We start from the raw sequence: 144,179 nt of genomic DNA, 5'->3' as shown, positions 1-144,179 counted from the left end.
GAGGTGTTAAGCAAGGAAGCTGAGGTGCTACATCAACCCAGCTGGACAATAAACCCCATGCAAAGGCTGGAAGCAGCAACAGTGGTCTTGGGAAGCCATTCAATTTTCTTTTCTTTTTTGTATCTTATATGGATTCGCACCCGTGGTCACAATTCAGAGAAGCAGGAGTTCTGACTGTGGTTTAAGGGTGTCCTTTTCTCATGTAGAATCCAAGATAATTCCATTTGGAGGAGACTTGTAGTCCTTGAAGTCCTGCCTACCCATGGATTGAGATTCTGAATCATTCTTCTGCATTGGCAACTGCCTCCACTGAGAGAGTCACTGAAATGACAGCATGTAGCTTGAGCATCAAGTCTCAGGAGGCTCATTAGCTATACATTTTCATTACCTGTTAATAAAATGATATTTCAAATTATTTAGCACAACAGATTATTTTATGCTGTGAGGAGAAAGGGCAATTTAAGTGTAGACCAGTTGCCAATGTGACTCGTTTTTTCTGCATAAAAAGAAAAGTATTTTATACAATAGTGGGTTCTAATAAAAAATGTTTGCACTGATCCAGGCATCCATAATGATGGGAATTCTAGGTATAGGTAATGAATTATAATGAAAATGCTCCTTGATTCTCTATTATGGCCAGAGGATTTCAATTTTTTATAATAATAAAATTTTAAAATTACTTGGAATCACATAAAAGAACCAAGAATAAAGTGTGGCTAGTACATAGTTGTCGATCTAAACCTCTTTTAATTGCCAAGGAAATATGCACCTAAGTCCAAATGAGTCTTTCCAAATTATACAACTCTGCTAAAAATATACTGGGTTAAAATGAAGAATGGATGAAAAACAGGCAAATACTAGGTATCCATTGTCCTTTATGTTTGGGGAGTTTCAGTGTTAAAGACCCTAAGAACTTTCCCCTGGGTCCTGGTTAGAAATAAATAATCAAAGAGCAGAAACTGACAGTGACACCACTCTGAGACATGCTGTCAAGATACATCAAAATATGCCACTATATTCTCCCCTTTCTATCTGTCAAAGCCATTGATTATTTTCAATAAAGAAAACCAGCGACAGTTGCTGGAATTGTAGAATTCAGCAAATGAACTAGGTGATGCCTGTCACTCTCCTCTAAATAGACAAGAAGAAATTTACTCACTGCATCAGAAGCGTATTTTTGGAAGCATATTTAAATATGGTTTCATAAAGGGTAAAAATAAAAGACAGAAAAATGAAATCTTTATTATACCCCAAGTCCCTTTTCCTAAGCTCATTGGAGTTTTCCATGAAACTGCTTATTTTATGTCCCTCTCTCAAGATAAAATAAAACAAAAATAAAGTTAAAAAGCAATTTTAAGCCCTTTCCTACTTCTTGGTTAGGTAAGACGTACTTGGGTACCTTAGAGTTTTCATATAATCAGTGACTGCCATGGCCCCCTGTAAGTGCAGTTGCTGGTCACCTTGGTCACACAGGAGTCATTAAAGGTTTGGGTTGTATGAAAACAATTGAGTAACTTGCTTATTATCTGATCATAAATTCATTGGTCATCTGGTATCCCAAGAGGAACAGAATCCAAAAGAGGTTTACGGAAGCCATAAAGAATGATGAACACAGAGAAACTCTTGCTAGTAGCGGTAGTACCCCACTTTCAGGGGCAACAGCGGTATGGCCCAGAATCTGGGAGTAGTGACATGACACAGGTGTGCAGGCTGAAGGTTAAGGGCAGTGTGATACAAGTCCACATCCCACTCACCTGGCTTCCATTTGTTCAAAGCCTAGCTCTTCAGGCCTTCTCTGTAATTCTTGATGAGTTCCCCAAAATTCTGTCCGAAAATTCCTATTCTGCTTCTATCAGCCAGAGTCTAGTTTTTGTTTTATCTTATTTTTTTTTCTTGCAACTAAGAAACCTGACTAATGAAATATGGCTTTATTTTGCTTGCAAAACCTCAGAGGGCTCAAATATGCTCAGGTTAGAGCCAAGCTGTTAACTAGAACCTACCATATTAATATAGGGTGGCACTTGGTTGTTTTCCTCTGTATTGAGTTCTGTCACCCCAATGCACTCAGTCAACACCGGAGAAAAATGAAAGAAGTTTGTTCACTATAATACAAAATTCCTAGTAATAACAGCAGCAGATATGGCCAACATTTGAAGTCTTAGCTGTGCCAGGCACTGTCCTACAAGCTTATATCGATTTTTAAATTTAATCACCCCAACAATTCTAAGCCAAAAATACTGTTGTTACTATCATACCATTTATGCAGAAACTGATGCACAGAGAGGTTATGTAATTTGCTAAGTGGGACATAGCTTGGAATTTGTGATTCAGGTTTGAATAAAAGAGCTGTCTGACTCAGAACTTGCAATCCTTACCTTGCATACACTTAATTGTTCTACTACTGATTTTTTAGAATCCATACGATTTCAAAATAGTCCTAACAAAACCTTACGAGAAAATAAACCTGCAAGTTATTTTTACTGAATCATGCATAAGACAATTCCAGGAAGAGGCCATAACTTCATAGATTTAAGTATGAGTTTGAAAGGAGGCATATTGGCTTATCGTTTTAATTCTTTTTATGATAAAAAGGAAGGCAATGATCTTTGGAGGTGAGGGGGGACAGGATCAGGGAAACAGGGTATGATTTACAGTTTTTAAACACTTAGGTCTACAAATTATATTAGCTGTTGCCACCTAAAGTTATCTCTGCAGCCACCTAGAGCCATACTCCGAATATTAGTTTTTCTGAGATATGTGCATTGGTTTAAAAAAAAAAACAGACACTGGAGCTATTTGTTAGTACACTGTGCTTCCCTCCAACTTGCAAAACCCAGTGTTCCAAATGTGCTGTTAGCCACATGCACGAGCAGCTGCATTTCAGAAGATATTTTTAATACATAAACAATAATTTTTCTACTTGAAATTCATGGTAATAAACCCTGCTTAAGAGTACAATTTAAAGCTCTTCAGAAAAAAGATGCAAAGGATTAACAATGCTTACATGGAGGATAAGTCTATTAAAACATACTGGTTAGCATGCTCTGATGGGCATTTTCAAAGAATTTCCTAATGCTTGTTTAGGACAAATGCTATTTAATTTATTTATAAAATGTTAAACATGTTGTAAAATTAGAACATGGAACCCTTGAAGATTTTCCATCCTCAAGCTAACCAAAAACTTTTTCTTAAAGTGCCCTTAAAAATATTAAGAAACAAATCTCTTACGGAAATGTCAAGAAAAGTTCCCTGGGGAAAAGCCAGCTTTTAGTCTAAGAAAGGCTAAATGCAAAGTACACTTATTTCTGAAACATATGGTACACATATAGTTAAATGTACAAACTTATATGTAATATATAAAATGAAATACATAGAAAACTGAAATATATCTATACATATACTTAATATGTGTAAATACATACATAATAAAATATTCTTCAAGTTAAAAATTAAATTGGTATAATTATAGTAGATTATAACTGATTTGTACTGTTGTTTGTTGCTTTTCTCTTGTTATAACTAGTTCTGCTCTTGGATCACATTACACCATTAAATCTTTTGATAATTCGAAAAAAGTATTGCTTCCAGCTGCTGCTGCGAAAGCAAACTAAAGAGGCCTTCTAAACTGGTATGAAAAGAGCTATCAAACAGGCTCCATTAATAAGAATTCCCTTTTCTGCACTTGCATTTGCTTGTTGTTGTTTTAGATTTAGCAAAGGCAAATCCCTAAAAGGCTAACAGAATACAGCAGTAATCCATGATTATCACTAATACACAAATGCCAGACTTTGTGTGTGTTAACGAGAGCTGACTGATTTGCCTTCTGTGAGTGCTGTGACTTCAGTCTTGCATTTTTAGCCCTTGTCTCTGTGATGTCTTCCTTCATTGTGCGTGGAAATTAGAAAGCTTTCTTTTCTACTTTTACCTGGAAGGAAAAAAAAAAAGTAAACAATTTTCAATGTAAGCATTTTAGACTTAAAGACATCAAGCATGAAAGAAGGATGTTCATAAAAGAACTAAACCTTTGCATAATTGGACATAATTCTGTGGAGTTTGTTATTCCAGAAATGGTTAAAAAGTGAAGGTTCTGCAAAAAATTAGGTAAATACCTGGGAGATGGATCTACAATGAGATACTGAGAAACTTTGAGCTGTTTAGGTAACTTGACTTCGTGGATGCAAACTACACTCCTCATCAGAAAAAGAATAATTCACTGGGCAGGCAGACCATTAGTCTGACTTTATTTTCCTTCATTTATTCATAAAATATTTATTGAATGTCTACTATATGCCAGGTTTTTTGCTTGACAGTTAGTGTGTGATAAATGATACAGCCATTCTCCCTGGCTGAATGGAGCTTATATTTGGTGGCTGAGAGTGATTATGACATTATGTGCTGAATGTAATAGCAGGGTAAGTAGAAGGTGCTGGTCTCAAGGATCTGGGAAAGTTTCCAGGAGGATAGAATTAAGCTGGGGTTTAAGGGAATAAGAAATCAGCAGGAAAAGTAAGAGGTGTGGCTACAAGTGTTCATTCTATACCAAGAGGGATCATTTGCAAGAGCTCAGAGATAAGAGAGACCCTAGGACAACCAAAGATGCAAAGAAGTTCCATACAACTGCACCTGGTTCAGGATTAATACACTAGACACTGTTTACAGTGAAGTAATGAGAACTGTGAAAACATACTGAGCCTTTGCCCAAAAACAGAGGGCTTCCATAACCAATGACGGAGGGCAAAAACAAGCGAAATGAAGCCAAGCAGCTAGGCTACAGCCCAAGACCAAAGGAGAAACAGCATACATGTTAATGGCTAGAAGCTTCAAGGCAGACGAACTACACATCAAAGAGATGGATATACTGTAGTGGACAGGGGAAGGCCAGCAGTGATAGACAATGTTTTAGAAAATAGTGAAGATTGTTTTGAAGTAGCATCCATTCAGAAGTAGGTCTCAGCAGGCTGACATGGTTGATCATGATGAACATGGAAAAAATATTATTATTTTGAAGATGAATGGGGTTGAGTGTGGGTAAAATATGACTTTCCTTTAGGAGGAAATTAGGTTGGTTTTATAGACAGACTTTTGTCAGTTCTCCAAAAGTTTCTACTCCACATAAATTTAGGGGTCATGGTTAGATACCCATTATTGTCCCTTCTGCATTAATAAAGGCTACTTATTTTTAGAAAGATAAATTCTTTTAAAAAATTAAATAAAACATTTCAACAATACTAACAGAATGGTGAATTACATAGCAAACACCCATGTGCCTTTTACCCAGCTTTATTAAATATGATTTCTACCAAATTTGCATGAGGTATTTCTAAGAAATAAAACATTACAGATATGTTAAATTTCCATGTATACCACTCTCCAATTCCATTTCCCTCTTGTCTTCCAGAGAGAAAAGTTATCCTGAATTTGGCGTTTATCATTTCTGTGTATGTATATTTTTACTACTTATGTATCCTGAAAGAATATAAAGAATTGGCATTTAAAAATAAATGTGTATAAATGACATTGTACTATGTATGTATCATTCTGCATTCTTTTTTACTCAGCATTACATTTTTGAGAGTTATCCATATTGACACAGGAAGCTCTAGTTGATATTTGTGAACTGATCAATAGTATATTATTTCTTTAGTATACCATATTTTAAAGACACTTATGTTGCTAGATATTTACATTGTTTTATAAATTTTTGCCTTTACAAATAATGCTTGAATGAATTTCTCATCTTGTGAAAAAGAGAGAGTGTGGGTTGGGTATGGGCTGGGTATCTGTAAGTAGGCATGAAATTGCAATTGCTAGGTCACAGGAATCACCCATGTACAATTTTACTAAAACTTTACTGCTTTCCAAAGTGGTGTTATCAGTTTACACTCCCACCAGCTGCGTACAGGGCTCATATTACTCCATATCTTTTTCAGCACGTAGTATTGACAGACATTTAAATTTGTGTCAGTCTAATAAGTATGAAATGGTGCATCAGTCAGAGTCCAGCTGGAACACTCTCAGTCTTTCAACAGAGGAAATTTAACACAGGCAGTTGATTAGACAGATGATAGAATAGCTGAGAAACCAAACTGGATAGTGAAGCAATATTCACAATAGTAGGAGGCCACTCTCGACAGTACAGCTCCAGAACCAGTGGAGGAGGTAATGTTAACAGAAATCAGAAACTAGGGTCACCTGTCTGAAATTAACGCCAAGGTGGGATGCAGGAGGTGAGGTGGGAGCTGGACAGAACAAGGCTTCCAGAGGCTCATGGAGGCTGCCAGAGGTCCTGCAGGAAACAAAGTGGAAAGGGGAGGAATGCCTGTCTTCTCCCTCTTCCTGTCGTTCAGTCCTCCCCCAGTGCCTTCCACTGGCCAAACTTAACCTGGAAGCTTGAAATAGTCACATGTGATATGAACAAGAGCAGGAGAAGAGAGGAAAATCAGTGTGAAAGTTGATTGGAACAAATGACACTGCATTGTAGTTTTCAATTGCATGTCTCTGATTTAGAGTGAACATTTTTCCATCTGTTTGTCGTTTTGTTTCCTTGCCTATGAATTGTTATCTATTTGTTTTTATCCATATTTTTCCTATTGGTTGTCCGTTTCTAATTTGTTTTAGAGATTCATTATATAGTCTAGATATTAATCTTTGTCAGTTATATGTAGTGTTAATATTACTCATAATTTGGCTAATTTCCCCTTTTGTTTATAGCCTCTTTTGTGACATAGAAGTTTGAAATCTAATGTAGAAATTTGGTCTTTTAAGCTTAATGTCTGTGTTTTAGTCAAGAAAATCCTTCCATATTCTAAATCATATTCCTTTATATTGCCTTGTAAAAATTCTAGTTTAACTCTTCATATTTATGTCTTTAATGCACTGGGGTTTATTTTGCTTATAATGTGATATAGATATCTTTAAAAAATTTCTTCCCAAAAGATAACCACTTATTCCAGACTGTTTTTATTACTCTATTTTTTAAATTGCTACCCTTGCCATATATTTATTGTCCAGGTGTATTGGTTCCTTCTCATGTGAATCTGTTACTAGAATCTCTACTATGTGTCATTGGTCTAGTTCATACCCATGAGCAACATGCTGTCTTAATTAATATAGCATTAAAATCTGATTCCCAGCAAGACTAGTCTCCCCACGTAGTCTTATTCCAAGCTTGAGCAGGCTATTCCAGATTTTTCAATGCTTTGTATACATTTTAGAATAATTTTATGAAGTTCCATAATAAAACTTAAGGTTTTAATTTATGTTTTGCTGAACATAGAGATGAATATCAACAAAGTTGTCATTTTTATAGTTGGATCTTAACCATTAACATGGGGTGTGTGTGTGTGTGTGTATGTGTAATTCGTTTTTATAGAAAACATTTTATATATGTTTTATAATTTCCTCCATAAAATTATGACATACATTTGGTTGATTTTTTTCTCAACAAGTTATAGTTTGGCTTATCATTACAAGTGGCATTTTTACTGAGTTGCTGCTAGTGCAGAAGAACACGGAGAATTCTTATGTATTCAACTTCTATCTAGGAAACTTGCCAAAATATTTTATTAGTTCTAACTTTGTAGATTCCCTTGGATTGTCATGAAAACGAAATCATACCACATGTGACTTAGGATAGATTTATTTCTTCCTTCCCAACCCTTACGCCTTTCACTTATTTTTTATGTCTTTACCACACTGGCCTGAATCTATGGAACAGATGTTGTGAAAGCTATTTGTCCTTAGCTTTAACAGGTATTCTAATATTCTGCCATTAAAGATGCTTTTGGCTCTATGGCTTTTGTTAATTTCCTTATCCAGGTGAAGGAAGGTCGCTTGTCTTCTTTGTTTGCTAAAAGTGGTAAAAAAAATTGAATTAATCGGTGTTAATTGTATTAGATTCTTTTCCTGCATCTACTGATATGATCACATGGCTTTTCTCAAATAGTACTTTGAAGACTAATGCTCTGCCTGAGTAAAATCTGAACTTGAAAGACGTAAAAATCAATATTGCATATTTCCTTTGGACATAGATAGATGTAAAAGCATTTTTTAAAGGACTGTGAGACAACATACAAAACTGATTATAGGTGGCTCTTTTGGAGAGAGGGAGAGAAATAGAAAGGAGGTGGGTGGGGATAGGAGTGATGATAGTAGAAAAAGAGCACTTGGCTTCCTCTGTAACGTTCTAATACTTTTCTAAAACGGAAGCTGTGTTCACATTCAACTTTCATCGTTGTTTTAACAATGTATATATAGAAAAAACAAATGTATCAAATTAATGATGATAAATTTTTAGTTACAGAAATATGGATGAGTGCCACTCTTTTCTTTGTACTTTTCTATAACTATTTTCCAAAAACAACCAAAAAGCCAGTTAGAAAGTATTATTCACCTTATTAGTGACATATGGTTTAAATTAGGTTCAAAATTTTAAATGTGGAGTGAAAAAGTTGAAAGTGTGAACTTTGTTTCTTTATATTCATCATCAACCAACTAAGACTCATGTATTTTAAGTACCTAATTGTGTATGGTTGGGCGAGATAATTACATAGACCCATCATCTAATAGTATGGATGGAAAATGTAGACAGCCTTTTCAATGAAGCATTTAAGCCAACATGTGAATTGAAAGTTAAATATTGCTAGCACATATGGACCAATAGCAATGGCTTTTCTTGGATGTGGGCAATATAGACACCAATTCCTATTCGTTTTGTATAATTAAACAGTATACTGTACTTCTCTCTAGGATGGTCTCATTCTCTCTAATTTTCATGTTTTTCTTTGTTTAAGACCCAGGCACTCAACAATCAAGCTTTTACCTCATGTATGAAGTAAGAGTAAAATGACCCAACATAAAAATTTGAGTACCTAGTTCTGGATTGTCCAGCTGGCTGACAGACTGACAGTGTGAGCCTGGGCTTAGGGGGCCAGCAGGACAGATGCACATGTGCGCGTGTGCGTGCGCACACACACACACACACACATATGTATGTATGTGTGTATATACACAGACAGTTTTAAACCAGAGATTTCAAATGGAAAGAATGCAAGTAATCATAATCAGAAAACTCAGAGTTGGGCTTATGTTTATGCTCTGGTATTGATTTAATTTTGAATTACATGGTAGGGGTGAGTGGATGAGGAGAATGAGTACCAAAGTCCTTCTAATGTTTTGGGCAGCTAACCACTTAAATTGGCCCTGTGAATACATCTCCCAGGAGCTTTGTGATAGAATTTTTGTGTTTTCATATAGGTGACTCAACCAGGCATGATGTACATAAATTAAAGACTGGGTGAAGCATAGCTCAGGAGGTGTGTGTGTGTGTGTGTGTGTGTGTGTGTGTGTGTGAAATATGTATTTAATCCCAAACAAAGTAAAAAAAAAAAGAAAGTCAGACCCTCTCTGATGAAATATCAAACTGCTTAAAATAAATCCCAAATGGGTAATAGATGGAAGATTATCCTGCAAAGGAGAACAACAGCAACGAAAAAAACTAGACTCAGGGCATTTGGGATCCGGAGGGACAAGTTTGAGGATGTGAAGGAGGACACCTAGGCAGAGGGAAGAGAGAAGCAAAGGCTGGAAGCAGAAGCCAAGGGTGTCCTCTCTCAGCATTTCTCCCCTGACATCCGCATTGACATCTCTGAGCTTGTTCATCCTTCTTAAACTTCCTCCTTTAATGATGTTTTTCAACACTAATCTCTATCCTGATATGGTCAGAGTAAGTCAAAGGGGGAGACGGACTGAAGATTGGGATATTAGTGACTCAAAATATTGGATTTCTTGGAAATCTTGCATATAAAGATGGTGGGAAAATAGGCTTTATTTTTTATCTGAATATGCAGAGAACATGGAGGTACATTTTGCACACTTTGTTATATTGTTTGAAGTTACAAAGAGAAAGGAATTGGAAATTGTTAGGCTTTAATAATGTCGGGAAAGAACATTTTATTGAAACAATTCTGAAGAAATTAGAGATACAGATTTTTCTTAGCTAAATATCAAGATAATAGTATTTTTCAAATACTACCAATGGCTACTTATGTGATTTTTAATAAAGATCAACTCAGGTGCTTAAGGGTTAGGCTTTGGAGCCAGATTTCAATGCCAGTTCCACTGTATTCTGACTCATTCTAACTTGCACAAGTTGCTTAATCACCCTGAGCTTCACTTTTCTCATCTCCAAAATAAGATAATGATACCTCCCTCGTAAGTTTTCTATGATGAATAAATGATACAATGTAGTAAAAACTTAGTGTGGTGCCTTATGCAGGGCAAAGTACGGTAAATGGCAATGGTGTAGAGGTGGTGGTTATTCAACATTGAGTTTATCAATAGTATATTTTGTGTGTGTGTAAGAATGGTATTGCAAATCAGTTGCATATACAAAAAGCCAAATTCAATGGCTTAATGCTGGTGTATTTTTCTCATGTCCAGGGAGAGACATCCTCGGGCTTGTATGGCTGATGAGTATATCCTCAACCACTCAAGCTCCTTCCAGCTTCCTGTTCTGCCATCCTTAGCAAATGACCCTTATCCTCACAGTCTCAAGATCCTCCCACCCCTTCTGGAATCACACCCCTTTTCCCTGGAAGACCTGGGCCAACAAAGTCAGTCCTTTTTCATCAGGCAAACACTGCTTTCCAGAAGCTCCAACCAGTGGGCTTCCTCTAACATCTCATTTGCTGGAATTCAGTCACGTGAGCATCCCTCGTACAAAGGAGCCTGGAAACTAGTTTTTAGATAGTCCTGCCCCCAAACAAAGTTGTGGTTCTGGTAGTAAGAAAAGAAGGAGAGGATAGATATTGAGTGAGCAGTGTCTGCCATAGTTTGGCATTAAGAATTGCTGCCTGCCTGTCTAAAGTCTTAAAAATAGGAGAGGGAGGAGGGGAGAGAGAGAGGGGGAAAGAAGACATTGCATATGGCCTGGTTCAACAGAGGAGCTATTGTGGCATGGCAATACCCAGTATCTCTTTAGAAGAAAGCAACATTAAATACTAGGCAAGACTTGTTAGTTGCTCCTAATATCCTCCTATCATAGAGGGGAGCATAGTGTTCTGGTTAAGAACATAGCACAGAAATCAAGTAGTCATGACTTGGAATTATGGCCCTGACCCTATTTGAATGTGTGACTTTGGGTTATTTACTGTCTCTAAAATGTAAACTCCTCTGACAGCAGAGCTTAGTTTTATCCCCGCTGTAGCCCCATCCACTAGGAGAGCCCTTTCCTTATGATGGGCATTCAATATTAGTTGAATGGATAAATGGGTGAATGAATAAATGAACTTCTCAGAACCCTGGATTCCTTAGCAGTAAAAGGAATTAATAAAGACCATCTTTAGAGGTAATCATGAAGATATTAAATGAAAGAATATATGTTTTATAGGACACTCTGTTGACTCTGTTGTTATAAACATATAGTTTCACTGGGAGCTTCCCGAAGCTTCCCTGAATCTGAGAGGCTCTGTGGACCATTTCTGAGGACCTCTTCAGGCAGCTATTCATGTCCAAGTCTGTTTTTCTCTTAGATAAGCCACACTATTATGGTAACATTTAAGTTTGCTAATGTACTCAAAGCAAATATCTATGTGGTGGATCCCTAAAATTTGTTGGATGGAGAGGTGAAACTGTATGTGACTGTATTTACACACACACATGAAATGGTGACTTTATTTTGAATAAAAGTTTTGCTGAGCTTTCAATATAGCTATTTCAGAACAGGCTTGTTGCTAATTAAGGGTTAGCACACTAAATTAATGGTAAATTAATACTCATTTCTGTGCTAGTACACGAGAAAGACAGGAAAATTAGCTAAATTAGATGCAGGTAGTGATATCCATCATGGCCAAGAATAATGGTACCTAAAAGGATTTTCTGTGAAACTCTGCATATGAGGGACATTCATAAACCCCAAAACTCTGATGTCCTTATTTAGTTATTTGCAGTGGATGAGTCTTTACAAAATAGTGGTTTAAAAGAAAATCCCCCTCGGTAGCAGGTGCCAAGCACATACAACATTTAACACTGGCTGACTTACAGGGTTTATGAGAAAATTTGGATTTAAGGTTCAGAATGACTTCATGCTGGCAAAGTAGAAATCACCAAATTAGAGTACAATGCAAGCAACCCATAAAAAGCCAAATCACTTTCTAACATTCCTAAGCTAGTTCATGATAATCCCTGATCATCAACTCCTTGCTGTTACAGAGTAGGGTTTTTACCTGAATGCCACAGAGTGAGGTATCTTTTTTGGGAAGAGAAGTACTTGCTCATGCTTTCTAATTTAAATTGTTTATCAATTGGGTGTAACCATGTTACTCATGACCATTTAAAATGTGTTCTTCTGTGACAAGACCTTCAGCACCATCACAATGCAAAAGCAACTGCAACAAGCAACTCAACAAGAGAATGATCCACTTCTATATAAAAGATGATGCCTTATGGAGGATGTTCTACGTTGTGTCATTGTGAAGAGACTTAATTTCCAACCCCATAAAACACAGATTCCAGAAGACATCAAATAGTACCTGCCAATCCCTCTGAGCTCAGTGGCTCATGGGACCCTCTCCAGCCAACTCTGATGCTTGGGTCTGTGGGCCCCATTGAGTATATGTCTGCTTTGTATTTCTGCCTTGGCCATTCACCCTGCTCCAGCTTATAATGGGAATATTGACTGACCATTGATTAGGCCTAGGCAGGCAGACTTTGCAGTAATTATGAATGAAAGATGTCAGTGGCAAAGCATCTCATTCCAGATATTTCTACACATAGTCGATACTGTCTTTCGTAAGCGTGACTGAGCTCCAAATGGCTTGCAGTCATAAGGGAATGACCAATTGAATAGCTATTATTTCATCCAATTGACGCTATGCTTTTTGTGCAAAGGGAAACAGGAATGCAGAAGCACACACATTTTACACCAGCCTGGTTCTTGCTTTCAATAGCTGCTGCAAAATATTAGCTATTTTCCCTAGGAAGCCAGCTCCTGGGGAGAGGATAGAGGTTGCAAGTGGAAAACCATGTTAATTTTCAATAGAGGTTACAAAAGAATAGAAATTCCTACCCAAACTTAATCATTAATGCTTTTACTTCCACAGAAAGATGAGTGTTTACTTCCCAGAGTCTCTTGAATCTGCTTTAGCAGTAAAATAAAGAATATGGCTAAGAAAATAATTCAGATTAAAACATAGCATATTCTTGGATTTGTGCAACATTCCTGGGTCTGGGCAAAGACACAAATCAAGGCTTCGGTATGATGAGTTTCGTGGCCACTATGAAGTCCAATACACTTTCAAACAGAGGAGGTCTCTCCTCACATTCTAGGTGCCATTGTGTGTCAAAGCCACTTTACATTTTTATGATTACTATCCAAATATTTACCGGGATTTCATTATTTGCCCACAATTATCTTGATGAGAAGAGCTTAATTATTTTAACAGATAGTGAAAGCAATTACTTAGTACCTTCTAAAGCAATGTCCAAAAGATGCCAGATTTGAGGAGCAGAGTTGGGAGGAAGGGAATTCATACCAGGCAGGTAAAATTGCCCCGAGAGCGCACAGCCAATAATGGGCAAAACCAGAAACTGACCCCAGAGCTGATACTTCTCATCACTATACTCTATAGCCTCTCCACTAGCAATACTAGTAGCAGTGAGATTAGTCAATAGTTGCAGCAGTAAAGAAGGAGTAATAATAGCAACAGTAGCATCAGCCATTGTTTATTGAATTCTTACTATGAACCAGATATTGAGGTTGAGTACTAAGCATTTTCATGGATTATCCTTTTTTTATTACTGAAACAATCCTATGAAATAAATGCTATTATCCTCATTTTACAGAAGAGGAAATTGAAGCTCAGAGAGGTGAGATTTGCTCAGATAAGAGATGTTAGGTTACTGAGCTGGGATTTCAACGTAAGAGTCAGACTTTTTTGCTTGTATTCTAAATGATACCCCATCATCCCTCCCTAGAGAAAAGGAGAAAGGAGACATCAGCTCTGCTAACATCATAAAAAGGCCAAATACTGAACATGGGGAAATTTGAATCTTGGAATGATAGAGAAGTCAGATTTCCTATCAGGTTTTGTTTGCCCTCTCCATTCAGGAAAGTGCTGAAGCCAGGAACTGTGTGAGCCTGTCCAAAATGAGCATGGGATTTCTAGGCTCCTCAGACAGGACCTCAAACCACAGGAATAAACGGATGGTGATGGATTGACGTATATGCTTTGGCAAGGCACTGTGCTGGGTTCTGTAAGGCAACTGTCTTCTGTGATGCAACCCTGTGATGTGTTGAAACACACTACCAATGAAGTAGAATAATTTATGACTCAGAGATGCTAGGTAACCTTGTGTTCTCCCAGTGAGTGAGAAACAAGGGGCAAGGTGATTCATAGGTCTGTTTGACTCTAGAGTCTGCAGTACTGGGAATCAACTCTGGAAAGGGGTCCATGTGTTTGTGATCCTGCTCCCCATTCCACAGCTGAGCCTGCATCTCGACTGTGTCATTCCCATCTTTGCTGTTAACACCCATTTATTAGGTTTCTCAGAACATTGCAATTGAGGTGTTGGCCAGGACTAAAGTCTCAGCAGAAAACTCAACCGGGGAAGGATCTGCTTTCAAGTTTACTCAGCATCTTGGTAAAATTCAATCTTGCTGATTGACAGAGGGTCTCATTGCTAGCTGTCAGCCAGAGGTGGCCCTCAGTTTCTTGACCTGTGACCCTCTCCATAGGGGAGTTCACAATGCAGAAGCTTGCTTCATTCATGCATGTAAGGGAAAGAGTCTACCAGCATGATGGGAGTTAAAATCTTATGTAGCATAATTATGGAAGTGGCAACCTATCACCTTTGCCATATTCTGTTGATTAGAAGCAAGTCCTGTCCAGGACTAACTGGGAGGAAATTACACAAATTCATTAATACCAGAAGGCAGAGTTCAGTGGGGCCATCTTAGGGTCTGTCCATCACAAAGGCCCATGGCTGAGCTCTGCAGTGTTTGGAAGTGCAACACTGCACAATACCTTCCCTCGGAGGGGTGCTTTGGAACAGACTTTTTGCGTGGCTGCTGTTGGAAGTACTTCTACATTTACATGAACACAGACCAAGGGAATCCAGCAAAATGCCATTTCCTTAATTAAACAGATTAACCAGTAAACCGAATTGCATTCTGCATGTGGACTTTAACTAACAAGGCTAATGTAACCGGTGTGGTTCTCAGTGGAAGGCTTCCCCAGTCTCTTCTCTTTCCTCTCTCTGCTGACCCCACTTCCTCTGCCATTTTCTTTGTATCTGTGCCTCCTTGAATTTTTCATCTCATATTTTTCTGCATCAAGATGACAGTTTTGTGTGTATATGAAATGTTCATTTTAATTATACAGGCTTGGTAATAAGTGTATAGTTCAGGTTGGCATCAGCCTTGGATGCAAAATCCTTCCTTTCAACTGATTATATCTTGAAAGGATTTGCAGCCCTGGGCACCTAGACATTGTAATGCATCATTGTTCACTAGATGAACATCAGGGGACAGAAATTAAAGCAGAAGCAGGGGACGGTGGCAGCCTTGGCCCTGAAATCAGCCAAGATGAAGGAGGATCAGGTGAAGCCAACAACTTGGGGTTGGAGGGGGAGGGTCCAAGTGCTCAGCCTCTGGCCTTCTCACAGTTTGATGGGATGACAAGCCATGGCTAAAGGTGTCACGAGTCCTTCTCAGGAAAGAATTAAGAAGTAGGCCAAGCGTAAGTCGTTAGTCCCTTATGCAGTGTAGCAGACAGGACCTGGCAGAGAAGGCAGACCCTCTCAGAGCAGTGAGAAATGAGGAGTTGGCAGAACACATGCCCCAAGAATCACAGAGGCTTAGGTACCCCCTCTGAATATTGACTCCTGTGACGTAACCATGTGGCACTTAGAGAGATCCTTGCCTTTGAAACTGAAAGGTAAAAGGCCTGAGAATCAGGTGCTCAGACCACAGAAGCAGAGTGGAGGTCAGAGCCACTGAATCTTAGAACTAGAAGAAACTTTTGAAGAACCTCTATATTTAGTACCCTAATGTGGCAGATGAAGAAACTCAAATTTAGACAGGCAATGGACTTACACGAGGCTGCATTGATGAAGGTGTCATGTGCCCTTTGCACCTATCCATTTGCTTCTCTTAAGCAAGTATCCCAAAGTGCTGCTGCATAAGCAGCTCCACCAACTGAGAAGGAGAGAAGCTAGTGTTTTGTTTTGAGTGGATGTTGTAAATGGGTCTCTAGCCACCTCTCCTATGCGTGGTAGAGTGCGTTAGCTATCCCATCGAATCTCCCAGTGACCTTCCCCCTGAGAGATTTATACACCTCTGTCTCACTTAGGTAATCTCTGTGACTTGTTTTTGGCTGATGCAATGTGAGTGTATTAGGCTCTTCTTGCATTGCTGTAAGGCAATACCTGAGAATGGGTAATTTATAAGAAAAGAGATTTCATTGGCTCATAGTTCTACAGGCTGTACAGGAAGCATTGCAGCATCTGCTTCTGAGGAGGTCTCAGGAAGTTTCTAATCACGGCAGAAGGTAAAGAGGGAACACCTATCACATGGCAGGGGCAGGAGCAAGAAAGAGAGCAGGAAGGTGTGACACACTTTTAAATGACCAGAGCTCATGGGAACTCACTCACTATCATGAAGAGAGCACCAAGGGGATGGTGCTAAACCATTCAGGAGAAATCCACTCCATTATCCAATCACCTCCCACAAGGTCCCTACCTCCAACATTGGGGATTAAATTTGAACAAGAGATTTGGGAAGGGACATATATCCAAACTATATGAGTGGGTTGAAGTGAAGTGTGTCACTTCAGAGTCTTTTCCTCTGCCATGAGACAGGCAAGTGTTCTGGTCAGAGGCTGCCTCTCAGCCTGGATCCCAGAATGAAGGTGATATGGGCAGAGCCATAGCCCACTGCCGATGGACATACAGTGTGAACCACGTTTGTTACCGGGCTTATTCTAGCTGTCACCACAGCATGATTTGGCCTACCCTAAGTGACTTAACATGGTGGGCAGGCTCCATACACTCACACATATGTGTACAGTCACCTTTCCTCAGGTCCATGGTCTTTCTCCAGGTTGCCTCCTTTTCCTGTGTGACCAGACCTGTGAATGACATCCCTTACTCAAAGAACCTGGGATAATCCTGGCCACCTCCCCGTGTTCCAGCCAAGTCACTGAGTGCTGCACTTCTTCCCGTACCCTGCCTCCTCCCTGGTTCATGCTGCTCATCACTGCCTTAGCTGCCAAGTGGGCTGCTTTGACTCCAGTCTTGCCCTTCCTTCTCCAATCCAGTCCTTGTAGGTGGCGAGAGGGAGCCAAGCCTACTAGAAGGTTTTTAAGAGGGTTGCTTTTTGCAAGATCAGCCTGAATGTGGCCTATAAAGTTCTTCCAGCAACAGCATCCATCTGTCTCTGGCTGTGTTCCTATCAGGATGCATTTCTTCTGTCTTGTCCAATTTCTTTCTCTCTGTATCTGTTTTAATTTAAAAGGCCATTTTTCTGCATGGAAGCTCCACCTCCAACCTGCACCACTCAGCAACCAGTCATCCATCCTCTGCCCTCTCCCCTCATTTACTTGCCTAACTCCGACTCATTATTGGGACCTCAGTTTGGAGTCACTTTGTCTAGGAACCTTTCCCAGACTACCTGAGTATATGCTGGGAGTGAGTCCTCTGGCTCACAGCACCACCCTATCCTGCCCCCTGCAGCTCTGTATGAGGCTGCGCTTCAATTGACAGGCGACTATTCCCCAGTAGACTATACTCACCGCCAGGTCTCCCATGCCTTGCAAAGCAGTTTCTGGCGCATGGTAGATACCCCCTGAACATTTGCTGCTGAATGTTGGTTTTTCATCTTGAAGGCAAAAGAAAACAATGCCCAGACATGGGAGCAAAAGATGTTATCCTAAAACCAAAGGCTCTTTTGGATACAAAATGTTGTATTTCATGTGAGGAAAAAATGCAGCATTGGAAAGAACTAGAACCCTCAAAAATACATGAAATGAGCTACATATATCATTAAATATGGGGCATGGGTCTGTCTGTTCTGAGTGTGCATAAAATCACAAATTTTTCATTGAGATGTAAATATTTAAAAACAGATTAAAAAAAAAAAAAGTAACCGTGAGTGCCAGGAGAGTTTGGCTAGGAGTGCGAGGTGAGGAGGTGCAAGTGGTGAATGAGAGCGTGCTGGATTCTGTGGTCCCAGGCGGGCTCTGTGAGGTGTGGGTGTGCATGAAAACAGTGTTTTATTTTTGAAGATACTTCCTCAAGAGATTGTTCATTAGGGAGTCTAACCTTTTCCTTGCTGTTCTCTGCTGCAAACATGACCTGATTCTGGAGATGGAGTTTGGAGTGATGTTAAGATCTAAGAGTCAGTGGAGTTGAAGAAGGCAGGGGTTGGAGGGTACAGAAATGTCCCACAGGCCTTATGGTTGATGAGTGAGTCTACGTAGTTGAGGCTGGTCTTCTGGGCAGACAAACTGGTGTTGGTAATGGTTTTCATTCCAGTGGCTCTGAAGGAGTGATTCTTGGTATACAGTACATTGATGTGCATTTGAATTGTGATCTGTTTCTGCCACCAGAGCATCGCCGCTTGTGATTGGTCCGGAGACTGAGGCAGTTAGAGAATACTGAGCCTGGATCTACCCAAATTCCTCAGGTGGGAGGTGGGGTTGCCATTTTCTAACTCTGAACAATCACATGCCTCTGCATGATACTGATGATAAGCATCTACTTGGACAAGGCTACCAGATTTAAAAACCTTTGTTGGTAGGTAGATAGGCAGGTAGATGTCTTAGTTTGTTTTTTATTGCTATAGCAGAATACCTGAGGCTACATAATTTACGAAGAGAAGAGGTTTATTTGGCTCACAATTCTGGAGACTGGAAGTTCAAGATTTGGCAGCTACATCTGGTGAGGGCCTCAGGCTGCTTCAACTCATGGCAGAAATTGTGCAAAGAGATCACACAGCGAGAGAGAAAAAACAGGGAAGCCAAACTCTTTGTAACAACCCACTCTCCTGGGAACTAATCCATTACTAAGAACTCATTTAGCTCCTGGGAGGGCATTAATTTATTCATAAGGGCTCCACCTCCATGACCCAGACACCTCCCATTAGGCCCCCACCTGCCAACACTGCCACATTAGGGATCAAATTTCAACATGAGTTTTGGTAGCACAAACCATACCAAGATAGACATACAGGCTGACTGATAGATGGCTGGCTGGATGGGATGGATTAGCAGGTGGATATAACTATGCAGAGAGATGTAATAGAAAAAAGAACACTTTATAAGGAGTACAATGGGGGGAATATGTTCTTTTACGACCCTTGTTTGCAACTTATTAAAAGTCAACATGCTGGTTAGGTGGTGTTTTATAATTGCAAAGCAGAAGGTCTAAATAAATAGGAAGTTCTACCAAAGATTTAATTAACCTAACCTGTAAAACATCTTTAATTGATCTGTATAATCAACAAATGATTAATACATCATTTAGAATGAGGTATCACAAAGGGGAGGCTGATAAACTTAAAACCCCTTTGTGTAGGCTTAAGAGAATTTCTCAAGAAGCAAGAGAGCTCATTTCATTTCTCTCCACTTATAAAATGACATCAGCTGCATAATGAGCAGATTAGGCACAGAATCACCAACAAAGTACTGCACCTGCTAAAGCAATTAGCCCTGTGTGCTTTCCTCCTGGGAGAAGCAGACACAGGTTATACGCAGAATGCAAGGGCAGCACCTGAGCTAAGTGGGCTGCTTTGTCCATAACAACATGTATGTGGTTTGGCTGATTTTAGAGAGCACGAAGGAAGGGGTATAATGGTTATGATTCTTTCCCCAGAACCAGTAGTCCTTTCTTCATGTCTGTTTAGACATGCATAATATGTCAACCTGAACACCTTCCTTTTGTGTGAAACACTTCTCTCCTGCTTCTTTAGCGGGTCGTTTTTTCCCTACTCCAACTACATGATTCTCATAAGGGCTGCTAAACACAGTACCCACTCTCAGGAATGGGCAGAAGATTCAAGCAGGCCAATCATAGTAGGCCCAGGCCATGAGTCAAGCCAATTAGAATTCTTCTCAGGAAATTTTTAAGAGGGTGTCACTTTTTTTCTTTAGTTGTATAGCTATGAGGATTGGCTATTTGGGAGAATAAAGCCAGCTTGCAGAAAGGAACACGTGATGGTGAATATTGAATGTCAACTTGGTTGCATTGAAGGATGCAAATTATTATTCATGGGTGTGTCTGTGAGGGTATTGCCAAAGGAGATTAACATTTGAGTCAGTGGACTGGGAAAGGCAGACCCATGCTCAATCTGGGTGGGCACCATCTAATCAGCTGCCAGAGAAGCCAGAATAAAAGCAAGCAGAAGAACATGGAAAGACTGGACTGGCTTAGTCTCCCAACCTACATTTTTCTCCCGTGCTGGATGCTCCCTGCCCTCGAACATCGGACTCCACGTTCTTCAGCTTTGGTACTCTTCCACTTAGACCAGTGGTTTGCCAGGGGCTCTCAGGCCTTTGGCCACAGACTGAAGGCTGCACTGTCAGCTTCCCTACTTTTGAGGTTTTGGGACTCAGACTGGCTTCCTTGCTCCTCAGCTTGCAGATGGCCTACTGTGGGACTTCACCTTGTGATCATGTGAGTCAATACTCCTTAATAAACTCCCCTTTTTGTTTACATCTATCCTATTAGTTCTGTCCCTGTAAAGAATCCTAATAAAGAATAGAAGTAAGAAACAGCTAGAAAAAGAGGAGTCCAGAGTCCAGATAATACTTAAATCATCAAATCTCCCCAGCTTCCCTGATCCTTTCCTTTCTGAGACTTGGCTGCTCAGCATGTCCAGACCTGTGCGCTTCTTCCGGCATTCTTTCAATAAGTACTTAACGTTCTCAGGCTGTCTGATCTAGGTTTTTGTCATTGGCAAAGAAATCAGTCCTAAATAGCTTTTCTTCTTTCACACTCACTTACCTAATGAGTAACTGAGTAGGTAATGAATACCTACATTACAAATGCATAAGGCCTCACATTTGCCCTAAAGGACCTGATGCTTTGCGGGGGAGACTGAAAGAGACAACAGTGGCATAGTTTGGTTAGGAGGATGATGTGACATGAAAATATTTGCCAAAACATGAAAACCTAGTTTGGGTTGTGGTACATTAAGTTTTCTTTCTTTATTTATTTTACTTTAAGTTCTGAGATACATGTGCAGAACATGCAGGTTTGTTATGTAAGTATACAAGTGCCATGGTGGTTTGCTGCACCTGTCAACCCGTCATCTAGGCTTTAAGCCCTGCATGCATGAGGTGTTTGTCCTAATGCTCTCCCTCCCCTTGTGCCCCCACCCACTGACAGGCCCCGGTGTGTCATGTTCCCCTCCCTGTGTCCATGTGTTCTCATTGTTCAACTCCCACTTATGAGTGAGAACATGCGGTGTTTGGTTTTCTTTTCCTATGTTAGTTGGCTTAGGATGATGGCTTCCAGCTTCATCCATGTCCCTGCGAAGGACATGATCTCATTCTTTGTTATGGCTGCACAGTATTCCATAGTGTATATGTGCCACATTTTCTGTATCCAGTCTATCTCTGATGGGCATTTGGGTTGGTTCCAAGTATTTGCTATTGTAAATAGTGCTGCAATAAACATGTGTACATGTGTCTTTACAGTAGAATGATTTCTAATCCTTTGAGTATATACCCAGTAATGGGATGGCTGGGTCAAATGGTATTTCTGGTTCTAGATCCTTAAGGAATTGTCACACTGTCTTCCACAATGATTGAACTAATTTACAGTCCCACCAACAGTGTAAAAGCATTCCTATTTCTCCACAGCCTTGTCAGCATCTGTTGTTTCCTGACTTTTAAATAATCACCATTCTAACCGGCATGAGATGGTATCCCATTGTGGTTTTGATTTGCATTTCTCTAATGACCAGTGATAACACTAAGTTTTCTTAAAATGATTCTTAGGTTAAACACTTTCCTTGTATTCCACCGTGTGAATTGGTGTTTTTTATTAAAATATTTTAAATTTTTTAAAGCTTTCTCAGTCAAACAAGTATGGAAAATGTCAAATTAAACCAAAATAAGTAGAATTCTTTGCTGCAGAACTTGTTGCTGATGCACTTTGGAGTATCATAGAGACAAATTGAGTATGCAGGGATTCCCAAAGTTCCTGAAGCAAATGCATTTTTCTTGCAATGTCTGATCAAATTTCAGAGAAGTGGTGTTGACTTGAACACAGTTTGGGATCTCCATTCAATCATTATGAGCTCCTCAGTACTTCCTGAAAGAATGTTGGGGGAAGCACACTGGTCTGGACATGCTGAGCAGCCAAGTCTCAGAAAGACAAGGATCAGGGAAGCTGGGGAGGTTTGATGACTGAAATATTATCTGGACTCTAGACTCCTCTTTTTCTAGCTGTTTCTTACTTCTGTATTAGGGTTCCTTAGAGGGACAGAACTCATAGGAGAAAGGTATATATAAGCTCTCTACTCGATGATTATGAGCTTCTCAGTTGGTGTAGGCTAAGATCCTGGCAGAGGTAGGCATGGGAGAAGCTCTGGATTAGTTGAATCCCAAAGCATCGTCCTCTCTCTGCTACCATTGTGGGGAGGATACCAGAGCAAATCTTCCTTCTTGCTGGGATTAAGCAGCATGCTAAGCCCTCAAAAGGAGTTCCTATGTTACAATATGAAGAGCTGTTTCACTTTCTTTACACCTAAGGTGGCACTACACAATGAGCAATAGATGTCATCTATATGGATGTTTAGAGGCATGAAACATAGAGGAAGATGGCAAAAGCTCCCACTCTTCTTTACCTCCTTTGAAACTTAAAAAAATTCCATAGAAGTTTGCATTATGATTTTCCCCTTTTCATTGCAAATACTTTTATAACAAGATATTGCTTCAACTACAGCACGCTGCTGGGAAAAAACTGCAGATGGGAAGGCTAAGGCTAAATGCCACTGACAGGCAGGGGAGCTTCCTGTTGGCTCCAACATTTAGCTCTGATGGTTCGATGGACATTTGAGAATTGGAATTTACGAAGTAGAGGAATTTCTGCATATTCACCTTGATACTGTAGCATCAGAAGGTCACCAGAATGCAGCCTCCTCTTTTAAGGAAGTGGAAGACCAAGCTTTCCATTTATACTCTGGTTCAGTGTCTCAATTTGGTACATCTTTATGTTTTGCTACTTATTGATTTGACCAACGTGAATCACTCTTTGGCAAACAGGGCTGCATTAATGCGTTAAAAGCTCATTATGAGGATAATAGACACAAAGTAAAAAGGAATCAAATGATGTGAGTGTAAAAGGCTTTTCCCTAGACAGCTGAAAACAAATTGAAAAAAAATTCAATTAAAATAACATTCAACCTTTTTTATTTCTTCCATGGTGTGATTCCTCTGAAGGAGATGCCCAAAGCTAACATGCTGCTTTGAAGGGCTACCCTGTCCCGCACCAGACAGACGTAGGAAGACCAATGCAGAACGTGTGTCCATGATGGGCTGATTTAGGAAGCTGTTCTCTAAAGCCACACGTTTCTGCCTCCCGCAGATATCTCTATGTCTGTTGCCATATCCCTTTCTGCTTTCTTTTGGTTAAAAATCAGAAGATCCCTCAAAGCAAGGCAAGCTTCCCATCATGTAATACCCTTCCTGCATCTCAGCCTTATGCCCCAAGCTGAAATCTGGGTCTATCCTTACCCCAACCTACGCTGCTGCTTTAGTTTCACAAGCGCAGTCAGGCTTCCTCTATCCACAGGGATTTTCAAACCAGCCCCAGGAGTCATGCAGTTTTTCTCTCCTTTTCTTATTTACTTTTCTACTCTGTTGTTTTTATTATGAAAGTCCGACTCCCTCTTTTAAGAAGACAAAGGATGGAGTGGTGTATTTTATAAGGAAATGCTCGCTGTTTCTTCCTTCCCTCTAATCACTGCTGCCCTTCCACAGGTAACCAAGGGCAGTAGCTGGGTGTGCATTGCCAGCCTGCACATTTTCTTTTCCCCACTTCCCTACACCCAACCCATCTCAAAGCTCTTTAATTCTATCTTTAAAATGTTTTTCAAAGCAGTGCATTTCTTTCCTTCTTTCCTAGTCATTGTCACCCATTAGGTGTATTTATTTCCTAGGGCTGCTGGAATGAAGCACCGCAAACTGGGTGACTTAAAGCAACAGGAGTATATTATCTCACCATTCTGGAGGCTAGAAATCTGAAAATCAAAGGGTCAGTAGGGCCAGGCTTCCTCTGAAACCTGCAAGGGAGTCCTTCCTTGCCTCTTCCTGGCTTCTGGAGGTCTCTGGCATCCTTGACCTTACTTGGCTTGCAGCTGCAGCATGCCACACTCTGCCTTCATGCCACCTGGGGTTGTCCCTGTGGGCCTGTCTTCACATGCTTACCTTTTTATAAGGACAGCAGGCATTTGTTGGACCCTACTCCACTATGACCTCATCTTAACAAATTATATCTGCAATGGACCCTATTTCCAAATAAGGTCACATTCCAAGGAGTAGGGGCTTAGGGCTTCAACACATTTTGGAGGGGGAGGAGGGGACAAAATCAGACCCATAGCACAAGGCTACAGTGGACTAGCCTCTTACTTTCTCAGAGTAGAACCTGCCCAGCAGCCAGAAGAGTTCCTTCAACTTCATGGAGATCCAGGCACTCTTTTCCTTAAAACCCACGCTTACAAGGCTTCCGTTGTACCTAAGGTAAAATCCAAGCTCCTGATGCAGTTGACAAGGCTTTTTTATCTGGATCCCGCTCAGCTGTGCTGCTCAAAGCCTTTACCTGTAGCCCCTCTACCTTCATTCAGCCCCCTCACCCTCCTCCCTCGCCCTCCTCCCTTGCCCTCCTCATTGTTTGCTGAGTTAGCCCTGCTCCTCCATCACATCATACTTTGAATGCTTCTCCTTCCTGGTGGCCTTCCCTGACCCCTCCAAAATCTTGACCATATATATGCAGCCTTTTTTTCCTCTCTCACTCTCCTACGTGCTTATTTCACCTGTACTGATGTCATCCTCAGGGCATTTGTTTAATGTCTGTCTTAAACAAGTGCTGACGAACTATGGCTAATGGGCCAAATTTGGCCTGTGGTCTATTTTTGAAAGACCCTTGATATGAGAATGGTTTTTATAGTTTTTAGTGTTGTTAAAAACAAGTGTATACAAAATACAAAGAAAATATGCTTCAGAGACTGCATGTGGCCTGCAAAGCCTTAAATATTTATGCTCTGGCTCTTTGTTGAAATGTGTGATGATCCCTGGTCTTACCTACTATCAACTCCCTGGGAGCCAGAATCTTGTCTGTTTTATTTGCCGCTGTGTCTGGAAAACCTTGCAAGGGGTCTGGCACTTACTAACATCCTTGCTAGATATACGGTGGTGAAGTGAATGAGTTATTCAATGAATGGTTGGTTCTCAGTGACTGTTGATTTAGGAGAAACCAATCTTTTCACAAAAGCCAGAGAGACTTCTCTGGTAGTATGTATGGATTTTGATAATCTGGCAATTCAGTCATTTAACAAATAGTGAGGACAAGTGATGTTTTAGACGCTAGTCGAGTAACCAGGGAGGGAGACTGATTGAGCACTTCTCTTGGGTAACTCATCTAAAGAAGAGATGCAAAATGTGATGAAGGGTTTTAACCAGGGCATCACTTGTGAAAGAGAAATTTAAACAGTGGATTGCTGCAGGCTGGGTGTGATGGTTCACACCTGTAATCCCAGCACTTTGGGAGGCCAAGGAGGGTGGATCATGAGGTCAGTAGTTTGAGACCAGCCTGGCCAATATGGTGAAACCCTATCTCTACTAAAAATACAAAAATTGGCTGGGCATGGTGGCTCACGCCTGTAATCCCAGAACTTTGGGAGGCCAAGGTGGGTAGATCACGAGGTCAGGAGTTTGAGATCAGCCTGGCCAATATGGTGAAACCCCATCTCTACTAAAAATACAAAAATTAGCTGGGCATGGTGGCATGCACCTGTAGTCCCAGTTACTTGGGAGGCTGAGGCCAAAGAATCGCCTGAACCCACGGGGCACAGGTTGCAGTGAGCCAAGGTTGCTCCACGGCACTCCAGCCTGGGCAACAGAGTGAGACTCCATCTCAAACAAACAAACAAACAAAAAACCAGTGGATTTCTGAAGGTTCAGTTCCTCCTTGGTGGTAGGGAAGAGAACAAGGGGATGCTGTCATCTAATTTTATATTATCAATACACAAACACTGTTCTCCTAGAGACAAGTTTTCCCCAGATGGGCTGGTTGTTGCTTTGCCTCTGGTCCAAACAGGACTATCTCTCATGAGTCATTCTCACTTTGTTGCCCTCAAAGTGCAGGTAGTTGTGGAAAAGAACAAAACTTTAAGCATCCTCAACTCCAGCCTAAATGAGAAAGCTGGTTGTCCTATGCAGCCTATGGAAACTCTTGAGGAATGAACTAGAGACCGCGTCCCTTAGTAGACAACTGAGCAGCCCTTCCTTGTCCAACCGCCATCTTTCACCACAAGGCATGTCCTTATGGCTGTCATTTAAAATCCCACCTCAGCTTTTATTTTTTCCAGGTTGCTGCAGTTTTAATGTCTATTTTCAGAAGCAGGATGAATCTGAGATACACAATCTGCCAGTTGACCTAGCTTCTTACAATTTAGTGATTCATTTCAAAATCTCTCCCTGTGAATCTTGAGAAATCAAGCTTAAGGATAGTGTTAAGTTGTACAGAAGGTCTTTGTTCTTCCCACTTTTGGCTAAATTAGAATCAGTTTGTCTTGGACTTATTCTAAGCCTTTCTACTGGAACTTACCGAGATCTTTTATTTCCTAACTGTACTTAAATTTTCTTTTTAATGTAAGTCCTTGAGAGATGGCTTTTGTCCTCCAAATGGGTAGTAGCCTCATGATACAGCTGGAAGTGCCCTTCTTCCCCTCAGTTCTTCCTGCAGCTCCCAACTTGAAGGCCACCCCCCTCCTGGAGGCCTTCCTTCAGCACCAGCAGCTAGACACACCTGTTTTTGAGGCTCCCAGGCCTCCCCCAACAAATAGAAAGCCAAATCAAGGGCCCAAATTTGCAAAATATTTAAAATTATATCATTGTCTATCACAATAAAAGATACAATGGGACTCAAATTCACTGACACACAAGAAGATGGAGAGAATTCATTAAAAGGACATGTAGCATAGAAGCTGAGTCCTGCGGTGTGGTGGTGAGGTCCTGGCACAGGACTGGTCAGAGCTGCAAGTGTGACATCTTTCAGTCTGTAAGTTGCCTCCTGCACCTTTGCAAGGTTCCACAGCATTGGGAATGGGAGGCCCTTTGAAATGAGAGGCATGGCCAAACACTGCTGGTTCTTCTCTGTGTTCAACAGATCTTTTTCCCCATTGTTCTCCAGCACAGTGTCCTGTTCATTTCCTTTAAAGTATATCTTCCAATTTGTAACTATTTTACTTGCTTTACCTGTTTGCATTCTGTGCCCTTCCCTTGCCCCCACCAGAATGTAAACTCCATGAGGGTGGGGTACATGTAGTATGTAATGCAGTCTCCTGGTCTCCCCAGCAGCCTCAGTGCCTGGCCTCCTGTAGACCCTGTGAGAGTGACAGTGCCATTCGCAGGGCCTGTTGGTGGTAGGGATGGGTAGGTGTGAGCAATCCACCACACCCAAGGGCATGGAAGATGGTCCGCTAGTCCTGCAGTGTTGGGCAGTGGTTTAACACCAAGGCCAACCCCCAGTCTGGCAATTGAACTATTTCATGCTATTTATCAGCAGTGCCCCTCCTCAGCTCCACCAGCTGCTTGGGTCTACGGTTGAGCTAAGTTTATTCAGTTTCAATAATAAATATAAATAAATATGAAGACTAAATAAATACATAAGTCTTTTGCCCCTTGGTCTCTGTTTTCCTGTTGGTCTCTATCTCTTTCATGTTCTCATGTAACTGTACTGACCCATCCTTGATTCTCCCTGGGTTCCTCTGTTTCCCAGAACCTCCTTCTTTCACTCTAGCCATCATTCATCTGTGAGCTCTCAAGTTGGGTCCCCATTGTCAGTACTAGGGAGCCTCTGCTTGTGATCATAAGACTCCATCATGTCAATGACCTCTCATGCTACTGCATTACGGTAGTCCACCCTTATCTTCAGGTGACCATTCCAAGGCCCCCAGTGGATGCCTGAGACCACGAATAGTACAAAACCCTGTATACCTATATATGCTATGTTTTTTTCCTGTACATACATGTCTATGATAAAGTTTAATATAAATTAGGCACAGTAAGAAATTAATGAAAACAACAATAAAAATAGAACAATTACAACAATATCCCAGCATCACTACTCTTATGCTTTGGGGCTTTTAATAAGTAAAATACAGGTTCCTTGAACACAAGCGCACAGTACCTTGGCAGTAGATCTGATAAACAAGCTTGCTGCCAAGTGACTAATGGGCAGGGAGTGTGGACAGTGCAGACACACTAGACAAAGGAAGGATTCACATCCCAGGCAGGACAGAGCAGGATGACGTTAGATTTCATCACACTCAGAGAGTATGCAATTTAAAATTGATGAATTGTTTATTTCTGGAGTCCTCCATTTAATGTCTTCTGACTCCCAATTGACTTTGAGTAACTGGAACCATGAAAGCAAAATTGTGCATAAGGAGTACTACTGTGTTTGGTCTTTCCATGTTAAATTAAGTATTTAGATCAAACATAGGGATTGGAAATGTGAGTTCTGGAGCCAGGCAGCCTGGGTTCAAGTCCCAGCTCCACCAGTGGCCAGCTAGAAATCCTTGTGTAAGCCGCTGGGACTGTCTGTGCCCCAGTTTTCTCACCTGTAAAATAAGGATAGTAATTGTATCTTCTTCAGAGAGTTATTGTAAGGATTAAATGTCTTAATCCATGAAAACACATGTGACAATACCTGGCATATGGTAGGTGGTCAACATGGGTCAGCTTCTGTATTGTCTACACATTAATGCATTTGGCTCAGAAACAGTCTCCTAGAGTCCTCTTCCTAGGTGCTAAGAGCCTTCCATTGTGTGTGAGGCCTTCTCTGTGTTGAAATGTGTGTTTAAAATAAGGACTTGGGCTGGGCGCGGTGGCTCACGCCTGTAATCCCAGCACTTTGGGAGGCCGAGGTGGGCGTATCATGAGGTCAAGAGATCGAGACCATCCTGACTAACATGGTGAAACCCCATCTCTACTAAAAATACAAAAAATCAGCCGGGCACGGTGGCGGGCGCCTGTAGTCCCAGCTACTCGGGAGTCTGAGGCAGGAGAATGGCGTGAACCCAGGAGGCAGAGCTCGCAGTGAGCTGAGATCGCGCCACTGCACTCCAGCCTGGGTGACAGAGCGAGACTCCATCTGAAAAAATAAATAAAATAAAATAAAATAAAATAAAATAACGACTTGACCAGAGCTGCTCACTGCCCAGGAGAGGTGGAACCTGGCGCAGTAAGCCCTGGGGTTGGACAGCATCTCTGTTCACCCAGCTCAGTTGGGGTGGCCCCTGCCTCAATTCCTGGTGGGCTGCATTGTCTCACACATGGTGGAGGCCCTGGGGAGAGGAAGGGACATAGCCAAGGAGACCTGGAGCCTGTGGTGGCCCAAGCCTCCAGCAGAGGCCAGAAGGCAACAGGCTCTGATGTGCTGCCAGGCTAAGAATGGGGGCAAAATGCCAAGGAACAGAGTGATTGGCACCTCAGGTCTGCTCTCTCTGAATTATCATCTGCTTCTAGAGTTGCAAAGGCAGGTGTTGTCCTGAGAGACAGGCAGGGACAGATGCCACACATGCAGCAGCATGGCAGACGGATTCAAGCTGTGACCCTCCAGAGACCACAGTGATGGCTGAGTCCTCCATTCCCCTTGGATCTCAAACCACCGGGCAGGTGACTGTCAGCCGCCTTGCATCTTTACCACCCCCGTAGTTACCTGTCTGTGGGCAGCTTCTCCCGAGCAGTTCTCCGAGAGGCCAGCAGATGGCGGAATTTCTCCTGTGTTGCAGCTAGAGGCTTTCAATTGGCGTAGCATTTCCACAGTTGAGAACCAGGGAGAATGAGTACTGGTAACATTTTGAAAATAAAATGTAGCAGGCAAAATACCTTGGAGACCACAAATTGGGAGAGCCTTTTAATTTTTTTAATTTTTCAGAAAAAAGATGAAATATACATTAGAATTTACAGAACACTTTTATATTATCTCACCGTAAAAAGGGAAAAGATGAAAATCAGTTTTAACCCCCTTTTGGAAAATAGGTAGGCTGCAGCTGAGTCTTCCATCTGCATGATTGTTAGACTGTAAATTGAATCACTCGGTGCTAGTATGTGACAATATTATTATTGCTGTAATGATATTGATAATGAGAATATCAGAAATAATAGCTGCTATTTATTAAATGCCACTATGGGCTAAGCATTTTACATGCATTATCTTGTTTAATCCATAGAATAACAACACGATGCAGGGATACACAGTGATTTACTGTTGAATCTTGAGACTATAGCAGCAGCCTCGTGCTTATTGTCCCAGAAGTAACTCTGCATCACCAGACAAAAGCCACCAAGAGTTAACTCACAGTGGGATTTGTCCTCTCAAATAAAAACATGCCAACCTGTCCCTTTTGCTTAGAATTTAATTCTGCTACTATTTTCCTATGTCCTGGTTAGCAGAACATACTATATATTAAATTAATAATAACAGCAACAACAATAACAACTATCATTTATTCAACGCTTACTATGTGCCAGGTGCTATTCTAAGAAAATCTTAAAACCTCACAGCAGCATTACTGGGTAGGAACTTTTAATCACCACTTTATGATGAGGTAAATAAAGCCCAGAGAGGTTTGGCAGTGCTTCTAAAGTCACATAGCTAGCAAACAGCAGTTAACTCCAGGGCTGGGAATATGTCACTAAGTTAATGGCCCTCGTGTCTTAATTGTCTGAATGAATTTCCTACTGTATATTCCTTGGTTTCATGGCAGCGTCCTCATTAGTCTGAGATTCTGCTTATAAGAGCATTTTCTTGATGTTCCATTCTTTGCCTCCATGGGATTTTTTTTTTTTTTTTTTTTGGTGAGTTTTGCCTCTGAGCTTGTGTCCATGCTAATTCCAAACCAAAAATACAGTCCCAGTTGGTGAGTCCAGATTGGTGTTAGGGACACACTCCATATCCCAAGATAACCCCGTATTTCTAAATTATTGGAGGGATTTGACTATTTGGCAGAGCAAATGCGCATGCAAGATGTTCTTCTCAGCAGAGTTATTTTACGTCTTTTTTGAGTGTGTCTCTTTTCTCTGGCTCAAAAGCAAAGGTCGCTGTAGGATGACTATAACTAACAGTCATTTATTATATATTTTAGATTGCTAGAAGAGAGGCTTTTGAATATCCCCAACACAAAGAAATGATTGATGTTTGAGTTGATGGACGTGAATTATCTTGATTTGACCTCTATACATTGTACATGTTGTAACTTCATGTTATACTCCATAAGTATGTACAATTATTATGTATCAATTAAGAATAAAAAGAAGCAAAGGGCACTTTGCTTCCTTCCTCAGCAGGTGTCTCATGGCCAGCACTGGCCGGAGTGTCACAGTTCTTAAGCCTTAACTTAGATCTCTCTCTGTTGTTCTCTCCCCCTCTCCCCTCTTCCCTTTGTCCCTACTCCACTTTCCTTCCTCTCTTGTGCACTCTATTTCCAGACACACTTTTGGGTACCCCATTTGGATGAGAAAATACAGGTTAGGTGTACATATCAGCTTCCTGTGTGCTGTCAAACTTTCTTTATAACATTTGGATTTTGGAAGTGCCTCATGGGTATATAGGATGGATTTTTGCCAGAATGGCTTATTTTCAGGCCTCGTGAATACCTCTATCAGGTGAAGACAGCTGTCTCTTAACAACTCAAGTAATAGTGCCTGAGGCCTGGTTAGAAATCCTGTTGCCTCTGCAAATGGGACTGTGGCTGGTATCTGGGTTCCCCGTGCTCAGCCTTCACATCCCAGTTCCCAAAAGTCTCAATTCCCAAGGCTCAGGTTGACCACTTCCTTCCTTTCTGCTGCCAGAGTAAGAATGTTCTGTGTCCAGAAAGACATCCTGTTTTAGGGGCTACCCTCCAAGTCAGGAGCTCCCATCAGTATTCAGAGGGTAGTACCAGCTGCAGAATGCATTTCGGAGCTTGGGGAGCCTTGAGGCAGGACAGGCTGGAGGCTTCCTGCAGTCAATTTACCAGGAGAACGTTTTCAGAGTGGGGTCTGTGGAATGTCATTGGCTACCACATGTACATAGGCATACGTGCGGTCTCTCTTCCTCTTTTTCTTTCTCTTTCTCTCTCTCTCTCTCACACACACACAGACACACACACACACACACACACACACATACAGTCACACTGCTACAACCAGGATACAAAATGGTTCCCTGGCTGAGCAAGCCCTGGGAACATTGGATTAAACTGTTTTCTCTCAAAGGTCTTAATTCTAAAAAAGGGTCACAGCTTGGAGGGTTTTCTACATTTTTTTAGGCCAAGGAGTCCCTTCTGGCAGACCATGTCATGGGGCTGGTCATCTATGGAACACACTTTTGGAAACTCCACACTTGAGATATAGTCGTAAGTGCCAGTTCTTGCCTAAAGGCAGAAAAGTACCTCTTTGCCAAACACCCAGTTCAGCCCTTGAGGAGGGGGGCAACCGGATGTGGCTGTCCTGTGTGCCACTCCCTTTGGAATGAGCGATGCCCAGGCAAGACCAGGCCCCTGTGTCAACAACCCATTACTCTCTCTTGTGCGCTTCTCAGTGTGGGCTTCAGTCCCCACACTCCATGTTTTTCCTAGGCATCCACAAGTTCACTCTGTGAGTCATTGTCACTTAACCTCAGGGTAGCTTTTGGGGCTGGCCGTATCTTCTGAGAGTTCCCATTTTGGCAGAGCTTCTGAGCTCTTCCACCAGCATCATGGTCTCCATGTATGCCTGGATGCAGCTCTTCTAATGAGACTGATCCCCAATGCTGGGAAACCTCCATGGTACCAGTCTGGCACTGCCAGCACCATGCCATGGTGTTCCTCCCAGAGCAGGGCAGGACTGACACTCAGGACATTACTGGGATTGAATATCAGACACCATGACTTTCTTTGTATGGCCCTGCCCATGCCTCTCTGTCCTCGGGCCACTTCAGGCCCTGCGGACCAGATACTTCTTGCCTGCCTGCAAATCTTTCATGAAGAAAATAGCCCCGCTATAACAGGGCTACAAAAAGTCAAAGGTAGCAGTCTAGTTTGGGGTCTTTTTAGAAGCAGTAGGTTTGGGGATTGGGTTGGGGGAGGCCTCTAGCATCTTAGCCCAGCATCTTGGGACAGTGGATGTTACTACCTCATAACTGTTGTTAACCTGACCTTTCCTACATCTGCCCTAATAGAGAAACTGTAGCACTCTGTATCTCATCTCTGTCATCCTACAGTGAGGTGAATGCAGAGATCCTGCACTGATGAGAAGCCCATCTGGGATCTCTAGACACAAGGCCACCGGCATAAGCATGGCAGCCCAGGGAGAATACAGATGGTGTACCTCTATGCCAAACGGATCAAAATGCTTCATACACATAGCACAGATTAAAGGCTCCAATCACACCTTGAGTCAGGATTTTAGGAAATGAACAGAGATTGTAAGTCTCTCAAAAGCCACTCTAGACATAAAAACAAAATATAATAAATTATCCTAGACTGGAACCTTTACTAATGGGAAAATATTGGCCAAAGGGCATCATCCTAACAATTGCCAAAGTTAGAGAATGTACTGTAGGTTACATAAAAATGGTACCTCAAAGTTAAATTTCCTGAGTGTGATAACTGCACTGTGGTAATGTAAGAGAACATCTTTATTCTTAGGAAGCATACCCTGAAGTATTAAGAGGTTAAGGGACATAAAGTATGCAACCTACTCTCAGTAGTTCATAAAAAATACTAATAAGTATCTACAAGATAAATTCTTTAAAATTCATTAATCTGGGTGAAGAATACATATTTTTGTATTTATTTGTCACGTTTTTCTGTAAGTTTGAAAATATTTCAAATATTATCCAAGGGGGTAGTTGTTTAGAGATGAATTTCATCTCTGAGATGTAAAACATGCAAAAATATATCCTAAAACCAAGACCTGCAGAAATTGAGTTGGATATTTGCCCTGGTCTCCTTAGCCCAGGGGTCCCAGTGCTCCATGAGGCCACTCCCCAGAGCTAGATGAAAAGCCAGGCATCCTGAACGGTCCTTGGTGGGGGATCTTAGCCTTTTCTCCCTTTAGAGGAGTTGATGGCCAGATGTGGGGAATTCTGGCTGAAAGTAGATGTATAAAGGCAAAGATAGCACAACACTATTTTGGTGAAAATTAGGAAGTCTTTTTGCTTCACCTAATGAGGTCTGCATGTTTTTATGAATGCTAACCTTATTACAAGGTATATGAACTCCAATCTGGCATTCATAGATCCCCAGAGCCCATGATAATGACTCAAAGGCATGCTACAAAGTAAATGATCAAATTCTATGATCATTTGTTGCCCCATAATTAGAAATTGGCCATCCAGGTATTTCCCCCAATGGTGCCTCTGACCCATACCCAGACAGACCTGTGACCTGTGAGCTGCTGTCCCCACCTGCCTCCCCCATCACCCAGCTCTCCCAGCACTTAGTGCCCAACAACTGGGTGGAAACTTCCAGTCTTCAGGATCCACCTTGATAACTCCAACAAGTCTGCTTCTGTGTGCTCCTCAGGCTCTCAGCAGCAGGGGTGCCAGAGTATAGGGGGGCACCATGCAATGGTGAAAAAAGCCTCTCCTCCATAGCCTGTCACAGTTTGTCACTCGGACCTCAAGGCCACGCTGTTCATGCCCAGAGTCTCCCCATTTATCTTAGGAACTGCGATTCTGCTTTGAGCTGAAATGTTGCCAAGCCTCACATGTAAAAAAATAAATACACAAATAAATCAAAATGAAACAGAAAAAAGACACAAGGATTCTGTCTGCCTGTCACCCCCATGACTGTACAGTCTCAAACTCAGTGCATGGTGCCTGCTGAGAGACAAACCTAACACTTTCTACTTTATCCCCTAGTGCTTCCCCCAACCCAGATTTTTCTTTGTTGCTGTATATGAAATAAAAACCTGCTCTGCATATTAGTGGATTTAAACAGCCCTCAGGAGATGATGGTAGACTAGAAATATTACCAGAAGTTGTAGCTGTTCCAACCAAGTGAGCACCTTTTTTGTGTCTGGCTCAGTGCTGACTGCTTTATGTGATTTATCTCATTCAGTACTTCCAATCATTAAGTTCCATGTCATCCCCATCTTTCAGATGAAGAAACCAGGAAGTTAACTAATGTGTTCAAGATCTCACAGTTAGCAAGAAGTGGAACCTGAACAATTGTCCAGACACATCTGACTCCAAAGTCCATATTCTTCACCCACTATATGATTTTGCTCCCCTCCCTGTAAACTACGGAACTGATGTGGGGCTGGATGTTCTCTTCTAGCGTCTGGACTCTAGCAAAGGCTGCCCTGCCCAAAATGACCTGTTCCCCAGAATTTCTACAGGGAGAGGCTATAAAACCTTTATGAGTCATATTTACCTATGCTAATGACTGTTAACAATATTAAAGCTGAAACTTTTAAAACGAGTCAACTTGCAATAATCTAATGGAAGCCAGAAACATACTTAACTCATTCCCATTTTAGATTTGACTTTGGGATACATTGAGTATTTTGGAAATGACAGACTCCTCTATTTTGTTGCCTCTGGATGATTAGACTGAGTTTGCCTTCTGTGGGTTCCCCTGAGTCAAAGGAAAGAGAGGTAGCTCAGAAGCATATTGCATCACCAAGAAAAGTTGGTCTGAGAGTGAACATCTATAACAGAAAGCCCAGAATGTGAATTATTCAAAATTAGACAATATAGATTGCACATGCTTCTTGTTAAATAGATTCCAGGTGAGGAACTTGTTGCTTCTCTGTGCAGTTGAATTCCTCATCCACGCCCAAAAATATATGTAAAATTTATGATCTGACAGATGCTTATTTATCCTGTTTTGTACCCATAATCTATACTTGTCTTAATTTCCTCTCAATTATGCTCAGGCATTAACTAATACTGACTAACTACAACCCCAAATAATTATTGCTATCTGTTCCCTTTGTAAATACAACTCCAGCACAGAGCTAGAAGAATAATGTCATATTTACAGAAGGCAGCTAATTAAACTGATTTCCAATTGCTTTCACTTTGCCAGAAGGAGCCATTTTCACAGCAAAAATTGGGTGGATGCTTGCATGCTTACCAGGAACAACTTGAGGTAACATAATTCAGGGTTCCTGAGGCAAAAATTCAGTGCAAGACAAATATACACAAGCAATAAAAATCTCATTAAGGAAGATATGAAGATTGTTTTACTGTAGCCCAACCATTAAAAGGGGATATCATTTTGGTGGGTTTATTTAAGGAATAGTATATATTTCATTGTTTCATAATGGAAGTAATTGCAAGGGACTCTTAGACAATCCTTGAAGAACATTTTTGTCTTCTGTTTGAATCTTTCTTTTCTAGTTTATGAAACTACTTCACCATCTTTAGCCTCATCATTTCTAAACTTTCTAACAGATCTGAGCATTGTTAAGCCCAATACCCAAAATTGTGAAAGTCCAAACACCCACCCTTACCCCTTCTCCTCCATCTGCTCTTCATTTATTTCAGGAATTTGGTCTTAAGCACAACATGATCTTTCATACAGAGTATGGACGCTTCTGTGGTGTGATTTCTGGAGTTTAACTGAACTCATTAGCAACAGTCACAAGAATGCAAGTTCCTCTGACAAACTTAGGTTGGAAAGCATGTCTTCAGTTCTCTTTCTCTTCTGGGTTTATAGGTTATTCAAACCCAAACCAAACAAACACCTTTCTGAAATAACAACAGAAAAGGAACCCGACACCTTGCATTGTAAAGATGCCAGATGCTGTCTTGTATTAGGCTGTTTTCACGCTGCTGTTAAAGACATATCTGAGACTAGGTAATTTATAAAGATAAAGAGGGTTAAGGAACTCACAATTCCATGTGGGTGGGGAGGCCTCAAAATCATGGTGGAAGGCTAAAGGCTTGTCTCACATGGCGGCAGGCAAGAGAGAATGAGAACCAAGTGAAAGGGAAAACCCCTTATAAAATCATCAGATCTCCTGAGACTTATTCACTACCATGAGAATAGTATGGGGGAACCGCCCCCATGATTCACTTATCTCCCACTGGGTCTCTCCCAAAACACGTGGGAATTACAGGAGCTACAGTGCAAGATGAGATTTGGGTGGGGACACAGCCAAACCATATCCATCTCTAAAGGAAGAATGTGTCTTCCTTGTCCTAGCTTTAGGAGAGAAACTCAGGAACGTTTTAGTGCATAGACACCTGGATTAATTGAACAGTATTTTCAGTTGCAACACTTTGCTGTGTTTCTGGATGCTGTGCTGAGTTTTCTTCCTGCCTGTGTGCAATTTCTGAATTCATTTCTATCTACTGGAAGTAGTGATTTGGCAGGCATCAGCACTTTTTCCATGTTTAATTAATTCCTCTAATTTTGTAGTAAATGAGAATAATGGGACTTAATTTTGCTATTTATGTAAAATTGATTGGTAATTATGGGGAGCACAGGAGATTTGGCTTTACAAACAAAAATTAAGTGACCTCTCCATCATGGTTCCTTGGCATGCCTCATTCGCTCATCAGGGAAAAGCAGAAATGGCAGCAGAGCAGATGCTGGAGGGAGACGAGGGCAGGTTTTGACTTTTGCAGAAGTTGAAATATGGAAATGTGCAGGGTCTTGTTGAAAAGTCCAAATGAACTCAAGCCAGAATCATTCAGAAGATAACATGTATAGGACAGAAACCTGTTTAGAAAACTGTTTTTTATTATCTCATATTTGGCATGATTTGGTCACCTTAATTTCAATATATTCCTATCTTTTGTGTTCTGACCAAACCAGGGGATGGGTGGCAGGAAGAAAGTCTCTTCCTAGAGGTGCTTTATGTTAAAGGAAGTTCTCATAAGATGTGGTCTCAAGACAGAAGGTTTTTACAATTATTAATTTCCCTCTTGAAACTGGATGTAGCTCCAGATCTCTGATTCTTGGTAAATGATACTTACCTTGTAAAAACTAGTTTGTTATAGGTTGATATCTAGACTTAAATGATGTCTACATCTCTATGTCTATATCTGTCTCTATAAGTGCCTCCCTACACACACACACACACACACACACACACAAATTTTGCTTTTGCTTTCAACTCAAGGAGTCTTGGATTAGAAGACAATATACATGAAAATTATTATCATCCCTAAGTATTAAGATTTAGTTATTATCATGATAGAATTTATTCTTAAAGAAATGTGGGCCGGGTACGGTGGCTCACGCCTGTAATCCCAGCACTTTGGGAGACCGAGGTGGGCAGATCACGAGGTCAGGAGTTCAAGACTAGCCTGACCAACATGGTGAAAGCCCGTCTCTACTAAAAATACAAAAATTAGCCAGGCATGGTGGCACATGCCTGTAATCCCAGCTACTCAGGAGGCTGAGGCAGGAGAATCACTTGAACCCAGGAGGCGGAGATTGCAGTGAGCTGAGATCGTGCCACTGCACTCTAGCCTGGGTGACAGGGTGAGATTCTGACTCAAAAACAAACAAACAAAAAGTGGCCGAACTCAGTGTCTCAAGCCTGTAATCCCAGCACTTTGGAAGGCCGAGGTGGGTGGATCACCTGAGGTCAGGAGTTCGAGACCAGCCTAGCTAACATAGTGAAAGCCTGTCTCTACTAAAAATAATTTTTTTTTAATGTTTTTTTTTTTGAATCTTATTTTTTTTTTCTTTTATTATTATTATTATTATTATTATTATTATACTTTAGGTTTTATGGTACATGTGCGCAATGTGCAGGTAAGTTACATATGTATACATGTGCCATAAAAAAAAAAATTAGCTGGGTGTGGTGGCAGGCATCTGTAGTTCCATCTACTTGGGAGGCTGAGGCAGGAGAATCACTTGAACCTGGGACGCGTAGGTTGCAGTGAGCTGAGATTGCACCATTGCACTCCAGCCTGGGTGACAAGAGCAAATCTCTGTCTCCCAAAAAATAAATGAAAATTATTTTAAATAATTTTGTTTTCCTTCTTTTTGGCACCATCAAAATTCAGTTCCTTGATGGGCAACATTCAATCTTCTGGCTAGATGACAAGCAGTTCTGGTAGGGTTGTCATAAAGAAAAAGAGCCTGGAGGTTGCAGTGAGCCGAGGTCATACCACTGCACTCCAGCCTGGGCTACAGAGTGAGACTCCATCTCAAAAAAAAAAAAAAAGAGAAAAAGAGACAAATCATGCCCCATCACTGTGCCAGTAGCATAGCATAGACATTCTCAGGTGAAATCAAAGAGACGTTACATCCTGGAAGCTGATGTCCAACTCCAAAGACCTGATAAAATGAATTCTTGTGATTTAGCCACACAGAGCTATGGAAAATTATGGACAATATCTCAACTAGTTGATACTTATTACCTACATATTATAACTGTTTATTTTAGGAGCCTGGACAGTAATAGGTGAAATTTTAAAACTATTACTTAGAAATAATAAGAAATTACTACTTTGAAATAAGATGTGTTTATCTCAGTACTACCCTTCATGGGGATCAGATTTTACCTTATAATGGAATAGACAGGAATATCTGGCAGTATTAATATTTATTTTCCCCCAAGATATTTTTTTTCTTCAATAAAGTAATTCACTTGATCTGTGCTTTGTAAGTCAATGCAGAGTTTCAGAAAGATTCACATTTAAGAAAGCTTTTGCCTTGGCTAAAACAAGAGCAGAGGGCCCAGAACATAAACACTAGCAACAGGTTGTGCCCTGGGTTGGTAATTTCCCGCCTGTGACCCATTTGGAATCAGATCATCAGGGATCAGACCCAGCATTCTACGTGCCTTACAACATTCCATCCATTGGGGCTTAAGGTGGAAAATAGAGTTGAGACAACAAAGAGGCCTAGGGGATCAATTGCAAATATCACTGCATAATGAATAGTATTTGCCTATTTTTTTTGTATTGATTCTACACCTATGGTCTCCCAAAACAGTTTCGATAACTTTAAAACTCAGAGGCTCATACTGCCTTCCTGGAAAAGATATTCAAAGTACCCAGGCAAAAACCCAAATTCATTCTTTCAGATTTATTTTCTTTCAAAACCTACTTCCTGGTAAATCAAATCAGATAATCATTTCTGCTTGTTAAAACTATTAAATCAGGAGGTTTGGGGATAGTAGCAACAGTGGCAGCAAAATGTTTGCGTCTTCCTGAATCTTCACATAGAATCAGACTGAAAGACTACTCAGCAAAACCAAAGCTCGTGGTTTCAGAAGAAAGCAAGGTGACAGGGTATACCTCAAACCTCAAAATGCAACCCAGTATCAGCATTTGTCTAACAGAAAACAGAGGAAAGCAATGGGCATCTGACAGACCAAAGAACAGGAGAACCCCAAAAGAGCCAACAGACACTAGCTGGAATGCACAGCAGGCGGGTTTTAAAGTGGCAGCAAAAACGGGGAGGGGTTTTGCTGCATCCCATAACAGATGAGTGCCTGTCAGGTCTTAAGGAGCTGGGGTAGTCTTATCTGCATGAACTCTCCACTCTGACTTCCCAGGGTCCATCCAGGACAGGACTCTGCACCAACGAGAAACTGTTGGGAGTTGAATCAAAATTTAACAGGACAGGGACAATAGATACAACAGAAAAACAAGATCTGGATAAAAATAGGAGAGAGGAATAGATACAAAGAATCTCAAGAACAGGCCACTGTATTTTTAATACTACGTGAAAACAACTGAAAAGAGAGTTCTATTAAGTAAAAGAAATCTTCTCTGAACCAAGCTTTCTTCCAAAAGTTCAAGGAGAGTAATTTTACGTAGATATGAGAGAAAGAAAAGTATCCAGGTCAAATCCCATACAAAATTGTTATAACAAAGAAAGAGAATAAATGGTAGAAGATATCCTTATACATGATGAAAACATGCCAGAGATAGATACTCAAAAAACAAAGACAAAAAATTGGGACATTCTGTTTTTTAAAAGTCTAAAATATGTTGAGAAAATGATATAAGATATGAAAAAAATAATCAAAATTAAAAAAATTCAAATTAGGTGACAAAGCTCAAGGAAGAATTAAAATAAAAATAAAAAATCATTTAAAAAAGTGGCTAAACTAGAAGGAACAAAGGAGTAAATAAACACAATATAATGCCTTAAGAAAAATAGAAGATAAAAGGAGGGAGTTTTTTAAAATCAAAAAGAAATGAAGAGATAAAAAAGGATTCACATTAAATTGACAAATATTGAAGAGGCAAAGAAGATCCAGTATATAGATAATGGGAGTTTGTGAGAAAGAAAACTGGAGCAAGGAAGAAGAGCAAATCTAAAAATATAATTAAGAATTTTATCCTGGAGTTAAAAATTTTTAAAGTGCATGTTGTGAAAGAGATTTTTCAATATCAACAAATAGCAAGATATATTCCAATAAAATGTCTGAACTTCTTTTTTTAAAAATGGTAAATAACATTTGGGCATCCTAACAAAGAGAACCCTTGACTTACAAGGGAAGGAATATCAAATGTCATCAGACTATTTGACAGCAACATTTTACTTCAGAAGAAAATGGAATTAAGAAGGCATAAGGAAAGTCATCATCCACCAAAATTGACCTTCTAGTGTAAAGGGCATAGACAGTCATCAGTATCCAAATTGGAAAGAAAAGTCACATTAGCCTTGTTTGCAGATGACATGGTCTTATACCTAGAAAAAACTAAAGACTCCACCAAAAAAACCTGTTAGTACTGAAAAACAAATTCAATAAAGTTGTAGGATACAAAATCAACTTAAACAAATCAGTAACATTTCTATATAACAATATCAAACAATCTGAAAATAAAAATCAAGAAAGAAATCTCATTTACAATAGCTACAAAAATATATAAAATAACTAGGAATCAAGCTAATCAAGGAAGTGAAAGACCTACAAAAGGAAAAGTACAAAGCTCTGGTGAAAGAAATTGAAGAGGACACAAAAAAGTGGAAAGATATTTCATGCTTATGGATTAAAAAAATTAATATTATTAAAATAAGGATACTACCAAAAGCAATTTACATATTCACTGCAATCCCTATTGAAATATCAATGACATTCTTCACAGATATAGGGAAAAAAATCACAAAATTTATATGGAACCACAAAAGACTCTGAAGAGCCAAGGCAATCCTGAGTAAAAAGAGCAAAGCTGTAGGCATCATACTACCTGACATCAAATTTACTATAAAGCTATAGTAACCAAAACAGCATGGCACTGATGTAAAAAGAGACACATAGACCAATGCAACAGAATAGAGAACCTATATATAAATCCACACATTCACAGCCAACTCATCTTTGACAAAGGCACCAGAAACATATAATGGAGAAAGGGCAGTCTTTTCAATAAATAGGGGTAGAAAAACTGGATAACTATTATGTAGAAGGAAACTATATATTGTAAATGAAAATCTAATCAGTAGATTAAAAGACTTTAAGGCCTGAAACTATGAAAGTACTAGAAGTAAACATTGGAGAAATATTCCAGGACACTGGTCTGGGCAAACGTTTTTTGTGTAAGACCTCAAAAGCACAGGCAACCAAAGAAAAAATAAGTGGGACTACCTCAAGCTGAAACGCTTCTGCACAGCAAAGAAAAGAGACAACCCGCAGAATGGGAGCTAATGTTTGTAAACTATGCATCTGACAGGGATTAATGACCAGAGGAGTTCAAACAAGTCAATAGCAGAAAGGAACAGTCTAACTTAAAAATGAGAAAAAGATATGAAGAGACGTTTATCAAAAGAATACACATAAATGGCCAACAGGTATGTGAAAAAATGTTCATCGTTAGTTGTCAAAGAAATGAAAATCAAAACCACAATGAGATCTCATCTTACCCCAGTTAAAATGACTTGTGTCAAGAAGACAGACAATAACAGATGCTGGTGAGGATATGGAGAAAGGGGAACCCTCATATACCACTGGTGGGAGTGTAAAACAGTAAGTACAGCCATTGTAGAGAACAGAGTGGAGGTTCCTCAAAAAACCAAACATAGAGCTACCATATGATGCAGCAATTCCACTACTGGATACAAAGAAAAAAAATATATCTATATATGTATATTTGTGTGTATATATGTATACACACACACACACACACATATATATATATACTTTTTTTTTTGAGTCAGAGTCTTGCTCTTTAGCTCAGGCTGGAGTGAAGTGGTGCCATCTTGGCTCACTGCAACCTCTGTCCCCCTGGGTTCAAGCAATTCTCCTGCCTCAGCTTCCCAAGTAGTTGCCTCAGCCTCCCAAGTAACAGGCCAGACGTGGTGGCTCATACCTATAATCCCAGTGCTACTGGGAGGCCGAGTTCAGGTGGATAGCTTGAGCTCAGGAATTTCAGACAAGCCTGAACCACTGCACTCCAGCCTGGGCAACAGAGCGAGATTCTGTCTCTAAAATTCAAAAACAAAAACAGGTAGCAGTGGTAAATGTTATGTGTGTATTTTACCACAATTTAATTTACAGGTGCCTGCCACCACGTCCGGCTAATTTTTTGTGTTTTTAGTAGAGACAGGGTTTTGCCATGTTGGCCAGGCTGGTCTTGAACTCCTGACCTCAGATGATCCACCCACCTCGGCCTCCCAAAGTGTTAGGATTACAGGTGTGAGCCACTGCACCTGGCCAAGAACTCAATATATTGAAGTGCCATCTGCACTCCCATGTTACAGCACTATTCACAACGGCCAAAATCAACCTATGTAAGTGCCCATCAGTAGACAAATGAATAAAAAGAATGTGGTATATACACACAATGGAATGTTATTCAACCATAAAAAGTCATAAAATCCTGTCATTTGTGGCAACATGGATCGAACCAGAGACCATGGTAAGCCAAGCACAGGAAAACAAATATTGCATATTCTCATTGGTATGTGGAAACTTAAAAAGTGGATCTTATGAAGGTAGAGATTAGATTGGTGCATATCAGAGGCTAGGAAAGATAAAGGGAAGTGGGGAGATGAAAGAGAAAAAATAAGAATATAAATGTATTTATTACCACCAAACTTTACACTTAAAAATGGTAACAGGCCAGACGTGATGGCTCATACCTGTAATTCCAGTGCTACTGGGAGGCCGAGTTCAGGTAGGATAGCTTGAGCTCAGGAATTTCAGACAAGCCTGAACCACTGCACTTCAGCCTGGGCAACAGAGTGAGATTCTGTCTCTAAAAATCAAAAACAAAAAAAGGTAGCAGTGGTAAATGTTATGTGTGTATTTTACCACAATTTAAACAATTAAGAAAAAGGAAAAAAATAAATAGAAATGAAAGATTTCAGGGGTTACCTTTCCCATTATCTTTTTTTTTTTTTTTGTCAAGGAATCTAGTAGAGAATTGTCTTCAGATTACCAAAATGACAAGAGACCTCAATATTAGAACTGGCAGTGGGCACTAAATGTATTATGACAGTACTTGTGTGTCTATGACTAAGAAGAGAAAGATTCTGGTAGGTAATGCTTGTATGATTTGAGAATGCAGACATAGTACCACAATAAAATGAGGAGAAAGATGGGAGAGCATATGTAAAAAAATGTTCTATAATCAGGAATCATTATTGATGGCTTTAGTGTTGTTATTCCAAGACTCATGTATGTATACAAGTATAATGTAGGAAAATTAAAGTAAATTTCTTAAGCTCCCAAATTTGAATTAAAAATATCATTATGAATTCATGATATATTTAGACGTTGAGCATTGATGACTTCTACATTCAAAAAAGAGTGAAAAACAAGACATGATGTGTCTCCAGGTGAAACAACCCAGTACCACCATTAGTCTTGCCAAAAGCATCAAATTGAATGTAATTAAGCCTCTTGATCCAGTTGTCAGTTTGCAAGAAATACCAAAGAAAGAGGCTCATGTTGAATTGTCTGTGTGTGCAACCAGTAAAATCCAGGCGGCAGGAAACTCTACATGTATGGCACAGGTTCTTCAACAAATACATAGTAAGGTGAAAAAATGGTTGGAGGGAAAAATATCTCAACTAGAATACCTTCTTCACCTTGCATTTATATTGGAAGAATAATAGAAGAATTTAAGAATTGCCTTAAAACTCCTGAAATTTCTTAAACAATTGGTTGTACGATAAGAAAACGTAGGGAAGATTTGAGGATTCAACTCATGGCAATGATAGCAATAGCTATTATGCATGGAAAGCCTACCACATATCTGGTACTGTAATAAGAACCTTCAATGTATTATCTCTAATCTTTATAACAATTCTGTGAAATAGTAAATATAATCCCCATTTTACAGTTGAGGAAATAGAAGCACTGACAGGTTAAGAAAATTTCACAGATACTTAATTAATACATAGGTGAGTCAGTGGGCTAACCCAGGCCAATGGACTTCATAGCTCATAATTTTTAACTACATTGTATAAAAAATTAACTTTAAAATGTGTATTAAGAAGCCTATGTTGTAACCTTAATGCTATCATTTGGGAACTTAAAAAGGTTGTGTTAATAAATCTTTTGTTACAGTTCAGACATAAAGGTAAAAAGAATGGTGTGGGATTTAGTATTAGCCAAATGGTATTGGCATCTAATCATCAGTGTATCAGAAAGAATTTATATTGGACATTAATTTTTGGCTCTGTAGAGATGTCATATTTTTGAACTCTTATTCTATGCTTTGAGAATTGTCAAGCACTGCTTCTAAACATTTTATCACTTTCAATCTTATTTTGCATCTCTCATTTTATGGAAATTTTGTTTAGCTACATACTTAAAATCTTGGTTTCTGATAGAATCAGAACAAGATTTTGATGATGCCCCGAAGGCAAAGTGAGAAACAATTAAAGTGTTATTAGTATTCTATAACTGATCCCTTATACCATGGAGCTAAGCTTCTTGAAGAAAATAACTTCTGAGATGCTGACCCAATGTAACTGTGTTCTCGGCTTAGCACAGCCCAGATATTTCATGCATGGTAAACAGGGAGCTGTCTCCAAAATGGCACTGATTTTAGGGAATTTCTCATTTTGATTGGGCAGCACATACATTACAATCCATTTTACTTCATGATATCTTTACTTAGATGCCACCATGGGAAGCAGCATAATCTTAGAGTAGCACGGACCACCCCAGAGATTTCTGGAGGGTATTGCAATAATATTTCAATTTGCTATAAGGCCAAGAGTTTCATGCAGAACCTTTCTCTTTCTTTCTGTTTCTTTTCCTGTCTGACTCATTCTCACTCAGCTTAAAGCCCATCTTGAAATGGTGTTAAATCTAATACCACTCTCAGATTTCATCAATCTTTGAAGTTGGCCAGGGCTACATAGAGTAAAAAAGGCAAGCAAAAATGGGCCTCTATAAATTAGAGATTGGAAAATACCTATTAGAACACCAAGATTCTGACAAAACTTTCCCCTCCAATACACAGGGCTTGAAATTGAACTGGTTTTCTCCTTGGACATGCCTCAAAGAATTTTAACACCTCCTTTGTAGTGGATTGTAATTCCTTGTGCATCCCTTGCTCACATTACCTCCAATTCTTTATTCCTGATTTTTAAATGAAGGTGATAACTTTTGTTGCATTACAAATTTACCAGGATTCCATAATCTGCATGTTGTTGATTTAGTCCCTGTTCTGGAGATTTTAGGATGCTAACAAATTGATGTAAATAAGCTTGGACCCCTGCCAAGGAATATAGAGAGCCACTGAGCAGCTTTTCACATGGAAGGTCAGTGCATTTTTAACAACATAGAGAAAAAAGATGAGCCTTGGGTATGTTTTAGATCCAGGAAAGATGAGGCCAGAGAAAACCATCTTCCCTCCCTTAGAAGACTTTGTGGAAGAGGGGGATTTTTAGGAATTGCTTAAATGATGGATGAGCTACCACCTGTTTCACAAGGATTCGGTGTCGCTGAATAAGATACTTTCAAATCACTCAGGTATTACTGGAAGAGATACTGTACAAATACACAGCCAGATCTGTGTTCGAAGTGGCCCTTTAACTTTGGCCAGCCACTTATTCTTTAAATAATCTAATCTCCTCTTCTGAAAGTTGATGTGTGTATATTTGTACTTTTATATGTGAAATATCCAATTGTGGTTAATATGGGCAATAATTTTAAGAATGATATAAAACAAGATCCATAGCATCACTGAAAAATGTAATGGATTTGCACAGTGAAGTGTCTTTGGGATTGATTAGGACTGTTTTGCATGACTTGGTAAAGGTAAAATGTCATCTCTCTTTTCTTCAGACAAATGGATTTGGTTATTTTTTTTTTTGAGATGGAGTCTCACTCTATCACCCAGGCTGGAGTGCAGTGGCACAATCTGAACTCACTGCAACCTCCACCTCTCAGTTTCAAGCAATTCTCCTGCCTCAGCCTCCAGAGTAGCCAGGATCATAGGCATGTGCCACCATGCTCTGCTAATTTTTGTATTTTTAGAAGACACATGGACCTACTCTTAGGACCAAATTAGGACCATAATAAGAAAATTTATTGAAAATGATCATATTCTCTTTTACTATGAACTTTCAGACTATAATTTTTTATAGTGGTCTGGTCTTCCTAATTATGTTTGAAATCCTGACTTTTATTTCTTTTTCGATTCTTAGGGGAAACTAATTTAATTAGTAAGTTATCAAAATCTTTTGATCTTTAGTAAGTACTTATTATGTTGGGAGTTTATAAGCTAAAAATAAGAAAAACAACAGGAACCCCTGAAAGATTCAATAAAACTTTCTAATTCTAGACCTAACATTTGTTGAGTGACTTGAATAAGTCACTTAACATCTCTATGGTTCACCTCCCCTTCTGCCCAAAATCTAACAAATCTCTCTCCTCTTATTTCCCCAAATGCCAATGGATGGATAAATGAATAGGTGGGTGCAAGGGTGATACATGGATGGATGCACGGTTGGATATGTGGACAGATGCATATTTGGGTGTGTGGACTGATGCATGGTTGGGTGCATGGATGGCTGGATGGGTGAGTGCATTGATGGGGTGCAGGGTTGGGTGCATGGATGGATTCATGGATTGAAACCTGGTTTAAAGGAAAGGTGGAAGGACATAGAAAATAAAGTGTTTTTATTAAAAAATGAAATTAATCCAACAGAAGAATGAACTGAAATAAAACTGGAAAAACTGATAAAATTCGTAGAAATATTTCTTTACCCCTGAAAGGAACTATAGTGCCTAAAATACTTTTTAAAATTTTTCAAAAAATGTGTTTGTGCCAAGCTCCATGTTAGATAATATCTCAGATGTTTTCTTTGATAAGACGCCTCTATGTTTTATATGACAGAAACTTTATAGCAAGAGTCCTCCATTTGTATAATAAGATATTTGCAATCCATAGAGACAGCCTCTTGCTGTTTATCTTACGGTCCAGTCCAGTTCATCGCTGGGTCTGAAAGGAGAGGTACTGAACATCAGTTTGAAAGGTTCCTCAGAGCATCCAGAGCCCCCTGGTATAGGTAAAGCTAACCAGGGGAGCCATTGTTGTGTTAATTTGTTTTGTTAGATTAATGATTCTTCTGTTAATATTTAACCTTTTGTCAAATTGTGATGCATAAGGTTGTACATCTAGATCAATACAAATGAATAATGAGACAGGCATATTTTTTTCATCTCATTTATTTTCCTGCTAGTACACAACAGTGTTTTATTGACATTGTGTTTCAAATGGTCCATTATTAATTAAACTTAGAGAAGGACATATCCTTTTACCACATGAAAATAAACACCAATGTTTCCCCGCTTTGATCTTTCCTGAGGACTTGGAATAGTAAAAAGTCTCTTAGGACTGTGGATGGAGGGGAGAGTGAGGTATGCTTCATGGAGTGTTTGCAGATTGGGCACTATGTACTATGCCCTGAGGGGCAGCTCTGAAAGTTTCTGTGTGTTTTTATGGTTAGGATGTTATTGGCAATGATGCTAAATAAGAAATGCAACAGTAGCTGGGAGTTTCTTCAAATGGCATGGTTTTAAATTACTAGATCTCCCAGAATAGAAAAGAATAATAAAGTACAGGTTTCCTCAATCCCTCACAATATCATTTTGCCAGTTTTATATTTTAAAAGCATCCTCATTTATGCATTCTCTCAATAAAATCTGTCAGGGAAAAGTCCTCCCTCCACACAATGTAGTAATAAGAGCAGAAGCTTCACCATCATGTAGGGGTTCTGCGGAGACGTTCTTCTTTCAAATCCACATTTCTCACCAGGGCTCTGAACTCTCTGCTTTGTATTTGTCTGTCTGTGTGTCTCTCTGTCTAGCTCCTTTGCTTTTCTCCTGCACATCTGCTCTTTCTCCTCCCTCTCTGTCGTCTGGACCCCTCATCCTCTGTCCAAATGATGCAAGGATGCTCTACTCTCTCCAAGTTCACATGCCACTGCCAGCCACTTATAGGGACTGATGAGCAAATTTTGATTCCAAATTCACAGAAGAAAGAAGCTGTTTGGCCCTGCTTGGGCCAGATGGTCCAATGTGGCTGTACGTCACCCATCTCCATGGGTGTGGAAAGAGGGGTGATTGTGGGAGGAGGGAAATAATCATGACCTAGGCAGACCCTCCAAGATGTGTCTACTACAACGAGGTACCTCATAAAGGTGTGCTGAATGGAAAGAAAGACAAGGAATTGGAATAAATAATGTCTATTTAATTGCAAATTGTACTTTCTTCTTGAGGGCACATAAATTTAAGAAACAGAATAATTATAACAGCATTTTCATAAATTAAGTAGTATTAGGCTTAACCCGAGTCACGGCTGGGTGCCCAACACAGCAGGGGTTTAATAAAGGCTTGTTAACTGTCTAGAACTCTGTTGAATTTAATTTAGCTTGATTTAGCATTTCCTATATGCAAAGTGCTTGACAACAATTCCATTTCCTGATATTTGCAGTCTTCCTGAGAACCTGAAATGCTATTTCTCATTTTATAAATGTGAAGCTATAATTGCCCAGTGAGACTCATTTCTTTGTGGGAGTAGGGTGGAAACAGTGGTTAAGGACACCAAATTAGATCCAGATCTTGGCTTCTCCGCTCACTAGTTTTGTGACGTTGGTCAAGTTACATAATCCCCTTGAGCTTCACTTTCATCTCTTAAACTGATATAATAGAAGTTACCAGGCCAAGGTTTCATGAGAATTAATTGAGAGCTTGGAACACAGAAGGTGCTCAGTATGTTAGCTCTTAATAATTGCAATAGTTATTGTTGTACAAGATTTTACTGCATGTTAGGCAACAATTTCTTAAAGAAGAGTCCCAGGAATGCTGTAACACAAATGGCTTAAGAGTGCGTGCTGTTGTTTGCCTGATAGCTCCCTGTAACTGATACGCTCAGATTACAGGCTCAAGTATATGTGTTTTATTCTCTGCATCACACACAGAGTTCACCCCTCCTCATGGGTGTTGGTCTGTTGGATCCTCCTCTTCAAGAGACAGACCCAGCTCTGAAATATTGACTTGAAGGTCTGGGTAAAGAATTACCTTGCTGCTCTTACCTAAAGAAGAGAGAGCAAAGCTAAGGGGCAGGTGATGTGGTTTGGCTGCGTCCCCACCCAAATCTCATCTTGTTGCTCCCATAATTCCCATGTGTTGTGGGAAGGACCCAGTGGGAGATGATTGAATCATGTTGGGGGGAGCCGTCTTTCCCATGTTGTTCTCATGATAGTGAATGGATCTCACAAGATCTGATGGTTTTAAAAATGGGAATTTCCCTGCACAAGCTCTCTATTTGCCTGCTGCCAACCACATAAGATGTGACTTGCTCCTCCTTGTCTTCCACCATGATTGTGAAGCCTCCCCAGCCATGTGGAACCGTAAGTCTAATAAACCTCTTTCATTTGTAAATTGTGCAGGCTCGGGTATGTCTTCATCAGCAGGCTGAAAATGGACTAATACAGCAGGTATGGAGAAGCCATGCACATTTCCAAGCAGAGCATAGGAGCATTGTGTGAGCACAGGAACAGGTTCAAAACAAGGCTGAGCAAGGAGAGAGGGCCCAGGCCTTAGTTAAAAAATGATACTGGGGACCTGGAGGAAGCTGCCAGGGGAAGGGCTAGGGGTTTGGTAGGGAGAGGAGCTAGAGTTCAAGGCATCATGCTGGGGCAGAGGCCATTATTATGCAAATGTGATACTGGTCTTAACAGTGATCCGAAAGCATTTATATGCTAATTATTATAATCATATACTAATTATTATAATATTGGTTGTGTGTTGACTGGCTTTCTTACTGCTAATTGGAAGAACTCAAAGTTGTCCTAGTAATGTGGGATCATGGTACTGTCTTCAGAGCAGCTAAGTTTAATCAGACCATAGCATCAGTGTTGGTACATTGGTGTACCATTGTATATAAGGTACAATCCTTATGATTTCATTATTAATCATGGCTGCAGCGCTATCTTGAAATCATCTGAATACCATTTAGCCACTTGTTGATTACTTCAGTTATTCCAACTTTGTTGAGCAGGCTCCAGTGAAACCCAGATTACCTAGACCCTACAGTCTAGAGGGAGAAATAGCTACATGTGCCATATATGCACATGATGAATGTTTTATGCAGCTTAAACTTGCTTCTCACAGATTTGGGAAGCAAAAGTGTAGTGCAAAAAATACAAGACAGTTGGCAGATACACCCATGTCTCTTTTATCTATGCTGTCAGAGCTAAAAACTCTTGACTGAGCTGTAGAGGGTCAACAGATGGCCAAAGCATCAACCAGAGAAGCAAGTTCAGCCTGAATCCAACTCATTAGGATTCTAGGTCAGGCTTCAGGCAGGAAGCCTGAACTCACAGGTCAGTGGAAATAGACAGGGGTTGATGCAAGTGACCTTCAACATCAAGACCTGATTGCTCCTGCCATTGAGACTGGCAATGTGGAAGGAAAGGGCAATGATATACCTTCAAGCTGGGATTATAAAAGCAGCCTATGGTTTTAGTCTGAAGTTGGAAGGAAACAAATGTGTTCTACGAGGGTCTGGCATTCACAGGAAATTGCTATCTTGGGAGAGAGTTGCCAAGCTAAGACTCTCAAATCTGGCAGGGTTTGCATAGTTAAGTCCTAGATGAGAGTTCATGGTCAAACGTTTTCTTTACAGTGTAAAGCCATTTTTTTTAAGGGAATTAGCGGCACTGAACAGTGCCCTTGTGATTTCCTGTGATGGGGGAAATGATAATTGAAGCAAAACATTGCCATTCTACAAATTCTATATTTATTCATCCAATCAGTCAGTATCTTGCAAGCACCCACCATGTAAGGGACCACTAAAAAGCTCTGAATTACAGTAGTGCAAGGTAAAGTTGATGCTCTTCTTTGAGAAAAGGAGAAATAGTGGGCTAGCAAGAACATAGCAGAAGAGATGTATTCACCGTGTACCCTGCTCCCAGGCATGCGAGAGCACCCACAGGTGTGGTGTCTGATGAGGGCCTGCTTCCTGGTTCTCATGTGTCTCCAGGGGTGCAAGGGCAAGAGCAGCCTCAGGTGTACATTATAACGGCACCAATCGCATTGATGAGGGCTCTTCCCTCATGTCCTAATCACTTTTTTTTTTTTTTTCCTGAGACGGAGTTTCACTCTGTCACCCAGGCTGGAGTGCAGTGGCACGATCTCGGCTCACTGCAACCTCCGCCTCCCAGGTTCAAGCGATTCTCCTGCCTTAGCCTCCCAAGTAGCTGGGATTACAGGTGGGGGCCCCCACACCCGGCTCTGTGTGTGTGTGTATTTTTACTACAGACAGGGTTTCACCATGTTGGCCCGGCTGGTCTTGAACTCCTGACTTCAGGTGATCCGCCCACCTCTGCCTCCCAAAGTGCTGGGATTGCAGGCGCAAGCCACTGCGTCCAGCCCCCTAATCACTTCTGAAAGACCCATTTCCAAACACCATCACATTGGGAATTAGGTTTCAACATATGAATTTTCCAGGGACACAAACATTCAGTCTAGAGCAGCTCCTTAAGCCATGAACAATGCACTTTATTCCTCAGGCTGTCACTTCACCTTCAGCCCTCAGGTTTTTGCAATCGTGTCTACATGGCCTCTCACTTTGTTTTCCTTAGCCATTTCTGGTAGGCTACTGGGAAGGACTTAAAATGGCTCTAGGTCAGCCTTCCACCTTCAGCCCCACATAGTCCACATCTTATTCCTAGTAAAGACTCATGCTTTTGTTACCTGGACATATTCTGGAAATGGAGACCAATCCCCATGCTGCCATCTCTATTTAACTCCCACCTACTCAATTGCTCAAGCAATCGTCAGATCCCAGTCTATCGGGTCCTTGGCTGTAGAAAATATACACCAGATTCTCCTTTGATGTGCTGCTGGACACAAGCCTTAGTCCTTCTCCATGGAAGGTGAGTGAGGACTTGTAGCACACCAACAGCTCTCTCAAAAAACACCCTCTCCCAATTTCCTCACCACCCAGTCCTTTTATACCCTCATTAGAGGCAAGGGATTTAAAAGTCAGGAAACCACGTTCTAGACAAGTTCTTTGAAAATTTTGCTCATTGTACCTCCTTTGGAATCTGGTCTGTCTTGAATCTTGGTGCCTCAACTAAAACTTCCAATGTAACGTTCTGCTATGTAGATTTGGTAACACACTGCTGGGCGTTTGGGAGAACCAGGCAAAAAAGAAAGGAATGTCCTCTGTGCTCCTTGATAATGAAAAATGGATATTGGTGGAGAGATAGGGCAGAGGGGAATTCACTGGCAGAATTTGGGATGAGTCTAAAGGAGGAAGAGAAATGAAACAGAGAAGGGAGAAATCAAGAAAAATGTAGACTTTTAATGGAGCATCTGAGAAACACTTGTTGAGAAGATGGGTCACTGCTCTGGTTTGAAGTCATAATTGATCAAGGAAATATGCCCAGTTAGAGTCTTTGTCTCCATCCCAAGGCTGCTATTTTGGTTTCAGGGAAGCAGCTCAGTGATTCCTGAGAACATACAGTTTACGAAAGAGCCGTTTGGTTTGTGAGAACACAACTGAACTGTGGATTCCTTAGTGGTCAGACAGATCATTAGTTCTCTCCATCCGCAAATGGCTCTATTTGCCTTACATTATAAACCAGCTCATTGAAGAACAGAAGGCTTATGCCAAGCCTAATAATCAACTCTGCCACTGGAAAGCACTGTCATTTGGCTTCTGGATTTTTAGTTTTTTCCCTCTATAGGCATAAAATTTGGGGGCCTGTCTTAGGAAACCATGCAGGTAAAGCTCAGTCATTTGTGTCTGAAATGAGATGTCTGTTGGGATAATTGCAATCTGGTCCCAGAACAGACCATGAACCCGCCCCAGTCTCATCCAGGGCAGTGATGAGGAGTTATGTGTACCTGTGGTTCCTAGACCAGAAAGCATAGTGGATGCCCACACTGTAACTGTCCAGATTGGGGCTGCTGAATAAATTTTATGAGTGTCAAGATTTCAGTGGTGAAAAGTTTGGCATTCTCATTTACCAATTGCATTATCCCATTCAGAAAACAGTGGCTAATGTGGATGAAAAATGGAAGGCCAATTTTAATCTACCTCCCAAAGCTTTCTCATTGATTGGGACATTCTAACTGTCTTTTACTCAATGCCTGCTCCTTAGAGCCACTGTTTTAGCTCCCTACATGTTTTCTTCCTCACATAGTGAATACATTTGGGGTATTTTTCCAAGTCACCAGTCCCCAACTTTAACTGACCTCACTATTGAAATCTAACCCATCCCCTTCCCCAGGAGCCATTCTATAAAATGTGAGCCCATGCCCCAGCCTCAATCACATTAGACCAAGTTTGAGTGACATCCTACAAGCTGGACCAATCAGAATTCCTTCCTTCTAAATTTGGAATTGAGATCAACAGGTAATCAGGGAGATTATCTCCATGTGTCTGGATACATAATGGCTACACTCAGGAACCCTGGTGAAGCCTAGAACAAAGTGAGGCAACCTACAGGGAGAGCAGGGAATGATGTGGATTCATAAAGAAAGAGAGACAAGGGAGAGGGAGAGAGTGCTGAGTTCTTGGCAACATCCAGTGCCCAGTTGTAACCTTTCCTGAGGCCTGGCTGCATTCTTGGTCTTCGTTTCCATGTGGAATGACAGCATGATCTGGTTTGTCCAGTTTAATTATAATGGTGCTCCCCCTTTCACCAGTTTAAAGTCCACAGACACCCTATTTCTATGGGACTTCAATTTTAGTCACGTAAGAGAAACTCTCTTGAGCCTAAGTTATCTCAAGTTAGGTTTTCTGTCTTGCATGAGGACCGATGCCTATTGCAGCCTTAACAAATAGACATTTTAGAGAGTTATCTCCATTTTGCAGATGAGAAAACTGAGGCTCTGGGAAATTAGGCAAGTTATCCAAGGTCAAACATATAATAAATAGTGGAGCCGGCGTTTGAACCAGATCTGACCACCTCTAAAGCCCATACAGTTTTCACTGGACTTTAGCATTTCTCAAGGACACTGACTTTAGTTGTTTTTGTAGTCAACAGCAATTTTGTCTGTCTCAAAGCCTCTAAAGACAGACTGGGTGTCCAAAAAAATGAATCCCAAACTTTTCTAATTAAATATCTGCTTTCCAATTGCTCTTTGAAATATGAGATAGAAAATGGCAATGCTGATGAAGATGAAATTAACTCGGGCAGAAGCCTGAGCTGAATTTGGGAAAGATGATTAGTGGATCGAATGCTGGAGAAAACAAAGAGGTTGTTTGCCTTTTTCCTACTGTCCATGTGTCACTGAAATGGTGGACACATTCCCACCTGAGAGGACTGTAATTAGAAGGTCTTTTGGATAAAAATCTGAATGCAACAGAGGGACCATGAATTAAAGTGTATGTGTTCTCTGTACTGATCTGGTTTCATTAGCCACTGGACCACATCTTTCTCTAGTATACATCAGGGATCATTACCTAGAGTGGCAGTCAATGCAGCCACTGGCTGAGACTAGAAGGCCCATTAAACACTGATTCTTAGACTTTTTTCTCCCCAATCAAGTAAAGTCATGACTTTCAGAAATGAGTCATTATATATGTTTTTAATTAACCTTAACTGGGTGCCAGCTTTTTTCATATAGGTCAGCTTTGACTTAACGAATGTAATGTGGCTAGATTTTTTTTTCTTCAGGGAAGACGTGGCTCTGGTTAGTATTGCAAAAAAGTTTTTGAACTAGACTTGCCCAGCCCAGCATAGTTTTCTCTCAGGGATCCAGCCCAAACTCCCACCAGAAGGAATCTCCCTTTCTTCTAATCACTACCACACACAAAATCCATCTACCTTTTGTGATATATTCATCACTGGCAGAAATCAGGGACCATGGAAGCTAAAAAGCGCTATGCCAATAGGACTGGCGGTTGGCATGCTTTTCCAAGTGAAGTGCTTATGCTTTTCCCTGCCTCTCACTCTATCTTCTTAATGGCAAAGGATGTGGTGCTAATTTTACTGGTCAGCAATCGGAAGAGATCAATAGCAAACAGAGGTGCCAATTTGTAGAGGAGGTGTTATTTTTAAACAGCCTGCCAAACTCCAGAATTAAATTGTGGCTTTAAGGGCAAAGAATGGACAAACCAGGTCTAATAACTCTTTATTCTTTCCAGTTTCCCATATTTTATCATTGTCTTGTTTTCTAAATGTAAGTTGCTCCGGCTGCTTTCAGAGAAGAATAGGGGAGGGATGGGAGAGGGGTAAAGGAGAGATGGAAGGGGGAGAGAAGAAAAGAATGTGAAAAGCTGCATGAATTATCAGGGCCCAGAGGATGACATAATACCAACCAGTAACTTTAAATTGTTGGCAGTGTCTGTACTGCTGACTCTGTTATTGGCCGGTCCCCACTGAGGAAGATTATTTAATGCAAATTTGTCATTTCACTGTAACTCTCCAGCTAACATAAATAAAATTTCAACATTTGCTCAACATTGCAACCAAAGATACAGACAAAGACATCATCTAATGCCTGGGGTAATTTCTCCTCAGTCAGATTTCTTTCCCAGGACAAAGTCATTCAATTTTGCTGCTGTATAGGTCAGGCCTTAGGAAAGAGGTCCCAGATCCGTTGAGCATTCTCTATCTTCATATGATGTGCCCTGTATGTGGAATAAATGGTACTGGGTGTGGGGGAGATGGTTTGGTTCTGAGGAAAACAGTATAGAATAAGCGAGATGATTCCTGGTCTTCCAGTCCATAGACCAAAGTGCACTATCCCTGTAGGGAAATATATGAAGGGAAGGGCCACTAGGGCAAGTGGGAGGGGCACTGGTATTTTCAGAACATTCCTTCATGTTTTAATTTGGAGGAAAACGCATCCCTTTTGTGTTTTCACTACTAGATTACCCTGAGGAGGGATAGTCAGAATTTTTTTTTTTTACTTTTAAGTTCAGGGGTACAAGTGATAAGTCCAGGTTCATTACATGGGTAAACTTGTGTCATGCAGGTTTGTTGTACAGATGAGTTCATCACCCAGGTATTAAGCCTAGTACCCATCAGTTGTTTTTCCTGATCCTCTCCCTCCTCCCACCCTCCAGCCCCGATAGGCCCCATTGTGTTTTGTACCCCTCTATATGTCCATGTGTTCTCACCATTTAACTCCCACTTACAAGTGAGAACATGCGGTATTTGGTTTTCTGTTCCGTTGTTAGTTTGCTAAGGATAGTGGCCTCCAGTTGCATCCATGTCCCTGAAAAGGACATGACATGGTTCTTATTTTTTTAAGCAACTATTTAAAATGGAAGTGGGAGGCAAATCCTGCTTAGCCCAGATTTGAGAGGAAAGAGCAAACGAGTAGACCATGCACAGTAAGTAATTTCCAAACGATTCTTTATCTTCAGCTTGAGATATTTCCATGAGGTGAGAGAGTCACACATTCTCATATATATTTACACCCAAATTACTGTACCAACATTTAGATCTTTCCCAAGTAACAGTGTGAAACCAGCAGCTCAGAAGTATTTATAACTGAGATGCATGATTGGTGGCACAATAATTGTTTTATAAAATACTATACCTATCATTTTCAATTGCTGACTTAAGGTGGATGATCTGTATAAAAAATAAATTATTTGTGTTAAGGAAATGGTGATTAAATATGGGCTTTGTGTGTTAGTCATTAATCTTTCCATTTAAATGCAAATTTTCATTTCAATCCCTACCTGAAAATACTCACATCTAATAAGAAACAAGTTTGATTTTCTGATTTATTATTTCAGACAAAGCCTTTGGAATATGCATTTTCTTTTCATGGGAAAGAGTGGGTTCTATTTACATTTTTCAAATGTATTTTAAAAACCCAGCCAACCAAATATCACTTGCAACTCAAACATGAAAGTTATTTGGTTGGCCAAGAGACGTCTAGACGTATGGGTGTGTGTGTTTGAGAGACAGGTGTTGAAGTGGATATCCACTCTCCCTTGGTGATCCCCAAGTCATGAATTACTGGGGATCTTGGAGATACTGCTGGAGTTTGAAAACCCTGGTGTTCACCAAACATTATCTTAATAGTAGAAAAAGTATATCTTGTCTATGTATTTTAATAGTAATTATTAGTATTGCACAGCAGGAGGTACCATATTAAACTCCAAAGTAGGTTCATTCATCTGATCCTCACAATAACCCGTTGACGTAGCCATTATTTTTATACTCATTTTATAGATAAAGAGGTGAGACCCAGAGAGATTAAGGAGCTGGTCTAAGTTTATATGGATGTTAAATAAAGGATAGGTTGACACCAATGCCTGTGAATTCACCCGTAGACCATGCAGCCTTCAGAGATTAAATGTTATTTAAAGGCATTTCTGATGAATTGTTTTTCAAAATCAGTGTTTAAAAAAATGCGGTCCTCAAGCATGAGAAGGCTAAGAGCCCATGCTCTTATTTAATCAGTACCTACAGTTAATCAAGTTGGTTGTAGTCAGCTGAATTCTTCCTAAAACTAGGAGATCAAAAGAGATGGGCAAGGGAGCAACCAAGAATATGCAGTTCATTCATTAACTAACTCACTTTTCACTCAGAGGAAATCATACAAGCTTTAGGTCAGGTGCTCAAGTACTCATCAGAAGGATGAAGAAAAGAGTCAACTACTAACAAGCCACTCTGTGAATATAGTTTTTCTGTTTCTTACAAACGGCCAGGTCAAGATGTCCCAAAGGAAAAAAAAATATTTAGAAGGTGAAGTAACCAGGAGGCTGAGGTAGGTGGATCACTTGAGGTTAGGAGTTTGAGACCAGCCTGGCCAACATGGTGAACCCTGTCTCTACTAAAAAAATAAAATCAAATAAAAATTAGCTGGGCGTGGTGGCATGCACCTGTAGTCCCAGCTACTCGGTAAGCTGAGGCAGGAGAATCGCTTGAACCCGGGAGGTGGAGGTTGCAGTGAGCCAAGATTGCACCACTGCACTCCAGCCTGGGTGAGAGAGCGAGACTCCATCTCAAAAAAAAAAAAAAAAAAATCAAGAAGGTGAAGTACAGATCAAGGTATAAAATGCAGTTACGAAGGAGTGCTTCCCTCTTTAGTAATATAGGGGAAAGAAATACTTGCGTAGGCTGCCACCCTGGAAAAAAATGTTAGTACTGGAGTATCATCTAGCAATGTCCTGTTACGTTACTGAGCTCCTCTTCTATCAAATCTATTACCAGCTTCACAGGCTTGTGGGAAGGCTAAGTTAGACAACCTCCACCTAGTAAATCCTCTAGCGCAGTAACTGATAGTTGCTCTTGTCACTGCTACCAGATCCCTCCCCCACCCTCACCCCCACCAACAAAGTGGTAAATGCAATGAAGAGAAAGAGGAAAATGCAACTACATTTTTTTCTTTTTAGGCTACAATGAGACATCTCCTATGGCTCTCTCTAAGAAGCTAGGAAGATTCTGTGGTCTTTAGGGGAGCCATTTAGTGGCTGCAAAATTGGTCATTAAAACAAGAAGAGTCCTGCCTGCTGTGCCTCACCCGTGCTCCAGAGATCACTCTGGTCTCTGACCTCTTCAATCTTCCCTGTTTTTATTTGGTGGTCGGTCCGTGCCCTGCCCTGCTCTGAGCATTACTAACCCGTAAGTGAGAGCTGGCAGGGGGGTCAGCCTCTGAAAACCCAGATAATTGTAAGGGTTAAAGCAGTTCACGGCATTATAATTAACTGCTGTATTAGGTGTTTTACAATCCTGACACCACCACAGAGAGAAAATGTTTAATCAGAATTGAAAGCCCCTTGGAATTAATCCATTTTCATGGTGGAAATTGCAGTGAAGGTATGAAATCAGGCCCAGGCGGGAGAATTAGCCCATTTTCCTTGCAGGTTGCATGCTAGTCACTGTCTTTCCTACAGCTGGTTACAACTTTACCACCCAGAACTTTCTATGCTGTGCAACAACTTTTTGTGACTACAGCAAAATCCATTTATCAGCCTTACCTGGAGTCAGGGTTCTCAACACGATTTCACCTATCAGAATTCTATAAACCACAACCTGTCTACAAAAATAGACTAGCATGTGGCCAGGTCGATCTGGAATGAGGCTTATGTCACCCAGTACTGACACTGATGCATCCCCTCTGATCCTCCCAGCAAAGGCACTGAGAATCACCTGTCCCCGCTCCCCCTGGCTAGCACACCTGACTGAACAACAGGGAGAAAGGAGGAGCTGGCCATATTCCAAGGGTGGCTGAGCCCTGAGTTACAACTGCTTCCTGCTCTATGATTCTATCCATAGGGCCCATAGCACAACACCTGCCACAAAATTGACAGTCCCCAAGTGGTTACTCTTTTACAGGCACCATCATTTTGCTACTGGGCTGGGACAAGTTACTTACCTGCTCAAACGTCTCACTTTCTTTATTAGAGAAATAACCTTGTGGGACTTAGGTAAGAAACAGAGGTAACAGATATAGGATGCCTAGGACATGGTATGTGCCTGAAATCATGAATGAGCACCATCGTGCAACAGAGGGTGCTCACAGGTGTCTGCTCGTATTATTGCAACAAATATTTGATAAACTTTGTCCTAGAAACAGAATAAAGATGGTCCTCTGGATTGAATAACTGCATTGGTGTGCTCAGACAAATATATTTGTTGATTTCCAAGCCTCTGAACTTTTGCACAGGCAAACATTACATAATTAATTATATTTAATAAAAGTTAGAAACCTCAAAAGATATATTATTTAAGTCAAACTTTAGTGCTTACTTTAAGAATAGGATGTTTTGTCCTTGGTGGTGACTACCTTGCAGGGAGCCCATTTGGACAGGTTGTAGCCATTCTGCAAACAATAGATTTCTGCCTATCACTGCCCAGCTGATGGACAATTTAAAAATGGTTTCTAGCACCTGTGAATTGCGGAGCTACCTATGCAAACACTTTACCATCTCCTAATAAGAAACAATGAGGTCTGCAATGCAATCAGGTCTGGAGGGTGGCCAGGTAATCTATTTGTACAGCGTGTCTGTCCCTGTCTGTGAAGGTGTTTATTTTTAGTTCTCCACTGTTTATAGCACCATCCCTCCTTTAGAGCCCGACAGCCCATTTGAGGGGCCTTAAACAAGCTGTTGAAAGCAAGAAACTGCTGAAAGTAGGAGGCAGCTGAGCAGCCGAGAAGCTGATTAGAGCAGGATTCACCTTAGGTGTCCGAGGTAGAAAGGTGGATTCAGCTTCGGCTTTGACAGAGTGTCAAGTAAGTTGGCCAACAAACTTTTAAAAGCCAGCCCCAGTGACACTCGCCTGGAGCTTTAAAGAAATAATGCCTGAGAGGACCTTGGATTGTGAGGGCCCCTGGGTACAAAGGATGGCACTGGGCATGTGACTTCTCACAAATGGCAGCAAGCTAGACTCCTGAGCTCAGACTGCAAATGCCAAGGGCAGAAGCAGGAAAAGAAACCCTGAGTCAGTGACGTTTCCACAGGGCCAGCTGGTTGGTGCCTGTTTGGGCTAATTTGGGGCAGCTGGAGGTCTGTGCTTAAGGTCACATTCATAATCGTGATAGTGTCAGAAGGTGACACCACCCAGACAGTCCCTGGACACCTGCAGGGGACAGAGCTCCAAGGTTATGAAAGTCAGCAATGACAGATCTCGGAGCAAGTTAAGTGTCACAGGGTCAAATTCTTTGCAGCAATGAAGGTAAAAGAGGCTGAGGACATTGCTTTTCTAAGTGGTACCAAGTACACTGAGTGCCCTAGATAAATATTAAATAGCAGTGATGACATCACACCACATCAAGTGTGTCGTTAGGACTCAGTAAGTCTGGTTGAGCCAGCTCAATGCGACCATCAGCAGAGGGACTGACCCCAAGGATTTTTAGTGTGGAAGGGGAAAATGGGAAGCAAAACAGCAAATACCAGAGACTGTAAGAGCAGCTGCATCTCTCAGGCCTGCCAGGCCCACAAAAGAGTTCACGACCACAAGCACTGGTCAGCAGGCTCTCTGCCTGGGTGTTTTTATTTACAGCAGACACAAGACGTGCAAGTAGTTTCACAGAGTACCCAGGGGGGAGGCAAAGGAGATGAGAGACCTTCCTCTCCAAGGTTTACAATCATATATGGCCCTTTAACTGGGAGGCACTTAAAGCCTTGGAGGCAATGGAGAAGCAAGTGGGGAGTTGACTTCTCAAGAACATCACAAAGGAAGAAATACCCTGCGGGTAGATGTTGCAGAAAGTATTCTCAGCTAATGGTGGGGTTTTGAGGAGTTACAGAAATCGAACATTGACCTCTGAAAATGGTGGAGCATTTTCCCTGTGAGTTTCTTGGATTCTTCTTTCTGTGCCCAATCTTCAGGTGGTGGGGTATCCATCAAGAGGTGGAATGATTTGTCCAGGTCTTGCAGCCAATCTGGCTGAACCCTGTCATATCTCTTAGCTGATGGTGAAAGGTTTTGGACCTCTGACTCTAAATAAGTGACATAACTGAACATCAAGTCACTGAAAGCTAGGGGTGAGTCATGGGAAGAGCATGGACTTCGGAATCAGAGTGAACTTGGCCTCAAACAACAACTCCACATTCACTAGCTTTGGGACCTTGGCAGAGTCGTTTAGCCTCTGAGTCTCAGGCTTCACGTGTATAATGTGGAAAAAATACTGCCAGCTTTGTCAGGCTAAGAGAGAATGTGTGCCAAGCACTTAGTACAGAATCTGGCAGAGTTGCCATTCAATTAACTGTATTTACCAATCCATGTTAATTGTAATAAAAACCAACAGGGAATTAGAACCAAAATAGCTACCTTTCAGGTCGGAATCTACTGATGAACTGAAACAGAGGAAGAACCTACAATTGTAGACTGTGTTTTAAGGTGCGTAACATCATGGCAACTATTTAAGTACATATTGTGGATAATTCTCTAGAGTTGTATGTTAAAAGTGAACATCATTATCTCCTAAATATTTACAAGCTAATCCATTACATGAAAGGATAAGAGAAAATAAAAGATTCTAGGCCAACGAAAAGAACTATGTATGGGTAGGTGTCTTTTTTCAACCAAATTGAGAATGTGGATAGGGAAAAATAAATGAGAACAAGAGAGACAATAAAGATACGATACTTCCAGCTCTGAGTAATGCAAATTGGAGAGGAGGACGGATTCCAGCAACTGGGATAGGTCAGAAGGGAAGAGAAGAATAGAAACCACTTGGCAGAAGATCTGAGAGTCAGCAGCTACCACAAAGGTGGAGGTGAGTCTCTGGAGACATCTGGTCTCCACCTGCTGCCTCACAGCGTGAACTTCTGTGAAGTGGGAATCACTGGTGCTACTAGAACAAAGAGCCCATGCGGGCAGCCAAGCAGCATCCATCTGCTCAAGCTGGAAGCAGGAGACATGGGGAACACACAGGCTATTAAATATAAATAACCCATATCTTCATAAATATTTTATATGGCTGCATACAGAGAAGGTACCATATTTTATACCCTCGCTGCGAATCTAAATATTTTATTGTTGCCAATTTTGCCATTGACCTCAGCTACAGTGAGGTATTTGTGGAGGTTGACATTCTTTGGTTATATTACCAATGATCATTCCTGTCACCATGCGACATGATCATCTCTCCTGAGGAAATAATTGGCATCCATTGGCAAACACTGGACACTGATGGGTTTGTTTGCTTTTAAGTGATTCTGAGAGATGCACAAGTATGTGCACATATTAAGGAGAGGGTTTACTTTTAGAATGAAGAAACTTGAGGAAACTGTTATTCAGGAAGTAGCTTTCTGTGCTTGATTCAAATGAATAAAAGGCAATACATTTCTGAGTGGGGGCCTTGAAAAGATTTCTATTTTTGTGTAAAACCAGAGTGAATTAATACACAAAATGTGCTATATCCATGTGATGGAATAGTATCTTGTGACAAAAAGAAACACAGTACTGATATATGCTACAACATGAATGAGCCTCAAAAACATGCTAAGTGGAAGAAGCCAGACCAAAAATACGAACATGTATAATTCCATTTATATGGAATGTCCAAACAGGCAAATCCATAGAGACAGAAAGTCAGTCCCAAAGCAAGAGGGTCTCAACAAGAATTAAAATCCCAACCTTGCCTAATGTCAGAGTGGAAAAGGGGAATAATTAATAATGTGCATTGAGGTTTCTTTCTGGGATAATAGAAATGTTCTAAAATCAGATTGGGGTGATAGTTGTACAACTTTATAAATGTAACAAAAGCTGAAATGTGCACTTAAAATAGATGAATTTTATGGAATATAAGTTATATTTCAAACTGTTAAGGTGGAAAAAGGAGTGTGACTTTTGCTGGATGCTACTGGAAGACCTCTTTGGAAAAAAGGTAGGGATATAAGTTTTGAAGCCTTCCAGAAAGGTAATAAAATGGGGGCATGGGGACTGGAAGGCTGAACTGTGGACTCTGTTCCTCATGGTTACAGAAGCATCCTTCATCCCCTGACAAAGATGTGACCACAGTTCCCACCAGTTTGTCCTGTTCATATCCGGATACATGTCCTTGTATGTGCTGAGACAGATGCTCCAGCTAAAGGGAGAGTGAACAAAATAAAACTAGATCAGACCAGTCTCACAGGGTGGGGAGGGGAAGCATTAATAGCACCAAAAAGGAAAGAAAACTGGATCACAGGTGGCACAGTCCCAAGGCAAGAGGGTCTCACCAGGAGTCGAAAGTCCAAATTGAGTGTAAGCCAGATAGAGTTGTAATACAAGTAGCTTTGAGTTCTGGTAGCAGCAGAGAGCAGAGGTATCAGGGGTCACTGCACAGCACAGTAAGATGTGCCACGCACTGCATCCTCCTGTCAGTGTGACATCCTGCCAGAAGCTGCAATCCAGCTTATTATTCATAAATAGGATTGGGAATCACACTTGGGTATTTTTCCCCATCTGTCTAATTAAATGGTAAGTCCCAAAAGGCAGAGACCAAGTTGAGCTCCAGCTTGTGCTCTCAGCATAGTTTTTGGTGCTGGATAAATAGCAAACAGTAGTCTTGGAAGAAAAGACTAGCATTTTCCACAGGGCCTTTGTAGCTGACATGAAAAGAAACCCTTTGAGTGGAGTTGCAGAAGTTCCTCATTGTTTACTTATTTCTTAGTAAAAGGCTCACTCTTGTCAATCACATTTTTCATTTGTAGTAAACTAAGCTGACTGAGGATTATAAATGAAATAGTTTCATGTTGGAGTATAACCATGTAAAGCCTCAGATGGGAACTAGTTCTTGTTAAAACTAAGAAGCAACTGAGGAGTCACTGCCTCACATCAGTTCCTCTAGAAAGGGCTGGCCCAACTCAACCCAACACCTAGAGAGGTGCTGTCCAATAGAACTTTCTGCGATGATAGACAGGCCCTGTGACATAGAAGACATATGTAGCTAGTGGCTACCATACTGGACAACACAGCACTATAGGCTTTTTAGTACAGAAGATTCTGCAGCTTGTTGACAACCTGCATTGAAGTTTATTCTTATATAACAGTGACAAGTTGACATTAGGTGGTGGGCGCCTGTAGTCCCAGCTACTCGGGAGGCTGAGGCAGGAGAATGGTATGAACCCAGGAGGCAGAGCTTGCAGTGAGCCGAGATTGTGCCACTGCATTCTAGCCTGGGCAACAGAGTGAGACTCTGTCTCAAATAATAATAATAATAATAATAATAATAAAAATATCATGTTGATCTGTCAATTCAACAAGTATTTACTGTGAACTTTCTAAGCGCCAGGTACTACTCTCAACTATGGAGCTATCTCTGTAAAAAACAATACAAATAAAAAAAAAACTGGCAAGGCCATTGATTTCAAGGAGTTTATAATCTAATGTGTAGAAATAAACAAGAAACAAGAAGCAAATAAAGACATGGTTATAAATAATAATCAGTGTTTTCAAGGAAGCACAGGGAGTGTTGAGAGGGAGATTGAGCTTCTTTCAAGGGAGAAGCCAGGGAGTGTCTACCCAAGGAGGTGGGATGGAGGCTTCAGTTGGAGAAATTGGTGAGAAGGATTGTTTTAGGCAAAGGGAACATCATAGAAACCCCAGGTGGGAAAGAGCTTGATGTGTTTGAGGAACTAAATTAAGGCCAGTGTGGCTGGAACACAGTGGGTGAAAGGAGAAAGGAACAAGATCATGTTGATAGGTTGGGCAGGAGTCACTCATACTGACTATTTCCAGTATATCAGAAGGTCTTGGGAGGATTTCAAGAAGAATGACATCAATCAGATATAATGTGAAAGTTTACTCTGACTGCAAAATAGAGAGTACTTGGAGAGGGGCAGGAGAGAGAGCAGGGACACCAGTTAGGAGGCTGCTATGGTCAAAAAGTGAAAGGCAGCTGGCGATGCTGTAATCTAAGACATGAGCTGAGCCACGAAGATGATGGAAGTGGGGTGGATTTGAGAAATGATTCAGGAGGAGTAATAGAACTGAATGATTGATTGGACGTTAGAGCAAGAAGATGGAGAACTCAGAAATAATTCTCAGGTTTCCACGCTGAGAAACTGGTAGATTTTGGCCTCATTGGCACTATTGGGAATGGAATGCAGATCTTTCTTCCCACTCTAATTCTGTGTTGACTTTGCATGCCCACAGTCTTTTTCCTGATCGTGGAAGGCTGGTGATAACAGGGTCTGAACAAGACCATCCCATTTAGCACTGATGCATTTCTGTTTCCAGACCTATCACTTTAAAGCATCTTTTACTCCTGAAGCAAGAATGAGCTTGAAAAAAATTTTATATTAATAAAAATAAAATGCCTGTTACATAATGGCTTCATTTAACTCTAAAATCCATCATGTTATAGAACTAGAAACTTCTAGAGGGTTTGCTTCATCGGTTCTCAATTTTTCAGAAATGTGGGACCCCTCTGTAACAGTGAAGTCCACCTTTCCATATCATGGTAATAAAACTGTCCATCTGCTTCATTTAAATGAGATATGGGCTGGAAGAAAGATGCTAAACACATAGCCTCTGTGGAATTAGATTAAATTTTCAATTTAACCTGCTGAGATTATGAAAACAGTATGACCCACAGGGCTGAGGGAGTTGCAGCAATTACTATCCCGTTAAGAGTTACAAAAACAGTGGGATTTTTGCAAAATCATTGCCCCAGGCTTTATATCACCAGCTTTCGAACTATGTCCCAGAAAGATTAAGTACTTACCTAAATTTAAGGGACTATTTAAAGAAACCACACTCTCCTACTTCTTGACTCCCACTTAGCCTCACTATGCAAGGGTGAAGGGAGAGTCTGCAGCCAGGTTGAGTAATACTTTTCTCATCCTTAATCCTGCACAGCCCATCTCCTTTTTCTGTGCCTGATAGAACACTTACCATGGGTCTGGCAGGGACTGTACCAAGCCCCTTCATGCATTATTTCATTTAATCTTCACAAAAATTTCATGAGATAAGCTTTCTTTTTTTGTGTTATTAACAAATGAGGATATTGATACTTTAAGTTTTAAAGAATAACCATTTTATTTTTGGTACATATTTATTGATCAAGAACTACATGGTGACAAAAGTGCTATAAATTTTAGTGATTATAGATGAATTTGTATTTCATTCATTCCAACAATCTCTATCTGCTTGGGAAATTAGTTACCATGTCATTCATTTAATATTTAAACAGTATGTAGAATGTTATGGGTTTGAGGCTTCTTGCAATTAATTATTATGCCCCACCCCCGCCAGGGGTCCTTGGGTCATGATTGACATATTCTGATCAAACCAAAACTACTTGTTCTAGATTAGAAAACTGGACTTTAAAGAAGACAAGTGACTTGGCCAAGGGCATAGAACTTGTTGATAACAGAGTGGAGGCATGCACCTGGTCCTTCCATCTTTCCATTCACAATCTTTGCCACTATAGCTTCTGCCCTTATAAGGTGAAGATACTAGAAAAAAAGGTGATTACATCAGGACTGGCAGGAGAGTTGTAAATGCTATGAAGAGGAGTTGCCTGGAGATTTCTGCAGAGAAGGATCACGAGGCCCAATCTGTACTTACTGGAAAACAGTGCAGTGATTGATTAATAATGTCTACCATGAGTTCATGATTGGGAGTTAAGTCACATGTGCTATGTATTTGAATGTGACTGGGTCAAGTCTTTGTGGCTTTTAGGTGACTTTAGGCTGGTTATCCTTATGGCATGGAGCTGTGCTCCATTTTCTTCATGGTTGTCCTGGCCATAAAAGCCTTAAGAAGTCTGACATAGTGGCATACACCTGTAGTCCCAGCTATTTGGGAAGCCGAGGCAAGAGGATGGCTTGAGGGCAGGAGTTCCAGACTGTAGTGTGCTATGATGATGCCTATGAATAGCCACTGCTCTCCAGCCTGGGCAACATAGCAAGACCTTGTCTCTAGAAAAATATAATTTTTTTAAATTGGATTTTTAAAAAGTCTTCAGAAAGGAGCAACAGAATTCCACTAGCTCTGGGCACTGAAGGAAAATTTCCATCTCCTTTCCATCTTACTCACCAGCCTATGTTATTTGGCTACAATCAGATACCAGTAAAAAAATTCTACGCAGTTAAAAATTGAGCACTGTTGAGGTTCCAAGATGGCTGAATAGGAACAGCTCTAGTCTACAGCTCCCAGCGTGAGCGACACAGAAGATGGGTGATTTCTGCATTTCCAACTGAGGTACCTGGTTCATCTCACTGGGTCTTGTCGGACAGTGGGGGCAGGACAGTGGGTGCAGCACACTGAGCGTGAGCCAAAGCAGGGCAAGGCATCGCCTTACCCAGGAAGCACAAGGGGTCAGGGAATTCCCTTTCCTAGCCAAGCAAAGCTGTGACAGATGGCACCCGGAAAATCGGGTCACTCCCATCCTAATACTGCACTTTTCCAATGGTCTTAGCAAACGGCACACCAGGAGATTATATCCCGCACCTGGCTCGGAGGGTCCCACACCCACGGAGCCTCACTCATTGCTAGTGCAGGAGTCTGAGATCAAACTGCAAGGGGGCAGCAAGGCTGGGGGAGGGGTGCCTGCCATTGCTGAGGCTTCAGTAGGTAAACAAAGTAGCCAGGAAGCTCGAACTGGGTGGAGCCCACCACAGCTCAAGGGGGCCTGCCTGCCTGTGTAGACTCCACCTGTGGGGGAAGGGCATAGCCGTAAAAAGGTAGCAGAAACCTCTGGAGACTTAAACGTCCCTGTCTGACAGCTTTGAAGAGAGTAGTGGTTCTCCTAGCATGGAGTCTGAGATCTGAGAATGGACAGACTGCCTCTTCAAGTGGGTCCCTGACCCCCGAGTAGCCTAACTGGGAGGCACCCCCTAGTAGGGGCAGACTGACACCTCACATGGCCGGGTACCCCTCTGAGACAAAACCTCCAGAGGAACGATCAGGTAGCAACATTTGCTGTTCAGCAGCCTCTGCTGCTGATACCCAGGCAAACAGGGTCTGGAGTGGCCCTCCAGCCAACTCCAACAGACCTGCTGCTGAGGGTCCTGACTGCTAGAAGGAAAACTAACAAACAGAAAGGACATCCACACCAAACCCCATCTGTAGGTCACCATCATCAAAGACCAAAGGTAGATACAACCACAAAGATGGGGAAAAAACAGAACAGAAAAACTGAAAATTCTAAAAATCAGAGCACCTCTCCTCCTCCAAAAGAACGCAGCTCCTCACCAGCAATGGAACAAAGCTGGATGGAGAATGACTTTGATGGGTTGAGAGAATAAGGCTTCAGACGATCAACCTTCTCTGAGCTAAAGGAGGAAGTTCGGACCCATGGCAAAGAAGTTAAAAACCTTGAAAGAAGATTAGACGAATGGCTAACTGGAATAACCAATGCAGAGAAGTCCTTAAAGGACCTGATGGAGCTGAAAACCATGGCACGAGAACTACATGATGAATGCACAAGCTTCAGTAGCCGATTTGATCAACTGGAAGAAAAGATATCAGTGATTGAAGATCAAATGAATGAAATGAAGTGAGAAGAGAAGTTTAGAGAAAAAAGAATGAAAAGAAACGAACAAAGCCTCCAAGAAATATGGGACTATGTGAAAAGACCAAATCTACGTCTGATTGGTGTACCTGAAAGTGATGGGGAGAATGGAACCAAGTTGGAAAACACTCTGCAGGATATTATCCAGGAGAACTTCCCCAACCTAGCAAGGCAGGCCTACATTCAAATTCAGGAAATACAGAGAACACCACAAAGATACTCCTCGAGAAGAGCAACTCCAAGACACATAATTGTCAGATTCACTAAAGTTGAAATGAAGGAAAAAATGTTAAGGGCAGCCAGAGAGAAAGGTCCGGTTACCCACAAAGGGAAGCCCATCAGACTAACAGCTGATTTCTCGGCAGAAACTCTACAAGCCAGAAGAGAGTGGGGGCCAATATTCAACATTCTTAAAGAAAAGAATTTTCAACCCAGAATTTCATATCCAGCCAAACTAAGCTTCATAAGTGAAGGAGACATAAAATACTTTACAGACAAGCAAATGCTGAGAGATTTTGTCACCACCAGGCCTGCCCTAAAAGAGCTCCTGAAGGAAGCACTAAACATGGAAAGGAACAACTGGTACCAGCCACTGCAAAAACATGCCAAATTGTAAAGACCATTGATGCTAGGAAGAAACTACATCAACTAATGAGCAAAATAACCAGCTAACATCATAATGACAGGATCAAATTTTCACACATAACAATATTAACCTTAAATGTAAATGGGCTAAATGCTCCAATTAAAAGACACAGACTGGCAAATTGGATAAAGAGTCAAGACCCATCAGTGTGTGTATTCAAGAGACCCATCTCAAACGCGGAGACACACAAAGGCTCAAAATAAAGGGATGGAGGAAGATCTACCAAGCAAATGGAAAACAAAAAAAGGTAGGTGTTGCAATCCTAGTCTCTGATAAAACACACTTTAAACCAACAAAGATCAAAAGAGACAAGGCCATTATATAATGGTAAAGGGATCAATTCAACAAGAAGAGCTAACTATCCTAAATATATATGCACCCAATACAGGAGCACCCAGATTCATAAAGCAAGTCCTTAGAGACCTACAAAGAGAGTAAGACTCCCACACAATAATAATGGGAGATTTTAACACCCCACTGTCAACATTAGACAGATCAACGAGACAGAAGGTTAACAAGGATATCCAGGAATTGAACTCAGCCCTGCACCAATTGGACCTAATAGATATCTACAGGACTCTCCACCCCAAATCAACAGAATATACATTCTTCTCAGCACCACACCACACCTATTCCAAAATTGAACACACAGTTGGAAGTAAAGCACTCCTCAGCAAATGTAAAAGAATAGAAATTATAACAAACTGTCTCTCAGACCACAGTGCAATCAAACTAGAACTCAGGGTTAAGAAACTCACTCAAAACCACTCAACTACATGGAAACTGAACAACCTGCTCCTGAATGACTACTGGGTACGTAATGATATGAAGGCAGAAATAAAGATGTTCTTTGAAACCAACGAGAACAAAGACACAACATACCAGAATCTCTGGGACACATTTAAAGCAGTGTGTAGAAGCAAATTTATGGCACTAAATGCCCACAAGAGAAAGCAGGAAAGATCTAAAATTGACACCCTAACATCACAATTAAAAGAACTAGAGATGCAAGAGCAAACACATTCAAAAGCTAGCAGAAGGCAAGAAATAACTAAGATCAGAGCAGAACTGAAGGAGATAGAAACACAAAAAACCCTTCAAAAAATCAACGAATCCAGGAGCTGGTTTTTTGAAAAGATCAACAAAATTGATAGACTGCTAGCAAGACTAATAAAGAAGAAAAGAGAGAAGAATCAAATAGATGCAATAAAAAATGATAAAGGGGATATCACCACTGATCCCACAGAAATACAAACTACCATCAGAGAATACTATAAACACCACAACGCAAATAAACTAGAAAATCTAGAAGAAATGGGTAAATTCCTGGACACATACACCCTCCCAAGACTAAACCAGGAAGAAGTTGAATCTCTGAATAGACCAATAACAGGCTCTGAAATTGAGGCAATAATTAATAGCCTACCAACCAAAAGAAGTCCAGGACCAGAAGGATTCACAGCCGAATTCTACCAGAGGTACAAAGATGAGCTGGTATCATTCCTTCTGAAACTATTCCAATGAATAGAAAAAGAGGGAATCCTCCCTAACTCATTTTATGAGGCCAGCATCATCCTGATACCAAAGCCCTGGCAGAGACACAACAAAAAAAGAGAATTTCAGACCAATATCCCTGATGAACATCGATGCAAAAATCCTCAATAGAATACTGGCAAACCGAATCCAGCAACACATCAAAAAGCTTATCCACCATGATCAAGCGGGCTTCAACCCTGGGATGCAAGGCTGGTTCAACATACGAAAATCAATACACATAATCCAGCATATAAACAGAACCAACGACGAAAACCACATGATTATCTCAATAGATGCAGAAAAGGCCTTTGACAAAATTCAACAGACCTTCATGCTAAAAACTCTCAATAAATTAGGTATTGATAGGATGTATCTAAAAATAATAAGAGCTATTTATGACAATCCCACAGCCAATATCATACTGAATGGGCAAAAACTGGAAGCATTCCCTTTGAAAACTGGCACAAGACAGGGATGCCGTCTCTCACCACTCCTATTCAACATGGTGTTGGAAGTCCTGGCCAGGGCAATCAGGCAGGAGAAAGAAATAAAGGGTATTCAATTAGGAAAAGAGGAAGTCCAATTGTCCCTGTTTGCAGATGACATGATTGTATATCTAGAAAACCCCATCATCTCAGCCCAAAATCTCCTTAAGCTGATAAGCAACTTCAGCAAAGTCTCAGGATACAAGATCAATGTGCAAAAATCACAAGCATTCTTATACACCAATAACAGACAAACAGAGAGCCAAATCATGAGTGAACTCCCATTCACAATTGCTTCAAAGAGAATAAAATACCTAGGAATCAGACTTACAAGGGATGTGAAGGACCTCTTCAAGGAGAACTACCAACCACTGCTCAATGAAATAAAAGAGGACACAAACAAATGGAAGAACATTCCATTCTCATGGATAGGAAGAATCAATATCATGAAAATGGCCGTAATGCCCAAGGTAATTTATAGATTCAATGCCATCCCCATCAAGCTACCAATGATTTTCTTCACAGAATTGGAAAAAACTACTTTAAAGTTCATATGGAACCAAAAAAGAGCCCGCATTGCCAAGTCAATCCTAAGCCAAAAGAACAAAGCTAGAGGCATCACTTTACCTGATTTCAAACTGTGCTACAAGGCTACAGTAACCAAAACAGCATGGTACTGGTACCAAAACAGGGATATAGACCAATGGAACAGAACAGAGCCCTCAGAAATAATACCATACATCTACAACTATCTGGTCTTTGACAAACCTGACAAAAACAAGAAATGGTGCAAGGATTCCCCATTTAACAAATGGTGCTGGGAAAACTGGCTAGCCATATGTAGAAAGCTGAAACTGGATCCCTTCCTTACACCTTATACAAAAATTAATTCAAGATGGATTAAAGACTTACAGGTTAGACCTGAAACCATAAAAACCCTAGAAGAGAACCTAGGCAATACCATTCAGGACATAGGCATGGGCAAGGACTTCATGTCTAAAACACCAGAAGCAATGGCAACAAAAGCCAAAATTGACAAATGGGATCTAATTAAACTCAAGAGCTTCTGCACAGCAAAAGAAACTACCATCAGAGTGAACAGGCAACCTACAGAATGGGAGAAAATTTTTGCAATCTACTCATCTGACAAAGGGCTAATATCCAGAATCTACAAAGAACTCAAACAAATTTACAAGAAAAAAAAAACCCCATCAACAAGTGGGCAAAGGATATGAACAGACACTTCTGAAAAGAAGACATTTATGCAGCCAACAGACACATGAAAAAATGCTCATCATCACTGGCCATCAGAGAAATGCAAATCAAATCCACAATGAGATACAATCTCACACCAGTTAGAATGGTGATCATTAAAAAGTCAGGAAACAACAGGTGCTGGAGAGGATGTGGAGAGATAAGGAACACTTTTACCCTGTTGGTGGGACTGTAAACTAGTTCAACCATTGTGCAAGACAGTGTGACAATTCCTCAGGGATCTAGAACTAGAAATACCATTTGACCCAGCAATCCCATTACTGGGTATATATCCAAAGGATTATAAATCATGCTGCTATAAAGACACTTAAACACATATGTTTATTGTGGCACTATTCACAATAGCAAGGACTTGGAACCAAGCCAAATGTCCAACAATGATAGACTGGATTAAGAAAATGTGGCACATGTACACCATGGAATACTATGTAGCCATAAAAAATGATGAGTTCATGTCCTTTGCAGGGACATGGATGAAGCTGGAAACCATCATTCTCAGCAAACTATCGCCAAGGACAAAAAAAACCAAACACCTCATGTTCTCATTCACAGGTGGGAATTGAACAACGAGAACACTTGGACACAGGAAGGGGAACATCACACACCAGGGCCTGTTGTGGGGTGGGGGGAGGGGGAGGGATAGCATTAGGAGATATACCTAATGTAAATGACGAATTAATGGGTACAGCACACCAACATGGCACATGTATACATGTGTAACAAAGCTGCACGTTGTGCACATGTACCCTAGAACTTAAAGTATAATAAAAAAATATATATACATATATAAAAATTCTGAGCACTGTATCCAAAAACCTTCCTTGACAAAGAAACAGAGGTTATGCCTAGTTGTGAAAAATTTGGATCATGATAATTGGGAGTACCCCTTGACATTTATTCAAAAATTTAAGTTGAAAAACTAAAAATGTAACATTTCAATGTTTCTGTGCTCCTATTTACCTCCAAACTGGCAATTGATTGCCCTTACATCTGAATACACAGCTGGGTCTTGAAGTAGCATTAGGAAAATAGAATTTCCAGTAGAAAGCCTGAGTCTACCCACAAACGGGGTATTGACCAGAAATATAAGGGCAAACTAATTCCATTACTTTCAGTAGAGTTTAACCTATGATCTTCACCCAAGCATATAGGTACCTCAGAATAAGAGAAAGAACTTACAAAAAAATTGATTATATTACCCCCGAAAAAGAGAAAGCCAGCAGCTGGTTTTGGGGAGGGCTAAAATCTGTTTCTGTCAGCACAGGAACTACCATCTTGGAACCGTGAAAGAAATGAAAATCAAGGTATAAGTTAAGTACTTTTTTCCGATGACCTGGTGTAATGATTAAAATGCTGAATTGCTTTTTTAAAAGGTTTTTCCACCGGAAGAAAGAATGTCAGAGCCTTCCCCCGACTCAACCTCTGCTCCCTTCTTTCCAAATGAGTGTAAAAGAAAATAAAATAGAATAAATATTTATATATATTTTCTTCGTAAACAATTTGATCTCTTTTATCTGAAAGTTTTGCCAATGTTTTCATCAGTTCCCTCAGAGATGGCTGTGATTCCACATTTTCTTTGAACAAAGAATAAATTGAGTTTCTTTGCAGTGAAAAATAGAAGCCTTGCTAAAAGCACTGACTTCAAAATAGTGGTTATTGCACATTTAGAGAAAGCATATTGAAAAAACGGTGCTCGTGCCGCCTTTACCGAGAAGCCCACTTTGGCTTACATTAAGCTGCCAGCATCTTCTGGAAAAAACAAAACAAAACAAAAAAAAACCTTGGCGATATGCTCAGCTAGAGACAGTGTTGATATTTTCCTTTGACTCTGTTTCTCACTCATTTATTTGTGCCTCCATTAGCAATTTATTTTTAATTCAGCATTCTATGGAAAAAGCATATTGCTGGAAAACAGGCACATCTTACATGCATATGCCTGACATTTTAAAAAATGAATGTAATGCACTCCACACTCAAAATAAAGAAGCTATTTTTCCCTTTCCCCGCACAATATTTATGAACCTCCAGGAGATTGCTAATGCATTTACCACCGCCAGCACACTAGTCCTCACCGTGTAACTCCTTTGTTCTTTTGAAAGAACTGTGTCCCTGGCTCCCAGAATCCCACCCTGACTTCCCAGGATCAGGAGTCACTGGCCATCAGGTAGGCGACCTTCTCCTGGTGACCTGCTGGATTCAGAACAGCAATATTTCAAAGTTAACCCAAGAAAATTCTTGAAGCTTGCATATTTCCAATGAACAGTAGTGTTTACTTTTTCGATAGTGTTAATCTGCCTTCTCTATGTTCTGCACATTAAAGAATAGTTAAAATCATCGGGCAGATCTGAGATGAGTCCCTATTCCATTATTCTCTGAAACCCCGGGCAAGAAACTTTTCTGAGTCTTAGCTTACTCATCCATATTTAAAATTTATACTGAAATATATACGTATACACACACCTACATTAAAAAGTTATTTGTAGGGATTCATGAGAAAATGTTTGTAGAGTGCTTAGCACAGGGCTGGACTTGCTAATAATTATTATTCGCGAAACCAGTGATTAGATAACATTATTGACGTTTATAAATAGCTTCACATTTTACAAAGCTGCTATCCTGAACAGCATGTGAAAAAAAAATTGGTGTCCACATTAATATTGTTTTTCTTTAAATGTCATTTTAATACTACAGATCAATTACCTGGGCTAGATGTCTTAGCCTATTCCAAAATAGATTGACTGTAACCAATCCTATTTCCTCCAGGGTCCCGACCTACTGGGCGGTCATGATGTTCTAAAGAAAGATGGCCACTGCTATAAATATTAAGTGCTATGGTTTGAATGACCCTGTAAAACTCACGTTGAAATTTAATTGCCAATGTAACAGTATTTAAGAGGTGATTAGGCCATGAGGGCTCTGCTTTCATTGATGGATTAATGCTGTTGTCACGGAGTAGGTTTCTGATAAAAAGGACGAGTTCAGCCCAGTTTCCTTTCTCTGCCTCCTGTGCTTGCTTGCCCTTCTACTGTGTTTTGATACAGTAAGAAAGGCCCCACTAGATGCTCATGCCGTGCTTTTGGACTCCACAGCCTCCAAAACTGTGAGAAATCAATGTCTTGTCTTATAAATTACCCAATCTGTGGTACTGTGCTGTAGCAGCAGAAAACTAAGACACTAACCTTGGGTTGAGTCTTAGGAACTCAAGCCACTGTAAAAAAAAAAGATTTTCTTCTAGTGATTAAAACAAAAAAATCTGCTAAGCAAATTTTTTTTTATTTAGCTTGGATTAACTTGAAGTACGTTTTCAAGTTGAGTGCTAGTATTTCTTCAATTCTAGAAAAGTATAAGCCTTATCTTTTTGAAAATTGTTTTCCCCTACATTCTTTTTTTGGAGCTTCTGTGAAATATAGATCTGGACTTTTCCATCTGTCCCAGTTGTGTCTTCATCTGTATTGCATTCTGAATGTTTTCCTCAAATTCAGTTAGCCAATTTTTTTTTAGGTGTATCTGATATGTTGTTCAACATGCTAATTGAGGTCTTAAATTTAATGATTACAGTCATCTCTTAGTATACCCAGGGATTGGTTCCAGGACTCTTGTATACCAAATTTCATGCATACTCAAGTCCCACAGTTGGCCCTTTGGAAGCTGCATACACAAAAAGTTGGCCTGCCATATAAGTGGATTTCTCATCTCACCAACACTGCATTTTCTATCTGCATTGGTTTGCAAAAAATCTGCCTATAACTGGAACTATGCAATTCAAACTCATGTTGTTCAAGGGTCAACTGTATATAACCTATTGCCAATTATTTGGTTCTCTTTTAAATTTTTATGATCTTTAAAAAATAATGTCCTGTTCTTTTACTAGGGTTTCTATGACATCTTTATCTTTGATGCTTTTGAACACATTGATTTTATACTTTCAATTAAACTATTATCTCTAGTTCTTGAGGTACAAATTTTCCTGTTATACAGCTGGTTCTCCCTCATGGTTCTGTGTTTTCCTGGGCAGATCATCTTATTTTTTAAAAATTAGGCTTATCATTGGAGATGGGGGGTGGGAACTTCTTTGCAAGTTCTTTATGTCCTGGATTATAAAAATATTCCTGTGGACCAGTTAAACACTTGATTCTCCTATACTTTTCTATATTTATGCTTATGTTCATTTCTCAGCTTGAGATTCTCATTTCATAGGTTAATTTGGACCCTACATCTGATCATGGGATTTAGTCTGTGGGTTTTACTCTTTCTATGTGTAACTATTTCTCCACCTGTAACTCCCTTATAGTTTTATAAGGTGCAATATTAGGCCAACAGGGTAATTTTTCTAGTCTTTTACCATAGAAAGAAGAATATTTGAAGGTTCCAGTATTTTTGTTGTGGGCCTACTTCTAACTTCCAGCCTCTCATTATCCAAAAGGTCACCATGGCATCATGTCTATTTAGATTTCGTGGCCCTCTTTGTTTGTAGACATCTGGGGATCCCTTGCAAGCTCTACTATGTATATACTTGTTTTGTTGTCTTTACGTTTCACCCTTCTATTCCTTGTGTTTTTAACAGGAGGATCGGTTCAGTGCACTGAGCTGACCTAAGCATCTTTTATTAGAGAGCACTTCTCACTACTGTATATCACTTAGGTCTCCCTGCCTATAACTCAGCAAAATTGCCCACTCAGAGCACTGAGACCAGAACCAATTTAATGCCTTGATTACAATTCTGGACCTTTTGGTGAAGCAATGCTTCCCATTTTATTTAATGAGTTGTCTTGAATTCTAGGTTTATTTTGTGGAAAAACCCTAGATGTTTGATCATTTAAAAATACAAAAAGCAATTTCTCACAAGGATACCTTTTTACCTGAAGGATAAAGCGGAAGGCATTTCTTTCTGCAAACCAACTCCAGATGATCTCAACATCTAAAAGAATTTAAAAAGTTGTTTTCCCCCTAATTTAATCAGCATTACAAGCCAGTGATGGTGTTTTCAGCAATAAATAGATCATCTCACTACTGGCCTAATGTTTTCAGAGAGTATGCTAGGTGATGTATAAATTATGAAATTGTTATGAAAACTTCAACTAGAAGAGCTTAACCCCTTTCTTATTGATGAGGTGATATCCAGGCATTTTTATTGTCGTTAATCTATAGAAATATAATTTGGACTCTAGAAGTGTTCTGTTGTAACAAAAATGAAATAATCCAAACTTTTTCCCTCTCTTAATAAAAATTCCCCATGACCTGAAATAGTCACATTTCCCTATGGTGGAACTAGCATGAAGGTCGAGAGTTAGAACCTGAGAGATGGTGTGGAAGGGGGTGAGGCAGGTAGAGAAAGAAAGATGGGTTTAGGTCTTTTGTCTACCTCATAGTACAATACCGCCAGGACTAGGGTAAAGCAAATGAGATCCTTGCCTTGGGCACAAAATGCAAAGCAAGTCTAGGAAACTTAGTAATTATTATAGTATTTTAATATTAAAAATATGTTAATTCACTTGATTCAATCATTCCATAATGTATACATATATCAAAACATCACATTGTGCTTTATAAATGTAATACAATTATGATTTGTCAGTTAAATGGTATTAATAAACAAATTTAAAATTAATAAAACAATATTAAAAAAAATCAAATTGGCAAACTATGAGCCATGGACTGTCACCTGCTTGGGTAAATAAGATTTTATAGGAACCAAGGCTGCACCATGGTGAGGTGAATGAGACAGAGTTGTCCAAATGCAGGGTCAATGAGGTATAACAGTTGTCCCTTATTATCTGCTGGGGATTGGTTTCAGGACCCCCACAGACACCAAAATCCTCTGATGCTCAAATCCCTTACATAAAATGGCATAGTATTTGCACACAACCTATATACACATTCCTGTATATACTTTAAATCATCTCTAGATTACTTATAATACCTAATACAATGTAAATTCTATGTAAATAGTGTAATTTTTATAATTTCTTTCTTGCTGTTATTGTTTTTTTCTGAATATGTTCAATGCATGGAGGGCCATCTGTAGTGTCCTTATTTAAAATTTGATATTTTGTTCATCGTTGGATTTTTGCATTGCTTTTGATTTTTTAAGTCATTGCCTTAAAAATATCAATTATCTTGACTACCCCCTTAAATTTTGTGCCAAAGAGGAGTGCCTCACTTATGTCACCCTGTTCCTAGCCCTGAGATGGGAAGATATCACAGATAAATGGTGATGTCTGAGCTGTTACGGTTGCATATACAAGCATCATAGCAGCATTCTGGGATGTATGATCTTCATCAGAGTGTTTAACTCTTGGTTTTCCCACCACGAGATGGGGGCAGTAAAAGTACTTACTTTACAGGGCTATACTGAGGATTAATTGTAGACTGCTCAGCACAATGCCCAGTACATTGGTTCAGTAAGTATCTTTGTTCATTCAGATTGCAATAACAAACTACCATATACTGGGTGGCTTATAAACAACAGAAATTTATATTCTTATAGTTCTAGAGGCTGGAAGTCCAAGATCAAAGCGCCAGTAGATTCATTGTCAGGAGAGGACCGACTTCCTTGTTCATAGATAGCATCGTCTTGCTGTCTCCTTATATGACAGAAGGGTCAAGGCAGCTTTCTAGGGCCTCTTTTATACAGGGAATAATTCCATTAATGAGGGTTCTTTCTGCATGACAAATCACCCCCCAAAGGTCCTACCTCCAAATACCATCACATTGGAGATCAGGTTTCAACATGTGAATTGGTGGAGTGGGGCAAACATTTAGTCTATGGCAGTAAGCATAAGTTAGTAGCAGCAATAATAGAAATGAAAGATAAGTTTTTAAAGCTCTAAGCAAAGGCAGATTGATTAGGGCCTTGATTAAGAATTTTTTGTTGTAGTAAAATACGTATAATATAAAAGTTATTTTAATGATTTTAAAGTATACAATTCTGTGATGTAAGTACATTCATATTTTTCTGCAGTCATCACCATCGTCCATCTCCAGAACTTCCAAAAATTTCAAACCCTATCCAGGAAGCTTTTAAAGGACCATTGGAGGTTGTGGAGCAGGAACCTGGCCTAAAGAAGCATGTGGCTAAAATTAATCTCAGAAAAGGATCTAGATGATACAGAGGAAGACAGGACGCAGGAAACAGGAGGGTCCCACAGTGGTCTGAATAGGAGGTGGTGGGCTTTGACTAGCAAGGTGACAATAGGAGTAAGGAAGAAGAACAGAAAATGGAACCTCATTAGACAAAGGAGGGAAGAATGGAAAGGAATCAAATGGGTGAGGTGATATTTTGAAACAGAATACAATTAATTGAAAAGTTCCATTAGGCATAGAAATAGTAGAGCTGGGGGTCAGACAGCTGCTTCTCTTGCAAAGTGGTCTTCTGCCACCAGCTCCTGCTGGCAGAGCAGATTCTTTAATTTTCGGAAATGTTATGAGCCTATTGTTAAATGTTGCCATAATTAAAAATTAAATTAAACTTACAATTAAATAAATTACATTAGAAACAAAGGTTATAACTGAATACCCATCACTCCTTAATTACTTTACTACATTTCACTATTATCTCTGCTTTTGAAGTTATTTAAATCTATCCAATCTGTATAGTAAAATACCATATAACAGCATGCCACTGCCCGTATCTTCTCACCACCACATTCATTGACATCCTTTTGGTAACCTGAAACTGGCCGAGGTGGGAGTATTTACACCAGGAAATTGGCAAGGGCCTCAAATTAGGGCTTGATTCTTTGTTGTCTATCACAATGTTGATAATGCACTTAAAAGTGTGTTGCATCTGTAGCTATTATACTAAAACTGTATGTTAAATCAAGGTCGAATGGCTAAGAAATTATAATGAGTTCAGCAAAAAACGAAAGCATTCTGAGAAAATCAATTGGAACTTACAGAATGTTGTATATTTTGTTATTTATAACTTACATGATATATGTCCTTTTATCAGTAAAATTTGTAATAAACTTATATTTGTATAAATGCATATTTTTGGGGAGTCAATTGTTGAACATTTACTAGCACACCATTGACCATACTCTTCTCTGATAAAGAGATTTATTGTATAACATGTGTTTATATTCCTTCTGAAGCTATTCCACTCAATAGAAAAAGAGGGAATCCTCCCTAACTCATTTTATGAGGCCAGCATCATCCTGATACCAAAGCCTGGCAGAGACACAACAAAAAAAGAGAATTTCAGACCAATATCCCTGATGAACATCGATGCAAAAATCCTCAATAGAATACTGGCAAACCGAATCCAGCAACACATCAAAAAGCTTATTCACCATGATCAAGTGGGCTTCATCCCTGGGATGCAAGGCTGGTTCAACTTATGCAAATCAATAAACGAAATCCAGCATATAAACAGAACCAATGACAAAAACCACATGATTATCTCAATAGATGCAGAAAAGGCCTTTGACAAAATTCAACAGACCTTCATGCTAAAAACTCTCAATAAATTAGGTATTGATGGGACATATCTCAAAATAATAAGAGCTATTTATGACAAACCCACAGCCAATATCATACTGAATGGGCAAAAACTGGAAGCATTCCCTTTGAAAACTGGCACAAGACAGGGATGCCATCTCTCACTACTCCTATTCAACATGATGTTGGAAGTTCTGGCCAGGGCAATCAGGCAGGAGAAAGAAATAAAGTGTATTCAGTTAGGAAAAGAGGAAGTCAAATTGTCCCTGTTTGCAGATGACATGATTGTATATCTAGAAAACCCCATCGTCTCAGCCCAAAATCTCCTTAAGCTGATAAGCAACTTCAGCAAAGTCTCAGGATACAAGATCAATGTGCAAAAATCACAAGCATTCTTATACACCAATAACAGACAAACAGAGAGCCAAATCATGAGTGAACTCCCATTCACAATTGCTTCAAAGAGAATAAATTATCTAGGAATCAGACTTACAAGGGATGTGAAGGACCTCTTCAAGGAGAACTACAAACCACTGCTCAAGGAAATAAAAGAGGATACAAACAAATGGAAGAACATTCCATGCTAATGGGTAGGAAAAATCAATATCACGAAAATGGCCATACTGCCCAAGGCAATTGATAGATTCAATGCCATCCCCATCAAGCTACCAATGACTTTCCTCACAGAATTGGAAAAATCTACTTTAAAGTTCATATGGAACCAAAAAAGAGCCCGCATTGCCAAGTCAATCCTAAGCCAAAAGAACAAAGCTGGAGACATCACGCTACCTGACTTCAAACTATACTACAAGGCTACAGTAACAAAACAGCATGGTACTGGTACCAAAACAGAGATATAGACCAATGGAACAGAACTGAGTCCTCAGAAATAATGCCACACATCTACAACTATCTGGTCTTTGACAAACCTGACAAAAACAAGCAATGGGGAAAGGATTCCCTATTTAATAAATGGTGCTGGGAAAACTGGCTAGCCATATGTAGAAAGCTGAAACTGGATCCCTTCCTTACACCTTATACAAAAATTAACTCAAGATGGATTAAAGACTTACATGTTAGACCTGAAACCATAAAAACCCTAGAAGAAAACGTAGGCAATACCATTCAGGACATAGGCATGGGCAAGGGCTTCATGTCTAAAACACCAGAAGCAATGGCAACAAAAGCCAAAATTGACAAATGGGATCTAATTAAACTAAAGAGCTTCTGCACAGCAAAAGAAACTACCATCAGAGTGAACAGGCAACCTACAGAATGGGAGAAAATTTTTGCAATCTATTCATCTGACAAAGGGCTAATATCCAGAATCTACAAAGAACTCAAACAAATTTACAAGAAAAAAAGAACCCCATCAACAAGTGGATGAAGGATATGAACAGACACTTCTGAAAAGAAGACATTTATGCAGCCAACAGACACATGAAAAAATGCTCATCATCACTGGCCATCAGAGAAATGCAAGTCAAAACCACAATGAGATACCATCTCACACCAGTTAGAATGGCAATCATTAAAAAGTCAGGAAACAACAGGTGCTGGAGAGGATGTGGAGAGATAAGGAACACTTTTACCCTGTTGGTGGGACTGTAAACTAGTTCAACCATTGTGGAAGTCAGTGTGGCAATTCCTCAGGGATCTAGAACTAGAAATACCATTTGACCCAGCAATCCCATTACTGGGTATATATCCAAAGGATTATAAATCATGCTGCTATAAAGACACATGCACACGTATGTTTATTGTGGCACTATTCACAATAGCAAGGACTTGGAACCAAGCCAAATGTCCAACAATGATAGACTGGATTAAGAAAATGTGACACATGTACACCATGGAATACTATGCAGCCATAAAAAATGATGAGTTCATGTCCTTTGCAGGGACATGGATGAAGCTGGAAACCATCATTCTCAGCAAACTATCGCAAGGACAAAAAAAAACAAACACCGCATGTTCTCATTCACAGGTGGGAATTGAACAACGAGAACACTTGGACACAGGAAAGGGAACATCACACACTGGGGCCTGTTGTGGGGTGGGGGGAGGGGGAGGGATAGCATTAGGAGATATACCTAATGTAAATGATGAGTTAATGGGTGCAGCACGCCAACATGGCACATGTATACGTATGTAACAAACCTGCACGTTGTGCTCATGTACCCTAAAACTTAAAGTATAATAGAAAAAAAATGTGTTTATTATTATATCCACCCTAAAACTGTCTTTGCAAAAGACAAATTGACTCGTTCCCTGGTCAAAATGAAAAACTGGACACCTCCTCTACCTAATAAACACTGTAATGGTTTTTCTGTAGGCAAACCACAGCAATTGGTTGAAATTGACAGAAAAATGATTATTTTTCACTATAATCACTAGCTATAGTTAGCATTTTTTGAGCACCACTATGTACCAGGCACTATACAATGTATTTTGTTCATATTTCAATCCTCGCTCCCCTATGCAAAGTAGGTCCTCATGTTATCCCATTTTATAGATGGAAATATTGAGGTTGTATAATTAGTAAGTGGTAAGGTAGGGATTTGAAGGCAACCTTTCTGATTCTTTCTGACCTCTTCATTGTGATACCTTCTCTACTATGTTGTCTCCAACTGTTTGTATGGAGGTAAAATCTTCACTTCAAAAAACATCATATATTCCAGGCAATAGTTACTGACCAACTACTACGTTCACTGTGCTGTGCTGGGTAATCACAGGAAATTTCTCAGGACACTCACCTGAGAAGTATACAAAGTGGCCTCTGACTCCCAGGAATCCATTCTGTTTACAAGGGTGCTTATATAATCAAGTGTCCATGTGTCATCACTAGCAAGTCCACTTCCGGAGTTGGAAGACTGACTTCCCAAACAAGCTGCACTCAGCTGATCCTGGTTGGCTTCACTTGCTCCAAGGCCCAGACCGTCTTTTCTCAAGTGTCTTATATTCATCCCCTAAATCTCCCTTGAAGAATTCATGTGCTTCTCCTCCCACTCAGTGCTTTCTAAGGGAGTTAAATGATGATGCAGAAATCAAGCAGCAGGTACCTCCAGCCAGGAGGTCCTTACTGGTTGCACAATTACATTTAGTTACAGAGCCTTTGAGGAGTCTCCTATCAAAATTTTGTGTTGCCCTGTGTTCTGTCAGCTGATTCACCTGAGATAGGTCCAAAATGAGAAATTTTAAGGGCTATTGAGCACTATTGTTTTCCAAGCTGATTAGTACAAAAGCATTCAATATTGGAGTCTTGGAATCCTAGATACATTGGAAGAAATTTTTCAGTACTGGATGGCCCTAAAACTTCCCCTTACCCCAAAATTCCAAGGCAAGTCCAAATTCACAAATACCTCATGAACAAATGGCAGAAACTGGGAGGTGGTTCAAGGATTCTGGTTCTCTCTCCCTATTTTCTCTTTCTTCCTGTCTCCACCTACCAAGATAACTTCCTTGCTTGTGCTTCAAACTAGGCCACTAATTATGAGAGAAGTCAGAAATAGTGTTGATACACGTCTGTAATGTAAACAGAAGCTCAGATGAAGCAAGACAGGAAGGTATGCTAAAGATAGAAAAGAGATCCTTCTGTTCATCAATGGCTGAAAAATAAAGATTCTAGAACATGAACAAAACATAAATAAGCCAAATAGAAATAAACATGTATGTATGTATGTGTAACTAAGCAAGTACACATATAATAGCATTAATTCCTTTTGTCTCCAGAGAAAAAGAGGGAGGGGCATTTGCAAACAGGAGTGCCCACTATTTAAATGTCCATGTGGGTGTTTGGAATCACGTAAATATAGGCTGATGCTTGTCTTCGAGTGGTCTATAGCCTACATTTCCAAAAATGGCAAGTAAGTTCTGTTTATGCAAAGTCATAAGATCACCAAAAATGATTGTTTTCCTATTTACCAACATCTTTGTGCCAGGCATGGAGTAAGTGCTCTGAGTACATGATCCCATTCACTCTCCCCATCAACACCTTTAGGAAGGTGGTGATCATTTTACATTACAGGATGCTGAGGGTGAGATAGCTCAAGTTGTTTGCCCAATGTTATGGACCTGGCACAAGGCAAGGCTGGGATTTGAGCCCAGGTCTGTCTAATTCTGGGCCCTGGGCACTTAGCCTTTCTGCAAGGGCTGAGAAAAGGTCCTGGAGACCACACAGACCCAGATTCAAATTCAAAGCCCCCTCTGTTGCCTCCTATATTACTGTAGTGTGGTGGTGGTGGTAGTTTACTTTCCCTTCTTGAGCCTCACTTTCCTTCACTGAAATAGAACCAACCTTGTAGTGTATTGTGACAATGGGAAAGAATGTGAGCAAGGAGCTTAAAACAAGACTTGGGCTGGGCTCAGTGGCTCACACCTGTAATCCCAGCACTTTGGGAGGCTGAGGCGGGCAGATCATGAGGTCAAGAGTTCGAGACCAGCCTGGACAACATAGTGAGACCCCGTCTCTACTAAAAATACAAAAATTAGCAGGGCATGGTGGCACATGCCTGTAGTCCTAGCTGCTCAGGAGGCTGAAGCAGGAGAATCACTTGAACCCAGGAGGCGGAGGTTGCAGTGAGCCGAGATCATGCCATTGCACTCCGGCCTGCATGACAGACTGAAACTCTGTCTCAAAAACAAACAAAGAAGACCTGGCAGATAGCTAACATTCGGTAACTAGCAATTGTGATTCATGTAATTAATTCTGCTGTGAAATGGTGCCTGATCTTCAACAGGCAAACTTTACACATAAGTAAAGAGAGGGTTATTTTTAAAAACCCAATTCATCTGACATCCATTTGTTTATTCGTTTGTTTAGCCATTCAACAAATATTCATTAAGCATCCACCCTGGCATGACATATTTTCCTTGGTGCTTTATGTGTTGCTGAAAAAAATAAGACGACAATCACCTGAAAACCACACCATGCAGTAGGTGTGATGTCTGAGCCTTCACCAGCTCAACTTCTCACACCTTCTTTTGTATTTCAGGCACTGGGCTAGGCTCAAGGATGGACTGAAGGCACTTCCTGTCATGTCAGGGATGAGGGGCTCATGGTCTGGCCAGAGGCAGCCAGGCAGCATTGCAAGGAGTATGGATAGAATGTTCGAAGGAGAGGGAGAGATTGCATATACACAAGACTGCACCTCAGAGATAACTTTTGAAGGTGTTTTGGGGGAGAGGAGGCATGACAGGCCTAGGGAGCAGTGAGAGACCCAGCTTAGTTGAAGCATCAGGTGCAAGGCAGCTTGGGGATGGAGTGTCCATTTACCCTTTGGAATACAGTCTTCCTGTTGGCATGGCAACTGCTGCAAAATAAATTCAAGGTGGTACTTCAAATGATGCCTCCGAGACTGTCCAGGAGTCATTTAAATAGCTTGTTTGTTATGTATGAGAATTTGCCTAACCTCCAACCTGCAATTGTAGCTTGGCAATCTTTTGTTTATTGTGCTGATGTGCTTTCTTGCATCATCGTCTTCCTTAAACCTCTTTTTTGGTTTGTTTTATTTTGCCCATCTAGAAAATATACCCAGGCATTGTGCTGATTTTTCCAGGCTCCCTTGAGATCCTGCAGGCTCTCCATCTTTTCATCTGATGAAAATGCTGCCAGAGTGATGTTTGCAATCTCATTTTTCACCCCAGGATCCCTGCACTCAGCTGTGGTGGGAATCACAGTGTGCTCAGCCAGCCATGTCCCTTCTTCCCATGGAATTTTTGGAATTTAGGCTGCTCATAGGGGCATGGAAGCACCAGCTACATTGCTCCTTCTATGCTGGGGAATGACAGAGTCGGTGCTCACACTATGAATGTCTCCCAGATGTACACAGCTGCCCTACAGACTGACACCACATGCTTGCCATCCCTGACTGACTCTAAGTACGGAATAAAAAAGAATTCATGAAAAAACAAATAAATAACTTAGGGTGCCTTTTCCCATCTGAGATTCTAAAGCAAACAACCAAAAGTCCTGGCTTCTTAGGTCAGTGGTAGATTTGCCAAAGCAAAATAAATGTCTGAATCTCCTCTTTTTCCTGTTTCTCCTAAGCTTGTGTGTGTATGTATGTGAAAGGAAGACAGAGACAGACAGATGGGGGCTGGGGAGGCTGGATGGAGGGAATGTGGCTTCAGCTTGTGCCAGGAAAGTTTATCTGTCTTCCTTTCTAGGGAAACTGAATATAAAATCCTTAGGCATAAAAAGAATCTTTCATATGTAGACTCCTTGGGAATTCAAATCACACTCTTCTCTACATTCTTTCTCACTGTCTCTTTTGAACTTGAGGGAAAAAAATTCCTATGCCGTTCACTTCCCTTGCTCTCAGATAATGAAGAGAGAGAGAGCTAAGGTGCTTAAATATCAAGGTTTGTAAAATTGGCAAACTGGCCCCACGAGGTTTGTGGTTTGAGTGATGGGTCTCCATCAGGTTTGGTGACAACGATAGTGAAGGGGTCTAAGCTGGTAATATAGCAGATGCTTTTTTGGCCCTTCCTCTGTTTCAGTCACTGTTCTGAGATGTATGTGTACATTAATTCATTTAATTATCCCAATTACCTTACGAGGTAATGGTGTTATGATTGATGCTATTGTTAAATCACCTTACTTTTTTGCAGATGAGGAAACTAATGTCTGAGAGGTAAGTGCTGTGCCCGAGTTCTCATGGCTAAGAAGCACAAGAGCTTAAATTTGAATCCCTGCAGTTCGACTATAGACTGTGGTTCTCAACCAAGGGCAATTTGTTCCCCCACCCCACAAGACATTTGGCCATGTCTGGAGAGATTTTAAATTGTGATGACTTGGAGGGCTACTGCTACTGGCTTCTAGTGGGTAGAGGTGAGGGATGCTGCTCGATCGTGAGCCCCATAATCAAGAATTATCAACCCAAAATGTGACGATTGCCGAGTCTGAGAAGCCCTGCTCTGCAGACAATATGTCTCACAGTTCTGGTGCTGATCAGACAGCAGCACATTTCTGGGGCTCAGTATAGGCGAGCCAGAGATAATGCCCACAGCAAAGGGAATTGTAATTAGGAGAAGACAGTCTTTGGCAGTGTGCATTTGTGAGCAGACGCACTCCTGAAAGCACAAGGTTGAGGGTAACTTATGGTTCTGTTTCTCCCTTAGTATGGCAGCATCTGATAACCAGATATAAAACTTGAGAGGAAATTGTTAAGCTGTGACTAGTCTGATTCCCAGCTGGCCAGCTGAGCCACCCTACTTCTGTGTTTTCTGGTGCAAAGAACAAGGTTCTACCGAATGACCTTAGACTTGGCTTCTGGATGAAATTGGCAGAGAGCTACTAGCATTTTGCCTGAGCCATCACAGGGGACCTGGGTTTGGAATCTCAACCACTCATGGCAAAGTTATTTTCATTCCCCTTGTTCTCACCTGCCCCCATGGGAATCCTCCATAGGAGAAATGTTCTAAGTGGGCTCATTAGAAAATATAGTTCATGATTTTGCAAGAATCAACCATAAAAGAAGGGTGACCTTTGAAATCCTTTGCTGGCTCATTTAAAATGCATTGAAGAGGGGAATTTTTTTTTAAGCATCATCAATGCAGTTCGGTTTTAAAGTGTTCCAGGAGTCAGGCCCTCTCACTGGGCTCCCCAAGGACTTACTCCTGGTGACCCAGAAGAGGTTAGCTTTACTATTCCCTCCCAGTTTACTACATTCCACCCAAACTTCCGCTGTACTTTTGGAGAATTGCAGTCATGAGACCAGCAGTCTTGGCATCACTTGGGAATTTGCTAATTATCTCAGGTTGTAACCCAGATCTCCTGAATCAGAATCTGTATTTTAACAAGATTTCCAAGTTACTCATATAAACTAATCTATAATGTTTTGTTTTTTACTCTAAAAATTGTTCTCTAGGAACTGTGAGTCCAAGTGGATGGCAGATTTCCTCTCTCAGTCTGATTCTGAATTTTTAGAATGTGGACATTCTGTTAGCTGAGCTCCAAGGCACTGTTGCAGCTCAAAAATATTGTGATAGCCCAGACTTCTGTAACCAAAGAATTCCCAAGCAGTCCTACCAATACACCTAGGCAGAGATGTTTGAGCAGCTCTACCAATGACATTTCATACACTCTTAGTTGACCACCAGGCTCTGCCTGACCTCTCCCACTGAGAAAGAAGATTTCCTGTTAACTGCCACTCTCTTTTGGCTGTGACAGGTTGTCACTTATTTGATCTGACTTCTTCCATCACTCAGCAGTTTCTCAGTCCAGCTGCCATGTCTCTCAGGGCACGTGAGTTAATCTACTTCTTGGTCCTCTACTTTCATTGGGACTGACATCATCTCAATATACTCTTAAAAGTGATCCCAAGTTTTTAGGTTGAGACCCAGTTTCAAAAACCTCATTCCAGGGTTCCTGAATGCCTGGATCTATTCATTGGAATGTTCACACAAGTTTTAAGATCACCAGAGTGTGAGGCTTATTCCCCTAACCTCTTTATTTAGCTAGAAGGCAGTAGGCTGTGCCTGTACCCACCAAGCAGGTGGCATTGTCATACAGATCTCAACCAGAAAGGGCTTGTGCCCTGGTTGATGATGGGCTCATCAAAGAGGTGTAAAGTTTCAGAATAAAGGGGGTTACAAAAGCAAATGTCAACAGGGGCCATAAGCAATGGGACTGGGGCCTATTGCCACAGGACCTGGGAGACTGCTGTGACCACGGGTGAGGGTGGGAGGACAGCAGATGCAGATTCCAGATGGTTTTTCCCAGGAATAAGGGCATGCCCAGGGCCTTTACATGATCTGATCTTTTTCAAAAGGAGTCTGAAATCTGGCTTATGACATCTTCCTGTCTTTAAAATACTGGTGATAATTCAGTTTCCTTTCTTAAACACACTGAGCAGGCAAAAAGAAAAACATCTGCAGGGTGGAGTTAGACATCTGTCTCTCCAGACTGATGCTTGGGTAGGGACAAATCAGTCCTCATGTCTTGATTGAGCCTCTTCTAGAGCTCCAGCACCTTGTGATTTTCAAAGTTCAGTTTCTGGATCTGCAGTGGCAGAATTGTACAAAATGACTATATGCTGTTCCTAGTCCCTGACCAAGACAGCCAAAACCCAAATTCTGTAGGTGATTCCTGGGAATTTGTCCTTCATTGTGCTTCTGAGGGTGCAGAAGTGTGATTCTTATAAAGCCAGGTGATACGCAAAATACAGAGATGTAAGAGCATAACCTCACCTTAGGGCCTGAGAATCTACTAAAGAAAATATGATTATTACATATGAAGTGGTACATTTAAAAACCAGCATGATGGAGTATATGTGTAGAATCTGGCCCAGGACTGGGGATCACTCAGATCAATTGCCTTAAGCACTAGGCAATGACCAGTTTCCTTGGAATTTTGAAGGGGGCTGACCTTTAGCTTGGAGGTCAGCCTTCAAGGACTAGTCTTATGCTAATTGAATTTCTAAGCACAGGCATATAGATGTGGTTTGAATACTCAAATGCCTCAGGTGGCAGGCAGATACATGAGGGAGGGAAGCAGGCCAATGTGAGATGGAGTAAGACGTGGGGTAGGCTGTGGAAAATTGGAACGTTCCTGGCCCTGATAGAAGGGGCAACTAATTCTCCAGAGAAAAATAATTACCAGAGACCAAAACTAGATATATTAAACAAAATATAGCTGTGAACTGCTAATTGACAACTATTTAGATTAATTTTATTAGAGGCTCAGAGGTAGAGAGCTACATCTGCTTTTGACTTTGCTACTATTTGAACAGGTCACTTCCACCTTGCAGGTTCTTAGATTCTTCATATGTCAAATGAAAAAATGGCCTAGATGCAGAAAAGCTCTAGCACTCTTGTTCTTTCTGTCCTGCAGGGCAGTTGTGTTAGGTAGTAGTCCTCCCACTGAGCTTTGGCCAATAAAGAGCACCAATAACAATAGCAGAATAATGACCAATGTTCACGGAGTTGTTGCAGTGTGCAAGACATTGGGGTGGGTGGTTTTTCTTCTAGAAAAAATGAGCAAGAGAGGAAGACAGGCAGGCAAGAACAAGCATGGTATGTGCACAGACAAAAGGAAGCCAGAGAAATAGAGCTGAGTTTCTCTTTGGTTAATGCTCAATGAAAGTCAACTGTTTTTCTTCTAATGATTATTCAGTCTTTCAGTTAATGGGCAAAAGTCATTCATATGTTCATGAAACACATTTATTGAATACCTATTATATGCTAGTGATTGGTAACTGTTAACTTGTCTCAGACCAATCCCCATAGGCTGACCTTCCAAAAAGAGGCTTGGCCTCTGTGATTTTTGTTGCTATAATAGAATACCAAAAACTGGGTAATTTAAAAACAATGGATTTTTTTTGGCTCATGATTCTGGAGGCTGGGAAGTTCAAGATCAAGGGGTTGCATCTGGTGAGGCCCTTCTTGCTGCATCATATCATGTTGGAAGGGCAAAGAGAGGATGAGAGGCCAAGGGGAACCAAATGCATCCTTTTATAAGGAGCCTGCTTCAGCAATAACTAACCCACTCCTGTAATAACTAATCTACTCTAGCAATAACTAACCCACTGCAGCAATAACTAACTGACTCATGCAATAATGGTATTAATCCATTTATGAGAGCGGAGCCCTCATACCTAATCACCACTTAAAAGTCTGACCTCTCAACATTGTGGCTTTGGGGATTGAGTTTCCAACATGTAAAATTTGGGGAACACATTCAAATCATGGCAGCTGCCAATACTCTATAGAAACTGGCCACTGCCAAGTGCTTTAAGAAGCAATCCTGGGGCCACGTGCGGTGGCTCACGCCTGTAATCCCAGCACTTTGGGAAGCCGAGGCAGGCAGATCACAAGGTCAGAAGATCGAGACCATAGTGGCTAACATGGCGAAACCCCGTCTCTACTAAAATACAAAAAATTAGCCAGCCGTGGTGGTGGATGCTGAGTAGTCCCAGCTACTTGGGAGGCTGAGGCAGGAGAATGGCATGAACCCAGGAGGCAGAGCTTGCAGTGAGCCGAGATCGCACCACTGCACTCCAGCCTGGGCGACAGAGAGAGACTCTGTCAAAAAAAAAAAAAAAAAAAAAAAAAAGCAATCCTGCTGCATTCCAAGTCTTGGATAGCAACCCTTGCTGCCACTGCCACCACGATTGCCACCCATTATGCCAGGTAAGAGACGGTTTCTTCTTCAAGCAGGAACTATGAAGTGACAAATTCAGTCTCAAGCTTTTCTTATTATAGATCCACAACTGTAAGTCTTGAAACTAAGCTTCCAGATCAGGGAAGGGGCTACAAACACTAAGCCAGTTGGAGGGACTGGCACTGAGACTCCAACTTACCATATTGCTACTGTATTCTGGCCCCAGGTTATGCCAGGGGAGGGGTGAGTGCTTCCCTAACTATTTGGCTTTAAATGAAAAAACAAACTTTTTTTTCTCTCTCCGTTTTCACACGTTTCTCAGCACAACACTTCTGATATCACGTGTGTGTTTTGCAGGGGGTTGCGGGGAGCAGGTTCCCCACACACCAGGTAGTTCTCCAGTAGACACCAACTATGTGTCCTATAACTCAATTCTGACATTTTCTACTGGGAGATATCATCAGATTCCACAGGTTGTGGGCTCAGTCCCACAGGACTGTCCCCCACTTCAGATGCCAATAGCAAGTACTAGGTTGTCACCTAAACTTCTGATTGACCAGCTATAAATCAGGGGTTCTCATGACCCCCTCCTTCGGTTCAATTAATTTGTTGGGATGGCTTAGTGAACTCAGGGAAGCACCTTACTTGGGTTTACTGGCTTATTAATTAATGACAGAGTAAAGGATATAGATATGAATAGCCAGATTGAGGGGATATATAGGGCAAAGTATATGGGAAGGGGCCTGGAGCTTCTGTGCGCTCTCTGGATAAGCTGTTCTCCAGGAACTTCCTCATGCTCAGCTTTCTGGAAGCTCCCTGTTCTTTTGGGTTTTCATTGAGACTTTGTTAAGTAGGCATGATTGAACAAACCACTGGCTATTGATGATCAGCTCAACTTTCAATCCTTTCCCCTCCCTGGAGGTCAGGGTTTGAGGCTGACAATTCCAACCCTCTAATAATACGGTTGGTTTCCCTAGCAACCAACCCCAATCCTGAGGCTATCCAGGAGCCAACCGAGAGTCATCTCCTCAGAACAAAAGATGCCCCTATAACCCAGAATATTCTAAGGGATTTAGGAGCTCTGTGTTAGATGCTTCCTATCACTCTGAAAATTACAAAGGTGGTCTTAGGAGCTCTGCATCAGGAACTGGGGTCAAAGACCTAATACCAGAACAAAAGATTCTCCTGGTATCCCTATATATCAAGGTTTTAGGAGCTGTGTCTTAGGAACTGGGTCAGGAATCAAATACATATTTCTTATTATATCACAAGACCACAGCAGCTTAAAAGCCACATAGCCTGTAAGTCAGGGTCCTCCTACCGGGGTCTGAGCTCTAAATTGCTGTGGCTCTGAGTGCTGCTCCAGAATGCAATGGGCAATGAGTACCTACGTACCTGTTTCTGCTCCCCTGTCCATGATTTTCCCCAGTGAACACTGCTCAAGCCAGCCTTGTGTATCTGAGGTTGACCATCTTGCTTGCATGACTGCCAGGAGCTGGAACTGCAACAGAGAACAAGTTGGACAAAGTCCCTGCCCACCTGAGGTTTACATTCCAGTGGAGAGACTGAAAATACACAAGTGAGCAAAGAAACATGCAGCAGACTGCAGGTGATTGTAGGGTATGAGAGAGACTGATCAAGGCTGGGAGGAAGAGGCTTTCTAAATACCCTGGTCGGGAGAGACCTCCTTGCTGAGGGGGTAAATGAGACCAGAATGAATTTAGGGATGCAAGCCACAGGCACTATGGAGGAAGAGGAAAACCGAGGAGGGGAACAGTGCCTGCAAATATGTGAGAGGCTATCTGTGTGCAGCATATGATGTGTGGTTTCCAACTGGAAATGAGGACTGTGGGTTATTTCTTCATTTCTCAAATACTTTGAACAATTATTGTGTGCAAGGTGCTGGAGACACAGCTGTGATAACCCACAGGCCCTGCCCTCAAGGAGCTTACCCTCTGGGTAGGAGTTGATGTATATGTGGGGAGTAGAGGAGTGAGGCAAAGAACTGAAGAGTCAACGACACTGCAAAGTGACCAGTGCTGAGATGGGATAGAGAGGATTGTGGGAACAGGGGATACGAGGGAGGAGCCACTGAGGAGGCAGGAGCTGCCAGACAGCTAATTTATCTCACTCATGATCAGTATAGCTTCAACAAACAGCAATGTTTTTACTGTTTATTTTTAGTTTATCATAAAGCTAAACATTTTTTTTAAGTTCATGTCCATCCTACATTTGAGGCTTTCAGTTAGCCTTTATTTTTAGATTAAGATGTTATAGTTGATGGTTCTAGTACCTTTCACATGCAAAACAAAATGCTCAGTATAAGAGGGAGGGAACTTTTTAATTTTATGAGACTGAAATTTAAATATCCAAGAGCCACTGCACCAGCCAAATGTCCTGCCAATTCTGTCCTTATCAAAGGAAGCTTATACTTATTGAGCACTTACTACATACAAGACACTTGTCTAAGTACTTCCATGTGCTTTTTGGATCTTCAAGCTAACCCTGTGAAGAAGGGTAGATTGTGATCCCCATTTTATAGACGAGGAAAATGAGGCACAGAGAGGTAAGGAAACTTGCCCGTGGTTATGCAACTAGTAAGTGTCAGAGCTGGGATTTGATAGGCAAATTCCAGAACTCATGTTCTTATCTTCCTCTTCCCCACAAAAAAAACAACTAGCAACTTTTGGAATATTAGAACTCAAAGCTTTGATTATCATCTATAGCTCTTTTTCTTTCTCCCCTCCCCAGTACTGGCTTTGGAAACTCTTGGATAAAAATTACCCTAGAACTGAAGAGAACAAGGAACCCATAGATAGGCAAAGATTCTTGGACATTCCCCTGAGAAATAAAAATGCTTTGCCAGCGAGCTCACTGTGCATATTTGCTGCTCCACGGATGCGTCCCAGTTGGGCCAACTTCTGTTCTTGGCTGTTTGAATATATCCTGGCAGCTCAGAGGTGTAATTTCTCCAAATGCCGCATTCCTGCTGAGCCCATGGGATGAATTGTGCAATTTCGGGTGAGCACTTTTTTAAACTCTAGCAGGCCTTGTAGTTTCCTTCCTCCTACTTTCTCTGCAGGCTCCACATGGAAGATTGAGGGCTGAGTGGATGCTGGGGCCAGGGGTACAGAAGGTGGGGTACTGGGATGGAGAGACGGAGAAAGGCAGGAGAGGGAGAGGAGGGTGGGGCAGCATCAGCTGCCCAGGCAAATGCCAGAGCCCACTTTGAGAATTGAGATCATCTTTAATTTCCTGGAGTGTTCATTCATTCATGCATCCACTTGTAAAAATATTTTTGCATTATTTGCTTTATGCCAGGTACAATTTGGGAGTGGGAAACAGAAATACAGGGACAGGTGGAATCTCAGCTGTTAGGAAGGCAAGTCTATCTTATGATGAGCATACATAATGGGGGACAGGGTTAACACAGTCAAGGAGACCAGGGACATCTTCTTGGGGGGCACATTGAATTGAGCAGAAGTATGAAGGCAGAAAGGGTTTAATTCAGTACAGAGGAGAGGAAAGAGTGTCTGAGACCGGGGGCGGGGAGGGGGGCAGCCTATGAAAAGTTTCTGGGACAGGCAGGAGGGTACCTGAATATATGAAGAATTCAAAAGCAACCAATCTCCTCCCCACTCCATTTATGAGTGCTGACTGTGTGCTGGCCCAGGCTTTGGACTTTATAACCTCATGATAAAGCTTGCCAGGATTTCAGATTTTCAAACAAACAAAAAAAACAGATTTTAAGAAGCTAAATAATTTTTCCACAGCCACACGACTAGTGCATAGTGGCATGGAAATTCAAGTCCAGGTTTGTGTGATTCCAAAGAAGGGCTTCTTGACCACCACTTTATATTGTTTTCCTGGAAATCTCTCATCATTTGCAGAGACCTATGTACCCTATGCATACTTCTGTCCTGGTTCTAACATTGAAAATGTAAGTAGACTGATTTCCTATAGAATAAATAGAAAGTAAAGATAAAAAATAAAGTCACAATATCTAAAACTGTGGAAGGGATGCAGTTGTCCATTAAGGAATAATTGGATAAATTGTGGTGTACACATACAATGGAATATTATTCTGCCTTAAAAAAAAATTCTGACACAGGCTACAACATGGATGAACTTTGAGGACATTATGCTGAGTGAAATAAACCAGTCACAAAAAGATACTTTGTGATTCTCTTTATATGGTAAATCTAGAATAGACAAATTCATTAAAAGCGGGTGGTTTCCAGGGGTTGCAGGGAGGTGAAGACAGGGAGTTATCTAATGGGTGTAGAGTTTTAGTTTTGCAAGATGAAAGGAGTTCTGGAGATTGGGTGCACAATAATGTGAATGTACTGTCACAAACTACATAACAGTGTTGCAGTCAGCAACGAACTGCATATACAAAGGTGATCTCATAAGATTATAATACCATATACCTTTTCTGTATTTAGATATGCTGAGATCCACAAATGCCATTGTGTTACAGTTGCCTACAGTTTACAGTATAGCAACATGCTGTAGAGGTTTGTAGCCTAGGAGCAGTAGACCATCCCATCTAGCGTAGGTGTGTTGTAGGCTATACCATCTAGACTTGTGTAAGTGCACTCTGATGTTCCCACAATGATGAAATCCCATAGCAACACATTTCTTAGAATATATCCCCATGTTATGACACATGACTGGACTCAAGATTGCTGAACTCTACACTTCAACGTGGTTAATATGATGGGCCAGGCGCAGTGGCTCACACTTGTAATCCCAGCACTTTGGGAGGCTGAGGCAGGTGGATCACTTGAGGCCAGGAGTTCGAGACCAGCCTGGCCAACATGGTGAAACCCCATATCTGCTAAAAATACAAAAATTAGCTGGGCATAATGGCACATGCCTGTAGTCCCAGCTACTCAGGAGGCTGAGGCAGGAAAATCACTTGAACCCAGGAAGTGAAGTTTTCAGCAAGCCAAGATCGCGCCACTGAACTCCAGCCTGGGTGATAGAGCGAGACCCTGTTTCCAAAAAACAAAAACAAAAACAAAAGCTAATATGCTGCATGTCATGTGTATTTTGTAAGTAAAAATGTTTAAGAAAAAAAGGAAGAAAAGAAATTTTTTAATCATGCATAATTTCATCTGGAAATAACCACTGTTTAAAAAATCAGCGTGTATAAACTTTTAGACATGTTCTATGTAAATGACACATGGGAATCTTTATATGTTTGCACGTAATCGGATCACATGATACATAGTTCGGTAGCCCATTTATTTTCCCTTAGTATGTCAGAAACTTCTTTCTAGGTGAGTAAATACACATTCACATTATTATTAAAGACAATATAGTAGTTCCCATTAATCAATATCCAGGATGTTCACCATGGTTCACAATTATAAACATCATCATAATCAACACCCTTAGACTCAGTACCCTCATCTGATTATTACCTTGGGATGCAGCCCCAAATTGGAATTGCTCTGTTCATTTTTGTCATTTGTGAGCCCCTTAATACTTCCATCAAATGGCCCTTTTTAAAAAGTTGTACCACATTATATTATTTCTAAGAGTTGTCCTTCTGCCTGGACCCTCACCCTTTTGTGTTTGATGTCAGCTTTACAATGTATCGGTGGTATGATCTTGAGCAAAGGGGCCTCATTTGTCCCAGATGAATATGGTGCCTATTCCACAGGCTGAGGAAGGAGTAAATGATGGAATCCTCGTACAGGGCTGACAGCATACAGCAGGTGCTCAGTATGCCTTCACTATGCTGTCATTACCTTCTCCTCATTCTCCAGCAATCAGAGCTCCTCAAGAGCAGGAACACCACACCCAGCTCTGGTGCAGCCTGGTATCTGTTGAACCAGTGTGAGCAGATCAGAACAGAGCGAGTGATGTGTGAGTGTTTGTAGAAAGCCTTAGAAAGAGAACCAAGAGAAAAGCTTATTTCCTGGATCCGAGGGAAATGGAAATAAGAAGCATACTCTGAGGACAAATGGACACCTCTGCCTTTCTTGCTTTTACTTCCAGATGTGTAAGCCTTATAGTCCTGCTTTTAAATAATTTTTCATTTGCAACAAAAGGTGCCTGGCTGGGCAGGCTGGCAAGCATCCCCAAGTGGGCACAGAGGGTTCATTATTTCCAACTCCCTTATGGGGCCAGCCAGCCTGTGTCACTGCAATAGTGGGACTTTTCTGATCAATCTGAAATAAGGAGCAGGCCCAGCGTGGCCATTCATGGGCAAACCCTTTTCCTCTGATAATGAAAGTCAGGTTCTGAGCAGATCTGCAGTGTGAGTCCATGTGGGAAAGGCAGTTGGTGGGGTTTGCGAGGAGCCAGCCAGCTCTTCTAAGAGGCTTTCACCAGAGGCTCTGAGGATCACGCTGCAGGTGGGGCTGGGGATGTGTGGTGCCTTTTAGTCATCTCTCTCTCTCGAAAGATACTTGATTTCATGGAGCTTCTTTTCATCCAGAAATCATCCTGGAGTTACTGACTCTGAGATACAGACTTGGCAATGGCAGTCAGGAAGGGGGTCATCTGTGCTCATTTAATGGGATTTTTTGTTCTACAGAGACCCAGAGACTTCCAGAAGCAGCGATGGCAAGAGGCAGGTTAGGGCTTAAAGAATTTGAGAGGTCAGTACTTTTTAGAAGTTCCAACATGATGAATAGGGATACTGAGGTCCAGAGAGAAGGAGCTTAGCAAAGGACAGATGATAATCAGCCTGGATTTTAAGTCTCTCCCTCCCTCCCTTTCCTTCTCTCCTTTCCTTTCTACCTAGCATTTTGGTTCTCTTTGCATGTCAGGCATTGTGCTAGATGCTTTCCTCCATTAGTCCTTCTACTCACCCATGCAGTAGGTTTTATTATTAGTTCCCTTTCACAGATGAGGAATGTGAGGCTCAGAGAAGCAAAATTACATGCCCAAGATCTCACAACTAATACATTGTAAAATCATTTCCTTTCTCTCTCTAGAGGTTCTATAGCCTTGATGGCAGGGGAGCAGGTTCTTATTCTCATGAAGAATCCTGATGAGACAATCCTCTACAAGAAAGCAAAGTCAGCCTGGGCAGAGCAGTGCCAGGCTCAGGTCAGTAGGTCCTGCCTCATGGGCATCAGCCAGCTGTGGGCAGACCAGCTTGGCTACATAGCACAGTCCCCCTTGCAGCCCCAGCAGGAGTCTAACATATAATTATTGAAGGGCTCATGGGAACCCACAGAGTAGGGAGCAGAGTATGGGATTAAGACCAGGGACTCTGGAATCAAATCAAATCCCAGCTGAGCCACTCTGGAGCAATATCTTGGCATATGTTTTATAATATCTCTGAATTTCATTTTCTTTATCTCCCAAGGAGAATCATAACAGAACTTAGCTCATAGGTTCATGAGAGAATTTAAATAAAGTGATCAGTACAAAATAACACACATGGTAAACCTAGAAAGGATTCTACAAAGCCGGGTGTGGTGGCTCACACCTGTAATTCCAGCACTTTGGGAGGCCGAGGCGGGCGGACCATAAGGTCAAGAGATCGAGACCATCCTGGCTAACACGGTGAAACCCCATCTCTACTAAAAATAACAAAAAATTAGCCAGGCGTGATGGTGGGCACCTGTAGTCCCAGCTACTCGGGAGGCTGAGGCAGGAGAATGGTGTGAACCCAGGAGGCGGAGCTTGCAGTCAGCCAAGATCATGCCACTGTACTCCAGCCTGGGGGACAGAGCGAGACTCCATCTCAAAAAAAAAAAAAAGGATTCTACAAATAATAGAATCCTCTAATAGTATCATCATCATCAACAACAACAACATCAACCATAACATCATAAAAGACCATGTGGCAATGAGCCTTTGATATATTATTACCATTAGGAAATCATAGCAGGCTAGGATGACATCTCTGCAATGTTGGTGGCCTTTACTGGTGGCAGACCCTTGTAGCAACAGAGAAGACCTCACAGGAAATTTGTCTTACATACTTATTTATCCTTTTCAGCTAGAACAATTTCTGAGTCATTGTAGCTACTTATTAAATATTTTCTGATTAATTGGATGAATGAGCAAATAAATAAATGAAAGAATTAACTACTCTCTGGCCTGGTTCAAAGGTCATTTTGCTGTAGCAAATACTCTTGGATCAGGAGATGGAAATGACAAACTACTCAAGAACAACCTGAGATTTACATCTGCAAACCCAAATACTCAAATAATAGGAATACTTAATAAATGGTAATCATTGCAATTTGTTGCAAGCTATGCCTATGTATTGATGGTGTACTAAGCACTTAATGTGAATTATCTCATGATACTCAACACCTTTGAGGTAGGCATTATTATTATCCCCGTTTTACAGATGGGGAAAATAAGGTTTGGTGAGGGTAAGCAGCAGTTCAAGATGATGCAGCCAAAGCAGCAGCAGATCCTGGGTTGGTTCCTGGGTCTGTGGGATTCCAGGGCCTTTGCTTTAAAGCACTACCCTCTTTAACCTCCCCCAGTCTTCACTGAGGGTCAAATGAAACCCTAAACTCAGCTTCACTCTTTTCAGAGCAGAAGGATAGATTTTGGGAAAGATAACCATGTAATATTGGGTATCCATGGACAAATGGAGGGTCAGACAAAGATAACTTTTCAGTCCTCTAACATCTATAGCACTTCCTCCCTGGCCAATTACAGGCCACCCTTGGCATGCACAGAACACCACTACCTTTGCTACTTGTACCAGCTCACTTATCAATGTTTGTTCAATGTCCCATTTCCTCCAATTTCCTCTGTACTCTAGTTCTCCCAAGCAACCAGTTTGAGCTAAGACATCAAAAGTGTGTTTTCCAGACAATTCCTCCAATCTCTGGTGCTCACTGTGAGAAGGAAGACCAGACCTGAGGCCAAGAGCTCCCAGCTTCCCACCCCTACTTTTAACAGAAGAGCTCAGCCTCTAACTGACCTTGGTCTACCAGTCTGGTTCCTGCACTAGATTTGAATAAAGGGTTTTTTGAAGCAAACAAACAAGTAAATAAATAAACTTAACTACTGGCTTAATATCATCCACAACTTAGTCATTGAAAAATACTTTTTGCACCAGGCGCGGTGGCTCACGCCTATAATCCCTGCACTTTGGGAGGCAGAGGCGGGCAGATCACGAGGTCAGGAGAACGGGACCATCCTGGCTAACATGGTGAAACCCCGTCTCTACTAAAAAATACAAAAAATTAACTGGGCATGGTGGTGGGTGCCTGTAGTCCCAGCTACTTGGGAGACTGAGGCGGGAGAATGGTGTAACCCGGGAGGTGGAGCTTGCAGTGAGCCAAGATCGTGCCACTGCACTCTAGCCTGGGTGACAGAGCGAGACTGCATCTCAAAAAAAAAAAAAAAAAAAAAGAAAGAAAAATACTTTTTGGTGCCTGCTCTATGCTTATTCTCAATATCAGGGATTTCAAGGCAAGGAAAGTCCTTGCCTTCATGGCTGTTATATTCAAGTGGAGAGAGAGGAATTAAACTAACAAGTTGACATAGAGATAAATGAGAACAATAATGGTATGTGTTAAAGAGAGCTAAAATCAGGTAATATGTCCTGCATGGTAAAGTTGAATGATGATCTCCAAAAGGATATCTAAGTCCTGACCCCTGGAATCTGTGCATATTACCTTATATGGCAATAAGATGTAATTAAGAATCTTGGAGGAAGGAGATTATCCCAGATTGTACTGGCGGGACCTAAATGCAGTCACACGCATCTTTTCAAGACGGGCAGATCTGGGAGCTCACATTGGCAAGATGGCTAATTAGAGTTGCCTGGCATTCGTCCTCCCCTCAGAAAGGGACCAAAACAATAAATAAACAACTATAGTTTGACTAGAGTGACTGAGGAAGTATGTTGGAGAGCCCTAAAGGAGTGGCAAAACCCTAGTGGAGCATGGACCCCCAAAATAGCACCATAAAAGAAGGAGCAAATCATCTTGCATCTACCACATTTTCTCCCCCACTGGGATCAGCATGGAGACATGGTGGATTTCTTCTTTCAGGGAAAAGATAAGCTGGAGACCTCTAGCAGTTCCTATAGCCACTACAGATGCCAGTGGTCTTTGCTATAGGAGCATTCCCCAGTCTTCACAGGCTCTGAATCCAATTAAGAAAGTTGCTAGGAGTTCATGCAGCTGCATTGCCCCAGAGTAGGAGCCCAGGTCATGCATCACCCCCTACAAATCCTATGACCTAAGCTGCTACAGCATGGTGCCATCTTGAAACCAGATCCACTGCTACAATGTGTCCTGACCTGGGGGCCAGTACCACTGCTCTCTCCATTCTTGAGGCTCTGCCATCATTTCATCATATTCACACCATTGCCTACATCACCATGATCCTGGTTATGTGAAGCCTAGGCCCAATGGAATGACCAAGATCCTGGTGTCCAAACCTATGTAGCACAATTCCCACTAGAAAACTGGCAGATCTGCACAGTGGGGAAGGCACTGAACAGCGGGCCATCCTACCCTGCCCATGTGTTCCAGTGCCAGGCCTGACAGCCATCTCAGTGGTGATCCTACCTCCCCAGAGACGTTGCTGCACAGCCAGCCTGCCTGCCATGCCTGAACAAGCCTGACTTGAAAACCAAACCAGTGCCCCTGCCCTCAGTAAGACCATGCCACTGCCATCACAAACTCCCACACCCTTTGGCATTGAGGCAATCACAGACATTGCTGATGAAGATTACAGCTGAAGAAATGACACAAAGACCATGCTACTGAGCCACCCAGAACCAAAGCCCATGTTCCATACCCAATTGTCATCAAGAATCTGTCTACAGAGAAAAAGTTTCTCCCTACAAAACTACTCCATATAATTGTAAAAAGCAAGTTTTCCACAAGATGTGCAGACATCAACGTAGGGATAAAAGAAACATGGAAAAGCAAGGAAACATGCCACCTCCAAAGGAACACAATAAATCTCCAGTAGCAGACTCCAGAGAAAATATTTGCAAAATGCTTCATAAGAAACTCAATAATCTTAAGAAAAATCAGTGAGATACAAAAGAATATAGATAAATTCAATGAAATAAAAATTATGATCTGAATGAGAAATGCAACAAAGAGATATTATAAGAAAGAACCAAACAGAAATCTTGGAGCTGAAGAATTCAGTGAATGAAATAAAAAATACAATTGAGAACTTCAACAAAAGACTAGATCCATCAGAAGAAAGACTTTCTGAACTTAAAGACAGGTCTTTTGAAGCAAACTAGTTAGAGTGGAATAAGGAAATAAGAACAAAAAAAATAAAGTGTACAGGACTTGTGGGACACTATCAAGCAAACAAATACTTACATTATAAGGGTGTCAGAGGGAGATGGGATCAAGAAAAGCCAAAAACCTAGTTAACAAAATAATAGCTGAAAATTTACCAGTCTTGAGAGAGATATGAACAACCAGATCCAGCAGGATCAGAAGTCCTCAATTAGATTCAGTTAAAAAAAGAACTCTCTGAGGCATATTATAATTAATTTATCAAAAGTCAAAGTCAAAGAGAGAATTCTAAAAGCTACAAAAGGAAAGCATCAAGCCACACACAAGGGAATCCCTATTAGATTAACAGCAGCTTTTTCAGCAGAAACTTTGCAGCCCAGGAGAGAATGGGATGATATATTCAAAATGCTGAAAGAGTGTGGCACTGCTGACACTTTGGGATCTCATTTCTGGTCTCTAGAATTGTGGAAGAATAAATTTCTTTGTTTAAGCCACCCATCTTGTGGTAATTTGTTATAGCAGCACCAGGAAACTGATATGTATGGCTACTTTGGACTAAATGGTCAGGAAAACGTTCTCAGATGCAGTAACGCTGAAGCTGATGCATGAATGATAAGAGGGAACCTCCTTATGAAGATCCAGGGGAAGAATACTGCAGGCAGAGGGGACAGACAGTGCAAAGACCCTGAGGCAGGAAAAAACTTGGCTTGTCTAAGAAGGAAAATTAGTATGGTAAGAATATAATGTGAAAGGAAGAGACTTATATGGGAGGTTGAAGTCAAAGGTACAGGAAAGAAAAATACATAAAATTTCAAAAAGCCAGGGTAAGGAGTTTAGATTTTATTCTAAGTGTGAAGGTGTTCCATTGCAGGATTTATAGAAGGGGTTGATGTGTACACTGTACATTTTTTTTTTTTTTTTGGGACAAAGTCTCACTCTATCGCCCAGGCTGGAGTGCAGTGGTGCAATCTTGGCTCACTGCAACTTCCACCTCCTGGATTCAAGTGACTCTCCTGCCTCAGCCTCCTGAGTAGCTGGGACTACAGGCACCTGCTACCATGCCCAGCTAATTTTTGTATTTTTAGTAGAGACGGGGTTTCATCATGTTGATCAGGCTGATCTTGAACTCCTGACCTCGTGATCCGCCCACCTTGGCCTCCCAAAGCACTGAGATTACAGGCATGAGCCACCGCGCCCGGCCTACACTTTATATTTTTAAAAGTTTACTCTGGCAGCTGTATAGAGTTGGGAATGAGAGGGGCAAGAATTCTAGTAGGGAGGTCATTTAGGATGTTATTATAGGGTCCAGGTAGAAGATGTTCCTGATTTGCACTAATGTAGTGGTTGAAGAGAAAGAGAAGAGACAGTAGATGGATTTGGAATAGATCATGGAGTAAACCAAATGGGAATTGTTTCTGGATTTGATGTGGTTGTGTGGGTAAGTGAAAGAAAATTTGGCTTGAACCACTGGAAAGATAATAGTGCTTTTCACTGAAATGAGGAAGGTGTAAGTTGGGAAAGAAAACCAAGAAGGCTTTTCTTACATTAAGATTGAGATATATATAGACTTCCAAATCTGGGCTTAAGGAGTAAATCTAGATTTGGAGACACGGAATATGAGAGCTATTGACATAGATATTTAAAGTACAGGACTTGGTGAGATCACTGGGGGGATGGGAGGAATTTATATAGAGAGGCAAAAGGAGCCCAAAGCCTCATCCTGAGGTACCAACACTGCAAAAAGGAATAACCAGCAGGGGAATCTGGGACAGACAGTGAGAAGAAAACATTGCAAATGTGATGTCTCAGAAGCCGAGAGAAGGAAGGATGCCTAAAGAGGAAGTCATTAACCATATCAAAATAAGTTCTTCTTGCCAGGTAACTTACGTGCATTTTCACTGGGCAGTCAGTGTCTTAGCTCTTGGCCAACAGGTTTCTTCTCAACTGCTATCTCATATCATTGGCAGTGGCCCCCTAGAGTACTCTGATGAAAAGGATCCCAGTGCCTTGCCGGAGCTTGGCAGGAAAGCCTGCTATGATCAGCTGGTGATGGCTGTGTGAAAAATTGGGCAAGAGTTCTTTGTGTTTTATGATCCTGCATAACCCAATGGAAAGACATGAGTTATGGTCATTTCAGGGGCTTTTGTAGTTTACAAGGAGCTAAACTGTGGCTAGCACAGCCCATCAAATCAATCCCCAGAGCCAAATCCATCTTCATGTAAGGCCTACCCTGTAGTGGATACGAGATTAGATGTAGGACTGCCTATGGAAGAAGTAGATACAAAGAGACAGAGACAAAACATAGGGGCTATAATTTAAACACCAAAGAGCCATCAAGGTTTTGAAGTCTAACGTCTAGATTCAACTCTCAACTCTGCCACTTACTATGAGGATGTGGGTAAGTTCATCCAACTGTCCTTAGTCTCTTTTCTTTACATGCTGAGTGATACTAATGGAATTGTGAAGCCATAGAAACATATGAGGCTAAGACTCCTGGGAACTCTAAAGATCTATTTCTTGAGGGTTCAGGATAACTCTTGGAATCTGTTTGTTGATGCTCCAGGGTGACACCTTTAATTTAGTTTTCTATGACATAGAAGTCTATACCTCTAAGGCTATAGCATCCTCTTTATAGAGTGTCTGACCCATGATAAGTTATTAATAAATGATCAAATAAACTTGGAGAAAAATAATACGGATTTTGTGCTATTGAGACACTGTATAATCAGATTTGGTTAGATGGCAATCCCTTATTAAAGTTTTAACCAGTTACAACAACAAAATGTATGTAACTATTTTTCCATGCTCCCGGCTTTTGAGGAGAATACCATGTGGTCACAGCTCAGCTACTGGATCTTTGTTAGACAGATCAGGGTAATGAGTAGGAAGGCTGAGTTGAAGAAGGTAAAGGAAGGAAAAGTAGATTCCTCTGCACAAGTAAGCATACGTGTCAATCTACTTGGGGATAAAACTATTTCGGAAGCTGGAGGAAGAGATTAAAGAGAAGAAGAAAGTCAAAGACGTGGTAAGTATGGGCTGAACTTCTTGAAGATAGGAGAGAGAATTGAATAAGTACCATGAAGAAAGGGACCTTGGGAAGAGGGAGATGTGTCTATAAAGCTCTTTAAGGAACTTGTCATTTTTGGGTTGTTTTGATTTTTCGGGTCTTTTTTTTTTTCTTTTGAGACAGGGTCTTGCTCTGTCACCCAGGCTGGAGTGCAGTGGCATGATCATAACTCACTGTAGCCTCAAACTCCAGGGCTCAAGCCATCCTCCCACCTCAGCCTCTGGAGTAGCTGAGACTACCATGTGGTGGTGCACACACCACCATGCCCAGCTAATTATTATTATTATTGTTGTCATTACTGTAGAAATAGGGTCTTGCTTTGTTGCCCAAGCTGATCTTGAACTCCTGACCTCAAGCCATCTTCCCACCTTGGCCTCCCAAGTGTTGAAGTTACAGGCATGAGCCAGGGCGCCTATTCGTACATTGCTATTCAAGACACTTTGGAGAGTGTACACGTGGTTTAATAGCTTTGTGCTTAGGCTAGCCTCAAGGTGGCCCTGTTTTATTTGGGTTACACTGGCAACAAAGCGCCTTCATACTCATCTTCTAAATTTGACTTCATGTTAACACATCTGTGATAAAACCTTATCAGATTTTTAAATTATTATCCATCCAAAAAAAAGGAGAGTCTTGACCTGTGTTATTGAGGTTAACAATGAGCAGAGCTGTAAGTAAAATCTAAGTCTTCTGACTCTCAGGCTAGTGTGTTTTCTCTTCCCTTCCATTCCGTCACTCCCTCCCATTCTTTCTTTCCTTCTCTCTTTCCCTTTCTCTTGCTCCTCCTCCTCTCTCACCACCCTATTCTCTTTCTCAATATATTGATGTTAGCAATGAACCACAAGCATAAGACATTCCCAAACTGCCTTCAAGCTTTTAGTTGAAAGGTTTTTAGTCCCAAAGAGTCCAAAGCAGTGTCTGCCAGGAAACGAGAAGGCCTGTGTGTGGTGTTCAAAAATGTGAAGACCCCAGAGGACTTACATTTTCAGCTCTTAGAGCAAAGGCTCATGAGTAGCAGCCCATATGGTGGTATATGGATCTCGGCACTTTGCCTCCCTCATGCTAAAGATCCAGACTGCATAGGGATTTGAGAACTCGCCTGGGCGAAGCAGAGTTTTTAATAGCTAGGAGACAGGAGGCCGTCTGACAGGTTTCTGTGCTGCCGCTTCACGTTGGATCACACACACAAGCGTGAGTGAGTGGCCAGCTGAAGTCCCGTAGGGCTGCATTCCTACTTGCTTCCTCCTTCCTTGGGCTGCTGAAAGAACCCATTTGTGTATAGTTTGGCTAAGAAAAATCCTGTTGCTTTCCAAGTGATGCTTTGTTTGTTTCTGTTACAAAACATCTGAAAAATCAGCATTTCCCACTCAGCATCGAGCCAAAATTGACTGCTGTCTCTATATAATAAAGCGGCATATTTTGCTGCTATCTTCTAATTGGAAGACAGAAAGTCTCAACAAACAGAACATGTTTATTGATCCAGCTTCATCCCAGAAACTGGACGGCACCACAGGGAATGAGCAGAGAGAAAGAGCGGGCTGACTTCAAATACTTTGCAAATGCTCCTTAGCAGTATTAATGAGCAGGAGACTGTGTGGTACGTTACAACCTCATGTGATGGAGTAAATGAAGGCAGGGCATACTGTTTTGTAATGAACGGAAGATTCAGTGGTAAGTGGAAGTGCTCATTTCCTGAGTTGCTCGTCGTCTTCTCTTGCTGATCTGGAAATATACTCGTTCCCAAAATGCAGAGATAATAAGGCTCTTGTGAATGCAGGAACAAGTCTTGTGCACTTGCAGGGGAAAACAGAAATTCTTCAATGCAGTCTCAAAAGAAGCAGTAGAGAGGTAGAATTTAAGGCGGCACAGCTGGGCAGAAGGCAAGAAGAGACTTGCTCTTGGCCCTTGTCATGGGTCTGAATCACCTCTACTTTTCCTTATCTCATTCTGCTCCTTACTCTCCTCGACCTCTCTGCTCATTGTAGCAAAAAAGGCCTGCAATTGGCTGGGCCTGGCCTGCGGGGTCCCTCTGTGGTCCCTTGATCATTTCGCAGCCCAGAAGGAGCTTGCAGAGGTTCACGAATGTGCTGCTAATGAATACACAGAGCCAACCCTTTGGTGGAACCTACTGCTGTCTTGTCTGGCAACCTGTGGAAAGCGGAGGGCACACCTGCTGCTTGCTTAGATCCTGGCCTTGGAGGCCTGCAGCTCCCCTTGCCTGTTACAGATGCCTTTTTGTTTGCTATGCCTGGCACCAACAAGTTGTAATTCTTGCACACAAACCCCCGATGGTGGGTCAGGGGGCTCCTCCAGCTGCAGTGCAATCACTGCAAGATCTGATCCTCACTCTCACCCAGAACACAGGCAACCCTGAACTTCAGAGCCATCAGCAAGGGGCTTCTTTTCCTTTTGGAGGCTATCTGTGGTTCCTAACAACAATGGGGAGAGCCAAGAATCCAAGGAAATTTGAGAGAAAGAGAAAGTAAAAACAGCATGAGGCATGGAAAACTTTGATTCTGGCAGATCTAGGCTCCAATCCCAATTCTGCTACTTGCTAGAGGCACCGTGGGCAAGTCCACCTAACCTGCCTTAGCCTCGGGTCCTCAGCCCTAAAATGGGGATGATCTTGATTCATAACATTGAAGGAAAGCTTAACTCATACAGCTCATAAAAAGCCTTTGGGGACAGAACCTGACATAGACCACGTGTTGACATCTGTTCCTTCCATCCACCCCTCACCACTAGTTTTTGATCACTGAGCACTTACTAGGCATTCTAGAAATGTCTGAAGAATGAAAAAAATGATTTGCATGAATCAATGAATATGTAATTTAAGGTCACAGAAATGAGGCTAACTGTTGTAATGGATTTAGCACTGAACTAAAAGTTAGATGATCTGGTTTTGAATTCTGTTAGTTAGCTGAAGGAACTGCAGAGGATGTTTAATTGTGAAAATATCTGCTTAGCTTTATTTTGTCTTATTTTTTTCTCATGATGTTTTTCGTTAGAGCAAAATATATATAACAAAATTTACCATTTTAATTTTTTTTTTTTTGAGATGGAGTCTCGCTGCATCGCCAGGCTGGAGTGCAGTGGCACAATCTCGGCTCACTGCAACCTCCACTTCCCAGGTTCAAACAATTCTCCTGCCCTAGCCTCCTGAGTACCTGGGGCTACAGGTGCATGCCACCATGCCCAGCTAATTTTTGTATTTTCAGTAGAGACGGGGTTTCACTATGTTGGCTAGGATGGTCTTGATCTCTTGACTTTGTGATCCACCCGCCTCTGCCTCCCAAAGTGCTGAGATTACAGGTGTGAGCCACCACACACAGCCCATTTTAATCATTTTTAAGCATGCAATTCAGTGATATTAGGTACATTCACAATGTTGTACTACCATCAGCACTTTCTATTTCCAAAACTTTCTCATCCACCCAAATAGAATTTCTGAATCCATTAAGTAATAACTCACCATTTCTTCCTCTCCGCCGTCCCTGATAACCTCTATTTTATTTTATGTCTCTATTAATTTACCATTCTAGATATTTCTTATAAATATCTAGGAGTCATCTAATATTTGTTCTTTTGTGCCTGGTGTATTTCACTTGGCATAATGTTTTCAAGGTTCATCCTTGTTTTAGCATGTTTCAAAACTTTGTTTCTTTTTACACCTGAATAATATTCCATCGTATAGACATGCCACATTTTGGTTATCCACTCATCTGTTGATGGACATTTGGGTTGTTTTCACCTTTTGGCAATTGTGTATAATGCTGCAATGCACGTTGGCATACAAATATCTGAGTCCCTACTTTTAGTTATTTTGAATATATACCCAGTAATAAAATGTCTGTTTCATAATGTAATTCTTTGTTTAGCTTTTTGGAGAATCATCAAACACTTTTCCACAGTGGCTGCACTATTTTACATTCCCACCAGTAATGTACAGTGGTTCCAATTTTTCCACATTCTAGTCAACATCTCTTAATTTTTTTTTAATTTTAGCCACCCTAGTAGGTGTAAAGTGGTATCTCATTGGAGTTTTGATTTGCATTTCCCTAATGAGTAATAATGATGTTATACTATCTGGTGCGTTTATTGGCCATTTGTCTATGTTCTTTGAGGAAATACCTGTACAAGTCTTTTGCCCATTTTTTAGTTAGGTTGTCTTCTTATTGTTGAGTTACAGGAGTTCTTTATCTATTCTGGATGTTAAACTCTTAACCAGGCATTAGACATATGTTCTAATTTGGTTTCCAATTGCACATATTTTTTCCCATTCTATAAGTTGTCTTTTCACTTTATTTAGCTTTATTTTTAATTAAAAGTTACAAACACACATAGATAAGCATGACTTAAAATTATGAATGTGATTCCTTAGTTCAAGTGCCAGAATCAGCTTTATAACTATTTATCTGTACCCTCCAGTGTAATGTCTACCCCTTAGCATTAAAGGGCAGGAAACTTATCAGCAAAAGAAGTGTGTGACTTGATAGAATCTTATTTCTGTACTCCACTAGCTTCCAGGGAGCAAGAGGTATTGCTCTTGCAAATATTTTGTTATACTAAGTATTAACCTAAACTGATTAGACCCAGCATTAAACTCACCACAGAGCCATGCAGTGTCTTCCAAGATCTGCCTTATTCCCTTTGTTCAGCAGTGGAAGGAGAGAATAAAGCGACCCAATTAGATAGATTTCTAACATGGCTGAAGACCAAATAACCAGACAGCCGGGAGGATATCCCGACCCCAAAATATGGCCTATATTTGGACAGAGCTTCATGTTTACTTGAATACATGCTTCAGAATCCTAAGGGAGCATCTCTTAAAATTTGTATAATCTCTGAGTTAACTATCAAGCAGGAATTCTCCCCTCCTCACTTTGATAAGAGGCAATGGGCTCAGCCCCCTCTGGGAAATTTTTAGGGAAGAATAGGGAGGTTCAGAAACCTGGAAGGGGGAGAAAAAGGACATTGGAACAGTTTTTTCCTTGCCAGTACCCCTCATCCCCACTCTTAACCCCTTTGTACCTAGAGAAGAAATGGTCAGAAATAGGAGGAAGAGAAAAACAAGGAATTTTTTAAAAGTCATCTTTATCCATTTTAAGATGATGTAGTCTTACCACCAAAGTAGAAAGCATCTGCACTTCTGAATATCGTCGGATCAGCAGGCATGAGAAACAAAGCTGAGGCTTTGAGGTCCCCAATGACAGCCCTGGCCAAAGAAAGGGGTGAGGGCCCCTGCTCTAACATGCAGCAGAGAAAAACACCATAACTCAGCACCTTTTTAGCCCAGGAAGGGGCTTGGTGGTACAAAGGAAAAGACAGACTCTTCTCACCAGGGAGCTTCATAGAAACAGGCCAAGGGCAGTTAGATGCTCCAAAGTCCAAAAGGCAAGTTCAAGAATGTTTCTGTTAAGTGCTAAAAAGGAGGCTCAGCTTAGCATGAGACTCTGGGCCAGCTGCTTTGAGGTGTCTGTAGCTGGAGGAAGCTTCCTACCAGAAAAGGCCAGAGGCCACTTGCGTAAAAAAAAATTTATTTCTTATCTGCAGAAACAAAAGAAGAAATTTAAGCACTGGTCTGAGAGTCCAGCTGGTGGTCTATGGTACCAAAAAAAAAAAAAAAAAAAAAAAAAAGAAGAGAGAGAGAGAAGAGAAAGAAGAATGAGTGAGATGGTGATGGAAGAGAGGCATTGGCTTCCAGCCCTCTAGCCAATGGGATGCCAGTCTCTTTGCCCAAATGTGATGCCAGGGGCTGCCTACATGATAGGTTCTGAGTGCCAGATGACAGCAGAAGTAGCATGTTCTAATTTTTGTTTGTTTGTTTGTTTCTTACCCCTCTACCTTGCCAGATGCCCATGAAGGGAGCTCTCCCTTAGCCAATAAACAACCAAGACTAATAGAATATCTTTGGCAAAGGTGGTTGGCAGAAGTCACTGCCATCTCAAGCATCAGACTCTAAGCAGGGACCCAGTTTCCTTGTTATACAAGCAAAATGTTGGCAGGCCACATGGTGAAAAAAGATTTGGGAAAAACATATACTTCTTCAGGGAAAAAAAATCCCTAGTTGAGCCATATTGTTTATGTTTGGAAGAGTCTTTCTGTTTGAATTTGGTTTCCAATTGGAAAACATCTGAGGTATTGATCTTCCCACCAGAAAAATAGGGATAATGAGAACTGCTCCATGCACACAAGTAACTTGCCAAGGGCCAGGGAAAGACACAGTCACTCTGTTTATGTCTGATTGATCTTCCTCTGACATTGGCATCAGGGTCAGAGGGTGGGCAGAGTGTGTGAAGACCTCTGAAGTCATTTATTCTCCAGGCACTGTGTCAGCAGCAAGTCTTTCGTGTCTTTCGAGCCCTGATGAGGGCATGGCTCCCTTAGCCAAGTCAGTACATCCTCTTCCCAGTGAAGAGCAACACTTTCCTATATGGCACCTAGAATTAGCCATGAGGCAACATAGGACTGTGGTTAGTGGCCCAGGATCTGAAGACAAACTTCTGCGGTGTCTTGAGTTCCTTGTGTCTTGGCAGTGTAGCCCAGTTGTCAATAGTGGAGTCTCAGAGCTAGAGTATCTGGGTTTGAATCCTTCATTTGCTGGCTGTGTGAGCATAGACAAAATTGAATTCCTCACTCTAGATGACATGTTTCTTCTCTGAAAGAAAGAAAAAAAAAGCATAATATTACCTCCCTTGAAGGGTAGTTGGAAGCCTCATATGAGCTACTCCAGGGAAAGTGCTGGGACTGGCTTGCTGGCTGCCTGTCTTCTTCCTAGCCTTGCCTTGCTGGGAGACTTGACCTGTCTCCCTGCACTCTGGCCACTCCTACTTTCCTTCAGATTTTGCAACAGGCTGGGATTTCTTCTGCTCAAGGACCTTTCCTAGGGCTGTTCCCTTCCGCAACCTTCAACTCCACCTTTGCCTTCAGCTCTTAGCTCCCCTGTCATCTGCAGGGAGGTTTTTCATGCTCCCTACAACAGGACCAGGAACCCCCTAGTACCATGCATTTCCCTTTATACCTTTTATTACCATCTTAATATTTTAATTTGTCAATGGGTTAGCACATACTAGATGTTAAAATGTAAACTCACTTCATTACCTTTATATCTTCAGCATTTAGTAAATTACACGTATTAGGCTTTTGTGGACTGAACAAGCGAATGAATAAATAAATGGAGAAATGCACCATGCCCTTGAGCTGACTGTCATTTCATGGGCCTTCTGCTTTCCTGCGTAAGAATGAGAATTATATCATCATAAACCTAAGCTTGAGCCTGCTCTGAATTTTTGCAAAGACAAGTGTTAGTAATGATGTTGTTTTAGCATTAGGAACAAGGCACTATTAACAATCTGAGACATGGAGTATGCAGGTGTTTGTGAACCTGCAAGTAACAAAAGGTAGTCTAGGATTTGAAGAGGCAGTGGGGTGGAGTAACTAAGAATGTGGGCTCGTGAGTCAGACTGCCTGGGCTGGAATCAGTTCCAGCCTCACTAGCTGTGTGATCTTTGGTGAAATCTGTGCCTTGACTCTGTCCTTATTTATAAAACCCTTCATAGGGTTATTGTGAAGATAAAACAACATTATGTATACAAAATGCTTTGTGTATAGTAAGTCATCTCCTCCATAAGCACTAGTAATTACTTTTAAAATTCAGATATTATTTTTCAGACATTGTAACCAAATTCTTGGGACACACAGAAAAAATCTTGCTTTTCTAAATTCTGGTCTCCTTTAATATGTCAGGTTCCCAACTCTAAGTGGAAATGTAATCAACAGAGACATTTAAATTTATATGTGATATGTGCTCAAGATATCTTGACTGATGTTAATCCAAGTGTTTATGATCACTTAAGGTGTGTTTACATTCGCCACTAGAAAAAATAGAAAATGCACACAGTACATTTGAAAGGGCAGGCTTTTTTTTTTTTTTTTTTTTTTTTTTTTACAGCCACGCAGCAGAGTATGCACATAAAAATTCACCAAGGTGTGTGCATGCAGTGTCTCAAGTGCATTGTTGAAATGCATACACATATTTTCATACAGTGCATTTCCCTCTGGGGGTTGCACAACCATGTCCATATAAATCATAATCTGCCTGGACATTTGGCTAAAGACTGAATGTTTCAAACTATAAAAAAGTATTGTTTTCTTTCTGCCAATATCAACAGTTCTTCAGTCTATTATCAGCAAAATTATCCTCCATTGCCCCTTCACCACCATCTCTGTTTTCTACAGGGAACATCCTCATTTACCCAATTTTCTAATGATCAGTATGCAGTCCAAAGAGCAGGCTCTTTGCCAGCCTCTGCCCTCCCAGGAACCCTGCCAGCACTGTGCTTGTTTGTAAGTGGAGACTGTAGGGTAGCTGGTGCTGTTCTTGCCGACTAATTGCACCCCAGAATCACCTGTGCCAAGAGTGCCTGGACGGCACCTGGGAAGACTAACGTTCATTAGAGTTGTGAACATTCCATATTGGCCTGCCATTGGTGGTGCATGATAAGCAAAGTTTTTGATTAATTGCTTCATATGCCACATTTATGTATGGATTCAATGCTGTGGCTTGGGAAGGCCCTTTGATGGAGAAATTACTCAGTGTTTTCAAATCATTTACTCAAATAATATGTACCATGTGTCAACTATGTCCAGGGACTGTTCTAGGCTCTGCTTATACAGTAAGGACCAAGTCTGATCTCTGCTCTCAAGGTGCTTACACTCTGAAGGGGGCTGGGAATAATAAATAACTGAAATAAATAAGCCTGCAGATAATTTCAAGTTGTATGCTAAACATTCAAACAAACTGGACCATGCATGGAGAATTACTAAGGCTAGGAGTAACTACACTGGGTGATGAGCCCCATTTGGCAGGAAGAAGCCAGTAATATAAAAATCTGGAGGAAGAGCGTTCCAAGCAGAAGAGCAAGTTCAAATGCCCTGAAGACAAAAGTCAACTTGGCCTTGTGAGGGAAACCAGGAAGCTACCATTGTGGCTAAAGTGTGATGAGCAGGAGGGAGGCCGCTCTGGGTCAGATCATGCAGACCCTCACTGGCCTCATTCAAGACTGGATTTGACCATAAGGGTAGAGGTCTGAGTCACTGGGTTTTGAAACTTTTAACAGACCACTCTGGCTGCTGTAGTATCCTGACAATGGAAACTCACACTTAGACCCATTTCTTCATCATGGATCCTCTTCTAAAAGAATGACAGAAAAATGTACTTCTTTTCCCCTTATTTTGGAGTATTTGGTGCCCTAATATTACTCAGTCACTATAAAGACCATGTGCTTATGCTTTCAAAGCTGCTGGGCTTTCCTGGCCTAGCTTTAGAAATATATTTGACTTCCTTTATCATTTGAAAGGCCCCCTGAAGTTGGGGTAAGCCCTCTAATTCCAATGGGAATTTGAGGAGTTTTAAGCAAATTATCAAGTATAGAAAACTGCTACAAGCAGAGAAAAGAAGATCTACCTAAAATAGATGGTGCCTGCAAAGGCATTTCTTAGCTAGTTCACCCTAGTGGTTCTTAGTAGAAAAGAATCAAACAATTACGGAATTATAATAGGATGGACCGTGGTTTTTCTCTTTGGAGCCTGGGGAGAATTGGCCAAGAAGATTAAGCTTCTAAAAACTTCTAAGAACAGTTTTGTATTAGTGTTTTCAGGGATGACCTCCAGACAATGGATTCAGATGTGTAGTCACCAGCAGGCTGTAAAAGTGACTACAGTTGCATTGCCTGGCCACTCCACCACTGTGCCGGGCACTTAGCAGGTGCTCTATAAACATCTACAAAGACTGGATAAATTTCTACTGAACACCTACTACATTAAGCACTTTGACATAAAATGGTGGCAAAGTCTTTTGCCCTTGAGTATTTGGGAAGGCAGAATACACCCAACTTCTGCTCAATGGATCAGCAGTCTCTGGGAAGTCTAAATAAAGAGTCTTAGAGAATATAGTCAAAGAAAATAGTAGGAGAGGAGTCCATAGTCAGAACCTAAGGCTAAAATTCAGGCTTCTGGCCATGGAGAAGTGTTGAGTGATCACAGGGTCTAGGGTGTAACTTCCCAGGAGGTGATAGAGAGCAAATAGAAGAGGGGCTTATTGGAGATGAGGATGTCAGAACCTGAGAGGCAGGGATGCAGATAGATTGCCACATAAAAAGCATTGTCTCAGTTGAAGAGGCAGTCCATGAGTCAGATGTCCACATTTCTGATGGATGGGAAGGAATGACCAGAAGACTAGTACGTGGCAGTGACAAGGTCAGCGTGGAGTGGGAGGGTGTCATGGTTCAGTGGCACAAGTCTAAAAAGATCACAGCTTTCTGAAGCTTCTATTGGATTGATCTATTTGCTAGTCTTTCCACTAGACTATAATCTCCTTGAGAGCAAGGACATTTGTCATACCCACTGTCATATCCTCCATGCCCAAAATGTGGTAGGCATTCAATACATATTGCTGTAATTTAAAAAGGACCCCTTTCTTGGTATTTGTGCATGGAATAACCCTTCTTCATGATTCACATCCTCTTGATCAACCCTAGCAGTGACGTTTCCCCATTCCTGTGTTTTCTCGTGTGTTTATCCCTTTAAGTTCCACTTTCCTCAGCCTTTGCAATTGTTTATTTATTTATTTTTTATCTGGGCTCCAAAGCAGGGGCACCTGGGAACAGGGATACTATCACAGTTGTCTCTGTAGTCCTTGTGCTGAGCCGACTTACAGGTATTATAGTAGATACCAATTACCTTTGGTAAAACATAAAATGAAAGATTTATTTTAATGATATCCTGCATGGTTCTCATCTTCTGAATTTGAAAAAAAATAAGCTGACTTAAGAGTTTTGCTCCAAGAGAAAGTATGGTGCACCCGTCCTAGAAAAGTGCAATTAACATAATGGGTAAAAAGACATTTGATAAGTCACAAGGCACTCTACAAGTGCACAACGTTCTGACTTATCGGTGTTGTCCTTATTTAGAGTGTGACCTGACCGAAGAGCATGCATTGCTTGGCTGTTAAGAGACAGGGATCGGGAGGCTGAGGCAGGAGAATGGCATGAACCCAGGAGGCGGAGCTTGCAGTGAGCCAAGATTGCGCCACTGCACTCCAGCCTGGGCGACAGAGCGAGACTCCGTCTCAAAAAAAAAAAAAAAAAAGAGAGCTGAGGGAGCGTATAGGAGCAATAAATGCAATGAAAAGATGGTGGTGGCAGTCTTGAGCGGGCTTTGATGAGGACAAGTAGGGAAAGGGGGCAGGAATGTGAGTGAGGACTGAGCTATCCCCGCTGTTCACTGAGAGTGAATTGAAGGATGTCCTCCAATAGCAGTTGAAAGCCAGGGCTCATCTTGAGTAAATAAGGTTTTTCAAGGGGCTGCCAAGAGGTGAAAGAGCCACTGAGATAAAATCAGACTGGTGTCAGTCTCAGTAAGTTCAACTGCTTGACACAGAGAGGACATACTCATCCTTTCTCTGCTAGAGTAAACTCTGCTATGTAAACATCCAACTAAGCATATCAGGCAGCCAGAAGTAAGGCCAAGAAATTGTGAAATACCCAGGGTGGAAGGTCCTCTTCATGCTGGAAGCAGTGTGATTTCACACTAAAATGACTCCCACACAATTCCTGTCCCCATTTTGGGACTGGCAGGTCCAGTTAAGACAGAGCCCACCTGGCTTTTACCGGCTACCTCCAAAATTGTGTACAGAGGCTCCGCAGAGATCATCACAAGCCGATTCTTACTCTTGAAAATATGCCACCTGCCTTCATTTAGTTAAAAAACATGCCCTAAACACTCGGTACTAACCAAACATTGGAACTATAGAGACACTTCCTTGCCCTCAAGGAGGAGATAGGGGAGATAGAGACATCAATAAATCTAACACAGTGTTATGGGGCAGCATCATGCTGTGATCACACCAGATGCTACTAGTGGGTAAGTAGTGTGGGGTATCAGAATGACCACTGCACTCTAGCCTGAGTGACAGGGTGAGACTTTGAAAAAAAAAAAAAAAAAAGTTGCAAGTGATCATCCACACCAAATGCTGGTGGTTTTGCATTTTGACTCTGGACAGAGTTAGGCCTGGGTTTCACAGGTCACCTCCACACTTTAGCTGGATGATCTCAGGTAATTCAAACACCTGTTCAAAGCCTCAGGTGTGTCCTCTATAAAGTGATGATAATAACTGCCCTTGTAAGGATTCAGTAAAATAATGAATATGAAAGAATTAGCCCAGTGTCTAGTAATAGTAAATGTTCACTAAATCTATCTGCTTCTCTTCCTCCCCATTTTATTACTCCTATTACTGTTCTGATCCCTCCTATAATCATTCGGATCACTCCTGTTATCACTGCTACTACATAGAGGCAGAAACCAAGTAGAGGAGAGAGGTTGGAGGATAGGAAGAGAATTCCTAAAAGGCTTTGGGATAAGGAACTAGTAATTTCGGGTCTCAAAGCATGAATGGAGTTTCACTAGGAAGAAAGGAATGTGGAGATCACTCTGGGCAGAATAATCAGTAGAAGCAAAGGCACCACAGTTGGGAATGGCAAAGAATGCCTGGGGACAGTGAGGAATCTAATGTGGCTGGAGTGAAAGCACATGCCTCTGTTGATGGGAGCTCCTGGAAGCAAACTTGCTCATGAAATCATGACAATTGAGAATTCTGGAAGCCAAGGGAGGACACTGTATCAAGAAGGTGCAGCCAGGCATGGTGGCTCATGCCTATAATCCCAGCACTTTGGGAGGCTGAGGCAGGCAGATCGCTTAAACCCAGGAGTTAGAGACCAGCCTGGGCAACACGGCAAAGCCCATCTCTACAAAATATACAAAAATTAGCCTGGTGTAATGGCATGCACCAGCTACTTGGGAGGCTGAGATGGGAGGATCACCAGAGCCCAGGAGGTCAAGGCTGCAGGGAGCTGTGATCATGCACTGGACTTCAGTCTAAGTGATAGAGCGAGAGACCTCATCTCAAAATAATAATAATAATAATAAGGTGCAAGTTGTCATCCACCCTAAGTGCTGCTGCTGGGTAAATGGTGTGGGGTGTCAGAACGAGCACAGCATTTAGCAATGTGGGGAGGATCAACAATAACTTTGGTTTAGGTAATTTTGATGGATGTCACTTTTTAATTTAATATAGTCTGAAATAAATATGTAAATTTGTTACCTTGACAGTCATCATCTCTTTGTCTTTTCACCCCAGGTACACTGACATTTGAAAAATATTTATTTGATTCCATATTCATGCTTGCATTTTGGAATGCCTAAGACTAGGCAAGGGTGTCACTTAGGCATGAATGAACTCATAGCTAGTAAACATCCCCTTTCCCTTCTGACAATTCAGAAAATCTTCCAAAAGTCCAATTCATTTATTTCATTTTGATTCATCTATCTTCTCACCTACCCATCCAACCGTCCGCTTTTTTCATTCATCCTATTATCCAAAATATATTTATCAGATACCTTCCCTACACAATATAACCTCCTCAAACTCCTGCCCTGGCACACTCCACACAGGCAAACCTTACCTGAAAAAATCAGGAGCCCTAAGGTTTGATACTTTATAAAATAAATGTATTCTCAAAAATAACCCGTGAACTGATTTTCCATAAATCGAATCACATTTCAAATGCTCCAGGAAAGCTCGCTACAGGAATCCTGTGACAGATCTTCTGACAAAGTAGAAAGTACTCACATAATGTGAACCACCATTAGTCTTAAATTTACTTATTGATAAATCTAAATATTGGGTCCTCTTCTCTCTGCTTACCCTAGGTGTGCCAGATTGCTAGCTACGTTATTAAAATCACCTTAGGAAAAATAATTTCTACAAGAAAAACATCATTCAGAATGGGGCTTTGACATTTATGTCATGCATTTTTGAATGGGCTGGCAACAGGGGTGCTAGCTTATTAGAGCAAGCCAATGAAGGAAATGAATATGGTTTTTGTAGTTTTATAAATCTGGAAGCCAAAGGCCAGGAGATGCAGTTTAGTTCTAGTGGTGCCACCGACAGCATGAATGAACTCTTAATCACAACCTCTGGGTCCTGCCAGCAGCCAGAACCGTGGTGGATGCTGCTAGACTGAACATTTGGGTATAAGAAACTTAACTCCCTTTGTTTATAAGGATGGCAGTGTGTGCTGCTAATTGTAACTCAGGAGTTCCAAGTTTAATACTAAAGAAAGAGACTAGCCAAAAGAAGGATCAATTAAAGGACTTTTGAGACATTAAAGAGATTTCTAAAATATTTATTCTGGGCTTAGATGTCAGACCATTGCATAAATAAAATATTAATATAATCCAAAGATAAATGTATTTTGTGTATTTTAGACTTCTCATTGCTGATATGTAATGGAATGTAATCAGAATTTCCATATGAGAATATTTAGAGGCAAAAAGTCTTTGCTGTGCTTCCATGGATACCCACAGAAAAATCATGAGAAAGACAAAGTTATATCCCTAGAAGTCTTTGGAGAATTTATTGTTTGATTAATAATCATAAAATGGTGTTATCACTTGGACAATAATAGCACATGGCTTATGTATTTTTAAATGTTATATATCAAAATATTATACTCCAGGTTTTCTGCCCATTAGGGATAGAAAGCAATCCAGCCTGGGGAAGAACTTGGCATCTTTAATAAATAATCAGGATGCTTCACAATTAAGTGGCCCTTCATGGTTTATAAAGACTTAGAACCATATTATTGTATTTAACCCTCATAGCAACCTGTGGTTGGTTAGTTATTACCATTGTCATTTCATAAATAAGTCTAAAGCACACGGAAGCTAGATTATCCACTCAAGGTCACAGAATAATAAGCAGAGAGCTGCCAGGTGAACTGTCCTGTTTTCCAGTATCTAAATGGAGCTAATTTCTGGAGGGGCGGGGGTTGGGGGAGGAAATGTCTCGAAATGCATTTCTCTTTCTTTCTTTTTCTTTTTTTTTTTTTTTTTTTTGGAAAGTTACTGAATCTTGTTTGGTCACTCAGGCTACAGTGCGGTGGTGCAATCATAGCTCACTGCAGCTTCGAACTCCTAGGCTCAAGCAACCCTCCCACCTCAGCATCCAGAATAGCTGGGACTGCAGGGGCATACCATCAAATCTAGTTAATTTTTAATTTTTTTGTAGAGATGGTGTCTCACTATGTTGCCCAGGCTGGTTCTGCACTCCTGGCCTCAAGTGATCCTCCCACCTCAGCCTCCCAGTGTTTGAATTACAGGCGTGAGCCACACTCCTGACCCATTCTGTTTTTTAAAGGCAGTCACATGGGCTACAGTCCTCGAACTCCAGCCCAACCTGGAATAGCGCTTCTTCTGGGAACCACTTAGATCTGTTTGTGCTTTAGAGGGTGAGTGCTACTTCATTTAGACACAGAATCTTTCCACCGAATTTAAAAGTCAATTGGAAAGAGCAAAACTACAGGATTGACAAATCTGGAAATCTGCTGTTGTTTCTCTGAGTACTGAACCTGGTGACTGAAGCCTTGTCTGCCTCCTCTCTTGGCCATTACATCACCTGTTAGTTGCTTTACTTCATTTGTGCTCATTTATTACTGAAGATTGGAGTGAACAGTAGATGTGTTTTAAATGAGAATAGAGTGAGGCTGGGTTTTCATTTTTATTTGAAGTCCAAGCTAAGTTTAGAATAGTGAAATTACAATTGACACAGACCTCTTGCCAACTGAAGCAAGCACATTTTTCCCAAATACAAAGAGGCACTAACTATCTAAAAGGAGCAAGACAGTGCTTCAACAGCAGGCTCACCATGATTAGCCACACTGGCCTCCTTCCTGTATCTTGAATGCACTAAGTTCTTTCCCACTCAGGGCCTTTGCTCTAGTTGTTCTGTCTTTCTGGAGCGTTCTACCCCTGGAACTTAGAACTGGTTCCTCTTTGTCAGGCAAATCTGGACTGAAATGTCACTTTTTCTAAGAAAACTTCACTGTCCAAGTAATTGAAAGCAGCAGCCAGTCATATTTATAAGTCATATCATGCTTATCTATGTTGTCTTCTCTTTACTCGGCTTAGGTCTATAAAAGCAAACACCTGGTCTATCTTGTTCTTCACTATATCCCCAGAACCTAGCTTAGTGCCTGCACATAGTGGGTACTTAATAACTATTTGTTGAATGAAGGGAGGACCTTGAAAGCTTGGGCCAAACCCATCCTTTTTGGTTGTCTGATACATTAATGAGCTGTTATTATGTAACAAACTGCCCCAAAACTCAGTGGCTTGAAACAATCATTTCTCATTGTTCATGCAGTCTGCAGGTTGGCTGAAAGTTGCCTCATCTAGATTGGGCTCAGCTGGGGCAGCTCTGCTGATCTTGGCTGGGCTAGCTCACACATCTGCAGGTCAGCTGGGGGTTGGCTGATTTAGCCTAGGCTCAGCTGATATGGCTCCAGGTCCCCTTCACGAGTCTGTCATCTTCCTTGGACCAGAAGGGTACTCAGGGGCATGTTTTTCTCAAAGTGATGGTAGGGGCACAAGAGAACAAATAGACCATATGAGGACCCTCATGGCCTAAGCTCAGAACTGGCCCAATGGTACCTATGCACACATGCCGTTGGCTAAAGCAAGTCATATGGCCAATCCAAAGTCAAGGGACATGGAAGTAGACTCTGCCCATGATAAGGCTATGTGAAAGGTACAGCTGAAGAGAGAGTTGAAGAATTAGGTCCAATATGACAACCTGCCACACCTGAGGATACAAAATAGCACAAATGCATAATTCACTAAAGGCCCAGAAAGTGAGTGTTCTTGGTAGAAAAACCAGTCTCCTCATTTTCACTGAGATTTACTGGTGTCAAACTCATTGTATGACATCTTTCTATAGATCTCTTTCCTTTTTCTCTCTCCCTCTTTTACTATATGTGCTTTTTCTTCTTTCTTAACATTTTGATATCTTCCCTTAAATAAGAGGGTTTTATTATGTTTAGTGGTATTTATTGTATAGTTTTAAATTCCTTATTACAAAATTTAACAGATGAGTGAAATAGTTACACTAAATTTAGCCTCTTTTTATTTAATGTAGCCTTGCATGATTTTTCTATAGGTTATTTATGCTTTATATAAAACTATCTCTTCATCTGGCATAAATACAGGTACATTAAATAAAATGCCTTTCTTCTTCCATACATTGATGAGAACACAAATTGTAAGCCCTCTCTTGTGGGCATTTTGGCAATATATGTGCAAAATTAAAAACACATGAGCCATTTAACTCAAGCACTTCTATTCCAGAAATGTGTCCAACATGCGTGTTCATGTGTTCGAAGGTGTTCTTTGCAGCATTGTTTATATTGAAAAAAAAAGTCTGTAAAGACTTTAAATATCCTTTAATATGGTGCTGGTTAAATAAAGTATGGTACATACATGCAGTGAGAGATCATGTAGTTATTTAAAAGAATGAGATAGTTCTGCAGCTCAGATCAATCAGCTGGAGTCCAGAAGAGACGTCATGTAGCATAAGCTTATCTTCCAGGGACCCAAGCCAGGGGTGGTATATGTGTGTGTGTGTCTGTGTGTGTGTGTTTATAATTTTAATCTACTTCATCCTTTAGCTAGATAGGAATAGAAATTGGACAACTCACTTGTCAAAACTTGCCAATCTATAGTAGGTCAGATTAATATCAGTAGGCCTTCATGAATGCATACTTGAATTCCATTTAATTACATACACTCTTTAGTATGGACTTGGTGAAGTAAGAGGTCATTGGAACAATCTATCCCTTGCCTCTATCCAAGTCACATGACAATTAAAAAGAGTGACTTCTTCCTCTCTTTAAAAAAGTTATGCAAACACAATTTTAAAAGAATGTTTTGTGACTTTATTATTGTTTTTGATTTGGGAGACTATGCGTTACATGGCAATTCCTGAGTACCTTCTAGATGTCACACAGACATCTGTGATCTGAACTTGATGTTTTAGAATACTTTTACCTAGAATAGATTTTTAGACATTTGAAGAGCTCTATTACTTTGCAGGTTTGGGGACGGTGGAGAAGACTGACATTTTTAATTAATTATATGCATGATGGCCTAATTCCTCTTCTTGATTGTGAACCCTTTGGGGTCAAGAGTCAATCCATCGAGCACTACATCCAGAATATATTAAACACTCAACTGATCAAATGTTAAATTAAGTGATCCCTTTAAAACCCCACCTTTTATCCACAGTTGCAAGTTGTGGCTATGTTCTGAAAATAGATGGGTTTCCCCTTAAGAAAATTGGCTTGAGAAAAATCCAAGGTTATAAAACTAATTATTTTCAGTGCTGTCCAAATATGTTGCAAACTACATATAAAATTTTAAATATCCTAGTAGCTACACTAAACAGGATAAAAAGAAACTGAAAATTAATTTTAGTAATATATTTTAATCTAGTTTATCCAAAATATCATTATTCAATGTGTAATCATCATAAAAAATATTAATGACATATTTTGAAAAGTTTTTGGTGCATATTTTATTCTACAACATCTCAGTTGGGATAAGCTACACTCAAGCACTCTATGGGCACCTGTGGCTAGTGGGTACCATATTGGACAGTGTATATTTAATAGCTGATTGATTGCATTTAAAACATTACTCATAAGAAGATCCTTCTAAATCAAGTATTCACATTACTCACAAGAAGATCCTTCTAAATCAAGTATTTTATCAGAGCATTTAAAATCTGGCTGGGCGTGGTGGCTCATGCCTGTAATCCCAGCACTTTGGCAGGCCAAGGCGGGTAGATCACCTGAGGTCAGGAGTTTGAGACCAGCCTGACCAACATGGTGAAACTCCATCTCTACTGAAGTTACAAAAATTACCTGGGCATGGTGGCAAGTGCCTGTAATCCCAGCTACTTGGGAGGCTGAGGCAGGAGAATCGCTTGAACCAGGGAGGCGGAGGTTGTAGTGAGCCGAGATGGCACCATTGCACTCCAGCCTGGGCAACAGAGCAAGACTCTGTCTCAAAAAATAATAAACATATTAATTAATTAAAATAAAATAAAATCCAATTCATGACCAGACACAGTAGATCACACCTGTAATCCCAGAGCTTTGGGAGACTAAGGCAGGAGGACTCTTTGAGCAAGGAGTTTGAGGCTGCAGTGAGCTAGGAATGTGCCACTGCCTTCCGCCTGGGCAATACAGTAAGACCTTGTTTCAAAGCAAACAAATACATAAAGAAATAAAATACAACTCAAGTTAAAAAGACGAAATTTCCATGCTCTTTAGGAATGAATCTGTTTCACAGAGAGAGGTAAACTTAAAGTGGAGTTATTGTGAGACAGACATAAAAGCTCGTCTGCAGCATGCATTATTGCTAAGTCACCTCAAAAAGAAAAATATCTTAAGTAAAGTTCAGTAACTACAAAGCATGTGCGTTGAACACCTTGATTATGGAAAAATAGTGCATTTAAGAAAAAAGTGGGGGCAGGCACAGTGGCTCAGGCCTGTAATCCCAGCACTTTGGGAAGCTGAGGAAGGAGGATCACTTGAGTTTAGGAGTTAGAGACCAGCTTAGGCAACATGGCAAGACCCCATCTCTACTAAAAATTAAAAAAAAAAATTAGCCAGGTGTGGTGGTGACTCAAGAGGCTGGGACAGGAGGATCACTTGAACTCAGGATATGGAGGCTTCAATAAGTGGGGATTGTGCCACTGCACTCCAACCTGGGTGACAGAATGAGATCCTGTCTCAAAAAAAAAAAAAAAAAAAAAAATTGGAGACGTGAAGGGAGTCCTTAAAATCTTTGCAGCATATAGACTTGAGAAGAGTCTAGAACTGTGTCCCCTGGTCCTGTAATGGGTAGCTTCTCTGCCACATTTCACTCACTTCAAGACAAAAATGAGAAACTTCAAGGGCTACTGAAAATGGGCAGGATTTTCACAGCTGCTCAGAGTGACTTAGCACAGGCATTGTGGGAATCATGATGCATTGGGAAAAGTCTCTGCTCCCAGCAGCCTCAGATTCCACCTGCTCAGTGGATGGTAGTAGGCGGCACTGCTGCAGGTGAAAGGCAGTTGGTGAGACCATTAGCAGCGTCTGGGGTCTCATCCTGCAATGGACTTTCCCCTGCCATGGAGTACCATGGGAAGAACTTGGACTTGGAGCCAAATAGCCAGCTCCTAGTTCCTACCCTGACAGTTCTTTTGCTGTGAGACCATAAGCAAGCCATTGAAACTCTTCATTGCATTATCTCTAAAAGGAGAGAAATGGGTTACATCATCTCCAAGGCCTTTGCTGTTTCCCAGATTCTGTGGTGCCGAGTGAATTGTGTTAGCGTGTGCAGGCATCTGAAAGTGTGCCAGGGGCATCCAGATATTAGCTTGTGATGGAGTGAAAAAGCAATTAAATAAAAGGCAAAAAATCCACAAACACATCTCAGTTTAGGGGATGATGTAGGTTCAGGAGGGCTCAGAGAAATTGAAATTCTTTCTTTTTCTGTTATTTTAAAAATGTATATTAGTAATACATGAATACATTCTGATTCTAGGCATGCATAAACATATAAAGCAAACCATGAAAGTTTTCCTTCGACTTTTCCTGCTCCAATTCTGTCCCCCAGAGGTAATCTCTGTCATTATTTTGGGGTACATATTTCCAAGCCCCCTTTTCTGTGCATGTATACCACATATTTAGATATTACATAGGTATCTTATTTTTAACATAAATGGCATTGTGTTATATGTGCTATTCTGTAAGCTGCTTTTTTTTCACCAATAATGTATCTTGGAGATCTTTATTTCAGTGTGTATAGGTCCACTTCATTCTTTTGAACAGACTTCATAGAATGAATGTACCACGATTCGTTCAAGTATTCTTCTAAATGATAAGTATTTAAGCTGGTTCCAGTTTTTCACTATTATAATGTTGCTATGAATGCCCGTAGGATCCCATTTTTATCCACCTGTGCAAGTGTTTCCAAAGATAAGAGTCCAAGAAAAAGGACTGCTGAGTCAAAAGCCCTGTCCACTTTTAAATTTGACAAATACTGCTAAATTAACTTTTATGAAAGCTCCATCCATTTATGCTCTCACCAACTCTATATTCAAAGGCCATAATAACCAATAGACTACTATCAATGTTTTAAACATTTTTTGCTAATCTTGTTTTAATTTACAATTTCCCAACTTCTAGAGAGCTTGAGATCTCTTCAAATATTTACTGGACTTTCTGCATTCTTTTCTGTGCAAATCTGTTTAAATTCTCTTCAGTATTTTGAATATTTCATTTGTCTATTCCTTATTGGTTCATGAGAACACTAAATATATCCTGTATATTAATGCTGTCCTTTGTCTTTTGAATAGCTTATATAAATTTTTCTCAGTTTTATTTTTTTTAATTTCATGACATATTTTGTTATATAGAAATCTTTAATCTTTATATATTTCTTTTTTCAGTTTTTGCTTAGAACAAGATTATTTTTCAATGATACTTCCCAACTTTTGATTCTATAATATTAGAAGGTAAGCTTATATATCCTGATGTATATATTATTTTGGTGTCAAAATTGTTTTAAAAGATAATTGGACAAATAGGCATTATTATCGATCTTCTCTGTTGATTTCCTATCAGTGAAAATTTACTGTTCTTTGCATCCCTTTCTTCTAATTCCTCTATGGGACACTTGTGATGGTTTAGCTACTCTAGCACAGAACAAGCCGGTGTACAGATGAACCAACTTGTCAGTGGTTAAAAGAGGTTCTCTTGTTTATTCCTCAGCAGTGATGGCAGCTCCTGACCTCCAAGCAATGAGTCTCGTTCTCTGACCTTCTGTTTTCATAGGTAGAACACACAAAGTTTCATCTTGCCAAAGGCTGTTTTCTCCCTTCCTTCCTCCCATCCATCCATCCTACCTTCCTTCTCTTCCTTTCTTTTGGATTTTTCCATTCCCTTGTTTGCCTTCTTTTTTCTCTCTCATGTACACATTTACTGAGCATCCACAGCATGTTAGGAGCTGTCCCAAATGCTCTTGGGACACAACAATGAACAGAGCAGCCAAGCCCCCACTTTCATGCAGCTCATTTTCCATATCATTCATGCTGTTCATTTCAACAGACTCTGCAGAGCTCACACTTATATACATCCCAGGGGCAGTGAAGGGCATGGATTTGAGAATTGGGAGACATAGATGTAGATCCTGGCTCTTCCTCTTATCTATGTGACTTGGTCAAGTTGCTTCATCTCTTCCTGAGTCTCAGTTTCCTCCTCTATAAAATAGATTAATTGCATCTACCACATAAGATCGCCGTAAGGATTGACTGGATGAAGTGTATCAAGAATTTAACTCCATGCTAAAATTTAATAAATATAATTAGTAAGTGGCAGGGACTGCTCATATTATTTCCCTGTATCCTCACAAGCAATCTGCAGCTGGTGGCTGATTGAAAATGATTGACTCCCATTTTGCAGATAAAGGAACTAAGGCTTGGTGCAATTGCAGCCACGAGACCAGGCCTCCCAGATCCTAGGGAGAGAGCTGTGATTGCCTTTTCTGGTTTGCCCAGACCAAACTTGGAGTTCTGTTGTATCTGTGCACCACCTGTGCTTCTGTGTACTCAGTACTTTCTTTAAGTTGACTTATCTTTAAACTTTAATTTAATACGAGTAAATAGCCATAATATCTGTGTAAAATATGATTTTGAAATACTGGTTATGGTTTACCTCATACACATCAAAAGAAATACTCAACTGTGAACATTTTAGAACAGGAACATGAGCCCCATCTAGAAACATCTCATGTGATAATGATGATATCTGACCTGCATGTGGAGAAAGACATCTCTGAACCACTCAGCCCTTATACTATGTAATGATGTCTCAAGATCCACACCTAAACCAAAATGCTGTGACTGGGGTGGAATTTCTGTCAGCTCATGAAGAACTGGTGCTTCAGTCCTGCAGTTTCAGTGGAAGCAGTCTATTGGCCATCCCAACTCCAATTTTGTGAAATGGCAGGGCAACCCGAGTTATCCAGTGGTCCCTGACATCAATAAATACAATGAAGCTAGTTCAGTTTAATTTAAATTGCAGTTTACACATAAATATCTCGACCAAGTGTGAAAGAGAGAGAAGCTGCGTGTAGACTCAAAGAATAGGGTTGGCACTGAGAACCCACGGAACTATTGGCGTCCTTGGTTGTAGCCAATGAGTCTGAAGGAATTAGTGCTGGTCAGGCCACAGTGAGAATATTTTGTCCAGTTCTAAATAGCACAGTCATAGGTACACTGCTCTCCTTAGGAGATGAGAAGGGAGTAATGAATGTGGCTAAGGAAGGGGAGGAAAAAAACCTGTATCCTGTGAGGCAGGGGTGTCCAATCTTTTGGCTTCCCTAGGCCACATTGGAAGAAGAATTGTTTTGAGCCACACATAAAGTACACTAACACTGATGATAGCTGATGAGCTAAAAAAAAAAATTGCAAGAAGAATCTCATAACGTTTTAAGAAAGTTTACAAATTTGTGTTGGACCACATTCAAAGCTGTCCTGGGGTGGCATGCAACCTGTGGGCTGCAGGTTGGACAAGCTTTCTGTAAGAAATGCCTTGAGGGAATATTGGAAGAGGCCTTAGACCTGATACTCTGGGATGTTCCAGGTGGCTGGCAAGGACTTAATTCAGCTCTCAATTAGGGGTGGTTAGAAGCAGGGTTCCTCTTTCTTCCCACAGCACTCTGGGCTTCCCTCTATCACTGTATTTTCCATGCTGCATTACATCTCCCAAAGTGTTTATTCATATTTTTCAATGACTATTTATTGAGGACCTACTGTGTGCTATTCCTCATGTTATGCTCTAGAAACACAGAGGTAAACAGGAAAAAAAGGAGACATGGTCCCTGTGGACTCTGAAGAAGATGGTCTAGTAGGCCTTCTAGTATGCCTCATCCATAGTGAATAGATCACTATTATACAACATGGTATATAATTTCCCATAATATATAATATATCCCATAATATATAGTATGTTTTTTTTTTAATTTATTTATTTGTTATTATTATACTTTAGGTTTCAGGGTACATGTGCACAATGTGCAGGTTAGTTACATATGTATACATGTGCCATGCTGGTGCGCTGCACACACTAACTCGTCATCTAGCATTAGGTATATCTCCCAATGCTGTCCCTCCCCCCTCCCCCCAACCCCACAACAGTCCCCAGAGTGTGATGTTCCCCTTCCTGTGTGCATGTGTTCTCATTGTTCAATTCCCACCTATGAGTGAGAATATGCGGTTTTTGGTTTTTTGTTCTTGCGATAGTTTACTGAGAATGATGATTTTCAATTTCATCCATGTCCTTACAAAGGACATGAACTCATCATTTTTTACGGCTGCATAGTATTCCATGGTGTATATGTGCCACATTTTCTTAATCCGGTCTATCATTGTTGGACATTTGGGTTGGTTCCAAGTCTTTGCTATTGTGAATAATGCCACAATAAACATACGTGTGCATGTGTCTTTATAGCAGCATGATTTATAGTCCTTTGGGTATATACCCAGTAATGGGATTGCTGGGTCAAATGGAATTTCTAGTTCTAGATCCCTGAGGAATTGCCACACTGACTTCCACAAGGGTCGAACTAGTATACAGTCCCACCAACAGTGTAAAAGTGTTCCTATTTCTCCACATCCTCTCCAGCACCTGTTGTTTCCTGACTTTTTAATGATTGCCATTCTAACTGGTGTGAGATGGTATCTCATTGTGGTTTTGATTTGCATTTCTCTGATGGCCAGTGATGGTGAGCATTTTTTCATGTGTTTTTTGGCTGCATAAATGTCTTCTTTTGAGAAGTGTCTGTTCATGTCCTTTGCCCACTTTTTGATGGGGTTGTTTGTTTTTTTCTTGTAAATTTGTTTGAGTTCATTGTAGATTCTGGATATTAGCCTTTTGTCAGATGAGTAGGTTGCGAAAATTTTCTCCCATTTTGTAGGTTGCCTGTTCACTCTGATGGTAGTTTCTTTTGCTGTGCAGAAGCTCTTTAGTTTAATTAGATCCCATTTGTCAATTTTGGCTTTTGTTGCCATTGCTTTTGGTGTTTTAGACATGAAGTCCTTGCCCATGCCTATGTCCTGAATGGTAATGCCTAGGTTTTCTTCTAGGGTTTTTATGGTTTTAGGTCTAATGTTTAAGTCTTTAATCCATCTTGAATTGATTTTTGTATAAGGTGTAAGGAAGGGATCCAGTTTCAGCTTTCTACGTATGGCTAGCCAGTTTTCCCAGCACCATTTATTAAATAGGGAATCCTTTCCCTATTGCTTGTTTTTGTCAGGTTTGTCAAAGATCAGATAGTTGTAGATATACGGCGTTATTTCTGAGGGCTCTGTTCTGTTCTATTGATCTATCTCTCTGTTTTGGTACCAGTACCATGCTGTTTTGGTTACTATAGCCTTGTAGTATAGTTTGAAGTCAGGTAGTGTGATGCCTCCAGCTTTGTTCTTTTGGCTTAGGATTGACTTGGCGATGCGGGCTCTTTTTTGGTTCCATATGAACTTTAAAGTAGTTTTTTCCAATTCTGTGAGGAAAGTCATTGGTAGCTTGATGGGGATGGCATTGAATCTGTAAATTACCGTGGGCAGTATGGCCATTTTCACGATATTGATTCTTCCTACCCATGAGCATGGAATGTTCTTCCATTTGTTTGTATCCTCTTTTATTTCCTTGAGCAGTGGTTTGTAGTTTTCCTTAAAGAGGTCCTTCACGTCCCTTTTAAGTTGGATTCCTAGGTATTTTATTCTCTTTGAAGCAATTGTGAATGGGAGTTCACTCATGATTTGGCTCTCTGTTTGTCTGTTATTGGTGTATAAGAATGCTTGTGATTTTCATACATTGATTTTGTATCCTGAGACTTTGCTGAAGTTGCTTATCAGCTTAAGGAGATTTTGGGCTGAGACAATGGGGTTTTCTAGACATACAATCATGTCGTCTGCAAACAGGGACAATTTGACTTCCTCTTTTCCTACTTGAATACCCTTGATTTCCTTCTCCTGCCTAATTGCCCTGGCCAGAACTTCCAACACTGTGTTGAATAGGAGTGGTGAGAGAGGGCATCCCTGTCTTGTGCCAGTTTTCAAAGGGAATGCTTCCAGTTTTTGCCCATTCAGTATGATATTGGCTGTGGGTCTGTCATAGATAGCTCTTATTATTTTGAGATATGTCCCATCAATACCTAATTTATTGAGAGTTTTTAGCATGAAGGGTTGTTGAATTTTGTCAAAGGCCTTTTCTGCATCTATTGAAATAATCATGTGGTTTTTGTCTTTGGTTCTGTTTATATGCTGGATTACATTTATTGATTTGTGTATATTGAACCAGCCTTGCATCCCAGGGATGAAGCCCACTTGATCATGGTGGATAAGCTTTTTGATGTGCTGCTGGATTCGGTTTGCCAGTATTTTATTGAGGATTTTTGCATCAATGTTCATCAAGGATATTGGTCTAAAATTATCTTTTTTGGTTGTATCTCTTCCAGGCTTTGGTATCAGGATGATGCTGGCCTCATAAAATGAGTTAGGGAGGATTCCCTCTTTTTCTATTGATTGGAATAGTTTCAGAAGGAATGGTACCAGCTCCTCCTTGTACCTGTGGTGGAGTTCGGCTGTGAATCCATCTGGTCCTGGACTCTTTTTGGTTGGTAAGCTATTGATGATTGCCACAATTTCAGCTCCTGTCATTGGTCTATTCAGAGATTCAACTTCTTCCTGGTTTAGTCTTGGGAAAGTATGTGTTGAGGAATTTATCCATTTCTTCTAGATTTTCTAGTTTATTTGCGTAGAGGTGTTTGTACTATTCTCTGATGGTAGTTTGTATTTCTGTGGGATCAGTGGTGATATCCCCTTTATCATTTTTTATTGCATCTATTTGATTCTTCTCTCTTTTTTTCTTTATTAATCTTGCTAGCAGTCTATCAATTTTGTTGATCCTTTCAAAAAACCAGCTCCTGGATTCATTAATTTTTTGAAGGGTTTTTTGTGTCTCTATTTCCTTCAGTTCTGCTCTGATTTTAGTTATTTCTTGCCTTCTGCTAGCTTTTGAATGTGTTTGCTCTTGCTTTTCTAGTTCTTTTAATTGTGATGTTAGAGTGTCAGTTTTGGATCTTTCCTGCTTTCTCTTGTGGGCATTTAGTGCTATAAATTTCCCTCTACACACTGCTTTGAATGCATCCCAGAGATTCTGGTATGTTGTGTCTTTGTTCTTGTTGGTTTCAAAGAACATCTTTATTTCTGCCTTCATTTCGTTATGTACCCAGTAGTCATTCAGGAGCAGGTTGTTCAGTTTCCACGTAGTTGAGTGGTTTTGAGTGAGATTCTTAATCCTGAGTTCTAGCTTGATTGCACTGTGATCTGAGAGATAGTTTGTTATAATTTCTGTTCTTTTACATTTACTGAGGAGAGCTTTACTTCCAACTATGTGGTCAATTTTGGAATAGGTGTGGTGTGGTGCTGAAAAAAAAAGTATATTCTGTTGATTTGGGGTGGAGAGTTCTGTAGATGTCTATTAGGTCCGCTTGGTGCAGAGCTGAGTTCAATTCCTGGGTATCCTTGTTGATTTTCTGTCTCGTTGATCTGTCTAATGTTGACAGTGGGGTGTTAAAGTCTCCCATTATTAATGTGTGGGAGTGTAAGTCTCTTTGTAGGTCACTCAGGACTTGCTTTATGAATCTGGGTGCTCCTGTATTGGATGCATATATATTTAGGATAGTTAGCTCTTCTTGTTGAATTGATCCCGTTACCATTATGTAATGGCCTTCTTTGTCTCTTTTGATCTTTGTTGGTTTAAAGTCTGTTTTATCAGAGACTAGGATTGCAACACCTGCCTTTTGTTTTCCATTTGCTTGGTAGATCTTTCTCCATCCTTTTATTTTGAGCCTATGTGTGTCTCTGCACGTGAGATGGGTTTCCTGAATACAGCACACTGATGGGTCTTGACTCTTTATCCAATTTGACTGTCTGTGTCTTTTAATTGGAGCATTTAGTCCATTTACATTTAAAGTTAATATTGTTATGTGTGAATTTGATCCTGTCATTATGATGTTAGCTGGTTATTTTGCTCGTTAGTTGATGCAGTGTCTTCCTAATCTCGATGGTCTTTACATTTTGGCATGTTTTTGCAACGGCTGGTACCAGTTGTGCCTTTCCATGTTTAGTGCTTCCTTCAGGAGCTCTTTTAGGGCAGGCCTGGTGGTGACAAAATCTCTCAGCATTTGCTTCTCTGTAAAGGATTTTATTTCTGCTTCACTTATGAAGCTTAGTTTGGCTGGATATGAAATTCTGGGTTGAAAATTCTTTTCTTTAAGAATGTTGAATATTGGCCCCCACTCTCTTCTGGCTTGTAGAGTTTCTGCCGAGAGATCCGCTGTTAGTCTGATGGGCCTCCCTTTGAGGGTAACCCGACCTTTCTCTCTGGCTGCCCTTAACATTTTTTCCTTCATTTCAACTTTGGTGAATCTGACAATTATGTGTCTTGGAGTTGCTCTTCTCGAGGAGTATCTTTGTGGCGTTCTCTGTATTTCCTGAATCTGAATGTTGGTCTGCCTTGCTAGATTGGGGAAGTTCTCCTGGATAATATCCTGCAGAGTGTTTTCCAACTTGGTTCCATTCTCCCCGTCACTTTCAGGTACACCAATCGGATGTAGATTTGGTCTTTTCACATAGTCCCATATTTCTTGGAGGCTTTGCTCGTTTCTTTTTATTCTTTTTTCTCTAAACTTCCCTTCTCGCTTCATTTCATTCATTTCATCTTCCATCACTGATACCCTTTCTTCCATTTGATCGCATCGGCTCCTGAGGCTTCTGCATTCTTCACGTAGTTCTCGAGCCTTGGTTTTCAGCTCCATCAGCTCCTTTAAGCACTTCTCTGTATTGGTTATTCTAGTTATACATTCTTCTAAATTTTTTTCAAAGTTTTCAACTTCTTTGCCTTTGGTTTGAATATCCTCCCGTAGCTCAGAGTAATTTGATCGTCTGAAGACTTCTCTCAGCTCGTCAAAGTCATTCTCCATCCAGCTTTGTTCCGTTGCTGGTGAGGAGCTGCGTTCCTTTGAATGAGGAGAGGCACTGTGCTTTTTAGAGTTTCCAGTTTTTCTGCTCTGTTTTTTCCCCATCTTTGTGGTTTTATCTGCTTTTGGTCTTTGATGATGGTGATGTACAGATGGGTTTTTGGTGTGGATGTCCTTTCTGTTTGTTAGTTTTCCTTCTAACAGACAGGACCCTCAGCTGCAGGTCTGTTGGAGTACCTGGCTGGCCGTGTGAGGTGTCAGTCTGCCCCTGCTGGGGGGTGCCTCCCAGTTAGGCTACTCGAGGGTCAGGGGTCACGGACCCACTTGAGGAGGCAGTCTGCCAGTTCTCAGATCTCCGGCTGCGTGCTGGGAGAACCACTGCTCTCTTCAAAGCTGTCAGACAGGGACATTTAAGTCTGCAGAGGTTACTGCTGTCTTTTTGTTTGTCTGTGCCCTGCCCCCAGAGGTGGAGCCTACAGAGGCAGGCAGGCCTCCTTGAGCTGTGGTGAGCTCCACCCAGTTCCTGCTTCCCGGCTGCTTTGTTTACCTAAGGAAGCCTGGGCAATGGCTGGCACCCCTCCCCCAGCCTCGCTGCCGCCTTGCAGTTTGATCTCAGACTGCTGTGCTAGCAATCAGCGAGACTCCGTGGGCGTAGGATCCTCTGAGCCAGGTGCAGGATATAATCTCCTGGTGCACCGTTTTTTAAGCCCGTTGGAAAAACACAGTATTCAGGTGGGAGTGACCCGATTTTCCAGGTGCCGTCTGTCACCCCTTCCTTTGACTAGGGAAGGGAACTCCCTGACCCCTTGCGCTTCCCGAGTGAGGCAATGCCTCGCCCTTCTTCGGCTCGCGCACACCTGCGCCCACTGTCTGGCACTCCCTAGTGAGATGAACCTGGTACCTCAGATGGAAATGCAGAAATCACCCGTCTTCTGCGTCGCTCACGCTGGGAGCTGTAGACTGGAGCTGTTCCTATTTGGCCATCTTGGCTAATATATAGTATGTTATATCCTATAATACATAGTACATTATATCCTATATATCATATATGGTATATAATGAAGCATGTTTAACATGTCACAAAGCCCTATATGAAGATCTTAAATCATATTATCTTACTTCATAATAACCCAGAGGTAAGTACCATTATTAATCCCTGTTTTACAGATGAGAAAATTGAGGTTCAGAGAAATTAACCTACTTGCTGATCACACAGCTAGCAAGCAACAGAGCTAGGATTCAAACCTCCTTCTGAAGCAATTGTTTAATAAATGGATTGTTGAAATTAAAAGAACCTGCTGTGGATAACATGGACTAAGCAGTGTGTGGGCTACCATGGAAGGCTGTGAGCCCTTCACCCACCCTGAGAAGCAGAAGCTGGATGAGATGTTTCAGACATGATAGAATTGTAAGTCATTGGCTAGAAGAATTCAAAGACTCTTCCGTTTTCACATCCCTCAAATTTAGGGTTAATTTCCAGAAGATGTGGCCCTCTGCTCTCTCAGGGTGCTGCTGCTGGGTATGTAGAACATCCCTGAGAAAGAAGCTTCCGGGGCTGCTGCATGGCATAGAATCAGCCCCCAAGAGGTATTTTCTTCTAACTTCAGGGAGAAGCAGCAGATGCTGGAGGAAAGAAAAGAAATCTTAAGCCCAAGAGAACTTGAAAGGCCAGGATTGAATTTTTCTTTTACTTATCACATTCAAAGTCCCCTTTCTCTTCCTGCCTCTGCTCCAGTGGGCTTTTGAGGGAAGGATGTTCTGCCTTTTCATGCCCAACTGGACTGATTAGAAAGCTTTGCAAACCTGGAATGCAAATGTGGCTGCAGACAGTGGGAAAAGAAATCTTTTAATTCCCCCTCTTGCTTTCCCCCTGGCAGCACGACAGGCCCTGTAAGAGTCCTTGCTGAGGTAATGACATGGAGCATAATTAAAGAATAATTAAAACACTGGGGATCATTTTGTCACCTCTGCCTGTTAATTCCCTGGAGCCGAGTCGGGGTCCTGCCCTGCCTTGTGGGCGAGCGGCGCTGCGCCTGAGCGTGTAGCTGGGGAGACAGGAGGTCACCTGAGCGCACAGGGCTTGTCCAGCTGCACACTCTGCAGCCTTCATGCAGGCCCCGACAGGCCCTCCTGGCAGCCTGGGAGGTGGCAGACCTCAGAGAAAGAAGTTGTAACTCCACTGGGCCAGGCTCTTCAAATGAACCTATCTTCTTATTCAGATTAACTCATTTCTCCATCCACTTATGTAAAACCCAGTTACTGCGCCAGGTATGTGTACAAAATGAGCCCATCAAATATTTGTTTAAAAAATAACAAGAGCAACTTGTGTTTCCATAGAGAAGGCTTCTATGCTTTGAAACTTGATCCTTGACTTAAATCTGACTTGAGTCCTTCATTCAATGCTTCTCCTACCCATTCCCCCTGTCATCACCACTTTCTGCTGTGTTTGAGCTTCCTCGTTCTTTATCAAGGAGCTACGTGCCTGAATACATATAGCAAAAAAAAAAAAAAAAAAGAAATGCTCAAAATGTGAGCTGGAGCTGCTGCTGTGTGTCATTGGGCACATTAGGAAAATGTGTCTCTGCCTTTAGTTGCAGGAAGCCCTGTGCCAAGATCCATGGCTTGGCAGACAGAGGAGGTGTGAGACTTCAGCCTTAACACCCTTTTAGCTGACATCCTTGTCCAGGGGTGGCCAGCCATTGAGGCTGGGAGTTGAATCATCAAAAGCCCTGATTCTACAACAAATGTGTGCAAGAAAACTGACTGAGGATAAGGCCTGAGGCCCCATATTCTCCATTAAGAACAAGACTGGGTTCTCACATTGGTGATAAAAGCTTAGAGATTCCTAAGAAAGTAATTCAGTGCAATGTTTTTCAAACTAGCCTTTGAGGACCCTTTATATTGCAAAGAGGAAGCTCAGAGGCTGGCATAAGGATGAGATAGGAGGTCAAGAACATATCTTTTTAATCGGACAGCTCAGTCTTTATATTCAGCACGACATTGGATTCTGGCATGAAACTGTGTTTAAAAAGTGACAGAGGCATGGGATCCTGAGGCTAGAAAAATGGATTGAAAGCAATTAGTCTGTGCTTCAGATCAAGGGCTCAAGTCAACGGGAATGTTGTGCATGTGAGTTATTCGTGTTTGGGGAAGGCTTGTCTGTCCTTATTGCTTCTATTGAATCAGGCACAGAGCAGGAGATTGTTCACTATTGTACTTGCTGGTCATAATAGTCAGCCCTAGGTTTCCAGGTGTTTCTAGGTGTTTCCAGATGGGAAAGATGGGAGGTTTCTGGATGCCCCAAGTGTTTTATCCAGCCCAAGGTGGTTTTAGGATTTTGATTTTATGTAGCAGCTGGCCCCTCATCTGGTGTTCATCCAGTAGACCTCGTCATGAGCAAGAAGGAGGAGGGTGGGAGGGTCACACTAATACCATCCTCTGAGTCAGGGATGGACTGACTCTACTGCTTGTTACTGCTGTGTGAGATGTACTGCCCATTCCAGCCAATGAAAGTTAATCAATGTTAACTATCCCAATGGCTGGGAAGTGGCACTCCCTGCATATTTGCTTGTCTTCAGATGGCGAGTGTCCCAGAACAAATGGATTGCTGAAGGCAGTCAAAAGTAAAGGAAGGGGGTCCTGGGTCACTCCTCCTGGGGTGATGAAGCTTCCCATGGAGCCAGCAGGGCAACTCAATTGGGCTCTGTTTTCATAGACAATTGAATTGCACTCCCAATTCTGAGCACCCAATCTAATTGCCTATGACATGTGACTGTCTTGAAAGAAGACCTAGGGTCTGGTAAGGTGACCTCCCTGCCCCTGCTGCCCCTGCTGAGCCTCAGGACATCCATCTTAGCCTTAATCATTTAGCCTATGAATAGTCTCTTGGGGAAAAGTCTGATGAGAGTCTGGGAGATGAAAGCTGACTTGTGGCTCAATCTATGTGCTTCTGTACAGATTGTCCTGGGCTGAAGCCATCTTGGAGCTTAACCCAGGTGTATCCAGTGGTATCTGATTTGCACCTGAGAAAAATCACAATAATGTCTTACTTATTTAATGGTTGCTCAGGTGTCTATGACACCTTTAGACTTATTTTCTTATGAAATCTTGAATACGGAGAAGCTTATTTTGCATAGTTTGAGGTTATTGTAGGCCAGGACAAAAACATAGAAAAGGGAGAAAAAGAAGGGAAGAAGAAGGCAATTAGTCAGGGGACATGACTTTGTGACCCCTAAGTATATGTTTCCTGGTCTCTACTAGAAATAATAATAATAATAGTAAAGTAATGTTACAACTATTATTTATTGTTTACTGTTAAGATATTTTGCAGGATGCTTTTAAAACATTCTCTTGATTAATCTCATTTATTTATTCAGTAAGCTTTGAATCTATCACGTTCTGACTACTATGCTAGAGTCTGGAGTTTAATAGTGTGTAAAAATAGCCACAGTTCTACCTTCACGAAGGTCACACTCCTGTGAGGGGAAATGATGATCAAATGCTTCCTAAAATACAAGTAAAATTGCAAATAATGAAAAATTTCTTAAAAGGGGGGACAAGATAGAAGTGGCACCTCAAGAGGGAATTTCACCCAATTGTGAGATTTTTGAAAGTTTCCCCAAGGAGTATAATTGAGCTGGGATTCAAATGATGAAATGGACAATAACTAGAGAAGATAGTAAGCACTTACTGGTTTGTGGACACACAGCTTAATAAGTGACAGCTGGGTAGACACAGAGGTACTGAAAGAGGAATGGGGTGAGACACACTGAATACGCTGAGGATTCGGAAGAGGGGGCATCCTCTTCCAAACGGAAGGACTAGGGAGTTCTCTTGCTGAAGAAGGCATTGAAAAGGGCCTTGATTGCACTAAGAGGGAGGGTCTTCCCATGTGTGAAGCTCAGGTCTGGCCCTGGATGCTACAGTGGGTTGGTGGGTGAGAAAGTCTATATGGTGACTGCGGGGGGCTGTAAGAACACTGAGTTTCTGAGCATGGCAGGTGTGGCTGTCCATCATCGATAGCAAGGATACCAGAGCAGTCGGTGCCTACTTGGCAGTCTTGGCACATGTCACCTGAAGACATCTGTCTGCTTCTGTTCCCATCCCAAATGTCACTCTGCTCGAGGTGGCCTTACCTTTGGCCAGGGAACACTGAGGAGGGAGCAGGGGCCAGCTTCCCTTTGACTTCAGCCTAGAACACTGTCAATATTAATTTAATTAGCATTTGTGTAATCATAACTTTATCATTTCCAAGTCTAATTTATTTTAATTTCATGTATGCTGATTTAATGATCAAAGGATTTGTTGATACTTTAGTTTTCATTCAAAACATGATGTATTTATCATCCATTTAAACCTATAATTCCCACTCCTCTCCAGAAAGACCTCCTTGGAGTGTAAAGAGATGTGGCAGATTGGGATGGTTCATCTCATTTATAATTTCCCTGATAGGTTTTTCTTTTGTTTTGTTTGTAAGTTACCAAAGAGAATCCATTGTCATCAGGGCAGTTGTAAAAATGGATGAGTTTGCTGTGAGCTTTTCTGCCTCACTCAGTTTTGAAGTGAGTTTCAGAATAGATTTCAGATATTAAGGTTTTAGGCTTCTAATGTGGTCAGAGACCTGGAAGCAGGATAATGTCATTATTAAGAGCACAGTCTTTGAAATCAAGCAGCCCAAGTTTAACAATGGAGACAGGGAAGGGTGGAAAGGTGGTTGGGTGGGAGGAGGGCAAGGGGTGAAAAATTATTTAATGGATACAACGCACATTATTTGGGTGATGGTTACACTAAATCCCAGACTTCACCACTAGGCAATATATCCATGTAACAAAACTGCACTTGGACTCCTTAACCCATTTCCCATTTACAAAGCGTAGCTCACGTCAGTGCACTTTTCTCTGGGCAAACAAGAAATGGATTAAATTTATACAAATATATATTTTTGCTTAATTGTACGACCTTCGGCAGGTTAAAGAATCTCAGTGAATCCTGTTTTTTTTTCACCCATTGTTTCCTTCATCCGTAGAATGTGGACAACCGTGGGACCTAATGGACTTGTTTGGCATTTGCTGATGCATTTTTTATGCCTTGAATGCTCTAGGGAAAGAAGTAAAATAGAGATAAATAAAGATTCAGTCAACATTCACTCAACATTTATGAGTGGCTACTGTCTTTCTATTCAGTTTTATACATCCTTACTTTGCAGTAAATTTGTGGCAAGCATGAAACGAGATGCAAGAGATACTAGAAATAAGTAGGACACACACATTTCTCTTGCTCTCAGTCCAGAGGGAAGACCAATACACACACGTAGTAGCCACACGATGAGCCGAGTGCAGTGATGGAGTCCAAGATTTGCACTGTATCGTAAAGGAGCTCGAGGAAGCTGTAACACTGAGTGGGAAGAGGCATTGAGGAAGGCTTTGAGGTAGCATTTACATCAGGGCTAGAGAGTAGGAATTGCTGTTCCATATAGAACAGAAAGCAAGTGCAAAGATTAGCTCAGCACTGGTGTGCTTCTGGAAAGGAAAGTGCTCAGAAACCTTGGGCCTCCCAGATCCTTAGCAACTGTCAAAGGGCAGACTGTGGCAAATCAGCCTATCGGAGGTGTTTGCTCTTGGCTTGGAGAGTTGGTTCAAGATTCCCCATGACAATAGATGTCACACTCAATTCCTAAAGTCCTTGTCCTTATTGATTTCCCATCCATCCAGAGGCAAGTATACTCATAGAGATTTACAGTGAACAATAGCAACAGCCTGAGGAAGCTTCCCACAGGAGCTGGACCATTTCCAAAATGTCGCTTGTTCCTTCCTTCACAAGATGGTTTTTTTGAGACATCTTGGACTAATCTCTAAGAGTCTCATATCAGTCAGGGTATAAGCATTTTATATTAGGTTAATTAAAATATTTTG

Source organism: Pongo pygmaeus, chromosome 2, assembly GCF_028885625.2.
Source record: "Pongo pygmaeus isolate AG05252 chromosome 2, NHGRI_mPonPyg2-v2.0_pri, whole genome shotgun sequence".
NCBI lineage: Eukaryota > Metazoa > Chordata > Mammalia > Primates > Hominidae > Pongo > Pongo pygmaeus.
Note: the sequence above shows the minus strand (reverse complement) of the source record.